We start from the raw sequence: 121,896 nt of genomic DNA, 5'->3' as shown, positions 1-121,896 counted from the left end.
ATTACTAAATGACAATAAAGGATGACTGTGTGTCCTCTTAATCTAATCTATATGAAAATCAGCTTTGTTATTATCAATGGCATGGGTCATGCAATTTGTTAATTTAACAGCAGCATTACAATGAAATATGTGATAATATAGAAAGTAAGTAAATCAATGGATTAACAAGTAAATTAACAAATTTCATGACACATGCTGATGATAATAAACTTGATTCTGATTCTGACAGTAACCTCTCACTCGATGTCAGCAAGACTAAGGAGCGGATTATTGTCCACAGGAGGAAACCAAAGGTTCATGAGCTAGTCCTCATCGGAGGATCAGAAGTGGAGAAAGTCAGTAACTTTAAATTCCTCAGTGTTTGCATTTCAGCATGTAAGTCCCATTACAAAGAAGCACAGTAGTGCCTTTACTTTCTTAAAAGTTTGCAAAGATTCAGCATGGCATCTAAAGCTTTGACAAGCTTCTATAGATGTGTGGAGGAGAGATCTGTGTATAACTGTTTGCATCACAGCCTCTAGTAATGGAAACACCAATGCCTTTGGAAGGAAAAGCCTGTGAAATGTAGCCCAGCCCAGCCTATCACAGGTAAAGCCCTCCCCACCATTGAGCACATCTGCAAGGAGCAGTGCTATAGGAAAGCAGCATGCATCACTAAGGGGCCCCATCATTGAGGCCATGCTCTCTTCTTGTTGCTGCCATCAGGAAGAAGATACAAGAGCCTCAGGATCCACACCACCAGGTTCAGTAACAGTTATTACACCTCAACCATCAAGCTCTTGAATCCGAGGGGATAACTTTACTCATCTAAAACATTGAACTGATTCGATAACCTACAGACTCACTTTCAGCAACTCTTCATCACATTTTCTTGATATTTATTGCTTATTATTATTCTCTTGTATTTGCAGTTTGTTGTCTTTTGCACATGGTTTTTTTAGGCTGTCTGGTTTGCAGTTTTTCATTGATTTTCTGGTGTTTCTTTGTATCTCCTATGAATGCCCGCTAGAATATGATTCTCAAGGTTGTATATGGTGACTTATATGTACTTTGGGTAATAAATTCACTTTGAACTTTGAACAATCGAAATTTGGGTCCCCTGATCTGGAGCATTTGTTTCAGTGTGCCTACAACCTTGAATGAAGTCCAAAAGAATCAGTAAAGCAAATTATTGTGAGACAATTGTTTGAACTGCAAACAGAAACTGAGATTTAAAAGTCTGAGCGGAGTGAAAGGAAGATCATAGCACAGCAGCTGCGTTTCTGGCAGACACGCGGCTACATTTGGTAAATGCACTACAACTCCCAGAAATCGTTGCGAAATACGTTTGTGCCGATTTGTCCTCGGTCCCGGGAGTGATCTCCTTAGTAACGGGATGGCCGCGCTGTCAGTCGGGGACACGTGACGGGTTACGGTTCTTTGTCCTACTCACGCGAGGATGGGGATGTCAAGGAGAATGACGTAATGTGAAAGCTCCTAATTTAAAGGGAGGGCGGGGAAAGTGAGGGGAAAGGGTATGATTGTTGCAGCTTTCTCTCTTAGTCTCGCTGGGATCCAAAGTGTTTGTTTCAAGTTGTTGCACGAGGAAAATATAGATTAAAAATGCCACATCCTGTGACTCTTTACGGACCGTCACCCTGGGGCTTTAGATTAGTAGGAGGCAAGGACTATAGCCAACCCTTAACAATTTCACGGGTAAGCTACACCTCTCCATGGGAGAAACGCATTGGAAAGCTTCTCTTTCATTTCACTTGAAGTTGTTTACTCAGTGTTGAGGTCATCTTCGAAACCAGAGATTGCTGGCGACAATGTGTTAGTTTTTTCCTTTTGATTTAAGGTATTTGCAACACGTTGAGGGAGTCTGCGAATGTTATAACTTGCAACAAAGTTTTTCAGAGCAGTTGAATACAGAAATAATACTGGAATGGCTATATAGTTTCTTTTAAATTTGGTTTGAGGATGAAATGTTAAAGTATTCCCGCCAGCCTCCACCCATTCCATGAGGATTTGGGGTTTTGTATTTTTGTTTAATATTTAATATATACTTTTTTTTAAAACAGTACCCTCTCGATGAAAGTGTTGTACAATTGGGGGACCAGGTTTCGTACTATTTGTACAGTACTTGGGATACTGGAACCTATGTGCTAATTTAGATGTTTACTTGGTATCTTGTCCTGGACATGAGCTCTTTAAACAATCACATCTATTATTATCTTGAGGGCATAACGGGCTACAGATCATGTCTAATAAGTGAGCTTTTGATGAGTTCAAGCCTCATATGCATTAAAATTAGGCTTGTTTTCCGGTGACTGGTGAAATGAGACTTGTTGAAAATGCTGAAAGCAGTTTCTCATAAAACATGAGCGACTGAGTTCAACAAGGAAAGCTCAGTCTCGAAGGGAAAACACTACTTGGACACAAATGCTGTACTTCTCATTGTGAATGCAACTTTCGGTTGAAGCAATAACTTCCACGCGGTTTAGTTGAAATGATAGCGTTTTATAAATCAGATTTTTTTTTAATACCGGTGGTTTATGTATAACTTTTTTGAATGACCATTAAAGTTATTAAATCTCTTGAATTCTAGTTAACATCACTAATACACTGCACGATTTTTACTTGCTGAAATAAAATTTCCATAGTATGCGCATACGTATATCCCTGCTTGGTTTGGTTCCAGTTTAAGTAAGTTCAATAATTGGGTGGTTGGCAGAATTCGCAAGGGACAATAAATCATAACTACATCTTGTAAAGGAGAGCTTTAAAGTGGCGCATCTAGTGCTCAAGGGGCGTTTTGGTATTAATTCTTGGTATGATTAAATCAATTTTCCATGTGTATCACGAATCCTATCAAGATACTTAAAGGGAAACGTCACTTGTATTAATACCCAGGCACAAACATTTCAAGGAATATTTGCCTCCTTTAATGTGTGTGGATCAAAGGCTTAATCAATTGTTTGGGGGTAAAAGAGGTTCAAAAGAAGTTGACTAAAAGCTGGCAGTTTATAACTGTTTTTCACAAAACAAAATGATCACTCTGTTTAAACTGCTATCATATCAATTTGGAGTGCAACTTGAGAACAGATCAGTGTATATGTACTGTTAAAGTTGATAAATGTGGTTTGTGAATTAAATTCCAATGTACTGGGTTAAAAATTCTATTCTGTAGCACAGCATTTTTATTAAAATGAATAGTAGGAACAGTTTGTACCAGAGAAAACTATGCCAAATGTACTTTCCAACTCCCTACATGTTCCTCTCAGAATATGATATCCATGCATTCTGTGTAGTGCTGTAACGTCAAGAGGTAGCCAATGAATGACTGATGTGCTGTTGGATATTGTAGTGCAAATACTTGTAATTTATAAATGAATACAGCAGAAAGCCTAGGTATACGGTTCCAAGGTCTGTTTCTTGCTGAGAAACAGAGTCCAACACTGAGGAGGCAACTGTTATCTTTAAGAATGGCCTTTGTCACATTAGCTATTATATTCATAATGAGTGTCCTGATAATAACATCTAGATTTGGTGGGTACTTCTTGCTGCCCACTGGTAATCAGATATGTGGTTATTGACTAAATAAACCACTCATTTCAAACAAATTTGCCCCAAAGGTGACTCTCTGCTTGAGGCCACAGTTGACATTGCATGGATGGAGACCATGGACTAGTTTGTGATCCCAAAGTTATATCGGAAATAATACACATTTCCTATGTGATTGTGTAGAATGATAAACTTTAACATGTACAAAACATTGTATATTGTTGGAATACTTCTCTGTGGCTTTCAGGAACTGGCAGACAGTCTCCACCCCTTCCCAAACCCAGCACAGATTCAAGGCATATTTCTGTGTGCAAGTGAAATATAGATACCACATCTATAAATAGGATAAATTTGAGATCACATGGACTAAAACCAAACCTTCAGTGAATCCGAGAAATGGAATTAATTTCAGGCTGCATTGTAATGGTAATGTACATTGTTACATTGTCACATAGCTCACATTTTATCCAAATCCATTGCTTTCCTTAACCTTGACACTTAGCAATTGTCCACTATATACATCTAATTTGCAATCAATACCACATTGATTCTTGTGTCGTCATTTCAGAATCAGGTTTATTATTACAGACATGAGTTGATAAAATTGACTTGTGGTAGCTGTATATTGCAAGCCATAAAAACTACCACGGTACAAAAAAGATGCAAATTTAACCTTGAGATGGTTTTACTTTGTGGCAGTCATAATGATCCTTGTGATATTTTCTGTATAATTCTGTGTAAAATAGAGAGAAGGATGCTAATTTTAGATTTGATGATATTGGTTCATGGTGAGCCATTAGAGTAATGGTAATTGTGAACTGTCGCATAGTAGGGAAAGAGCGGTTTTTGTTTGACCTCTCATTTTAAGAGTAACACACCGAATGCTGGGAGAGCTCAGCAAGTCAAGTGGTATCTAAGGAAAGGAATAAAGAGTTGACATTTCTAGCTGAGACCCTTGATCAGGACTGATGTGTATGAGTACTTGATGGCTGCCATGTACAGGATGGACAGAAGGGTTTGTCTCGGTGCTGTATTAATCTAGGACTATTATTTGGGGTTCAAAAGGAGTCATTGCAGATCCACAGCTATAAAAGTAAAGAAGTCAAATCAAAAGTGTGGCCGAAAAGGAAAATTTAAAACAAAGTCTATTCTAAATTTGAGGATGGGCTGAATAATTAAATTGAAATTGTGTGCAGGATAAGACTGGGTAAGTTTTCCTCCTCGGAAGTGGGGTAAGATATCAAATGCAGTGCTTACTGTGAACAATTTCTAGAATAATTTACTGGATATTAAGTTGATATTTGTGCATTTGGTTGTTGCTAAATGTTAAACTGAAAGGTTGGAGCAGAATGCTTTGTAGATTAAAATAGTCCTCGATCAATTTGACAACTTCCACTTAAGTAAGCTGCACTCACTCAGATAATTTTGTTATCTCACTCTTCAAATCACTTAATCTGTGAAGGTGGTTTAAACAGCATTGCACTTAAAATCAAATTCTGGTATGAAAATAACCCCTAGTTAATTAGCTAGAAATACTTGATATTGAGCTTTTACAATCCATAATTTTTATTTAAAATTGTCCCTTTTAAATACATTAGTCTTAAATCCCTTTTTTCTGAAATTTGAGAACGACGGGGAGTTGGTGTAGTGTTCAGAATTTCGAAAATTTTTAAAAATTCCAACTCTTATTTGCAAGTTCATGTAGCAAAATTCTGTGATGTCAGTTTTATCTCAAAGGTAAACTTCATTCTTAAATAGTTTTACATTTTTAATATGTTTTACTTTGTATTCATTATGTCATTCAATCTATACAGGGGCTTCCCAGGTTACAGATGACTTGTGGAAGTCTCACTTTATGCAAAAACTGTTTTTCAAGATAGTAATCTTTTGTGACATACATTAATGACTGGATACTGTATTAATTTTAATTGGCAATGTTACAGTTAATATTCAGCGACATAAGAGAATTATAGAAAGTGTACTTATCGTGATCTGATGTGTTATTGTAGAAAATGGGTGTTTACTGACTTGAGCAAGCTGCTTACGGGCACATCTCAGGAATAAAACTCTTGCATAATCTGGAGACTGCCTATTTTCATGCTGTTATTCGTTCTATTCTTTTTCTGTGTACAAGTCACTGCTTTGTCATATGGCATTCTTGGATGAAACAAACTTTTAAGTGCCAAAGAGGTTTTTATACAGGGCTGAGCTGATCAGTCTAGTGACAGCAGGACTACACAATCCAGTCCTTTCTCACAAAGCTTTTACCAAATGTGAGCTTCTGCAGAGTAGTTAGAACTGTTCACAACAACAGTTACAATACCACTGTGCATGACACTAATGACACAAATGACAATTGCTTAACAAAGTTGTTTTTACTCACATTTGAAATTAATGGAGTAAGAAGATTCTTTATGCGTTTATGGAGTTAAAATGAGACCAGATGTTACCTCGAGCTTTTCTGTCTATTATTGGTCTTGACATTCAGAGACAAACGAGAAAATCTACAGATGCTGAAACCCCAAGCGGCACACACAAAATGCTGGAGGAACTCAGAAGGCCAGGCAGCATCTCTGGAAAAGAGTACAGTGGACGGTTTGGGCTGAAACTCTTCCTCAGGGCTGCTGGGAGGAAAAAAAAAGCTGAGGAGTAGATTTAGAAGATGGGGGGGGGGGGGGGGAGGGGAGAGAGAAACACAAGATGAGTGAAACCTGAAGGGGAGTGATGAAGTAAAGAGCTGGGAAGTTCAGAGATCAGAATTTCAGATTGTTATGATGATCCGTAATCAGAATCGGGTTTATTATCACTGGCATGTGACGTGAAATTTGTCACAGGACTGTCCTTTCTACCAGTTCTCCCACAGTAAATTCATCAGCTGACCATCTTCTGACTGTGACCAAAATATCATTGATAACTGATTTTTCAAATTAAATCTTGGAATGGAAAAGAAAATTACACTTTTATTCAGGTTCCACTGCCATTTTGGGGTTTGGGAACATAGTTTGTCATGTGCATGGGTACTTTCAATTTTCATGGAGAGCAAGTTTACAGGTAAGGATGGGAGTAACCTTACTCTTCTTTCCTTCAATCTTAGCGACCATATAACAGTTTAAAAAATGTATATATGTCAATATACACACAATCTATCTGGAGCCCTACCAATAACAAAAGGTTGAATTAGAATTAATGCCATAAAACAGATAAGCAAAGAGAAACTCCAAAGCAGGTTTCAAGCTCCTTGCCAATCAATCTTTGATTAGAATATTTATTTGGAATAAACATTGTGTTGCCCTATGCAAGCTGAAGTTTCAGTAGATATTAGCTAGTCAGTCTTTTTGGTTGACTGTGTTTTATAAAACTCCCACCTGTTTGGACTACATTACATTTTTTAAATATAAGATCTGTATTAAGCTGGTGCAAATTTCTGAAGTTAAATAGAGCTGATGCTTTGAGCTGAGACCCTGGGAGTGCATGCTTTGCATTATTCAATGTTAATTTATTAAATGAATTATTAATGGTCCTGCAGCTGCAGTACATGTACTTGGAAATGTACATTTTTGGAAGCTGACTTTCAGTTGGATGTTTTCTTGTGCTGACCATGAAAGAAAAGACATCTACAAAAGTTTCCTTTACCAACCTCCCCTTGCTCATAACACAACCCTGGAAGACATGTAATGACTTTCCACATATGTTTCTTTATTGAAAAGTAGGCCAATAAGTGTCAAAATTTATCAGTGCTGCCTTAAGCCCACGCAGCCTTTAGCTATTTACGCAGAAGCATTCAAAGATCAAGTCAAACTTAGTATAAAGCTCACAGTTAACTGAGTAGCAACGATCCCTACTTTGTACACTGGGATATGGATTACATACTGTAAGTGGGTTCCAATTACTGGGAAATTACCAGTAAGTTGCCACCAAATGTGGTAAGTTATCAATGAAACAGCATGCAGCTTTTGCAGGTCCAATGCAATGGCTACTTCTTTCTTTATAACAGGATGCATTCTTTTTCATTTGCCACCTCAGCGCCACTTCACAGGTTCAGGCACCATAGTTCAATCTGACCTTGTGTGCTGCCTTTGCATATTCTAATGGTGACTGCAATGGATTTACACTAGGTGTTTCAGTTCCTACCACTGGATTAGTTGATGACTGTGTAAGTAAGTGGCAAAATGGGAGCCATTGATAGGCACATGGAAAGAATATATTGCAGGAGAGGGATGAAAGGAGGTTGCTCTGCTGGGAGAAGGCAGGATGATTTATTCAGTGCTTTCCTGTGTCATAATAAAAGTGGCCGCTCAATTAATCTGGTGATGTGTTAAGGATATTCTTAAAGGCTCCCTTGCAATCAGTACCTGTTTCACGTCTGCCCAAAATGAAGATGTGTCTTAGATGGAATTGCTTTAACGCCCAGAAGCACAATGACCATAACCTCCCAAAACAACACTCCCACCTTCCCTGTCAAGCACCACTTTTGCCTCATTAGCCAACTCGGAACTAGAGTAGAAGCAAGATCATTTTAAGGAAATTGCTTCTATAAAGTCTCCTCAAAGTTCAAAGTATGGATACAATATACAACCTTCAGATTCATCTCCTTACAGGCAGCCACAAAACAAATATACCAAATAGAACTGACATTTTTTTTAACTTGTCAAACCCCAATGTGCAGAAAATCATACAAACAATAAAAGTAAGCAAATAATATCCAGAACTTAAATTCACAGGACAGAACTGAAGAACTAAGGTCACAGCTGATCCAGGAGCCCATTAGTTGCAGGCCACAGCCTCAGTTCAGCACAGATATGAGAAAACCTTGTGGAGCAGCAAGCCAAACACCAGCCTGCCCCTTTCATCTGGGTCCCACACCTGACTTTTTCAATCTAGCCTAGCATTTAAATCGACCAAACATTGGGTCGCTGGTCGCTCTTCGCTCTCTGACATGGGCCCTGCCGCTTCAATACACTCTTGGGCCTGGGTCCTGCTGGCTCGATTTGACTCAGCGATTAAATGGGTCAAACCTCAGCTTGTTCCTCGGCCTAATGTTTGGGCCCTACCGCCACAACTGTGCTTTGCCTTGGTTCTGTTGCTTCAAATCATCTCCAAGACCATCCAGCAATGGCCAGAAATTGCTCTCGGGCCTGGACCCTGCTGTCTCGACTTTGTCACTTTGAGTCGCCTCCAAATCCACTCCTGAAATGGCCATATATTGGTTCATTCCCCACTCTCAGGCATTGGTTGCACCATCTCATTCAGCCAGTACTTGCTATGCTGCAACTGTCCTGCATTTTGGTGACTTCAGTTCACAGCACGAAAATGCCAAGTCATACAGGCAGTTTAAAAGCTCAACTCTGAAAGGGAACCTGCAGGCTATTGATTGCAGTGATTGTTTTTCAGAAAAAGTGTGACTAATAAAGTAATAGTTATTCTTGCTGCCAGCAATTCATCGCTTTACTTCACCAGTGCCATCTTAAATTGGTCTGTGCTTCTGCATTGACAAAACTAAGGGAAAGCAATGCAAGTTCAGACAAAATCCTTTTCATAAAATTAGTGCTCAGTATTCTTTCCAATGATGAAATGTCTTCCACCTTGGCAATAAGGTTATATAATTGTACGTTATTTAACCTTCTGTGAAATGTAACAAATCAAACATTGCTCTGCTACATCTTTAAGGCCTGTATCTTGAAAGAGGTTTTATTCTTTCCACTGAATCACTTTATTTTCTTGCTGAAAATCTAGTATGTATCCGGACATGAGTACTGAATTGCAATTGAAATACCTAAGTGGTTTGCAGTCAGCATATTGTGGATTTAGTCATGAATTACAGTGATGAATACAGCTGCACTAATCACTGCAGAGTGGTTAGGACATGATCAACTGTGACGTATAGTTCTTACTTGGAAAGACAAATCTAACTTAACCTAATGCAGCTTCTTATAATGCTAATTCTACCAAGATTTCTTTCAAATGGTGGAAAGGATCATTCCTTGAGTAACAAAGTTTAACATACAACTTTGCTGGACTCAATTTCTCATGTTTTTGCAAGTAGCGTTTTTTGAACTTGGAGAAGTCTACTTGTAAAAGAGATGCAGCTCCATTACTGAACCAGTTTTCAAGGTAGACCTAGTAATTTTACAAACGTGTCTATTTTATGACTTTTAACTATTTGCATTATGTACCCCATGATTTCAAGGACTGAGTTGATGGTGTAAGTGGATACATTCTCTTAAAAGTTATTGCTTTAGAAATTTGGAACTGTGCAGATCCTGTGGTTGATTCATGCTGATACATCCCATGGCTGGAAAATCTACTCTGTGAGTCAACGCAATTTTCATTGACTTTCTTTGTATTTACTTTTCCTATATTTCCTGGTTAGTCCAAAAGACTATTATTTTCTGGGATTATTTAGGTGTTGTGTTTTTTTTAATGACTGATTTCTCAGCAGCTTTGAAAGTAAAGTGAAAATTTTTCTGGACTTTCTTTTCCTCAACTCTCAGGCCCAAAATGAGATTGGTTGTCTGAGAAAAAAATCAAAAATGGGTGCCTTAAGAAAAGGCGGGTGAGCTGGCTCAACGACTATCACCTGGTAGTACTTGCATCCGCTGTGAAGTGTTTTGAGAGTTTGGCCATGGCTAGAATTAACACCTGCAGCAAAGGCCTGGGTCCACTTCATTTTGCCTGCCACCACAACAGATCAACAGCAGATTCAATCTGACTAGCTCTCTGCTCATCACTGGACCAGGTGGACAACAGCAAGACCTATGTCAGGCTACCGTTCACTGATTACAGCTCAGTATTCTATGCCATCATCCTCTCAGTGCTAATCAAGCTTAAAAACCTTGAGCCTCTGGCCCTTCCCCTGCAACTGGATTGTCGACTTCTTTATCGGGAGACCAGACAGTGTGGAATCAGATATAATATCTCCTTGCTGGCGATCAGCATGGGTGCTTAGCCCATTTTTCTACTTTGCCCTCATGACTGTGAGCAGGCACAGCATAAATGCCATCTAATGACACCATAGGGTTGCAGACTCAACCAGCCCCATCATGGACATTGGCCTCCCCACCATCAAGAACATCTTCAAAAGGTGTCAAGATTACATCAATCATAAGGACATTTGCCATCCAGGGCATGCCCTCATGTCATTCCTACCATCAGTGAGGAGGTACAAGAGCATGAAGATACATACTCAACATTTTAGGAACAGCTTCTTCCTCTCCACCATCATATTTCTGAATGAACGGTGAACACTACCTCATTCTTTTACTCTCTTTTTGCACTATTTCATTGTTTTTATTTCTTACTGTAACCTATAGTAATTTATGTATTGCTCTGTACCACTCCAACACAGCAAATTTCATGACATATGTCAGTAATAATAGATGTGATTCTAATGAGACATTCAACATCTGGATTATTGTGTGCTGCTCATAGAGTACATGTCTCCAAGGAATTTCAGGACATTTCCTTCGGTATGATGGTTGTCCATCGTGTTTGATGGCGGGAAACCCTGTGCTGGAGAGTTTTTGAAGCGGTACTACTGTTGCATTGGGCATTCCCACTCCTCAGCCTCAGAAATCTGTGTCCAGTGGTATGAACAAGCTTCACAAACTGGGATCTTCCTTGGTTGCAGTGGACGGCCATGATGTCTTCTGTGCCTTGTCTTGCCCTTCACTCTCCGTGGAGTGTTACACTACAGCCTTCCAGACCACTGGTTCTCATTGTAGATCTCATCCGTCCAGTCCACCAGAGCTGATTTCACAAGCTAGCACGGGCATGTCCCTATCTGAGGTGTGAAGCAACTGGCCGTGCTGCAACCTGGTTTAGCCTACCTGTTGAAGTTGTGTACCAGGGTGTGGCCACTGTTGCATGCAAACAGCTACTTGGAGCCACAGATGAGAGTTGTCTGGTGGGGACCAAAGGTGGGTAAGCTGCTATAGAATTGCTGCAACAAGCTCCATCACCAGAGATGCTGCCCCTCCCTGGACACCCCATACACCCCAACAACACAAAAGTCGGCTTTAACCACTTCTGGAAATCCTGGAAATCCCCAGGTAAGCATAAATTTGGAACAAGGTACCTACAGAAATTAACATTAACAGTACTGTTCAATTTTCTTTTTACATAAATGGAATATAAGTGAAGGTGAATTTAAAATGTATCATTTGAATGTTGTGCTAATTCCAAACTCTGTTGTTTTACTATTGTGTTGTAGTGTCACAAAAGTTGGTAGAACCTAACAAGAAATAGAAGCAACAGCATTAGTCTCCTTGTGCCTTCTCTATCGTCTAATAGTTCATGTCTATGTTGTGCTTTATTTTTTGTTTTAACTCTAGTTGTTAATTTTCCTTTAAAATTAAACAAGAGGAGTATTTCGTAATCTCTTGGATCTATATGGAAACTCTCCATAGCGATCTTGGATAAAGGATTCCAAAAATACAATACACATGATCTTATGGGTGGCTTTTTGGCTGACCCCATCCCTAATCCCATTTGTCATAAATGATTAGTCCTTTATCTTTGAGACAGTGGCCACCCTGACATGCAGGCACACACTGGATGATATCTCATCTATCGTAGGGAAGAGTGATATTGTATGGTCGGTCGGTCTGCTTCAAAACTTCCCTCAAAAGTAAAAATTTCATGCTTGGGAATATAGTACTTCTGTGAAACAACAACAAATTTCACCACATACATCAGTGATAACAAAAATAATAAATATAAGATTCTGCAGATGCTGGATACCCAGTCCTGGTGAAGGGTCTCAGCCCAAAATGTTGATAGTTTATTTCTCTCCATAGATGCTACCTGACCTGTTGAGTTCTTCCACCATTTTATGTTTTGTTAGTGATTTAAAAAAACACAGGATTTGTCTTAATACTGCTCTTAATTTCCAAATCCCTTGCTCCCACGTGCTTTAAATAAATAGTTATTTCTTTTACTTCTGCTGTCAGCTAACTGATCTGTGAGTTGATCTTGAGAAGTGGCATTGCATTTGCTATCTTATTTACTTGAATCAGTGGAATTTTTGGAAGGTGGCAACTAGTGCATCCACAATCTTTCTGGCTGTCTCTTTGGAGATATTAGGATGCCAGTTGTGAGGTCCTGAGAATTTCTTTGCCTTTTTAGATCTTTTATTTTCCTTTCAGTTGGATTCCCAGGGTTTAGTCTGCAGTTTTGATTTGGGGTTCTTGTTAGGAACTCGGCGCCCCCCCCCCCCCAGGTGTATTCCCCTAAAGGTTACACACTTTTCCTATCTAGAAGTATGTAACCATTCTTGCCCGGTTGCTGGCTCTAAATTGTAGGTTCTGTTAATAGTATACAGTATTTAAAATAGCCTTCATTGGAAACCCACTGCAGCTCAGTAACTTAGCTGCTCCTAAATCTGAGATCCACAGTAAAAAAAAATGAGAAAATGTATTTTGAGGTGTCCTATACAGTATTGAAGTTGATCCTTGCTGAAATAGTACTGTATAAAAAAATTAATGGAAGTTATAAATTGAGCTGTAATCCTAATTGTTTAGTGCCTGTTTTGCAGGCATTAAATGACAGTGGTCTGCAGTGCCATAGAACTGTATAATACACTCCAGAAACTGGCCAGTTTGGTTTAACTCCAGTCAAGTTTCCTTCTTGATTAGAGGAAATATGAAAGTTTTTATCAAAGTTCCACGTTTAGTGAATTATGTTGGAAGGAAGCACAGATGCACAATCGTCATCTTTGAATGGCTAAATTATCTTCCGGATCACAAATTGGGGCAATTGAGGAATTGGAAGTTGGTATTTGTTTGTTGAGTGTTGTAAGAAGCTGGGGTTGATGGACATGACAAGTTATGAAGTTTAACAAAACATGCAACTCCTTAATAAAAAAAAATTAAAAAGATACTGGAAATGAATGTTATTCAGCAAGGGCAAAATGTAGTTGTGATTTGCCTGGAAGGCACTGCCAGGGGTAGCAATGGAGTGTGATAGGCACATGAATATGCAGAGATTGGAGCAAAATGGACCATATGTGGTTACCAGGGTTAAGTTTAGTTAGGAGTTAATTAGTTTGGCAAACAGTATGGGCCAAAGTGTCTGTTTGATCTATGTAGTATTATTTCTGCAACATAGAATGTTGCTTTAATGCAGAATCTATACCCAGAAAATTAGGGTTGTCTGGGGCACCATCCACCAATTTTTCAAAATCCTCTGCTGAAGTCTGAAGCTGGAAACAATTCTCTTTGTAGTTGATTGACTAAGTTTATTTTCTGTTTAAGTTGTGGCAGTGCAGAAAGGTCTTGACTCGGCACATGATAGGTAAAGGGAATTTTTCCAGAAAAAAAGGCAGGAATTAACTTTTAAACAAAAGCTTGCAAACATAGTAACTCACCACCACAACCCCCACCCAACATTGTTTAGACTAAAAACATGTTCTGAGTGTGCCCACAAGTCTCCAGAGAACATAATGTGCAATGTCTGTCATCTGGGAAGCAGACAAAAATTCCACTTGTCATTCAAACCATACCGATCCTTTCTCTGTTTTTAAGATAATCCACACCACTGGCCTTAATGTGCCATGTGAAGTTTGTTAAATTAGCATTCAAATCGTGACTGATACCATTTTGTATTGAGGTTTGAACTTTTGCCAATAAAGGTGCTGTACAACATTCTACAAAAGGCAACCAGTTACACATTGCTTTTATAGTTAACATAAAATGTTATGATTGTCAAGTTCTTGGAATGCTTTGCTTTGTTTATACAAAAGTAGAAAATTATTAATGATACTCAGCAAAAAAGATGCAACCTGGATAGGGGATAAAACATTATGTCTATGCCATATAACTCTATGATCTGAAATGGGTCCTTCAGCTCAATTTTTCCATAGTGACCAACTTGTGTAATGCCTATTACGCTGTTAGCAATGAAGGTCCTCCATTTGCCTGATGTAAAAGGATTATTCATTGATCTTTCTGTAACAATTAGTTTTTGATCAGAGTTTTTGACCCCCCCCCCTCAGAATTTGGTGGACCATTCTTGATTGGGTCTCTACCTTTTGACCTGTTTGGCATGGGTGACCCTACCACAAGTCAAAGCTCTAACTCTATCGGACGTAACTCTCCACGTCGTTGAGGCACACGAGCCTTCAAACCCAGAAATTTGTGGACCTCTTGGATGATGGTGACCAAGGTACTTATCCAAGATGGTTCCATTTGCTTGAGTTGGCCTGTAGTCCTCTAACTCTTCATATTTATTTAACCTGTCCAAATGGCTCTTTAACTGCTGTAATTGTACCAGCCTCCTCTTCTTCCTTTGGCACCTTATTCCATATAGCCACTACCCTCTGGGTGATGGGAAGAAACTTGTTCCTCACATCCCTTTTAATCCATCTCCTCTTAAGCTCACACTTTCAAGTTTGAGACTCGTGCACCCTGAGTAAAAAGACTGTAGCTATTCACCACGCTACTAAGCCTGTGATCTTATAAATCTGCAAGGTAACCTCTTTACCTCCTTCACTGCGTGTGGGGGATAAACATTCGCAGTTTATCTAGTGTCTCCTTCTAGCTTCAGCCTTCCGGTCCAGGCCATACAATTGTCCTGCAGCTATCATTGAGCAAGAGGTACAGAAACCTGAAGTCCCACAACAGCTTCAAGAACAGCTACTTCAATTTAACCACTTGGTTCTTGAACCAACCTATGCAACCATAATCAGAACCTCAGCAGAGCAACACTATGACCACGTTGCACCACAGTGGATTTTTTTTGTCCTTAATTGTGCAATTTATTTTTATTTTTATTTTATTGTATCTTCTGGCAAATTCCAACTCTTCTCCCCTCTCCCTCCCCACCCCATCCTTCTTCCATTCCCTGTTCTGGTTGCCTTTCCACTTCTTCCCTTCTCCTCACCTACCCATCACCTCTCTCTGGTTCCCTTCCCCTTTCTTCCATGGTCCACTATCCTCTCCCATTAGATTCCTTCTTCAACCCTTTACCACTTCAACCTATCAGCAGCCACATTTTACTTCAATCACCTTCATCAGCCACTCGCCTTTCCCTCCCCCTACCACCACCCATCTGGTCTGACCTTTGAGTTTGTACTCCTTCCCCTTCCCCACCACTTTCCGGCATCTGTCCCCTTCCTTTCCTGTGTGAAGGGGGTCAATCTGAAAATTTGACTGTTAATTCTCCTTTTATAGCTGCTCTTTCCCATAAAGTTTTCATGAAAATTCATGTTCCCATGAAATTTTAGATTTGTTTCTCTTCCCGTTGGTGCAACCTAACATGAGTATTTATAAGATTTTCTGTTTTATTTTCTGTTGCTGTTTTAATAGTTTTCCTGCACATTGCTATGACACATGTTAAAGCTTCATAGCTTTGCACCTCCTGTCTTCTGGTTATACATAGTGCTGTAATGAATTGTGTTACTTGCAGGAAAAGAGGAAGATTAAATCACTGTCGAGAACTTATGGACCCAAAACTCCTTTACTTGTGGTAATTGTATCTTGATATTTAACTTGTGAAATTTGTGCTAAATTTGGTCTTTGAAGAGCTTTTCTAATTAAGTGCATACGAGCAGCAATGCAGTTTGTATTGCAAAGCTTGTGTAAATCTTTTTTTTATTTCCAATGGGGATGGAAGGGTGGAAATCCATCTGTATCAGATAACTAACTTGAAACTCCACAGGGATGTTATTGTTGCTGCTGATCTTAACTTGGGATGGGAGGAGGGGGTGGGGATGGAAATGACATTATTTAACTCCAAGAACTTTTCCAGTTTTTCCTTTCTTGATTTCACTTTTAATATGCTGTTTAGCTTCCCGGTTCATCCTATGCTGTATTCAGTGCTTTGTTTTCTTTAGAAAAGAACATTGATCTGTAAATTTAAAGTGCCAAATCATGTCTCTTGCCTTTTTTTCAAAGTGCGGGACTGAGCATGATGTTATCTAGTTATAAATGCCTTTTAAACTTCTGTTTGGTTTTAACTGATCATGCATTATGGCAGCAGTTGCAGCAGCACCTTCCCATGGTGTGTTCCATTTATTAATTTAGTGACCTAGCTGGACAGTTTTGCATTCAGTGTTCTCCTGATATTAGTCATACAATCACTCAAGCTGAATATGATGTTTTCCCAAGAGGTTGCCTATTGGTGGGTCTTCAGGTCACTATCTAAGCCTATCTGGGATCCACATATTCTGAACCCTGCCCACTTCATCACGTGCTGATCGCCACAGGACGTACTCCCTTAATGCAGAATGCCTGTGTGTGACTTTGTTGAACGTGGGGAGGCTAATGCATGGGGAAACCACAACGCTCTCCTCAACAGATAAGAGTCAGGGTCCAGAGGCATGGAATACAAGTTGACTGGGAGCTATTCTCTGCTGCAGCATTCCTCTGCTTTCGCTGCCATTGTAATGTGTCACCCTCTTCCACCAGCTCCATCGTTGGGGTCTTGGTTGGATCGCTCTTTGCCTGGAGCCTTTCCCTTGACCTTGCCCCTATGGGTAACCCCACCAGGAGCCAAGTGCCAGATGGCTAAATTCCAGACAGCATCGCTCTTTGATCGCAGGACCTCGCACACCTCCCCACTATGATAAGGTGACAATCCTTTGAGAAGCCTTTCATACTACTTCCATTGTCACCTAATTTTCAAGATTGTGTTGCAACCACAAATGCATCTCTGGATGGTTAAATAGTTCATTTGGCATCAGCGTTTGTGGATCTAGAACAGCTGCTATCATATTTTGGAATTTAGGCATGACTTTGTTGGTCAGTATTGAACCAAGTTTAAATGATCCAAACAATAATCCTAATTACTTTCTTTTTAAATCTTTTTATTGAATAAGTATACAAAAAGGTATACTTATTTTTATTGAATAAGTATACAAAAAGCCATATAGGCACTAATACACTGTTAGAATATAATAAAACTACAGGAGATATTAATACAGAAAAAAAAGGTGATACAAACAATGTAATTTAAACATAACATACTAAGGTAACATAATAGTATACTAATTTTTATATATATAATATATATCAATACAGAAAAGGAAAAAAAAACCCCAAAAAAACCCACCGTGCAACTAACTAAAAGCAAAGAAAAGCAATGGGCTAACTTGGAACCAAGTAGAGTTAAAGAACTTAAAATCACGTCCTCAAACCCGACCTCCATTAAAAACAGTAAAAAAAACAAGAAGGGTATATAAATATGGAGCAAAAAAGAAAAGAAAAAAAAATTACATTAATTGAAAATATTGAATAAAAGATCTCCAGGTCTGTTCAAATTTAACTGAGGAATCATAAAGATTGCTTCTAATTTTCTCCAAATTCAAGCATAATATCGTCTGAGAAACAATAATCCTAATTAAAGCCATTATTTAACTTTAAAGACTTGCAGGCTCTAGTTAATTAAAATTCATCATGTGTCCATTATTTTATAATAATTCTCCTGTTGTGCCTAATGTTTTCTTAGAATATAGAAATTTACAATACATTGCAGGCCCTTCGGCTCACAATGTTGAGCCAACCATGCATCCTACTCTAGAGAAGGCGGGTTCATCTAAACACCGTTGTCCATATTAGACTTGAACTCCATTTTATTCCAACACTAGTAACACCCTCTAACTTGCACTAGCTCCTTGTTGAATAACACCCCAGTATCACAAAGAGTGATCATGATATTCAAAACTCTCCATCGTCTTGACTATTCTTCATCTCAGAATTCTCAAAACTAATCAGTAAACTTCAAGACCAGGGCCTCGTATCTTCTTGTGCAATTGGATCCTGGCTTTCCCCCAGTCAGTTTGGATTGGCAAAAACATCCACTGTTGTAGGCCATGTCAAAGGTGGTGATGATAGGAGATTCCATAGTTAGAAGAATAGAGAAATTCTATGGATGCTATGGAGACACATTCTAGGTGCCAGGATCAGTGATGTCTCGGATTGGGTCCACAGCATTCTAAAGGGGCAGGGTGAGTAGCAAAGTTGGTGCATCTTGGCATTCAGGACATAAGAACGGTGAGAAGACCCTGAAGAGAGGTTTTAGGTAGAAAGCTGAAAAGCAGGAGCTCCAGGGTTGTAATCTCTAGATTGCTGCCTGTGCCACATCCCAATAAGGGTAAGAATAGGATGATTTGGTAGGTGAATATGAGACTGAGGAACTGGTGCAGGGGGCAGGAGTTCAGATTTCTAGAACATTGGGATCTCTTCTGGGGAAGGTATGACTGATACAGAAGGGAGGTGTTATACTTGATTCTCAGGGGGATCAATATCCTTGTGGGTAGGCTGTGAGAGCTGTTTGGGAGGGGTTAAACTAACTTGACAGGGGATGGGAATTGGAGTGATAGGGCCGAGGATAGGGTAGTTGGTTTATAAACAGAAGCAGTGTATAGTGAGACTGCTAGCAAAGGGAAGCTGATAGGGCAAAACTGCAGTCAGCAGAATGTGTTGCAATGTAAAAGAGGGACAAAATCAAAAGAGGTGATGAATGTAGGACTTGAAGGTGGTGTATTTGAATGCACACAGTATGCAGAGTAAGGTAAATGAACTTGTAGCACAGTTACAGATTGACATGTACGATATCAAATCATTAGAAAGGGATGACATGGATCAAAAAGTGTAGAATCATTGTGGGTAGAGCTAAGAAACTGCAAGGGTGGGAGTTGTATACAGACCTCTGAACAGTAGCAAAGATGTAGTCTACAAATTGTAATGTAAGCTAGAAAATGCATGTTAAGAGGGCAATGTTATGATAGTCATGGGGGATTTTAATATGCAGGTACAGTGGGAAAATTGGTTTGGTGCTGGATCCCAAGGGGGAAATTTGTAGAATCCCTATGAGATGGCTGTTTAGAGCAACTCGTGTTTAAGCCCAGTAAGGGATCAGCTATTCTGGATTTGATGCCGTACAATGAACCTGATTTGATTAGAGAACTTATGGTAAAGAAACCTTTGGGAGACAATGATCATAATATGATAGAATTCACCCTGGAATTTGAGAAAGAGAAGCTAAAATCAGCAGAACCAGTTTTACAGTGGAGTAAAGGAAATTAGAGGCATGAGAGAGCAGTTGGTGAAAGTTGATTGGAAGGGGACACTCGCAGGGATGATGGCAGCGCAGCAATGGCTGGAGTTTCTGGGAACAATTCAGAAGGCACAAGGTAGACACATTCCAAAGGAGTAGTTTTCTAAAGGCAAATGACATAACTGTGGTTGACAAGAGATGTCAAAAGCAAAATTAAAGCCACAGAGAACATGTGATTGAGCAAAAATTAGTGGGAATTTAGAACATTGCAAAGCTTTTAAAAATCAACAGAAGGCAACTAAAAAGAGTCATTAAGAAGGAAAAGATGGAATAGGAAGGTAAGCCAGCCAACAATATGCATTTCTTCCTATATATAAAGTGTAAAGGAGGGGTGAGAGTAGATATCAGACCACTGGAAAATGATGCTAGAGAGGTAATAATGGGAGACAAGGAAATGGCAGATGAACTGAATAAGCATTTTGCATCATCTTCAATGTGGAAGACACTAGCAGTATGCTGGAAGTTGAAGTGTTGGGGGCAGATGTGAGTGAAGTTACCATTAAGAGGAGAAGGTGCTTGGGAAACTAAAAGGTATGAAGGTAGATACGTCACATGGGCCAGGTGGTCTACACTCCTGTCTTCTGAAAGAGGTGGCTGAAAAAATTGTAGAGGTATTAGTAATGATCTTTCAAGAATCAATAGATTTTGCCATAGTTCTGGAGGACCGGAAAATTGCAAATGTCATTCCTCTTGAAGAAAGGAGAGGAGGCAGAAGAAAGGAAATTATAGGCCAGTTAGTGAGATCTCAGTGGTTGGGATAAGTTGGAGTTGATTGTTGAAGATATGGTTTTGGAGTACTTGGCGGCACATGATAAAATAGGCAGAGGTCAGCATGGTTTCTGTAAGGGAAAATCTTGCCCGACAATCTGTTAGAATTTTTTTTGAAGAAATAACAAGTACGATAGACAAAGGAGAATTGTTGGCTGTTGTGTACTTTGATTTTCAGAAGACCTTTGACAAGGTGCCACACATTAAACTATTTAGGTTAAGAGCCCGAGGTACTACAAAAGCATTGGTAACATGGATAAAGCATTGGCAGATTAGCAGTAGTCAGAGTGGGAGTAAAGGGAGCCTCTTCTGGTTGACTGCTGGTGACTCACGGCGTTCCACAGAGGTCTGTATTAGGACCACATCTGATGTTATATGCCAATGATTTGGATGACAGAATTGATGGCCTTGTAGCCAAGTTTGTGGATGATACAAAGATGGGTGGAGAGGCAGCAGTGTAGGAAGTATGGAGGCTACAGAAGGATTTGAACAGATTTGGAGAATGGGCAAAGAAGTGGGAGGTGGAACATAGTGTTGGGAAATGTGTGGCCATGCACTTTGATAGAAGAAATGAAAGGGTTGACAAAGGACTTGGGAGTCCTCATGCAGGATTCCCCAAAGGTTAATTTGCAGGTTGAGTCGGTGGTGAGAAAGGCAAAAGCAATGTTAGCATTCATTTCGAGAGGACTAGAACATGAAAGAAACAATGTAATGTTGATGCTTTATAAGGCACTGGGGAGGCCTCTCTTGGAGTATTGAGAGCAGTTTTGGGCCCCTTGTCTAAGGGATGTGCTGACATTGGGGAGGGCTCAAACAAGTTCTCAAAAATTATTTTGGGATTGGAAGGCTTATCCTATGAGAAATGTTTGATGGCTTTAGGCCATCTACTTACTGGAATTCAGAAGAATAAAGGGTGACCTAATTGAAGCCTATTGAATGTTGAAGATCCTTGATAGAGTGGATGTGGAGAGGATGTTTTGTATGATGCAGAAGTCTAAGACCAGAGGACACAGTCTCCGAATGGACATCCATTTAGAATGGAGATGAGGAGGGATTTCTGGTGAATCTGTGGAATTCATTACCACAGTTGGCTGTGGAGGCCAAGTCATTTAGAGTATTTAAGGTAAGTTTGATAGCTTCTTGATTCATCTGGGCATGAAGGGATACGGGGAGAAAGCAAGAGATTGGGCTTGAGAGGGAATTGTATCAGCCATAATGAAATTGTGGAGCAGACTTGATGGGCCAAATAGCCTAATTCTACTCCTATATCTTGTGGTCTTGTGGATATGTTTGGCTCTGAGCAACCTCATTATTTGATCCGTGTAGGACCGGTTTGCAGAACTCTATCAGAAAAATGGATTGTTAGCAATTCTCATCTCTTCACCTCTCCACTTTATTTCTCTTGCAGCAGCATCTAGTGAAATGTCTGTCATTGCCAGCTGATCAGGCCATGCTTCCAACCTGATCAGCTATCCGGAGCTTTAGGAAAGTTGTCATGGTCAAGGCTCCTTGCAAAGGGTAGGATTTGTGCTTCATTGTGCAGGATTCCTCCAGTGATATCTGTAAGTCCCCATTTGGAGGATTACAAGGAGGCTGTAAAGTGTAAGTTTCTGTTTAGTTCTACGCCTGGCAGATAACCAGCAATTCTCTGCTAATGGTATCCGGGGCTTGCCTGGCTCTGTACTCAACTTATTGTAAGTTGAATTCCCCAGGGAAGGGGAAATCCATCTTTCTTAAGAGGATTCTCAATTTTCTTTTGACAAAATCCATCTTTATACAGGACTTGTCAAACCTACAAGAGTAACTTTCTTGATCCACCAAAAGTCATTGTGATCTTTTTGTATTCAGCTGAGAAAATTAGCTGTATTTGAAACGTGGTCTTTTCCAAAAGGGAATGCATTATTGACACTGCGGTGTTCCTGCAGAACACAGTAGAGTACTAGCCAAGATGTCATTTTAATTTCTGGAGTACAATTTGTACTATAACAAGTGTTATTTGATACCAGATCTTTTTGAGCTCTGGTTTAGAAGGATGTTTACTCTTGAAAACTCCCACTGGCAGCTCTGATCAGGAATTGTTCAGAATCAGAGTTGAGTTGAGTGACATATGTTGTGAAAGTTGTTTTGTGACAGGAGTACATTACATTTTTTATTGTAATTTATAGGTCTTTTTGCAGTGCAAAAAGAGCTTTGCCATTCAGAAAGCTGATAGATGGGAAGAGACTGTTCCTGGAACATAGTGTTTCTTCAGGCTCCTGTACCTCCTCCCTGATGGTAGCTGTGAGAAGAGGGCATATCCTCTGAGATGGGTGTCCTTAATGATGGATGCAACCTTTTTTGAGGTGTCGCCTCTTGAAGATGCCCTGTATGCTGGGGAGGCTCGTGCCCATGATGCAGCTGGTTGTTTGCAACTTTCTGCAGCTTTTTTGATCTATGCAATCACCCTTCCATACCAGATGGTGACGCAAGCAGTTAGAATGCCCACTACCATACTTCTGTAGAAATTTGCAAGAGTCTTTGGTGACATTCCAAGTTCTTTCAGACTCGCAATGAGACATACATAGCTGCTGCCATGCCTTCTTTGTAATTGCATCAATGTTCTGGACCCATGATAGATCTTCAGAGATGTTGACATCCAGGAACGTGAAATGCCTCACCCTTTCCATTGCTGATCTCTTGAAGTCTGGTGTGTGTTCCATTGACTTTTCATGAAGGCCATAGTCAACGCCTTGATCTTACTAACGTTGAGTGCAAGGTTGCTGTTATGGTACCACTCAACCAGCTGATGTATCTCACTCCTGTCTCCTTGTCACCATCTGAAATTCTGCCAACAATAGTGTCATTGGCAGATTTATAGATGGTGTTTGAGCTGTGCCTAGCAACACAGTCATGGAATTTTTGACATTGCTACATCTCTTCCAAAAGTCTAGTTTGCAGGAAGGCATTTTAATCAGTGTCTAGTTTTCTAGTTGCTTTTAGAGACTGATACACAACTAAGAAACCTCTGCTGTATTGTAATATGTTTTTAAAGTTATTTTTTCCCCCATGTTCAGTCATTTTTTTCAACCCACTCAGCCAAATTGGGTTTCTTCACTTTTAGCAATCACTACTTAATATGAAGTTGTGTACAGTACATTTTTTCTTGTGTATATACAGTGGCATGCAAAAGGTTGTGCACCCCGGTCAAAAGTTCTTTTACTGTGCATAGTTAAGTGAGTAGAAGATGAACTGATCTCCAAAAGTCATAAAGTTAAAGATGAAACATTCTTTTCAACATTTTAAGCAAGATTAGTATATTATTTTTGTTTTGTACAATTTTAGAGTGGGGAAAAAAAGGAAAGGAGTGCTATGCAAAAATTTGGGCACCCCCAGAGGTTTGAGCTCTCAGATAACTTTTACCAAGGTCTCAGACCTTAATTAGCTTGTCAGGGCTATGTCTTGTTCACAGTCATCGTTAGGAAAGGCCAAGTGATGCAAATTTCAAAGCTTTATAAATACCCTGACTTCTCAAACCTTGTCCCAACAATCAGCAGCTATGGGTGCTGCCTAGCATTCTGAAAATTAAAATAAATGATGCCCACAAAGTAGGAGAAGGCCATAAGAAGATAGCAAAGCATTTTCAGGTAGCAGTTTCCTCAGCTCATAATGTAATTAAGAAATGGCAATTAACAGGAACGGTGGAGGTCAAGTTGAGGTCTGGAAGACCAAGAAAACTTTCTGAGAGAACTGCTCATAGAATAGCTAGAAAGGCAAATCAAAACCCCTGTTTGACTGCAAAAGACCTTCAGGAAGATTTAGCAGACTCTGGAGTAGTGGTGCACTGTTCTACTGTGCAGCGACACCTGCACAAATATGACCTTCATGGAAGAGTCATCGGAAGAAAACCTTTCCTGCGTCCACAGCACAAAATTCAGCATCAGAAGTTTGCAAAGGAACATCTGAACAAGCCTGATGCATCTTGGAAATAAGTTCTGTGGACTGATGAAGTTAAAATAGAACTTATTGGCCGCAATGAGCAAAGGTATGTTTGGAGAAACAAGGGTGCAGAATTTCATGAAAAGAACACCTCTCCAACTGTTAAGCATGGGAGTGGATCGATCATGCTTTGGGCTTGTGTTGCAGCCAGTGGCACGGGGAATATTCCTCTGGTAGAGGGAAGAATGAATTCAATTAAATACCAGCAAATTCTGGAAGCAAACATCATGCCATCTGGGGAAAACAAAGCTGAAGATGAAAAGAGGATGACTTCTACAACAGGATAATGAACCTAAACACACCTCAAAATGGACTACCTCAAGAGGTGCAAGCTGAAGGTTTTGCCATGGCCTCACAGTCCCCTGACCTAAACATCATCAAAAATCTGTGGATAGACCTCAGGAGCAGTGCATGTAAGACGGCCCAAGAATCTCACAAAACTAGAAGCCTTTTGCAAGGAAGAATGGGTGAAAATCCCCCAAACAAGAATTGAAAGACTTGAAAGCTGGCTACAGAAAGCGTTTACAAGCTGTGATACTTGTCAAAGGGGGTGTTACCAAGTACTGACCATACAGGGTGCCCAAACTTTTGCTTTGGGCCCTTTTCCTTTTTTGCTATTTTGAAACTGTAAAAGATGGAAATAAAGTAATCTTGCTTAAAATATTAAAGAAATGTGTCATCTTTAACTTTATGCCTTTTGGAAATCAGATCATCTTTTACTCGCTTAGCTATTCACAGTAACAGAAATTTTGACCAGGGTTGCCCAAACTTTTGCATGTCACTGTAATGTTGATGCTACCCATTGTCACCCATACTTAAGTTTTGTATCTTTGCATGATAAGATTATTTGTGGTGTTTAATTGAACCACATCGCAGGATGCCATTGTAGAAATGAGCTTGCAAACATTGGATGTCATAAATCATTGAGCTGAAACAATAACTGTTTCTCTCTCCACAGATGCTGTTTGACTTCTCAAATATTGTCCCCGTTTTCTGTATTTTATTTGATTTTCAGCATGTTCAGTTTTTCAGATTGTATTTAGTTATTTTAAACATTTTCTCAGTACATTATTCAAGATTGCTTTTAATAATTTGTGGAATAATATAGCAAACTGTTGTGCAGCTGCCCCTGCAATGAAATTAGTGCAGGGGTTCCCAACCTGGCGTCCACGGACCCCTCGATTAATGGTAAGAGTCCGTGGCATGAAAAAGGAAGGGAACCCCTGAATTAGTGTATCATTGATATCTTGGAAAATGCAAACAATGCAAGGGAAAAGGGAGAGACAAAGATATGAATCTCAAAGTCAAATTTTGACTATTGTTTACCTATACCTAATCATCACCTTTTGGGTGCAAGGGGATGTTCATCTACTGTAGAGTAACAGAGACTTGCACTAGGCTATTGGATGAATTTATTTGGTGGTTTGGTACCCCCTTGCTTTGTGAACTTGCTATTTATTTTTATTTTTTAAAATTTTGTTAAAGGTTACTCCTGGCAGTAAGGCATCCTCAGCAAATCTGTGCCCTGGTGACATAATTGTAGCTATCAATGAAGACAGTACAGAGAATATGAACCATCTTGACGCCCAGAACAAGATCAAGGCCTGTACGGACCAGCTCACACTTTCCATTAACAGGTGAGTGACTTAAAATTCAAAAACATCTCTTGTACATGTTCAGCTTGATGATTTTGTGAAGTAATAAGTATGGTCATAATTTCCAGAAGTAATTTTTGCTGCTTGTTGCAACCCACAATACCAACTTCTAAAATTACATTAATTTTGACTTTGTTTCCACCTTTTCCAAAAAGGCATCTTTTACCTCCAAGTCATTGAGAATATTGGTTCAGCCTCACCTAATTAACTAATTTGCCATGCTACAGACAGAATCTTCTTCTGCACTGGAGAGTTCTGCAAATTGGGATTGGAGTGACGAGATTTTACTGTGCTGTTGTCTGGGGAAAGAGCTGCACTTGGATTTATAGAGCCCTTAATGGCTAAGAGTGAGATGGTGGTGGGGGGGGGGGGTAGTGAGCACGTGGTTGAATGTACATACATTCACACCAACACTGGATTCTTTCTGTAACACTGGTTTCTTTCTGTATTCCCTTCTGAATGGCTGTAATATGCATTAGATTGCATGTCAAAAAATTCTCAATTCATTTTGGGAGAAGATGGTCAACTACTTGAGTGTTTTTTTTTGATGGCTGGAATGGTGTGCTTCCATCCAGTTCAATTACATTTGTCTTGCCCTCCCCTTGTCCATCTCCAGGATGCCAAAGATCTTGTGTGCATTATTCCCTTAATGCCACTGTTCAATCAGCTTTTCCTGTTCACTTTGCAATATTACTTTTAAAAATAGCAGGATTTTCTTTCTCTTGTAAGTAATTTCATAGCAGTTTTTTCACATAAGCCACAAAATCTTAATTTCATCTGACCACTTTGGGGAAAATAGTGTTGATACTGAGCCTTAAGTTACCACCTAAAGGGGACCAATAATAGTGAATTAAACTATAGACTGGTATCTACAAGCCTGGACTGTCAAATCCCATCGCTGCAGCTGTAGGATTTGAATTTTAAAAAAAATTAACATTAAACATTTTTAATTTCAAATTTAAATCGCATTAACTCCCGTGCATGATTTAAATTGATGACTTTGTTTTAGCTTTGACTTGTATTTACATTACCAGGTACATCTCTTAATGATGCAAGAATAATAAGGCATAGACAATTATGGACTTTTTCCACAGAGCATGGAACTTAAAAACAATGAAGGCACGTAAACAGTTATAAAACACTGTCCAACCTCTGTATTTTTCTGGTCATCATGTCACAAGAATGATGAGGGCCCAGAACTGTTAACTAAGAATGATATCCCTTTTAATATAAGACCATAAGATATAGAAGTAGGATTAGGCAAAGAAGTCCAACAGGTTTGTCAGGCAAGGAGTTCCCTTGAGGAAACCATGCTGACTATGGCCTATTTTATCATGTGCCTCCAAGTACCCTGAGACCTCATCCTTAAGAATAGACTCCAACATCTTCCCAACCACTGAGGGTTTATAACTGGTCTATAGTTTCCTTTCTCCTTCTTCTTCTCCTCTGCTTTCTTGAAGAGTGGGGTGACATTTGCAATTTTCCAGTCTTCTGAAACCTTTTCTGAATCCATTGATTCTTGAAACATCATTACTAATGCGTCCGTGATCTCTTCAAATACCTCTTTCAGAACCCATGAGTGTACACCATCTGGTCCAGGTGACCTATCTACCTTCAGACCTTTCAGTTTCCAAAGAATCTTCTCTCTAGTTGTGGGAACTTCACACACTTCATAACCCCTGATACCTGGAACTTCCACCATACTGCTAGTGTCTTCCACAGTGAAGATTAATGCAAAATACAGTTTTTCTGTTTAATGCAAAATACAGTTTTTCTGTTTAATGCAAAATACAGTTTTTCTGTTTAATGCAAAATACAGTTTTTCTGATTAATGCAAAATTCAGTTTTTCTGCTATTTCATTGTCCACTATCACAACCACTCCAGCATCGTTTTCCAGTGGTCTGAGATCCACTCTCCCCTCTCCTTACACTTTGTTTCTGGAAAAAAAGACTTTTGGTATCCTCTAATACTATTGGCCAGCTTACTTTTGTATTACATCTTTACCTTAATGACTTATAATTTGCCTTCTGGTATTTAAATGCTTCCCAGTCCTGTAACTTCCCACTAATTTTTGCTCTATTATAAGCCCTCTCCTTGACTTTTATGTTGGCTTTGACTTCTCTTATTGGCCACAGTTGTGTCATCTTGCCTCTGGAATACTACTTTGTCTTTGGGATGTATGTATTCTATGCTTTTCAAATTGCTTCCAGAAGCAAGTTTTGAAGTTGTCCCCAAGAATGGTGCCAGTGATAAGTACAGTAATTACTGTTGCAGGAATAGACTACAGTACTTGTGTACTGGAGACTAGCTGAGGATCAGAGGAGAAGTGCTACAAATCTACAAAAAAGTCTAGTCAGCATGAATAGTAAAAGGTGACTCCCTTTTGGCTGAGAAATGTAAGGCTAGAGACCATAGGTGTAAAATAATCGGGAAAATAATTTAATCATGATGTGTGGGCAAACATTTTTAATGTGGTATATGATTGAATGTGGAATGTACAGCCAAGAATGTGGTGGAGGCGGGTTCCATTGGAACCTTCAAGAGAACTGGATAAGTATATGGTTAAACAAAATTGCAAGGCTAGTGGGGAATAGGTCTGGGGTAGAATGTCAGTTGTTCTGTCAAGTGCTGGCATGATTATAATGAGCCTAATTGTGGTCTCCTGGGCTATGATCATTGTGATTTATGTAATAAGAATGCAGTCATGTATGCAAAATTCACATATTAGCCAACTACTGAATCACAGTGCTATGGGAATTAATTTTAATAACTTCATTGCACTTTTTCTTTTACCCCATTTATATAGGTTTGTAGTAATTAACGCAGATTTTTAAAATGCACATGACAACTGGGTTTGACAGCAAGAAATGTTGTATGGTACCAACACTATTACAATACTCAGATTCTTGGTGCAGCTGTGTTGACATTTTGTGGATTGGTGTAAACTGTATCTTGCTTTCGAGGGCCCTTCATGAGGTGTTTGTTGTTAAGCATATAATTATCATTCTGATTTGTATACTCCTTGCAACTCAAAGTTACTAATTCAGGCTCCAACACTCAGCTTTGGAGCATGAACTAATTCAAGACATGGGTAATTTAACCTTTCTGATAGCTGCTTCCCTCTGCCATAACATTCCCGATCTCAAACATATTCACATTGCCTAAGGACGTTCTGGCTGCCATTTGTCTATGTACATCTCAATATAAGATAATTGATCACTTATAAATTAATTTGTTTGTAGAACCTAGATGTACACAATTTTACTAGTCATTTGTCCACTCAGTTGTGACTAATTAACTATGCATTGCCAGTTAATTGCTTTGAAACAGGACAGGAATATTGAAACTACAATAAATGGAAGCATCTTTCCTTCTACCGAAGTGTTTATAATAATACATCTGTTAGCTATTTTGAGATGTAACAACAGTTACATCTATTCTTTATCCTATTACTGTTGTCAAGTGTTCAGGAGAGCTGATAACCCCAGCACGTCTTAGCTGGATCAGCCACTAATGGGCATTGAATAAAATGAGCTTTGTTCTGATTTCATTTACTTTGTGATGAATGGTCCCAGAGCTGAAATGTAAACTTTCACTTCCCACAGATGCTACCTGACTTAATGAGATTTTCCAGCACTTTGTTCTTTACATCAAAAAAAGTTTGTTGCAAGCTAAGTATCACAGTGATTGCTAATACGAGAGAAAAGGGTCCTGTGCAATTAAATTATTTAGTTAATTAGATGACCTCCCTGGTTGGTGGTAAAGTAGAGGGGGTCATACGTGCAGAAGTAACAATTCAGAACAAATAATGAGTAGGATTTAATCAAGACTTTTGAAATTGTACAATTGGAACCTGGTCTGATTCTAATTGATTTTATTTGATCTTTTTTCTGAAGGCAAAACGGCAATTAAATTTTTAAGCAATTTTGTAATAAAGTGCATGAAATGTTGGATTTTAATTAGAATTCATTGGACTCAGGCCTCCTATTTCAAATGGTGAGATCCTTTAGTCATTTTGGAATTGATTGCCATAAATCCTTCTGGTTTATGTGTATTTGATTGAAGTACTGTAATATGTGAAAAATTCTGTTTATTTTAAAATTTTAGAAACTATGTCATACTTTCTAACTTTTATATAGAAATAGCAAATAATGGGACTCTGAATTTGACTCTGTATCCTTAAATCATAATACAAAGACTAAATACTTCTATCTCAATACATTGAACACATTTGCCGCTGGGACTTGAGAACCTGAGTTGTAGGGAAAGGTTGAATAGATTAGTGTGTCATCTCCTGGAGCATTGGAAAAAGAGAAGAGATCTTGCAGAGGTGCACAAAATTGAGGGATATGCATAGAGTAATACAAGCAGATTTTTCCCCCTGATGTTGAGAGAGACTATAACTCAATGTTGTAGGTTTATGGTGAAAGGTGAAATATTTAAGGGGAACTTGAAGAGGAACTTCACTCAGAGGGAGGGGTGTGTGTGTGTGTGTAAGTAACCATTTGGCAGCACAAGTGGTAGAGTTGGGTTCAAATGCAATATTTAAGAAGCTCAGATAGGTACGTGTTTGGGAGGGATATGGAGGGCTATGGTATGAGTAGATAAAACTAGGCAGAAAAACAGGTTGATGTGGACGAGAAGGCCAAATGACCTGGTCCTCTGTGTATGGCTCTATGACCTTATGACCTTTACACTTACTACTTTCTGTCTGCCACTGAAGCTTTGGACATTATTTTACTAACCCAAAATATTTGATTGCTTTGACTGATATGAAGAAGTGGGACAATGCATTGGGCAATCTTGGTATCTCTCTGCTCCCAAGAATTTGTGCAGTGTGGCCCCATTTACTGGACTTTGTGGCAGCGAGCATAGCTAAGGTAGTTTTGTTCAAAGTTAGTGTCTCATAAATTAATACCTTTTGTGAGATAAAACCTTAATTTTCTAAATTTATTTCAACTTTGTATTGCTTGATTAGCTAAATTTTCAGGAAAAAACATGAATACCTACCAGTTTCTCAATCCTTTGCTCTACTTAAGATGTCTAACTTTGATCTTCACAATCACTCTAGTGTTTTCTCTGGAAGAACTAAATCTGAAGACTGGTCAGTTGGAATATATTTGTAACTGAAGTTCAGTTTGCCAAAACTGTAATGTCAGTTTATTGCCTGGTGATAATTATTCACTTGAATTGAGAAATGGAAGAAAAGAAAGCCACTAACTACAAGTTGCACACAGCAACTATTCAGTGGCAAGCATGGAGTCCTTTTGAATAAAGATGTTACCACATGTTCTGTAGATCTAAGCTGAACTGCAAACTGCCTCACAAGCAATTTTAAGTCGTATGATCATTGTTTTCCAGAGTAACACATTGAAAACTTGGACCTAGTCAATTCCTATATTCAGCACTTCTGTTTTCTACAGCTTATTTAGACACTCAAATTCCATCTTTGAGAATAAGGGTGCCTATACCTGTAGAAAATATGACGGTTAGTGAGAATGCAGCCATAGAAATAACTGTTTACATAAACCCAAGCACTTCCAGATTGCTGTGATTTTTGCCCCTCCTTTCACTCACCAACCTAAAGCTTTTTTTTACCTTTGCCTGTTTTGGTGATAACATAACAACTTGAAATGATAGGTTTGGTAGAGTCAGAGAATTGTCTGATCAATGAATACCTCTGGCATTTTCTGTTTTTATTGAGGAAACAGGAATTTATTTTATTTTAAAATGAAATAACGCACAAGATTGATGTAATACCAAAATAGTAGTTAAAGTGCAAGTCCTTTTCCTGCGTGAAAGTCTAGAAAGCTCACTTATTTGTTTAATTTTTAGGAGTTATTTCCCGCTTTAAAAATTGCTCATTTCATTTTCCCATTCTATCCTAGAAATTGCACAATGATATATGGGGAAATTTGAGTGCTTAAAGAATTGTCAATTTAAGACCATATGATGTAGGAGCAGAATTAGGCCATTTGGTCTGTCAAGTCTGCTCCACCATTCTATCATGGTTGATTTCTTTTTCACTCTCAATCCCATTCTCCCACCTTCTTCCTGTAACCTTTTGATGCCCCTATTAATCAATAACCTGTCAACTTCGCCTTTAAATATACAGTGGCTTGAAAGCACTCGGTCCCCACAATGATCTTCTCATTTTACTGTCTCATAAATGTATTTAAGTAAAATTTTTTGAGATAATCTACAAAACATTGTGCATCAGGTCAAATCAAAAGGAAAATTCAAAACTCTGGCAGCAGTCAACTAAAAATTTAAAAACCAAAATTGAGGTTGAAAAAGTATTCATCCCCTTTGTAATTACTATGCTAACTTTCCTCAGGTGCAATGCAGTATAATACTTTGACAACTCACTCAATTTGCTGATGTAGAAAATTGGAGGACCACCTGTTTTCAATGAATTCATCAGAATATTTTAAATTCCCCCTTGCTCTGTATGGTCCAGCAGTATGATAGATTTTCAACAGACCAAATAAAAATGAAGGCAAAAGAGCATTAAAGGCAAGTTAGGGAAATGATAATAGAGAAGCATAAATCTGGGGAAGGGTACAAGACCATTTCAAAGGCACTGAACATCCCTCTGAGGACAGTGCAGTCCATTGTGGAAAAATTGGTTTAAAAATAGGAAACCACAGCCACAGTGCTCAAGTCAGGCCACCCCTTTAATATTAGTTGCCAGAGAAGAATGGCACTTGTAAGAGCAGCTACTATGACGCCAACAGTCACTGAATGAGCTGCAGAAGTCAATGGCTGCAACTGGAGATGAAGTTCTTGGCTCCACAGTCCCTAAGGCCTTGTACAAAAAGGGTATTTATGGTAGTGCCAAAGAAGTAGTCTTGGCTTAAAAAATAAAGCATATCCTTACCCAGAAAGACTTTGTAAAGCATCACTTTGATACTGTAAAATGTGGAAGAGGGTCTTGTGATCAAATGAGACTAAAGTGGAACTTTTTGGTTCCAACACTAAGCAGTACATGTGGCATAATCTAATACTGCACATCAGCCAGAAAACACCATCTGTACTGTAAAGTATGGTGAATGTAGCATCATGCTATGGGGATGCTTTTCAGCAGCAGGGACTGGAAATCTAGTCAGGGTTTATGAGAAAATGAGTGTTGGATAAAAACCTGTTAGCTTCTGCCAGAAGGCTTAAACTGGGGAGGAAGTTTGTCTTTCAGTAGGACAATGACTCAAAACACACTGCCAGAGCAACCATGCAGTGGCTTCAAATGAAGCAAATTGATGGCCTTGAGGGGCCCTGTTAAGACTGAACATCTCTGGCAAGACCTCAAGTCCACTGCAGCTCCCTAACTAACCTGGCACAGCTTCGGCAATTCTGTAAGGAGGAATGGTCAAATCACATTCCATGTTGTGCAAAGCTAATAGAGACTTGTACAAAAAGATTATTGGCTGCAATAGCTGTGAGAGGTAGCTCAACGAAGTCCTGAGCAAAGGGGGATGAATATTTTTGAGCTACTGATATTTCAGTTTTTGAATTTTTACCTTTTCATGCTTTACAATTTTCTGTTTTTCGGCTCTACCGTGGAGGGGGGAATGAGCATGTGATTCATAAATAAAAATACTCAGTAAAATTGATCAAAATCTCTAGTTGTCATACCCATTTATGTGGACGAATGGTTGGGTGCTGAATGCTTTTACAAGGCACTGTACCCAATAACGTGGCCTCTACAGCTGGCTGTAGCAAGGAATTTCACAGATTCGTCACCCTCTGACTAAATAAATTCCTCCTTATCTCTGTTCTAAAGGGACATTCTTCTGTTCTGAGTTTCTGCTCTGTGGACCTAGGCTTTCCTGCTATTGGAAATACCCTGTCCCTCGGCACTCTGTTTAGGCCAAGGTTTCAATGAGAATTCACCCCCTCCATTCTTCTAAGACTCTAGCAAGTCCAAGCTGAGCACCATTAGATTCAATAGGTACATTTAATGTCAGAAAAATGTATACAATATACATCCTGAAATTTTTCTTCGCAAACGTCCATGAAAGCAGAGGAGTGCCCCAAAGAATGAACGACAGTTAAATGTTAGAACCCAAGAGTGCCCCCCAGCTCCCCGCCCCCATGTACAAGCAATGACTACCCACTCTGCCACCAGCAAAAAAAGCATTGGTGCTTTCCACCTAGCACTCAAGTGTGCAGCAAAGCATAAATAAAGACATAGACTTGCAGTACCCCAAAGTCTACTCATTCACCCAGTATTCGACATACCACAGGTGCTGTCTATCCCTAATAAGGGGAAAAAGGGGTGTCCCTGTGTCACAGCAAGAGGTGAGACATAGTCAACAACTCACAGATTGATAGTGTTAAAAGTCTGTTGCGTCACTTTTTCTGAGCCCTGTGACCAAAGAACTCAGGTCTCTGGGCACAGAGAGAGCGGCCAGCCCACTGCTTCCGATCTTCCGTGTTCTCCTGCAGTGCATCAGGTGGCACCAGCCTTGAATCTGCCCGCCTCCAGAGCCACGAACATCTGAAGCCCTGAAGGCGTGTTCGTCTTCCAGGTTGTGTCCTTGGGAGATCGAAAAGCGACCAGCTGTGAGGCCCTGAGAGCAGGTCCATTCCCGCAAAGAACCAAAGTCAGAGTGCCACTCAATGTCAGGGTCTTCAAAAAAAAACCTTGATGGGGAACAAGGGATATCAAAGATGGAAATAGCTGTTTCTGAAGATGCAAGCAAAGGAGTCGCCGTTTAGCGCCATCTTAACTAAGCTCCGCCCTCTGTATTCTCTTTCCATACAGGTTTCCCCCGCCATCCGAAGGTAGAGTGTTCCTATGAAATGGTTCGTAAGCCAGAATATCATAAAGTGAAGAAGCAATTACCATTTTATATATGGGAAATATTTGTGAGCATTCGCAGACCCAAAAAATAACCTACCAAATCATGCCAAATAACACATAAACTCTAAACTAACAGTAACGTACAGTAAAGGTAGGAATGATATGATAAATAAACAAGCTATATAAAGTAGAAATACTTATCTACAATCATTGCCGCACTGTTCACCATAGCGAAAATCTCACGCAAGCGCTCTCGGCAGAAACACTCTGTCCAGTAACCTTTAAGCTATGAAGCTGCCAAATCATACCAAATAACACATAAAAATACACAGCCTATATAAAGTAGAAATAATGTATGTACAGTGTAGTATCACTTACTGAAATCGTGAAGACAGCGCCGAGCACACTGATGATGGTGTGTTAGGCTGAGTTGTTGGAGGTTGGGGTGGTGCAGTGGTCCCCAACCTCCGGGCCGCCAACCGATACCGATCCGTGAAGCATGCAGCGGTAGCCGGGTCGCACCCAGTACATCTTTAAGAAAACCGAAATAAACAAGCTAATTAATTAGGTGCCGCCCGGCACGTAAATGTCGGCCCAGATCAGAGGCGACGCAGTCTGGGCCGACATTGCTTTGCGGCAATGTATCGGTCCGCGGCCCGGAGGTTGGGACCACTAGGGTGGTGGGACATTGAGGTGTCATCTCATCGTCGTCTGTTTCCATCAGGGCAGGCAGGTCATCTTCTATCTCTGCCTGCTGGGATGTCGAAGGTCAAGGTTCGTCGTCTGCTGTGGCTGATGTGGAAGGGTTGAAAAACGACTATATGCTTGACTGCTTAGCCTTGCACATTTTTCTATCATACAGTTCTTTATAAGCACTCAAACCATGCTGCAAATTTGCCCTAAACCTACGCACCCTTTCAAAATTAAAGTCGTACTTCGCTGCAATCATTGTAGTGAAAATCTTACGCAGTTGCTTCACGTTCAGTTTCTGGACGACTTCACTTTTGGTCCATTCGTTACTGCATTCGGTTTCGATTGTTATCCTTTCCTCTTCCAATTGCATCAGCTCTTCATCTGTCAGTTCTTGGTCATGGGATGCCAAAACCTCTTCAACATCATCTTCATCAATTTCCACAAGCCAAACTCACTTTGTCCTTACTTCATTCACCACGATCAAAATGCTTAATTATGTCTAGTTTTATGCTAAGTGTAACACCCTTACAAGCTCTTTTAGGCTTTTCCGATACCTTACAACTCATCTTGCAAACGGATGCTCAAAATAAATCGACATAAAGCACAGATGCTCACATGCATGTGTTTAAGCAATGCCGGCTAGAACACAGTTCCGGGGGAGGAGCTTGGCTGCTCGGGAGCGCGCTGCCTTTTTTCGTAACAGTGAAAACACCTTCTGTTAGCGAAAACAGGTAACTAATGTAGGTCGATCGTAACAGCGAGGTGTCGTAAAGCGAATGTTCGAAAAGCGGGGGACACTTTAAATTTTCATTCCTGGAATCACGCTCATAAAGTTCCAGTGGATACCCTTCAATGTCAGTGTATCCTTTCTTAGAAATGGGGCCCAGATCTGCTCACAGTACTCCAAATGTGGACTGACCAATGTCTTATAAATCTTCTGCATTACATCCTTGCTTTTACATCTTAGTCCAATCAAAATAGATGCTAACATTGTATTTGCTTTCCTTACTACTGACTCAACCTGCAAGTTAAACTTTAGTGAATATTGCACTTAGGCTCCCAAATCCCTTTATACCCTGATTTCTGAATTTGCTTCCCATTTAGAAAATAGTATATGCCGTTATTCCTTCTCCAAAGTGCATGACCATTCACTTCCCCACACTGTATTCCATCTGCCACTTTGTTCATTCTCCTAATCTGTCCAATTACTTTTGCAGATTCCCAGCTTCCTCATCGTGACCTGCCCCTACACCTATCTTTGTATTGTCTGCAAAGTTGGCTACAAGGCTATCAGTTCCATCATCCAAGTCATTCACTTACAACGTGAAAAGTAGTGGACCTAACTCTGACCTCTGCAGAACACCACTAGTCTCCAGCATCCTGTGGCTGTATCTTACTGATACCTTTATATGCTTGTTACCTTGTACGTGCTATGCGTGTTTTGTTCTGTGTATGACTGTTGGCACTGTGTTTTGCACCTTGGCCCTGGAGTAACATTGTTTCATTTGGTGGTATTCATGTATGGTTGAATGACAATTAAGCTTTAATTGAAACAAACCCTTTTATTCCCTCTTTTGCCTTCGGTCAGTCAGCTATGCTAGTCTATGCTAGTATCTTTCCTGCAATGCCGTGGGGTCTTATCTTGGTTAGCAGCCTTGTGTGTGGCACCTTGTCAAAGGTCTTGACATTAAATAGTTGCTTACATAGCAGTATAACAGCAATTTTTGTTTTGTTCATTTGGCTTACAAGTTGAAACATGTGGCCTTAATCTGATTCAGTGTTTTTTTTCCTCTCTCCAAAGAGAATAGGGAATGGAAATAAGCAGGGATGAATGACAAGTTTATTAAAAAGCATAATGTCAAAAAACAGTAGCAGCAAATTTTTGGATACGCTAAATAGTTTGGGTGGCGTGCGAAGATGTGAGTAGCTATGGTTAAATGATTAAATAATTCAGGATGAAAACATTTTTAGACTGGTTTGGGGAAAAGTACAACCGGATTTGTTTTGAAGGATAAATGTGTTTATGGAGATTAACCTAATGGCTAATGACAGTAAAGAGTGATTCGGGATTCGGCCTAGTGTGGATAAGTTGATGTTGATGTTTATGTTGAGTGAAGCCTGAAGTGGCAGTTGGGCAAACCAGCTGCTGATGTTGCAAAAACTTGGATCTGGATTTCATTGGTTTAATAATTCCACATTGTGGCAATTTAGGGTAACCCCTGGGGAGAGTCCATTAAGTATTTGGTGCTGTTTTAGACTCTTCTGTCTACCTTTGTTTTTACTTTTCTGACGAAGCAATGTTTCATATGCTTCTTTAAAGTACTTATTTCCTCAGCAATTTTTTGAAATATGTATACTTTCACTTTTTATTCAGAAAATATTTTTGTACATTGAAAACTTATTTTAAAGCTAATCTTACAGAAGTTGCTTGTAAGATGTGTGGCTGTAATATTGAGATATATGATTAGAGCTCAAATTCATCATGCTTGGCTGATTAAAACTACATGTCTGACTGTTGAATTAAAACTAATTCTTCCATTCACATGTTCAGAAATCCTGATGTTCAGCTTCTGGCTGGTCAGGTGATGTTTATACTTTCCACTTAGTGGGGCCCCTGTTCCTGTTCTTCCTTTAAGCTTGCACCAGTTCACTGAAGTGTTACTCTGCGCCACTTTTAAATAAAGTGGATTGGAAGTATATTGGAGCGTTAATAAAATAACAATCTGCTGCTTCAGGAAATCTGTTAGTTCAGCACCAGTAAAGACTCAATCATGCCAGGTTAAGAATTGTACTCTATTTGTGTTGAATTTAATGGCATATTTTAGGATTCAGGCTAATTATTGCGAAGAAAGCGTTAGACTGATAACTGTAGATGCTAAGCACCAACACTAATTACATTTTGTTAATTACGTATGGCCGTAATTGCTCACTTTTTTGTTTCTGCTGCTTTATAATTTTGCCAGTTGCGAAAAGAATGGGCTTGGCTTTTTGAAGAACTGTTGGGATGTGACTTTCAAAATTATATTTCAACATATAATTTGTCTGAAACTTGTACATCTAACCTGCCACTCCACTGTGGATTTTGCACCATCTCTGAGGGCTGTGTTCAATGAGTTAAAATAAGGTGATTAAATATGCTATGAATCTGGCCCCCCTGCTTTTCAACATGATGGTACATTGAACTAAATGCTAGTTATTTGACTTGGTATTTAATTTATATTGTTTGAATGAATTGTTAAGTACATCTTAACTTTTTTTTATTTTTAGTAATTTAAATTCTTTTGAATTATATTGAAATCCCTTTTTGAACATAAACATTTCAAAGTCTTTTGTTAGCAGGTAACAGTCAAAGATGCGTGGGCAGGGGAATCAGGATCCACTGCCCTGGTCTAAGCAATGCTTGTAACTTTTAGTTTGAGGGAACATCATGGCTTTAAGATCTGGAGTTTGATTTAACTTGCAAGCCCATAAAAGATTAATTTGGCCATGTGGGCAGGCACAGGCAATGGTTTAGATCAAACACAATTCAAACAACTGTAATTGAATATGAAGCTGAGTGAACCACCGTCCATTTCAAAACTATTCAATACCTTGAGTCACTTCACCTGACATTGTCACTAACTTGATCATTGAGTTTCTGAAAAATACAGAATCCAAACCAATTAGAGTCCATGCAAGCATTGTCTAAAATCAAATTATGTTATCATCTTGTGTGTTTCCATGCTTTGTGTTTAAAACCAACAGCAAAACAATGCCATGACTTTAGTGTTAACCTTGGCAAAAATTGTTGGAATGCTAAAGAAAATACATGGCAAGAGGGAATACTGGGCAATGCACACTAAAGGCTGCAGGAAAGCATAAGTGGTGGTGTGGCTCTCTTGGTAAGCAATGGAATTGTACCTTTAGAAGGAGGTGACGTACAGTCAGAGAATGTTGAATCTTTGTGGATGAAGTTAAGAAACTGCAAGGGTAAAAGAAAACCATTATGGGAATTGTATATAGGCCTCAAATACTAGCCAAGTTGTGAGGTTGAGATTGCAAAGGGAGCTGGAAAAGACATGGATAGGGTAATGTCACAGTTTAATGGGGGACTTCAATATGCAAGGGGATTGGGAAAATCAGGTTAGTGTCAGATGACAAGAGGGGGAATGCCTACAAGATGGCTTTTTGGAGCAGCTTGTGCTTGAGTCTACTTGGGGAAAGGCTACCTTAGATTGGGTGTTGTGTATTAACCCGGACCTTATTAGGCAGCTTAATGTAAAGGAGCCCTTAGGAGGCAGTGATCATAGTATCATTGAATTCACTTTGCAATTTGAGAGGGAGAATCATAAATCACATGTATCAGTATTGCAATGGAATAAAGGGAATTACAGAGGCATGGGAGAGGAGCTTGCCCAGGTGGATTGGAGGGGGATACTGGCAGGGATGACAGCAGAGCAGAAGTGGTTGAAGTTTCAGGAAATACTTCACAAGGCACAGGATAGATCTGTCCCGCAAAAAAAGTTGTTCTCAAATGGTGGAGGCAGGCAACGATGGTTGATAAGGGAAGTTAAGGACTGCATAAAAGCCAGAGGAAAGGCATACAGAGTAACAAAAGGAAATTAAAAAAAAGTTATAAGAAAGGAAAAGATGAAATATGAGGGCAAACTAGCCAATAACGAAAAGCAGGATACAATTTTTTCAGTTATATGAAGTGTAAAAGGGAGGTGAGAGTTGATATTGCACCACTGGAAAATAATGCTGGTGAGGTAGTAATGGGAGACAAAGAAAGAGCAGATGGATTTTAGTAAGGCATTTGACAAGGTTCCACACGGTAGCTTATTCAGAAAGTCAGAAGGCATGGGATCCAGGGAAGTTTGACCGGGTGGTTTTCGAATTGGCTTGCCTGCAGAAGGCAGAGGGTCATGGTGAAGGGAATACATTCAGATTGGAGGATTGTGACTAGCGGTGTCCCACAAGGATCTGTTCTGGGACCTCTACTTTTCGTGATTTTTATTAACGACCTAGATGTGGGGGTAGAAGGGTGGGTTGGCAAGTTTGCAGATAATACAAAGGTTGATGGTGCTGTAGATAGTGTACAAGATTGTCAAAGATTGCAGAGAGACATTGATAGGATGCAGAAGTGGGCTGAGAAGTGGCAGATGGAGTTCAACCCGGAGAAGTGTGAGGTGGTACACTTTGGAAGGACAAACTCCAAGGCAGTGTACAAAGTAAATGGCAGGATACTTGGTAGTGTGGAGGAGCAGAGGGATCTGGGGGTACATGTCCACAGATCCCTGAAAGTTGCCTCACAGGTGGATAGGGTAGTTAAGAAAGCTTATGGGATGTTAGCTTTCATAAGTCAAGGGATAGAGTTTAAGAGTCGCGTTGTAATGATGCAGCTCTATAAAACTCTGGTTAGGCCACACTTGGAGTACTGTGTCCAGTTCTGGTCGCCTCACTATAGGAAGGATGTGGAAGCATTGGAAAGGGTACAGAGGAGATTTACCAGGATGCTGCCTGGTTTAGAGAGTATGCATTATGATCAGAGATTAAGGGAGCTAGGGCTTTACTCTTTGGAGAGAAGGAGGATGAGAGGAGACATGATAGAGGTGTACAAGATAATAAGAGGAATAGATAGAGTGGATAGCCAGCGCCTCTTCCCCAGGGCACCACTGCTCAATACAAGAGGACATGGCTTTAAAGTAAGGGGTGGGAAGTTCAAGGAGGATATTAGAGGAAGGTTTTTTACTCAGAGAGTGGTTGGTGTGTGGAATGCACTGCCTGAGTCAGTGGTGGAGGCAGATACACTAGTGAAGTTTAAGAGACCACTAGACAGGTATATGGAGGAATTTAAGGTGGGAGCTTATATGGGAGGCAGGATTTAAGGGTCGGCACAACATTGTGGGCCGAAGGGCCTGTACTGTGCTGTACTATTCTATGTTCTATGAACTTAATGGGTACTTTTCATCAGTCTTCACTGGAAGACCCTGGCAGTGCGTCAGAGGTCTGAGAGTATCAGGGAGCAGGGGTGAGTGCCATTGCTATTAGAATGAAAATAGTGCTAACAAACTGCAAAGTCTTAAGATGGGCAAGTCACCTGGACCAGATGGACTACATTCCAGAGTCCTGAGAGAGGATGCAGAAGAGCTGACGGATGCATTGGTCATGATCTTTCAAGAATTACTTGATTCTGGCATGGTCCTGAATGAGTAGAAAATTATAAATGTCACTCCACTATTTAAGAAGGGAGGAAGGCAAAATAAAGGAAATTATCGGCCAATCAGTCTGACCTCAGTGGTTGGAAAAGTGGAGTCTATTATTAAGGATGAGGTTTCAAGGTACTTGGAGAGTAAAGGTAAAGTCAGCATAGTTTCTGTAAAGGGAAATCCCGACTGATAAATCTGTTAGAGATCTTTGAGGAAGTAACATGCAGGGAGGACAAAGGAGAGGCAGTGAATGTCACTTACTAGGATTTTTAAAAGGCAGTTGATAAGGTGCCACACACGAGGCTGCTTAACAAGATAAAATCCTATGGCGTTACAAGAAAGGTACTGGCATGGATAGAGAAATGGCTGACAGGCAAGAGGCAGCTGGTGGGAATAAAGAGGGCCTTTTCTGGTTGGCTGCCAGTGACTAGTGTTCCTCAGGGGTCAGTTTTGGGACCGCTACTTTTCACATTGTTTTTAATGATTTAACTAATAGAATTGATGGCTTTATGGCAAAGTTTGTGGATAATGCAAAGGTAGATGGAGGGGTAAGTAGTGCTAAGGAAGCAAGGCAATTGCAGTAGGAAAAATTGGAAGAATGGTCAAAAAAAGTGGCAGATAGAATACAGTGTGGGAAAAGTACGATAATGCATTTTGGTAACAGGAACAATAGTGCAGACTATTATCTAATTGGCAATGGCGGCGCCAGAGATTTTTTCTTGCTGGTGCTGCAGTGAGGCTGAATTATTCAGTGAAGGTGCTGAGGGATGTACTGTATGGTAACACACGTCAAAGTTGCTGGTGAACGCAGCAGGCCAGGCAGCATCTCTAGGAAGAGGTACAGTCGACGTTTCGGGCCGAGACCCTTCGTCCTCGTATTACTGTATGGTATGTATTCATATGGTATGGTATATATATGTATTCGCAAGGCCAGACGCATGATGTTCAAAAGTCAGTTTCAAGCGTTATGTGCCCACTATAAATGCCTCTGTTAATTCACAAGCAACAGCAATTGATAGATCTAATATAGAAGTGAACTGTTACAGTGTCAACAGCATCGGAGACAACCTGGGCTACACGGAGCATAAATAAACCAACAGAGCATCCGACCCACAGCGCACAACGTGAATCACACACCAATCCCGCAATCAGTGTCAAATGCGCGCTTTTAAACTGAAAAACACAACACTAACTCACAGTGTCCGCTGCTATTCGCATTACATAGACAGTGCCAAAAGGTACACTGTTATTAAAGTCAAATAAGGCAAACAACAGATGCAAGGCTATACCAGGAGTTGGACAAATCATACTCTGACCATGCAATACCTCAATTAATTTGGCTACTGAATTTAAAACAAAAATCAACAGAATCACTGCTTGGAAGTCTAAGCAAAACCAGTAGGCTTAATAGCAGTAAACATAAGGACTATGGGGTATCCACCTCAAAATAATAATAATAATCAGTATTAGTCTTGGCCCAAATTTTAAAAATATCAACTGCACTCACCGTTGCTGTTTTCAGAGAAGCACAATCCGTCTGTTGTTGTGATTGGTGGTGAAAACATCAATGATTTTCTGGACGTCAAGTGCTTTGGTCCTCTGGCTGTTTCTGGCCAACAGAGCCAAGTTGCTGTTCGAGTGTCGCCGCTGCTATTCCTTAGATAGTTTTTGAGGCGTCTGAGGCAAAAGAAACTCTGTTTGCATGAGGCAGGTGTCACAGGTAGAGTCAGTGATATGCAGATTAGTTTGTATAAATCTATAAATGCATTGCGGTAGGGTCTCATTAGAGCTAGAAATTCCACTGTGTCATTCACTGTCTGTCCTTGCTAGAGACTCAACCACTGGTCTCATATACTCACGATTTTCTTGGACAATCTTTGTACGTCCTTTATCAAGCATATTTCCCAATCTTGAACCGTCTTGTTTTCTCAATCTGAATTCGGCCCATGCCTCCATAGCAAACTTATGAGCTGCACTTACATGGTGGGTTTTGAAAGCTGTTGTAGCTTTCCACCAGTTGCGGTAACCGGTGACAGTGAAGGTAGACTCAGAATGGAACCCATGCCCTTCACACAGGAAATGCCTGCATATGAAGCAGAATGTAGTATCTTTCGTGATCGAATATTCCAGGCAGTCAAACCAGCCACGAATAAAACTCCTTTGCTGATTGCCAAACTGTTGCGAGCAGCGAAGGGTACTTTTTCAATGCTGGCTGATGGGGTCCTTCCTCAGGCTGCTGGCTAACATCGCTAACAGTATTCCCACTAGCACTAAGAGCAGCTTCATCCACGTTCTCTTCTGAATCCTGCTCCATTTCTTGTTGCTCTACTTCGCCCTCGCACTCCTTCGATGAACTGCTGTCATCCTCATCCCCACTTACTCCTTTCTACATGTCACTTTCAATTAAGGCGGGCTCAGGCTGAGACACCACTGATTCCTCTGGATGAGGTCGTTTTCTCACTAAAAATTGATCCATTTTTCACGCCAGCCAAAATAATGCACGTGCCAGGCCCACGCTAGCTTGTAAAAGCACAATGTGTGTGTGTGTGTGGCATCCATTAGTCTCGCGAGACCATGGATCTGCGCCTGGATCCTGCACAATGTATGTATACTATCAATCTCTCGCGTGAGTGAGAGTGAGTGATATCACCACTTGAAGTGATCTTAGATCAGCTTAGCTGATCTGAGGACAGCAATGGCAAGACATTGACAACGGAAAAATAAACAGAAATGTAGAGTGGATCTGACCCAGCACAGAGTTTTTAACTTTATTGCTGCGTGGGTGCTATGGTAATTGGGGGCCCTGATTCACTAGATTGACTGGAGAAACAAGCTGTATTCAAAACTATACAGAGAAAGCAAAGCAGCTGCAATTTGTATGTGAAATTTCAGTTAATTTCTTAATGGTGCTATGGTGATACTATTGTAATTTCTGCTGGGGCTATAGCACCACTTTAGTGCTGCCCCTGCTAATTGGGGAGAAAGTTCAAACTGTGTTTTTCTTTCTTCGATTTGATTACCTTTGCTCACCTCAGCTTGTGTGCCTGTTTCTCATGGAATTCCCCCTTTGTAAATGAGGAACTCCTGCAGAATTTGTCTTGGATATTGCATCCTACCTGTCTATATACACAAGCCGAGGCAATATAATATGGAGTGCAAGCTGTTGCCCATGTAGCAAGCTCCCCGACTCCACGCACCTGATGAACCCAAAGGAACAGCAAAGGCCAATACAGTTTGGCACCAGTGGTATCTACGTTGAATTGCCAGCCAACTCAACGTAGGCCTGCCTTAGGGACTCCAGCTCCGGATTTTCCCTTCCGGGTTTGCTCTCGAAGCCTTCCCCATGAGTGGGTATAGCCGAAAGGCAGTGGAAGTTGGAAATCAGAGTTTCCTTCTCCTAGATGAGGTGTCAGCCTCGGAGGAGGAGCCCCTTATGTCTGAAGTGACTGGTTTTAAGGCGCCAATAGCCCACCTTTGCCCCTTCTGTCAGTAGAAATCATTCTGCCGGGCTAAGTAGCTAAGCCACATGTGAAGGTCAGGAGCTGGACTTGGTTGTCAGAGGCTACTTGAGACAGATGCCATTGAAAACACTTAATAGGCAATGGGAGCTTCGTGCCATTACCACCCCTGGCTATGACAACCTTAAATACTCATAAAATGTCACCTGATCTTTATTCAAGTCACAATAATAGACGTACACAATCGGCCTAAACTAATAACACACACAGGTAGATAGGGTAGTTAAGAAAGCTTATGAGGTGTTAGCCTTCATAAATCAAGGGATAGAGTTTAAGAGTCGCGAGGTAATGATGCAGCTCTATAAAACTCTGGTAAGGCCGCACTTGGAGAACTGTGTCCAGTTCTGGTCACCTCACTATAGGAAGGATGTGGAAGCATTGGAAAGGGTACAGAGGAGATTTACCAGGATGCTGCCTGGTTTAGAGAGTATGCATTATGATCAGAGATTAAGGGTGCTGGGGCTTTACTCTTTGGAGAGAAGGAGGATGAGAGGAGATGTGATAGAGGTATACAAGATAATAAGAGGAATAGATAGAGTGGACAGCCAGCGCCTCTTCCCCAGGGCACCACTGCTCAATACAAGAGGACATGGCTTTAAGGTAAGAGGTAGGAAGTTCAAGGGGGATATTAGAGGAAGGTTTTTTACTCAGAGAGTGCTTGGTGCGTGGAATGCACTGCCTGGGTCAGTGGTGGAGGCAGATACACTAGTGAAATTTAAGAGACTACTAGACAGGTATATGGAGGAATTTACGGTGGGGGGTTATATGGCAGGCAGGGATTAAGGGTTGGCACAACATTGTGGGCTGAAGGGCCTGTACTGTTCTATGTTCTAATAGCATATTTCATGTCTTTATCGAACACACTATTTAATTATTCAGTCCAGGATGGATAAAATATGTAAATTATTGTGTTTAATAACTGGTAGAACCTCATTTAGCGGCTATAGCCTCCACCAAATAGTTCTTGTACCTGCTGATTAGACTTGCAGAATGACAAGGAGGAATTTTGACCCATTCCTCCATACAAAGCTGTTTCAGTTCATCAATATTTCTGGGATACCTTGCATGATTCGTCCTCTTCAGATCATGCTGCAGCATCTCAATTGGGTTAAGGTCTGGATCCTACTTGAGAGCAGTGGTTTCCTCTGTGGTGTCCTTCCACGAACACCATTCTTGTCCAATATTTTTCTTGCTGGATACTTGAGCAGAGACTTTAGCAAGTACTAGAGATTTCTGCAGATCTTTTGCTGTTACCCTTAGGTTTTTTTTTACCTCTCTCAGCATTGCACATTACGCTCTTGGTGTGATCGTTGTAGGAAGCCCACTCCTAAGGAGAATAATATCAGCACTGAGGTTCCTCCTGTTTGGAGACAATTTCTGTACTGTGGATGGATGAATAATCAGGTCTTTAGAAATGCTGTTGTTTCCTTTTCCAGCTTCATGCATCTCTACAATTCTTCTGAGGTCCCCTGAAAGTTGTTTTAATTGAGGCATGGTGCACATAAACATATCTATCTTGAGAAGAGCAGGCTCTGTCAGTAACTTGACTTTGTCTGTCTTTTTTTTCATATAGGACAGGGCAGCTCTCGGCCCACACCTCCAATCTCATCTCATTGATTGGAGCACTTGACTCCAAATAGCTTTTGTGGAAGGCATTACCCCAGAAGTTCACATAGTTTTTCCAACAAATACATGTAATATTGGTTCATTTTTCTCAATAAACAAATGAACAAGTATAATGTTTGTGTGTTATTTCTTTAATTGGGTTCTCTTTATCTAGTTTTTGGACTTGCATGAAAACCTGATCACATTTTAGGTCATATTTATACAGAAATAGAGATATTTCTACAGGGTTCACAAACTTCCTAGCACCACTGTAGAAGCCCTTGGTATCCTCCTCCATCTTGTCTGCTAAATCAAACTCATGTCTTCTTTTAGCCTTCCTAATTCCCTTAAGTGTTCTCTTGCATTTCTTGTACTCAAGTGCCTCATCCCTTCCTGCCTGTTTATACTTGCTAAGCACTACTTTTTTCTCTTTACCAAGGCTCAATCTTTCAACAGCCAATGTTCCATAAACCTGTTATTCTTGCTTTTTATTCTGACAGGAACATGCAAACTCTGTACTCTCAAAATAGCACTGTTGAGGCCTCCCACTTGCCAAGTACACCTTTACCAGAAAACAACCTGCCAATCCACACTTGCCAGATCCTTTCTGATACAGTATTTTAAATTAGGCCTTTTGCCAATTTATAATCTCAATCCAAGGACCAGGCCAATCCCTTTACATAATTATCTTGAAACTAATGCATTATGATCACTAGATGCAAAGTATTCCCCTATACAAACTTCTGTTACCTGCTTTGTTTTACTTCTCGCCCTTTTGTAAAGATTGGTGCAATGGATTTATGAGCATTGATGAATCTGCAAAAATCGTCTAGTCATTAATCCCAGATGTGCCTTCAACTGGATTAAATTTGCTGGAGCTTTAATAATGACTTTTACCTCTTTATACTGAGTTCCTTGTGTCCAAGTACTTTGTTTTAGATACCAAAATGATGCACTTGTTTCTCTTTAAAACTTTTCCAGTCTGCTCAACATTTCTGGGTTTGCAGGTGTTCATATCTGGAAACTCCCTTAACCAGGATATCATCCGTAAAGCAATGCTGGAAATACCCTGCAGCAGCCTCTCCACAGCTCTCTAAATCATGACAGGTGTGGATAAAATAAAAGACTGGTTGTCTGCATGTGAACAAACCGTTGTGTGTGTTGACAGCCAAAAGCTTGGACTGATCCCATGATACTCTGTTAGTATGCATGAACATGACTTGTATCTAATTTGGTGAACTGCTGCCCTCCAGCAAAACTGTAAATAGGTCTTCTATTTCAGGAATGGGATACTGCTCCAAGGATAAGACTCCATTCACAGCTGGCTTGTAGTTTCTAGAAATCCTAATGAATATTATGCTTTAATACTGCAGGAAAAAATGCTTAATGTCCATTCAGAGTCTTTCAATCAGAGAAGCCTGGACTATATGTTTCCAGTTCTGGTTTCATTGCAAAACCTTAGCTTAAGGTGTAGTCAACCAACATGATCAACTGAAATTTTGGCTTTGATGCCTTTCAACCTGCTGAGATCATTTCTGATGGTCTGCATACCACCTGTCAGGCTCCACCCTCACCTACTGTATCTTAATATGACTGTTCCTCCAAGAGAATATCTTTCTGCCATCCCCTTCCCAAAAAGTTGGGTCCTGAACCTAAAGATTAGATAGTTAAGCCTGTCTTTGAAACCAATTGTGCTTTATTTTCATATTTCTGACTATCCAATTGCATATTTGGTCTGTTCATCGGTATAATACTGCATGCACAACAGTGTTACACTCGCATCACATCTGTCATTCACTTTCAAGACCATCAGTAATTCTACATTTAAGACACTCCCCCTTTTATTAAACATTGTGATCATGTTACAGTTTTAATTTGATTTCTTTGCATGCTGAGGAATGGTGAAAAGTAGGATTTTGATTTTTTTTTTACTTTTCAACTTTGGGAACAATTTCCCTTGTTGCCAACATACAAACTCAGCCTGCACTTTTGTATTTTAGGATGTTCATTTTCCTCAGGCCTATTGACCGCACATATATTCTGTAAGGAAAGAGTTAACTGTGATTCCTCCATGGTATATGCTCAAATAAAATTGACATTCATATTGGTGTCAGATTGGAATGTGGTTATTACCTGCATTCCCCTCTTATTGACCAATATTTTGTCTCTATTTTGAATCCACATAGTTACTGATTAGATACTGGTGAAGAATGTTTACCCCCTTGCACACCTGGGGCATCTGTTTGAGATGTGTGTGTCTAGGGTGGGGGCTGCGAGAGTTAAAAAGGGTCTTGAAGGTGATAAAAGGGGCAATTTCTTTATGCAAGGGGGAATCTTCTCGGGCTAGGTCATGACTATTGTAGGTGTTAAGAATTGGAGATGGGGACAAGATGGAGAGAGCTGGGTGAGAGTTTATCAGATCTGTGGTTCCCCTCTGGCATTATGCAGATCAGCTCATTAAGTGGATGGTGAGCATCATTTTGTTTTCAGTACAACGTCAGTAATCATTTGTCTGTCTTTCTGTATTGTATGTTTTATTCAACTCTAAAGTGATTTCTTGTGGCCTTCAACAAATGCACAGTGCTTCCTTTTGCTTGCCAATACCCTTAACTGAATCGAAAAAAACACAACAAATCTTATTTTTTTTGTTACATCTGTACAAACAGCCTTTGATTAATAGGGCGCCTGCCTCAGAACAAAACTGTGACAAGACCCAAAAGTTAATTACTCCAGATGACTTGGAAGAAATGAACAATACATATTCATGTAAATTATATGCACTGCTACTGATCCCAGATTAATCTCTATAATTATAAGGTTTGCTTTTATTGATCAAATTTAAAATTTTGATAAATGCTGCCCACTGGAAGTGCATAACTCCAGGAGGATTCTATAATGGTAGCAAAACTGCAATACTGAAAAATGAAGCAATTAAAATTGTACTGTGCAGTTCCCTTTTCAGGAGAGGTTGAGACGGAGACAAAGAGCAGATAAGTTGTGCTTTGAAGTTACTAATAACAGAACATATTAACTTCCTTTCATCTTGTCTTTTAAGCTCTTGAACAGGCTCCTATATTTTTTTTGAAACAATCCACAAATTTTTGAACAGGGTGCATGACTCAATGAAAATGTGTTTTTTGGCAAATGTAGGTGAATGTGGAAGAATGGGTATATTTGAATTTGGGAAAATTAAAAATTGTAAATAGGGATGAGTTACTGTGAACAGTGGAAGTTATAGAACATGGAACAGTAAATGATACAGATATTTTGAAAATATTCCAAGAGCAAATTAAAACTGCATGAAGGCTTTTGATTTGCACGATGCAAGGAAATCCATGTCTTGTGAAATCTGTTCTGCAACAAGACTATAATGTGCACACTTAGTTATTCTCTGAAACTGTGTGCATTTAGCACTGTTGTTGAGAGCTGCTGCTTAAGGAAAACTAGTTGTAAATAATTCATGTCAGATGTACCTCTAAACTTTTTTCCTGCTGACTACTCTCTGCTTTGTGGGAAGTTTCTAGAACAGTTGGATTTAATTCTTTGAATTTATTCTAGTTTCAAATGTTTTCATGATTTATAATCTGTTATGACTGGCCTTTTCCAAAACGCTCCCACAGCTGAAATTACAAACATGTTTTAAATGCAATGTTTAAGCTTTAAATGTTGGAACTGGAAGACTGTCAGTTAAATGTGGCTTATTTCCACACTCTAATTTGTACTGAAATACTTTGCTTCTCTGCAGTTTATATTTCCACTTTGTTACCTAGGATTTCAACTAAGTTCATAAAGGAAATTCAAAGATTCAAGATTCAAAAAACTTTATTGTCATTCTAACCGTACATCAGCTCTGCAGGGCAGAATGAGACAGCGTTTCCCAGGAGCAGTGCAATCATAACATAACAAACGCAACACTAAATAATAAACATAACAATAAATAATAAAACACAACAGCCGCATGTCAGTTAAAATCAAGTTATAAGTGTCCAGTGCAAGTTAAAAGTGTCCAAAGCAGAGTCAGGTGGAGCAGCTATTTAGCAGTCTGACTGCCTGTGGGAGGAAGCTGTTTAGTAGCCTTGTGGTTTTAGTTTTGATGCTCCTGTAACGTTTGCCTGATGGCAGAAGAACAAACAGTTCATGGAGAGGGTGTGAGGGGTCATATATTTACCCTTCACACAAATGCAAATATTTCAATTTGTTTTTGTCTCTGTATATAGATTTAAAATTGTTTAATGTCATTTCCTGTACACAAGTGTAAAGGAGAATGAACTGATTGGTGCTCCAGAGCCAAGGTAGCACAAAAACATAAAAGATGATAAACACAGTAATAAAAATACACAAGATAGCTTGTATATATTGCATGTCCATAAAGCGTTGCTATGTTGTACACAAGTTGTATGACAGGAAGTGATAAAATGGTGGGTAGAGGTATTGATCAGATTTGCTGCTTGGGGAAAGTAACTGTTTTTGAGTTCGGTGGTCCTGGTGTGGAGTGGTACACGCAGTATGGATGTGCAAAGTCCATCTCTCTTCAGACTCAAAGTAGAGGTGTTGATAAGGTTTGACTGGGTAGGATGGCTTCTGGCACTGAGAAGTTGTGTGTAATGTGTACTCCCAGGAGTTTGCAGTTTCCACAGCTGTGCCACCGATGTAAAGGAGGGTGTTGGTGGTGAGAGTTCTACTGACGTAGATAAATATCTCTTTTGTCTTGTTGACGTTAAGGAAGCAATTATTTGCCCAGTACTATGCCTCAAGATCTACCACCCCTTCTCTATATGCTGTCTCATCGTTGTTGGTGGTGAGCCCCACCACTGTGGTGTCATCACGCGAATCTGACTGTGATTGCTTGGGTGTTTGGCCGTGCAGTCATATGTGAACCCAGTGCACAGCCCCGGGGGCACCTTAAGGATGATGGGAAGGGAGGAGCGGTTGTGCATTCTGACTATCTGGGGTCTGTTTGCTAGGAAATCCAACACCCAGTTGTACAATGGCATATTTAGACCAAGGACTAGCAGCTTGTTTACCAAGGCCTGTGGGACAATAATATTGAATGCTGAATTGAAATCCAAAAGTAGTGTTCTGACAGAAATGTCGTTGTTTTCTTGGTGTATCAGGGCTAAGTACGTGACAGATGCTATGGCATCTGTTAGTAAGCATATTGGTGAGTGTCCAATGTGGCAAGAATGGAGCTTTTGTTATGTGCCATTATCAGCCATTCAAAGCAATTCGTGATGCTTGGCGTCACTGCCACTGGGCAGCAGTCATTTAGTTCTGAGTGTGTAGAGTTCTTTGGTACAGAGATGATGGTGGCTGATTTGAAGCATGTGGGGACAGCAGACTGGATGAATGAAGTATTGAAGATGTCAGTGAGCTAGTGTTCACATTCCGTGAGTACTCATTGGATTTTGTCTGGCCAGGCCACCTAATGGGGATTGATTCTCTGTAGAGTCCTACTCGCATCTGCATTTAGACAGTAGAAGCATACCTGTGAGGGGTTGGCTTTCCTGGCCAGCACAGTATTTCATGACTTGAAATGTGCATAAGTTGTTTAGAGCATCAGGAGGGGTGACATCACTGGCCCAGTCAATGCCTTTTTTCCTTGCATAATCTGTCATGCCCTTGATGCCCAGGCACTTGTGCCAGGTATCATTATCAGACAGGTGTTCCTGAGGTTTTTTTTGTGTGTAGTGGGCCTTGCCCTCTTGATGCCGAAGATGAGGTTTCACCTGGCAGCTCTCAGAGCTGTTCTGTCACTGGACGTGAAGACAGCATCACAGGGTTTTAATAGGGAGCACACTTCTGCATTCAGCCAGGGCTTCTAGTTGGGCCCTGACATGACCGCTCCTGAGGTACCAACATCGTCTACACGCTGGCTGACAAAGTCGGTGACCTTTGAGGCATATTCCTTGAGGTCTGTATCTTCATAGTTTGTGGCGGCCTCCTTGGACATCTGCCAGTTAGTCCATTCAAAACAGTCCTGGAGCATAGATTGCCTCATTGGGCCATACAGCAATGGTCTTCTTGACTAGTTTTTCCATGTTCAGCAGTGATCGATATGCTGGGAGTAAGATTTAGGAGTTGTGATCTGAGAGGTTAAGTTGAAGCAGTGGGATGGCATGTAAGTACGTTTGTATAGACATGCTCCCGTCTGCTTGCTTGTAGGGTTGTTCACCAAGTCTGTAGGTTAGGTCGCAAACCGGTTGGCCAGGAACCAGGGGAGACAACTGCCAGCCTGACAGCCAACCAATCAGAACAATGAGTCAGACCAATATAAACATGAGCACATGGTAGAAACAGCACTTAATTGCTCATTGATGACGTCACATCGACTGGAGTCGAAATGTTTGCGACCTAACCTCCAGGCTTGGCGAACAACCCTACAAACAAGCAGCCAACCTGAGTTGCCAATCTTGTTTCACTTCAAATGGTCCAGTCTCTTCTGTAGATGAACTGCAATTCATTTGCAATGTATTGTAGTGCTCCTAAATACATATTTCATTTGGGGCAACATGATTAAAGTGATCTAAAGTGAAATGCACACGTTTTGGTGAGTCTTGGCCTGAAATATTGACTGTTTATTCCCCTCCATAGATGCAGCCTGGCTAGCTCAGTTCCTCCAGAACTTTGAGTGAGCTGATCTAAAGTCAGAGTTTAGTATGCATGTTCTCCCCATGACCCTGTGGGTTTCCCCTGGATGCTGTGTTTCAACCACTGCCAAAGACGTACAGGTTGGTGTATTAATTAGCTGCCGTAAGTTCCCTTTAGCGTAGGTGGTGACAGGATAATTGTAGAGGAGTTGCTGGGAATGCCAGAGGGTTAAATGAAATTTGTGCATGGTTATTTGATGATTTTTGAAGATGCATTGTATCAAAGGGCCTCTTTCCATCCTGTGTAAGTCTGGTCTTTTTTTTAATCTCCTATGCACTCCACAAATATTGTTATATGCACATACTACATTGCAGGAAAAATGCCCTTGCCTAATGTATGACCTAAAATCCCCTGTGCAGGAAGTGCTTTTTTTCTGTGTGGAGGACTAAACAGTTTGAAATTTCCTGCAAGTTTGGCAGATAATTAATTGATCTAATGCATCACATTTCTGTAACACCAAAGATAAATAAGAGATTTTATTTATTGGATTTCCATCCAGTACTGTCTGTGAAGACTGGTACTCTAAGCCCATTGGGATTAAGTTTCCCTGCACTGCTCCAGGAACATTATGTGGAAATCATGCTGAAGTATTCTTGGCACCAAGGGGTGTGTAGTTGAACTTCTGGATTGAAAATAGGACAACACAGAAATACTCAGTCAGATTTTGCTTCATTGGTTGGGGGAAGTAGAGTTGGTAGGGAGAAAAATCTAAACTTGAATACCTTCTGTAAACAATGTAATAAAAAAAACAACCCTATTATTTTATTCTGGAAACTGGACTAAATGCTTCTGATTACACGTCTGTTTCCCACAGACGCACATTTAGTGACATAATTCCCTGTACAATGCATGTTGGAGCACTGCTGGGAGGGATCAGTACAAGCATTTTCAAAATGCACCTGTTGTTGCGAGCTCAGCCCCACTGATTTTCATTGATTTTAAAGTTAACTTAAAATCCTATAGTCTGTTAAAACAAATGAGTTAGTAGTTTCAAGTGATATATCTGCTTAAGAAATTTCTGGTTTGGAAGTATTTACTACAATGTACTTTCTGTTAAATTATACAACACAGAATTCTGCACAGCAGGAGAAAATGTCAAAGGGTTTGGCTCATTTAAAGCTTTATTTCGATGAGAATATTTAGGTTTATAAAGAAATAGAGTACTGTGCAAAAGTCTTAAGCACATGTATACACCTAGGGTGCGTAAGAGTTTTGCACAGTATGGTAGTAATTTTACGTGTTGCACTGTACTGCCGTGCAAAAAAAATTGTGATGTGAGTGATAAACCTGATTTTGATATGGGTCTCAATTGTGGACTGAGAGTGGAAAATGGACAGGGAGAGGAGAATCATAGTTTGGAAAAGGGAAAGGGAGAGGGGAAGAGGCAGGAAGCACTGGAGTCATTCTGTAATATGACTAATTATTCTCTCAATAATGGACAAACACAATATAGCTAAACTAATAACACACATGCAACTATACTTCTCGTCAATACTGAGTACACCATTTAAAAAATCAGTCTAAGTTCAAAAACTTTGTGAACCCTCTTGGGTAATGCCTTCTTCAAAAGCTATTTGGAGTTGAGTGTTCCAATCAATGAGATGGGGTTGGAGGTGTGGGTTGTAGAGGTGCCCTGCCCTATATAAAACAAACACATAGTCAGGTTACTGACAGAGCCTGCTCTTTTCAAGGAAGATCTGTTTATGTGTACTATGCCTCAATCAAAATGACTTTCAGAGGACTTTAGAAGAAGAATTGTAGAAGTGCACGGAGCTGGAAAAAGCAACAAAAGCATTTTTAAAGACCTGGGCATTCATCAGTCCACAGCAAGAGAAATTGTCTCCAAATGGAGGAAACTCAGTACTGTTGTTACTCTCCCTAGGAGTGGGTTTCCTGCAAAGATCACCGCAAGAGCACAATGTGCACTGTTGAAGGAGGTGGAAAAGAACCCAAGTAAACAGCAAAAGACCTGCAGAGATCTCTCGAACTTGTTGATGTCTCTGTTCATGCATCCACTATAAGAATATATTGCACAAGAATGGTGTTCTTGGAAGGACACCACAGAGGAAACTACTGCTCTCCCCAAAAAAAAAAGTTGCTGCACATCACAAATTTGCAAAAGACCACCTGAATGTTCCACAGTGCTTCTGGGGCAGTGTTCTGTGGACAGGTGAGACAAAAGTTGAACTTTTTGGCAGAAATGCACATTGCTACATTTGAAGGAAACAGGATGTTGCACACCAACACCAAAACCTCATCCCAGCTGTTAAGCATGGTGGAAGGAGAAGCATGGTTTGGGGCTGCTTTTGCTGCCTCAGGACAGCTTGCAATGCATTGAGTGAACAAATTGTATCAAGACACGTACAGGAGAATATCAGGGTAGTGATCTGTCACCTGAAGCTTAATAGAAGTTGGATGATGTAACAAGACAATGATCCAAAACACAAGAGTAAATCAACAGCAGAATGGTTTAAAAAAGGAAACTTGTATTTCAGAATGGTTAAGTCAGAGTCTAGACCTTAGCCCAATTGAGATGCTGTAGCCTGACCTGAAGAGGGCTCTTCATTCAAGGTATCCTGGAAATATTGATGAACTGAAACAGCTTTGTATGGAGGAATGGTCTAAAATTCCTCCTCACCATTCTGCAAGTCTGATCAGCAGCTACAGGAAACATTTGGTGGAGGCTATTACTGTTAAAGGTTCTACCACTATTAAGCACAAGAATTCACATACTTTTGCCAGCCTGGACTGTGAATTAAACAGTGTGTTCAATAAAGACATGAAATGTACAATTGTATGTTATTAGTTTAGGCAGATTGTGCTTGTCTATTTTTGTGAGTTAGATGAAGATCAAACCACAGGTTGAGTAATTAACGCAAAAAAACAGGTAACTGTTAAGGGTCACAATCTTATTCTTGCAACTGTATATAACAGTAAAAATATGAACCAGGGTATTACATATGCCTGAAACTTTCGCACGGTACTGTAACTCCAGATCCACCGCCTGATATGTAAAGCACTCCAGTGAGCCATATTCTTTGTCTAAGGGCTTCCACAGATTTAAATTATGAGTTGTGACTGAAAATCTTGGAAACTTGCTGAAATTTTCAAAAAAAAACACAAAGCCAATTGACAAATTGCCTTTTGGGTGTCTCAATCCAGTTTTGTTTCCCCTTTACTCCAGATAATACAAAATACTCATGGCTCCGTATGTCTAAGTAGGCAATGGATGCGCCCGTTTGGGGCGCAGACCTGGGCGATGAATATGGAGATTCTGGGCTGCCCAGACATCCAGATCCCCCTCTCGGCCTCGCAGATGTTGTCCAAAGGAATGCGAAGCAGTACATTTGGCATCTGCTTGGCTGCAGGAGCTGCTGGGAGGTGACGTGATACGTCATCCAACCACCTTAGGGGCTCCACACTGGATTTGTGTAGGGTTTACTCCTTAGCCTTCTCTTCTTCTGAAGATACCCACAAAGCAGTGGGATCCGTAACCCTGGGCAGGGGCCCATACCGGGTACTGTCAGCCAGAGCCAGCTGAGCCCAGGACTCAGGTGAGGCAGGGTCGTCACGCCCTGCAGTAGTGACATATGGAGCCACTACCCACTACCCACAGTACAAAATACGGGATTGAAATTGGTGTATTACCATTAGATGTACAGAGGTGGTGAAAACTTGTCTTGCTTACCGCTTTTACTGATCAATTCATTACACAGTGCACTGAGGCAGTACAAGGTAGAAATTATAGATGGATGAGCAAGTCCCAACAGAATCACTTTTATTGTCAATGTCTTACATGAAGAGAAATTGAATTTGTTGCAGGAGCAGTACAACACAAATTCACAAAAACTGCAAGTTACAAAATACAAAAAGAGTGTTCATGGACAGGCCAGAAATCTGATGGAGGGGGAGAAGTTGTTTCTAAATAAGTGGTTCTTCAGTCTCCTGTAACACCGCCCTGAAAGTAGTAATGAAAAGCGGGCATGCCACAGATGGTGAGAGTCCTTAAAAATCGATGCTGCCATCTTGAGGTGCTGCCTCTTAAAGATGTCCTTGATAGTGGAACTAAAACAGAAGATCCTCTTGATCAGGAGGCTGAGGTGTGCTAAAGATGTATGAGGTTCAGAATGGCTGTAATTTTAGTCACCCTAAACATCTGATAGGTCAGTGGTGTGGGCCACTTCCATCTGGTCTAGATCAATTGTCCAGTTAGAACCCTAAACAGGCCTATAATGTTCATCTTGAAATAAATTCTATAATTCAGATCTTGTGCTTTCTATAGAGAATATTTCACATTGCCTTATGAAATTGATTTTTGCCCATTAAAAATATCCCATTCCATCACTAAATTTTGTGTATCCTTTTATCTCAAACCCAATACTTTCCCTCTGACACATTTTTATATGAATAGTTACATCTTTCTTAATATTTTTATAACATTTTTGGTGGAAGAATTGTACTTCTGGTAAAATGACTAAGATTGGATAAAGATCTACTTTTTAGCTTTAGAGATATTGTGGAATAGGGCCTTCCAGCCCTACGAGCCATATCGTCCAGCAACACAATGATTTTTGACCCCAGCCTAATCACAGGACAATTTGCAATAACCAATTAACTACTAACCAGTCTGCCTTTGGACTGTGGAAGGAAACTGGAACAACCAGAGGAAACCCGTACGCTGATGGGAAGGAATGTACAAACTTGTTTACAGAGGATGCAGAACTTGAATTCTGAAGCCCTGAGCTGTAATCTTGCACAAACTGCTACACTACTGTGATGTCCCTGGAAGCAAGATGGACAACTGAAAGAAACTTGTATTTTATGGTTTTGTAATTGAAATTATATTGTTATTTTGAATAAACAACCACTTTTCTTGTCTCTGTTCCTTCTCCAAAATATACCTTCTGGAGGTTTAAATTCTTGTTCTTCCTGGTGTTTGTCATTTATAGTTGTAAATTAACCTATATTCAGTCATTATGTAGTAATTGGGGAACTGGTATGGAAGCCCTTAAATGGAAAAGTAGTGGATACAGTCCAGGTCATCATTGGTTAAGCCCTCCTTACCACTGAGCACTTGTACATGGAGTGCTGTAGCAGGAAAGCAGCATCCATCAAGGACCCACCACCTTGGCCATACTCTCTTCTTGCTGCTGCCTGCAGGAAGAAAGAACAGGAGCCTCAGGACACACACAACAAGGTTCAGGAACAGTTATTAGCCTTCAGCTATCAGGCTCTCGAACCAGTGGGTATAGCTTCACTCACCCCATCGCTGAACTGTTCCCACAACTAATGGACTCACTTTCAAGGACTCTTCATTTCATGTTTTCAATAGTTATTGCTTAGGTTTTTTTTTGTATTGCAGAGTCTGTTGTCTTTTTGTACATTGGCTGTTTGTCTGTGCTCTTGGGTGTCATCTTTCATCGATTCTATGATGTTTCTTGGATTTTCTGAGTATGCCCAGAAGAACCCCAATCTTGGGTTGTATATGGTGACGTGTGTACTTTGATAATAAATTTACTTTGAACATACAAGAACTTCTCATGCTCATTTCTCAGTTGGCAGTTAAAGACCCATTGCAGATAGAACACAGAAATGACCCCATTTGCACACTAAGGTCAGTGCTGACTATAAAGGAAACATTTTTGCTATCTTTTCCTTTACTTTCTATCAACTTCTTTGCAAACTTTTTTTTTCCACCCTCTCCTATTCTTGTCTTCAGTAGACTTCTGTACTCACCTACGCCAAACAATTTAGTGGTCAATATCCTATCAACCTGCACATTCAGATGTGGGAGGAATCTAGAAGCCCTGGAGGAAAACACAGGTAGTCACAAATAGAATATGCAAACTCTACATGAACAGCACCAGATACCAGAATTGAAGCTGAAGCTGTAAGACAACAGCTCTATAGCTATGCCAGTATGCCAAAACCTGAACTTTTACTTGCTCCATGTCCATTATGCAGATAATTTAAATTGTAATACTAATTCCCATCACATTAACTCCTCTGTAATGCTGCGTAGGTGATTTTGGTTTATCGCTCACTTTAAAGCAATAGTAAAGCAAAATTGAACTTATGCCATTTTTATATTTCTGTTAATATACTGTAGTTATTTGAACAGCCAGTTTTGCCTTGGCTTCAGCGTATATTTACTCAATAAACGTGAACACTGTTCAAACAGTACCAAACCTATCTGGGTAAATAGAGATTGAACATTTCTTGTGAAAGTCATTTAAAACAAGGGTGAGTCACTTTGCAAACTCTCCTAGCCTTTTGAAGGTGCGGTGAAACACTGATAGTGTTTAGTAGAATCTGTACTGAGGGGGAGAATTACAGGTGTGCACTTAGTGGCCACTATATTAGGTACAGCTGGACACCCATTTGTTAATATAAGTATCTACTCAACCAATTGTCTGGCAGAAACTCGATGTACAAAAACGTCCAGCAATGTTCAAGATTCAGGTGTCAAGACCAGACATCAGAATGGGGAAGAAATGTGATCTAAGTGACTTTGACCATGGAATGATTGTTGGTGTCAGATAGTGTTTGAGTATCTCAAACCATTGATGATCTGGGATTGTCATGCCCGACCATCTCTTAGAGTTTGGAGAGGGTGGTTTGAAAAACAAAAGAAATATCTAGTGAATGGAAGTTTTGTGGATGAAAATACACTTTTAATGAGTGAGGTTAGAGGAGAATGGCCAGACTAGTTCAAGCTGCCAGGAAGAAGACAGTAACTTCAGCAACCATGGGTTACAACAATGGTGTGCAGTAGAGCACTTCTGAATGCACAAAATGGCAAACAAAATGAATGGGCTGCAGCAGAAGACCGCAAACATACACTGAGTGGCCCCTTTATTAGGCACTGGGTGTACCTAATAAAGTGGCCACCGTTCAAAGTCAATTTAATATCACAGTGCATATGTCACTATATACAACCCCAACATTCATTTTCTTATTGACATACTCAGCAAATCTATAGTATTTGTAACTATAACACGATCAATGTAAGATCCACCAGTGTGCAGAAGATAACAAACCGTGCAAATATAAATAGGTAGCAATAAATAACGAGAACATGAGATAGAGTCCTTGGAGTGAAGTCATTGATTGAAGGAGGATTTCATTGATGGGGCAAGTGAGTGTAGTTACCTCTTTCTATTCACGAGCCTGATGGTTGAGGGTTAGTAACTGTTCTCGAACCTAGTGGTGTGAGATTTGAGGCTCTTCAATTTGCTGTCTGATGGCAGCAGTAAGAAGACAGGATGACCTGAGTGGTGGGGATCTCGAATAAAGAGCAAATGAAATAGCGTCTGCTGTTGACCTGTTGTGGTGGTAGGCAAATTGAATCGATCCAAATCGCTTCTTAGGTAGGACTTAATGTGTTTCGTCACCAACCTATCAAAGCACTTCATCACCATGGACATCTGTGCTGTTGGACTATAGTCATTAAGGCATATACCGCGATTTTCTTGGGTACCAGTATAATTGAAGTATGCTTGAAGTAGGTGGGTACCTCAGTCTGTGGAAGGGGGAAGTCAATATCAGTGAGCACTCTAGCCAGTTGCTTAGCACAAAGCATGCGTTCTTGGACAAAGTACTATAGATTGCAGTTGCCTGGAAAAAATGCATCACATAAGTCATTATACTTGGAGATGTGAGACATGTTGAAGAGATAATTGTATTATGGCATGCAGAATGGCAATGCAAGCAGAAGATAAGAAAGTTGAGTGTCTCTTGGACTCTTGCATCAGACCAAACAGGACAAAAGCTGGAATTTGAATACTGATTGTTCCAAAGCCATTTGCATCTTTGAGGGCAGGGAAGAGGCTACAGAACTGCCTATTCAAGCAATACACACAAAATGCTGGAAGAACTCAGCAGCATCTATGGAAAAGAATACAGTTGACATTTCTGGGCAAGTCCTTTCAGCAGGACTGGAGAAAAAAAATGAGAAGAGTTAAAAGGTGGGGGGGGAGGGGAAGGAGGGGTGAAGCAAAGAGTTGGGAAGCTGATTGGTGAAAGAGATACAGGGTTGGAGAAGGGGAAATCTAATAGAGGACAGAAGGCCCTGAAAGGAAGGAAGGAGGGGAGGAGCACCAGAGATGGGCAGGCCAAGGCGATGATGTGAGAGACGGAAAAGGGGATGGGGAATGGTTAAGGGGAGGCATTACTGGAATTTTGAGAAATCTGTGTTCATGCCATCAAGTTGGAGGCTACCTAGATGGAATATAAGGTGGTGGTCCTCCAACCTGAGTGTGACCTCATTGCGACAGTTGTGGAAGCCATGGATAGACATACTGGAATGGGAAGTGGAATTAAAATGTATGGCCACTGGAAGATCCTGCTTTTTCTGGTGGGTGCTCGGCAAAGTAGCCTCCCAATCTAGGTTGGGTCTCACCAGGAGCACCGGATACAGTAGATGGACCCCAATGCTCACAGGTGAATTGTCACCTCTCCTGAAAGGACTGTTTGGGGCCCTGATTGGTAGTAAGGGAGGTGGTGTAGGGGGCAGGTGTAGTACTTGTTCCACTTCAAAGGTCAAGTGCCAGGAGGGAGATCAGTGGGGAAGGACGTATGAACAAGGGAGTCATGTAGTGAGTGATCCCTGTGGAAAGCAAAAACTGGTGGGGGGGGGGGGCTAGGGAAAGATGTGCGATCTGCTCAGTGGTGGGATCCTCTTGGAGGACTGGTGATTCCATTGATTTTTTTTTCTCACCCCTCCCTCCAGACTTGCTCAGTACACCTTGTACCATTTGAAAAGAACAATTCTTTTGATGGTCACAAAAGCTGCAATGATACTGGTTCCTTATCTATCACACCCACCTTTCTCAAATACTCTCCATTCGTTAAGTACAAAGTACTTTTTTATTAACAAAATTTATCTAATCTCTCCTTGTACAGCAAACAATCCATTGGGATTTCAGTCTGTATTCTGAGGGGTGGGGTTGAGGATGGAAGCAACAGACTTATTTTAAATTATTGTCAGTTTTAAACGAGATTATGACACTTTGTGTTAAACTCAGCAAGAAATTAAAAATAATCCAAGCTAGTGTTCTCAAACTGGGCACAAGTTTATTTTACTTGGGGTTGTACTGTGCATTATATAAATCAAGTCCTGGCATTGCTAGCGGTCACATTATTGACCTTTGACCTATTTATTGACACTTATTAACCATGTAACTGATTCCATGTCTTTGCTCTGTGTCATTGATATAGAGGGAGCTGTGTGGAATGCAGTTTTGTTAAATTGTTCCTAATTTATGGTACAGGTTTCGCCCGCCATCCGAAGGTAGAGCATTCCTATGAAACGGTTCGTAAGACGGAATGTCGTAAAGTGAAGAAACAATTACCATGTAATTATATGGGAAAAATTTGTGAGCGTTCGCAGACCCAAAAAAATAACGTACCAAATTATGCCAAATAACACATAAAACCTAAAATAACAGTAACATATAGTAAAAGCAGGAGTGATATGATAAATACACAGCCTATATAAAGTAGAAATACTTTTCTACAATCATTGACGCACTGTCTACCGTAGCGAAAATCTCATGCATGTGCTCTCGGCAGAAACACAGCACAAGCGCTCTCGGCAGAAGCGCTCTCTCCAGTAACATTTAAGCTATGAAGCTGCCAAATCATACCAAATAACACATAAAAATACACAGCCTATATAAAGTAGAAATGTAAGTACAATGTAGTATCACTTACCGGAATCGGGAAGACAGTGCCGAGCACACTGATGATGGTGTGTTAGGCCGAGTCGTCGGAGGTTGGGGTGGTGCAGTGGTCCCCACCCTCCGGGCTGCCGACCGATACCGATGCACGAAGCATGCAGGGGTGCACTGGTAACCAGGACACACCCAGCACATCTTTAAGAAAAAAGCTGAAATAAACAAGCTATTTAATAGGTAACACACATAAAAGTTGCTGGTGATCACAGCAGGCCAGGCAGCATCTATAGGAAGAAGTAAAGTCGACGTTTCGGTCCGAGACCCTTCGTCAGGACTAGAAACCGAAACGTCGACTGTACCTGTTCCTATAGATGCTGCCTGGCCTGCTGCGTTCACCAGCAACTTTTATGTGTGTTGCTTGAAATTCCAGCATCTGCAGATTTCCTCGCGTTTGTGTTCATTAATTAGGTGCTGCCCGGCACGTAATCAATTAGCTTGTTTATTTTGGCTTTTTTTTTAAAGATGTGCTGGGTGCGTCCCGGCTACTGCTACGTTCTCCACGACAATGTGTCGGTCCACGGCCCTGGGGTTGGGGTGGTGGGACACCAGGGTGTCATCTTATCGTCGTCTGTTTCCATCAGGGCAGCCAGGTCATCTTCTTCTATCTCTGCCTGCCTCGATGTCGAAGGTCGAGGTTCGTCATCTGCTGTGGCTGATGTGGAAGGCTTAAAAAACGACCGTATGCTTGACTGCTTAGCCTCGCGCATTTTTCTATCATACAGTTCTTTGTAAGCACTCAAACCATCTTGCAAATATGCGCTAAACCTACGTACCCTTTCAAAATTAAAGTCATACTTTTCTGCAATCGTTGCAGCGAAAATCTCATGCAGTTGCTTCACGTTCAGTTCCTGGATGACTTCACTTTCGGTCTGTTTGCTACTGCATTCGGTTTCAATTGTTGTCCTTTCCTCTTCCAATTGCATCAGCTCTTCATCTATCAGTTCTTGGTCATGGGCTGCCAAAACCTCTTCAACATCATCTTCATCAATTTCCACAAGCCAAACTCACTTTGTCCTTACTTGGTTCATCATGATCGAAAAGCATAATTATGTCTAGTTTTATGCTAAGTGTAACACCCTTATGAGCTCTTTTAGGCTTTTCCAATACCTTAGAACTCATATTGCTAACGGCTGCTCACAGGCACGTGTTTAAGCAATGCCGGCTAGAATGCAGTTCCAGGGGAGGAGCTTGGCTGCTCGAGGTGCGCGTTGCTTTTTTCACGCGCTGCCTTTTTTCGTAACAGTGAAAACACCTGTTAGTGAAAACAGGTAACTAATGTAAGTCTTTCATAACAGCGAGGTTTCGTAAAGCGAACGTTCGAAAAGCGGGGGACACCTGTACTAGCATTAATTTCAAAAGGACAAGAATATAAAAGCAGGGATGTAATGTTCAGACATCATAAAACTCTAGTGAAGCCTCACTTGGAGTATTATGAGCAGTTTTGGCCCCTTGTCTAAGAAAGGATGTGCTGGAACTGGAGAAGGTTCAAAGGAGTTTCACAAAATGATTCCAGGATTGAACATCTTATAATATGAAAAGCATTTGATGGCTCTGGTCCTGTATTCACTGGAATTCAGAAGAATGAGGGGTGACCTCATTGAAACCTATTGAATGGTGAAAGGCCTTGATCGAGTGGATGTGGAGAGGATGTTTCCTATGGTGGGAGAGTTTGAGACCAGAGGACACAGCCTCAGAATAGAGGGCCATCCTTTTAGAACGGAGATGAGGAATTTCTTTAGCCAGAGGATGGTGAATCCATGGAATTCCTTGCCATGGGCAGCTATTGTCTTTATGTATATTTAAGGCAGAAGTTGGTAGATTCCTGATTGGTCAGGACATGGAGGGATGCAGGGTGAAGGCAGGAGATTAGAGCTGAGAGGAAAATGGATCAGCTGTGATGAAGTAGCTGACTCGGTGGGCCAAATGGCCTAATTCTGCTTGTATATCTTATGGTCTATTATTAATCCTGCATTAATAGATATTGACTACCTCATATAAACCAGTGCATGCCTGTGGAGTACAGTGTATCAATGGTTTGTGTTCAATATATAACAATAAACCTAACACTGAAATTTCTTCCATTGTATTTTACAATCCTGACATTGCAGTAAATTTGAAATAACAATATAACTTTCTCTTAGTTATTTGATTCATATAACTTCTGATTTTCTTTGTTAACCTGTGGTTTAATAGAAATATTGGTATTTTTATGAATTTAACTGTGGAGCTGAGCCTGCTCGGTGTATTTTGGAACGTTGGTGGGTGTTACATAATTTAGTTATGAATCTTAAATGAATAGAAATCTTGAAGGTAATAAACAACTTTACAAATTCCTATTGTGCTTCTATTCTGGCAGGAAGAGTACTATATCCAGAGCGTGAATATTTAAACTGATTTTCCATGTTGGTGTGAAAGTGAAAAGTTAATAGCCTTATTGTAAAAAGAAACTTGGAGTGGAAACTTCTGATTTTTCCATAGCTATACGTCTCTCACTTGCTAAAAAACTGGAAAGGACACAGCTAACATCAGGTTTTTGGAGGAAATGGCAGATTCACTGGAATGAAGGTTTTGTATTGTACAGGCAACTGTTTGGAACACAACCAATGGTGGGATGGGCAACTTATGTTGTGATCTCATGTGCTAACCTGTTAACAAGCAGATATTTGATGACAGATGCCATGTTTGTCTCCAACTTTAACTTCACTGCTGTAGAGAGATGAGCTACAGTAGATTGTTTGCTTTCTGAATTGCATTCTATGTTTAGATAGGCACCTTGGTCGTCATGGATGAGTTGGATTGAAAGACCTGTTTCAATGCTGTACTACCCTGTCCTTTTGTATTTGCCACCACTCTTCCATCCACCTTTTACACAACTAGTAAAGAATTTGAGCCTCATACTGGCTTCATTATTTCTACGTCAAAAACAGTCACACTTGAAATGTTAAATCCATTCCAGTCTATCGGTATATGGTCTTTTGAAAGCAATGGGTTGAGACCAATCCTAGTTTTATCTCTTTGTATAATATATGAAAAATCTTTTGTGACCTTACAATTAAAAACTCTAGCATCTCAGGTAAGTTTTTCTGATGGTAAATGTATAACTCAAAATGTTTTTAAAAGTGTTTTTAGATAAGCAATCTAATCTTTCTTTTTCAAAACTCATGAAGAGATCTTGTCCTGTTTCTTATCCATATAATTCAATTTTTAGTGTTCAACAGACACAAACTTTATCCACAGTAAAATTAAACAAAAAATTGGTAGCACTGGCATTTTGTGATCCAATGTGAGACTTACCAGTATATTAGATATTAGTTTATTTTTATTTCTTATTTCTAGCAATGATTTTTCCATATTTTTCTCCCTTGTTTTCCAACTTCTGGATCTTCCGTAGCCCATGTCCCTTAGTTCTTGATTTCCTTATATTAAAAAAAAAGCAATTTGGCAAATCTCTATTATATCACCCTTCATTCTCCGATGCCCCAGTGAAAAAGCCTGTTCAAACTCTCTGTAACTTAAATCCTGGCAATAACTTTGTAAATCTCCTCTTGCACTCCTTCCAGCGTAATGACGTCTTTCCAAAAGCAGAGTGACCAACATTGAACACTGTATCAAATGTGGCTTTAATGTCTTGCTCAGGTGCAATACCCTGACTGAAGGCTAACATGCTGGACACAATTGGCATCTGCCTACCGTTCACTTTCAGGGAACCATGTATTTGTACTCCTAGGTCTGTTCTACACTTCTCACAGGATCCTATCAATTACTATGAAAGTGTCCTTATACTTGTTTGAATTGAACTCCATTGGGACCACTTCCCCAGCTGATTTCAGATTCCCATGTAATTCCTGATGGCCATCTTTGTTGCATAAGACCCCACCTATTTAAGTGTCATTGGTAAATCTGCAAACTGTTCCTTGTACATTCTCATCATAATTGACTGCAGATGACAAATAGCAATGGCCCAGTACCAATCTCTGGAGGCAACACTAAACACAAGTCTTCAGTCCAAAAAGCAATCTTCATGTCCTTCAAAGAGCTGGGAGCAAAATTTCTTGGAGGCTAAGGATAATGGACAGGGGTGGGGGTCCGGGAATGGAGGAAGAAAGATAGTGTTACACTTTTGAGATGTGATTGGATATATTTAGCTTGGATGTGAACAGGACTCTGCGGCAGATAATGATTGCACTGGGAAAAGTATAGAACATAAATTCCTTTATGACCTGTGTTGCTGATCTAATATTATTTCTTGGGTTCTATGGTCACAACACAGTTGTGTAGTTGAATGTTTTCCTACTTGGTCATCTTTGTTTCTTTAAACAAGTATCTAATTAGTGGTGAGGGACAAGTAGAAAAGTATTCCATATTCACTGTAAATGAACCTTATTTCACTTAAAAATATGGTTGGCTGCAAGTGTCTTCCTATATCTTATTATTTTAACCCAGTTTTAAGAAATCCAGATAATTCTGGAACAATTGACACTCACTTTGTGTATAATTCATTTTGAGCATTTGCTTGCTTTATTTGTAGCAACACTCCTTAGACAGTGTATCCCTCAAGATTGATTTCTGCTTTATTCCAGGCATGAAAACAAACCTTGGTCCCCAAATGGTTTTGAGGATGTAAATGCTCAATCTTTCAAAAGCAATTTCCAACCACCTCCACAGGTAGGCATTAAAATAATGTATGTTCATAACAATTTCAGTTGTATTCCTCCTGTAGAGTACTTTGAACATAGTTGTATGACAGAAAACAGTTTGAAGCAAAATCTGGGAACTGTTTGAGGGCGCTACCACTCTGTATTACTTTGGCGTTACCACAGAATGCATGTTTGCAATAATAAAATAATTCTCATCTTAAGGTCACTTAACTACCCTCGGAAATTTTGTTTTGGAAAGGGGGAAGACGAGCAAAATGAGAATTATCACAATACAATCCTAAAACAAGAAGCGAGGATTTTTAATAATTTATGAAGTGATTTCTTTTTTTTCCAAATTGGATTTGTTTCTGATTGCCTTTCTGAAAATGAGGGAACTATTAACTGATTATCTCCAGATAATTTGCATTTGTTATATTTATTTTTGCTACAATAAGAACTTCTTCCTAAGCATTCTTCCAAAATGTGGAAGAATGTTGAGTTCCGTGGCATTACAAAATAACTCTCATTGAAGAAGAGTTTGCAAATAGCATACATCACCCCCTCCACCAAAAAAAAGTTACCTCTAGCACTCTATGTGGGATAAAGAAATGCAGAGTGCTTATAATCTTCAAAAATCACATTATGCATTGAAACTGCATTGACATTTGTGTGTTTGTTTTTGATCAATCACTTTCATATTTAGAAGAGACATCTTTTATCCATGGTTGGTTCATAATGGGTGTAAACTTGGAAATCTGCCCTCTTCTGCAAGTTGAATAACTTTAACACATTGCGTTACAAATGCAGTGGGAACAGAGGGGTTTTAAAAGCAAATTTGGATAGGATTTTAAGGGCAAATAATTTGCAAGACTCTGCACAAATGGTAAGTGAATGAATGTGATCTGCAAAAAAGCTGGCAGTGGCTGAATGGGTGGACTGGCTTTCTGCTGTTCCATAACAATTGTAGAACTAGTTTAATACAATTGATACCAGATACCCTTGAACTTGCAACTCAGAGTTCCATTTTATTGAAGACTAAGGGCTAGATTGTGCTGAACATTGTCTTGTGTCCAGAATGACTGCTCAATGTCTTAGCATTACAGTACTTTAAGAGCCTCTTAGATAGGTACATGGAGCTTAGAAAAGTGGAAGGCTATGTGCTAGGGAAATTCTAGGCAGTCTCTAGAGTAGGTTACATGGTCAGCACAACATTGTGGGCCAAAGGGCCTGTAATGTGCTGTAGTTCTATGTTCTATGTAAAAGTTTGTAAGTTGAAGGTCTGTAGAGATGTTCTGCATCAGTTTTGTATCATGTAATTTTGTTCTATTTAAGTGGTTTGAGTTGTGTGTGGCAAGGACAGTGTGAATTAAATCTTGAATGTTGATGCACGTGTAATTAAAGATTCCTTGACTGCCATGAGACTCACCACAACTACATGGCAAGCCATCAGGTGATGCTTGTGATGTACTTTTCTTGGCCTTTGATTCTTGACCATAACTCATGATGAGAAATAAAATGAAAATGTTTTGGTGGCAGAGGGTACGTGAAAATGGTACATGTGAGGTGACTGGACACAGTGAAAGGAAGCTATGAAGTAATCTCTCCTACAAAGCAACAACAAGCTGAAAGGGTGGATCTATCAAGGCAGTGAAATTGAAATAAAACAGAAGCAAACTAAGTGGAGGCTGGAGGAAAGATCATTCCAGAGAAAAAGTGATATTAACAGGTTTTGTTTTGAGCCGTGAGAAAGGTAGACTTTAATGTTCAACCTTTGTAAGTTGATCAAAAACAGATCCTTGATATTAGGTTTAATGATAATGCTGGAATAGCTCTCAAACAGAGGTTCCCAACCTGGGGTTTCTTGGACCTCTTAATGGTATTGGTCCATGGCATAAAAAAGGTTGGGAAACCTTGTGCCAAAGGAAGTATTGCTGCAATTTTACAAAGGCTGATATACTGGATGGAATACAGTAGTAAGCTTACTAAGACTGAAGAGCTAAGAAGTCAAAGAAAGAGATAATTTAGTTGCAATTTTTACTTTTGCCTCACTTACTGACCTTTCAGACTTCTGTACGGTTTCAGTAATGTAATCTTCTTTCCGCCATATAGTTTAAACTACCAGGCTCAACCCCGAAATTTAACAATTCCAGATCAACCACTTCCTCTATTTTTCATCCAAATCGTCAACTGTTGGGATGTTTTGTTCCCATTTCAAATATATTTAATTTCATTTTGCTCCCTCTTAATTATCACATTGCTGTTCCCTTGCATTTTGCACGATCATAGCATTGTAAAATAATTTTTCCTTCTGTCATCCCCATTACAGAGCACTTCTGTGTTTTTTTTGATATATTAAAGCCAGTTTTGATAAGGTCTGCCATAAAATGTTAGGATCCCCAATGCAACTCCCAAAATGGGTTCTTGAGGAGTTCAAGAAAAGATTCTCTTGAAAACCATAAAGTCTTAAGAAATACGAATTTGCATTGGCTATCTCGTCCCTTGAGCCTGCTCTGCCAAATAATAAGACTAGAATTATCCAGCTTTCCTCGAGCATATTTTCCAACCCTGTCTCTTTAACCCTTGGTTCCCTTACCAATTATAAATCTATCTTAGCTTTTACTATCATATATTAAAATATTCCACTTCCATGGCTTTCTATCATAGTCCTCTTTCCCACTTTTTTTCCCTAAAAAAAACCTCTACTCAAATGGAGGAGTTGCCTTTCACCATTTTAGTTATTTCACCTCTTTAAAATAGAACTGTCCCACTACCTTTCGTTCTTGCCTTTCCTAAAAGTCAAGTGTCCCTGAATATTAAATTCCCAACTTCAGTCTGTTTATAACTGTTTCCATTATAGAGACCAGATAATTTCCATATTAGCAGCTAGATCATATTGGTAATCTGTGCTGTTTATCCATTGATTTTTGTTTAAAATACAACATGGACTTGAGAGAGCCTTCTAGCTTATTGCATTGACACCATTTATTCCTTCTGTTGTGGTTCAGTTTGCTACCTACCTTTTTGGTTTCTGATTTGCTGCCTTTAATTTCTAAACTTATTCAACCCCCCCCCCCCAAGCTCATACTAGTTTAAACCATCTCTCATCTCTTTACCAATACCATCATGAAGGATCTCATCCACCCTGCTCATGGACGGTTTGTCCTATCCTCATTTGGGAGGAGGCTATGTAGCATCTACCCCAGGACCACCAGCATCAAACCGTTAATTTCCCTAGACAGCAAGGCTGAACAACACTCCATCAACTTGCCCACCCTCCTCCCTCCTTCCTATCACCTCTACTTTATCACTTCCCGTCAGTCACCTTATGTACAGACATTCCTGTGCCTTGCATCACTTTATAAACAGTCTGTCTATGTATATAAGCTACCTTGTATTTTTAGCTATAAAGTTGGATCCCAGGATTTCTTTGCTCAGTAACATAAAGGACCTTGCCCTTAACAGTGTACTGTCTCCTTCCATTTGCCCTGCTAAGGAGCAACACCTCATTTATCTGGGTTAAACTCTGCCTGCCATTTCTCTGCCCATATCTGCAATTGATCTATATTTTGTTGTATTCTTTGCCAGTCATCTAAACCATCCACAACTTCACCAATGTTAGTATCATCCACAAGTTTACTAACCTACTATCTACATTTTCATCCAGATCAATTATATACAGTACATCACAAACAGTAGAGGTCCCAGCACTGATCGCGGCAGAACTGCCCTAATTACAGACCTCCAGCTTGTAAAAGTCCCTTCGACCACTACCTTCTGTCTTCTTTGTGCAAGGCAGTTCTGAATCCAAACAGCCAACTTGCTGTGGAACTTATACATCTTAATCATCTGGATTAGCCTCCCATGAGGGATTTTGCCAAACGCCATACTAAAATCCATGTCGACAACGTCCACTGCCCTACCCTCATCAATCTCTCTCTCTCATTAGTTTGCCAAGTTGGTAAGGCATGACCTGCCCCACACACAGCCATGCTGGGTCTCCCTAATTAGACCACAGTTTTGCAAATGTTCATATGTCCTATCCTTAAGATTTTTTCCCAGCAATTTCCCTTCAACTGATGTGAGACTCCCCAGTCTATAGTTCCCAGGATTTTCCCTTGTTCCCTTCTTAAATAAAGGTATATTAGCCACTCACCAGTCCTCTGCGACTTCACCTGTGGCTGGAGAAGACACAAAGGTACTGGTCAAGGACCCAGCAACCTCATCTCTTACCTTCTTCAATAACCCGGGGTAAATCCCACCAAGCCCTGGGGACTTATCCATCTTATTACTCACGAGGAGGCCCAACACTTCCTCCTCCTTGACTCCACCCCCAACCCCCCCACCATCAGATTTCTGAAGGCACAGTGAGGGAAGATGATGTTGCCAGGGAACAACGCTACCAAGGGTGTCATCCTCTAGATGGGACACACGACCTTCACTTTTCATGTTGTCTTTTTCTTTCTTTCAAAATTAGTTCTGCTACTGTTGGGACCCATGATCTGCACTTTTGTAGTGTTTTCAGTCCAATTGAGCGATCTGGTGCTTTGCTGTCTCAGAGTGAGGCATGTGGTCTCAAGTCCAAGAAGCCTGGATACGGGACACTAGCCCGTGATCAATTCTATTCCTCGCTGACCACAGCATGGAAGGAGACTGAAATCATTGAGACGAGAGCGGAGTGTGAGCAGGTGTTTAGTGGCATCTATCAGCGTCTCGCTGGCTGCTGCCAGAGGAAGGTGGCTGCATGTGAAGGTCTCGCTCTCCCTCTCGCTGGACGGTGCAGCAGTGCTGGGACTTGGGCAAGGTTTAATTTACACAGTTATGGATTGGACTCTTTAGTTCAAGTTATGATGTGTTTCTGGTTGAACAATATCCCAGAATTATTGTAGAAAGTCCAGGTGGTTCTTTGCAAATTTAGAACATGCAGCAATGTTTTTTTTTTCTGGAGCTCAATAGTTTCCTCCGTGGTGTCTTTCCATGAACACCCATCTTGTTCAGTGGACCCATGAACAGAGACTTTACCAAGTTCTAGAAATTTCTGCAGTTCATTTGCTGATGCTCTTGGGGTTCTTTTTCACCTCCTTCAGGATTGCACATTGCGCTCTTAGTGTGATCTTTGCAGGACACTACTCCTAGGGAGAGTAGCAACAGCACTCAGTTTACTCCATTTGTAGACAATTTCTCTTACTGTGGACTGATGAACAGTCAGGTCTTTAGAAATGCTTTTGCAGCCTTTTCCAGCTTCATGCATCTCTACAATTTTTCTGAGGCCCTCTGAAAGATGTTTTGATTGAGGCATGGTGCACACAAACATGCCTATCTTGAGAACAGCAGCCTCTGTCAGTGACCTGACCTTGTGTGTCTTTTTTCGTATAGGGCAGGGCTCCTCTCAACCCACACCTCCAATCTCATCTCATTGATTGGCACACCTGACTCCAAATAGCTTTTGTAGAAGGCATTAGCCCAGAGGTTCACATAATTTTTTGAACAAATACATGTAATATTGGATCATTTTTCTCAATAAACAAATGGACAAGTAAAATTTTTTGTTATTTATTTAATTAATTGTGTTTTCTTTATTTAGTTTTAGGACTTGCGTGAACACCTGATCACATTTTGAATCATGCTCATGCAGAAACAGAGAACATTCTACAGGGCTCACAAATATTCTAGCACCACTTGTAGGCTTAACACTTATTTAGAGTGAGTTATTAAAATATATAATCTCTGCTATTTACAGAGTAAGTAGCCTTGCCTCTGGAATAATCTGGAAGCTTAAAATCCATAACACTGACATAATGAGAATTTTTCGAACTCTGTAATGACAAATGACATTGAGAAAGTACTTAACAGAAAATCAATCTCTTCCCAGCTGCTGTCTTAGCAGAGAAGATGCGCAATAAATTCCATTGTGCAAGCAAATGTCTAATACTTAGGTACAGAACAAGCTCCAACACGAGAATGGTTTACAGATTTATTTTGATTTTCCCAAGTGTGCTCTGCCAGACAGAAACCAGCAGCCAGAATGTTGTAACCAAGCAGCACTTTTTAATACATTGCAACCAAGTGGCATGTTAATGTTAAGTCATGTCCCCGCTGCCTGCTTTGAAGGAACAGCTTAAAATAGTTCACTAAAAGGATAGCAAGAGGCATTGCTTTGATTTGGATATTGCGTAGTTTACTTTCAAATCTTTCCCATTTTATTCCCCTCAGCCAGCACTCCACCCCCACCCAAATTCTTGCCACTATTTTGAAAGGATTCTTTAGAATCACAGCATTTAGACCACAAGACATAGGAGCACAATCAGGCCATTCAGCCCATCGACTGTGCACTGCAATTCCACTGTGGCTGATTTATTATCCTCTTCAACCTTTTCCTTCTGCCAATGAGCCTCCACTTTAAATGCACTCAAGTCTAGGCGGCATTATATTGGGGAATAATCTTACCGTGCAAGGCACTTGTTGGAAATCTGACTACAACATTCCTCTGTGCCCCCCCCCCACAAAATCATCTCGTCTTGCTGTTAAGTTGTGCACGGATATCAAGTGCAACTTGTGTACTTCTGAATAGGAGATGGAAAATGAAAGGGAGAAGCTTCACAGCCAAAAACACTTTCTAATGCCCCACACAGCTTCCTATATCATTGGAAAGTGCAGAATTAAAACCAAATTGGAGAGTCCCCAAAACAAGCCTACACCCACCCCGCCCCCCCCCCCCCAACTCAGCAGCCTTCCACCAGTCATGACGCAGCCTCTGTGGGAGCACTAAGGAGAATGTTCATAGTAAACAGGGAATTTTTAAAAGCAGAAATTGGAGTAGAGAGAATCTAATTGAAACTGGTATTATAAATCTGTGCAGTCTGCACTAGTGCAGTATGATGAGGAAGTGACCTTGACCATTAACAAATTTAAATGGTACTGCTGCAGAAGTTATTCCTGTTACTGTGCAACTCTAGGTTTCATTGTTGACATTAGCTGCTGTTTACAGGGATTATTTATGGCCAAGTGGCCTATCCCTCGGTTGCTCAGGTTTCCTTCAGTGTCCCAGAGATATGCGACTGAAGTAATCGACCACAACAAGTTGCTCTTGGTGTTAATGGGTGAAGAACGGTCTGGGGAGTTGATGGGCGTGTGGGAGAGAATAATTGCCAGAAGATGAGGTGGAATTGTATTGGTAAAAGTGTAAGCCATTCTTGACTTGGTTGGTGAGCAGCCTCCCTCCGTCTCAGGATGTAGGAGAAATCAGTATACACAACATGTAGTTACTAAAGTGCAGACATGGGATCAGAAAGTTACAATTCACATTCTACTTCATTACCATGCTGTTCAACACGTATGTAATGCTGAAACTGGATCAAAAGTTCACGATTTACAGCCCACTTAATTAGCATCTACTTTTATAAACTATTTTCATGCTGAAATTCGTGAAACTTTAATAATTTTGTGCTGTTCCTGGAAAATTGTTTATTAAAGTTGAATATAACTATCTGTAATTATACACAACTTTGGCAGTAGCTCTGAGTACAGATCAAGGGTTCTGACAACCTGCTGTCCACTGATTATTTGAGACCAGCCTGCTCCCTTTTTTTTAAATAAAACAATTAGCTTCCCCTTCATGGCAAGTTGTTGCTATCACAAAATCATTCTAATGGAACATACAACAATGCAGCATTAGACAGGCCATTCAGTCAACAACGTTGTGCCAATCTTAGTGCTAATTTTGATACCAATCAAAATGTCGTCCTCCTCCTGTGTATCATCCATATCCCTCCACTTCTTTCATATTGATATGTCTGTTTAAAAGGCGCGAACTCCACCAAACTGACTGATTCCTCTACTATCCCTGGCACTCATTCCAGATACCTCCCACTCTATTTTTTAAGAAATCTTGCTCCTCTTGTTGCCTTTAAATAACTCACCAATCCTCTCACCCTACCTTAAAAGGCTGTCCTCTGGTGGCTGACTTTGCTAACCTGTGAAAAACATTCCCTATCTATGCCTCTCAATTTTAAAAACCTCTAGGACTCCCCGCAGCATCTGGTGCTCGAAGAAGAATATGCTAGTTTTTCCAACCTTGTAGTTCAGCCATGATGGAATGGCGGAGCTGACTCGATGGGCTGAATGGCCTAATTCTGCTTCTATGTCTTATGCCTACCAATGTAGTCAGCATCCTGGTAAACCTTCTGCTCCCTCTCCACATCCTTCCTATAATAATCCTGAACCACATCCAATAGGGTCTAACTAAATTTTATACAGCTTGCAGCATGCCTTACTTAATCTTGAACTCAACACTCCTGCCAAAGAAGGGAAGGCCAAATACCTTCCTTACCATCTTATCCATTTACATAGCCACTTTCAGTGAACTATGGACCTGGACTCCAAGATCTCTCCATACTTCAGTGTTGTTAAGGGGTCTCATATTAACTATATACTTTCTGCAAACTTATTAATCCACCCATCTGCATTTTCATCAAAATTGTTGATTATATATCACAAACAAGAGGTCCTAGCACTGATCCATCCAGTACACCATGGGTTAGAGCCCTTCACCCAGAATCCTTCCACCCCTACTCTATTTTTTATAGACAAGCTAGCTCTGAATCGAAGCTTGCAATTCATCTTGGATCCCATAGACAATAGGCGTGGAAATTTGCTATTCTGGCTGGAGGTCCATGACCAATTGTGTTCTACAAGGATTAGTGCTGGGATATCTCGTGTTGTATATAGATGACATGGATGAAAACAGATGGATAGATTACTAAATTTATGGATTATACCAAGACTGGTGGAATTGTGGACAGAGTTAACGGACGGTTAACAAAGAAAACGGCAATATTTAGATTAGCTATTGACATGAGCAGAGAAGTGGCAGATAGAATTTAATCTGGGCAAATGTGAAGTAATGCATTTTAGGTGAAATGTGGGGGAGGGGAAGAGGGCATACAGGTAATGGTAGACCCCTAAATAGCATTGAGGTACAGAGGGAACTTGGGATTCAGATAGACAGTCCACTGAAAGTGGTGAAGAAGGTGTATGACATGATGGCCTTCATTTGTAGAGGTGTTGAGAATAAGATTATGGGGTCATGCTGGCGCTAGATAAGACTTTAGTCATATTGTAGTATTAAATGCAGTCCTGGTGGCCCATTTGTAAGAAGGATTTTGAGGAATTCAGAAGAGCTTTATGAAGATGCTGCCTAGATCAGAGAATATGGGCTATGAGGAAAGCTTGGATAAAATTGAGCTCTCCCTCTTCCTAGGAGGGACCTGATGGCTGTTACACACCTGCCTTTTATCCAGAGTAAACATCTCCATACCAGCATGCTTTAAAGATTAGGCAATGAAAGTTTAAAAGAGTCAAAAGGCAAGTTTATTTCTTATGTGGAATGACAGTAACCTGGAATAGATTACCGGGGTGGTAGTGGAAGCAGGCAGTTTGGTGGGTTTTTAGAGACTTTTACATAGGAAGGATATGGATGGTGATGGATGATACACTGGAGGACATTTGGTAAAAGTTGCCATCAACATTAGCACATCATGTCCATTGTTGTACTGTTCTGTGTTCTATTAAATTCAACAGCAACAAACTTACAAGTGTGTAATGCTCAGTTACCCTGGTGGGTAGCCCTTCAGGATGCTTTATACACATACAGTTGTGCAAGCTTTCATTCCTCAGGCAAAGGAACTGCTCTGGGAAAAGATGGAGAAACATCACTCATTGTGTGATGGAGGCCTGTGGAAGTAAATGTTGCAGCTGTCACTGCCATAGCATATACATTGGGGGAGGGAGGGGAGTGTCCACCAAGACTGACTCCATTGCAAGATGTGCAATGATGTATACATTAACTGCTAAAGGAATTAGTCTGACAACCAGTATCTGACCGCTTTCTGAATAGCTAGGAAGTCCAGGAATGTTTCCAGCCCAAAATGGTCATGGCCAATAGGATAGATAGAAATAGCATTTGATGGTTTCAAAGGGCTGAGAAAGGGATGGAGGATGAATTGGTAGGAAAAATGAAAGGGAATAAAAGAGGAGTCTTCTTGGTCCTGATGGAGTTAGAAAGGAGACCTGGACCTCTTTGGATGAAAAATAATAACATTCAGCCCAAAATCCTAGCCCAATAACACATGATGTATGCTATGCCAGAAACTCAAGACAAGCTGAACACTCCTAATGGCCAAACAGAGCACTAATCACCAATAGCCCTTTGGAGGTCTTCTGAATGCGATGTTAAACAGAAAGTGCTTTCAAGCCCGATTTCTGCAATAATTAGTTTTTCAAGGAAGTTAGTTTTTCTTCATGGGAGAAGAAATGGGCTGCTTGGCCCATCAAGTTTGCTCTGCCATTCAATCATGGCAGATTCATTTTTTCCCCTCTCCTCAGCCCCACACCCTGACCTTCTCTCTGTAACCTTTGATGCCATGTCCAATCAAGAAACTATCAAGCTCTGCCTTAAATACACCCAACAGCCTGGCCTCCACAACTGCCTGTGGTAATAAATTCCACAAGTTCATCACCTGGCTGAAGACATTTCTCTGCATCTCAGTTTTAAATAGACACCCCTCTATCCTGAGGTGGTGCCCCCTTGTGCTAGACTCTTCCACCATGGGAAATATCCTTTCCACATCTACTGTCTTGGCCTTTCAACATTCGAGAGGTTTCAATGAGATCCGCCCCCCCCCCCCCATCCTTCTAAGCTCCAGTGAGTACAGATCCAGAGCCATCAAACTTTCCTTGTATGATAACCCTTTCATACCTGGAATCATCCTTATGAACCCTCTCCAATGCCGGTACCTCCCTTCTTAGATGGGGAGCCCAAAATTGTTCACAGTACTCAAGGTAAGGCCTCACCAGTGCCTTATAAAGCCTCAGCATCACATCCTTGCTCTTGTATTCCAGACCACTTGAAGTGAATGTGAACGTTGTATTTGCCTTCCTCACCACCGACTCAACCTGCAAGTTAACCTCAGGGTGTTCTGCACAAGGACTCCCAAGTCCCTCTGCATCACAGATTTTTGGATTTTTTTCCCCATTTAGAAAATAGTCGACACATTTATTTCTATTTCCAAAATACACTTTCCAAAACTGTATTTCACTTGTCACTCTGTTGCCCATTCTCCTAATCTAAGTCCTACCTGTTTCCTCAACACTACCAGCCCCTTCACCAATCTTTGTATCATCTGCAAACTTGGCAACAAAGGCATCTATTCCGTCATCTAAATCATTGATGTACAACATAAAAAGAAGCGGTCCCAACACCGATCCCTGTGAAACACAACTAGTCACTGGTAGCCAACCAGAAAATGATCCTTTTATTCCCACTCACTGCCTCCTACCAATCAGCCAATGCTCTAACCATGCCAGTAACTTTGCTGTAATACCTTGAGCTCTTCATTTTGTAAGCAGCCTCACGTGTGGCACCTGGTCAAAGGCCTTTTAAAAGTCCAAACATACAACGCCCTTTGCATCCTCTTTATCTATCTTACTTGTAATCTCTTCAAAGAATTCTAACAGGTTTATCAGGCAAGATTCTCCCTTGAGGAAACCATGCTGACTTTGTCCTTTCATATCCAGTATCACCAAGTACTCCATTCCCCCATCCTTGCACTTGACTCCAACATTTTCCCAACCACTGAGTTCAGGCTAACTGGTTTATAAATTCTTTTCTGCTGCCTTCCTCCTTTCTTAAAATGGAGTGATATTTGCAATTTTGCAGTCCTCTGGCATCATGCCAGAGACCATTGATTTTTGAAAGATCATTAATGCCTCCACAATTTCTACCGCCAACTCATTCAGAATCCTAGGGTGCAGTTCACCTGGTCCGCATGACTTGTGTACCCTTGGGTCTCTCAGCTTTTTGAGCACCTTATGACTTGTACTCTCTTCTCTTCCCTCACACCCTTCAACATCTGGCGTACTGCTAGTATCTTCCACAGTGAAGACTGATGCAAAATACTCACTTAGTTCATCTGCCATCTCCTTGTCCCCTGTTATTTTTTTCTCTGGTCTCACTTTCTATTGGTCCTATATCCACTCTTGTCTCTCTTTTATCTTTACATACTTGAAAAAAAGCTTTTAATATCCACTTCGATATTATTTACTAGCTTGCTTTCATATTTAATCTTTTCCCTCCTGATATTCTTTCAGTTGCTCACTGTAGGTTTGTAAATGCTAATTTTTGTATTGTTTTATGTCCTCTCATTTGCTTTTACATTGGCTTTGACTTCCCTTGTCAGCCAATGTTGTACTATTTTACCCTTTGAGTATTTTTGTTTTTGGAATACATCTATCCTGTACCTTCCTCATTTTTCCCAGAAACTCAAGCCATTTCTGCTCTGCTGTCATCCCTGCCAGCAACTCCTTCCAATTTACTTTAGCTAACTCCTTTCTCATACCACTATAATTTCCTTAACTCCACTGAAATACTGCTATATCAGACTTTACTTTCTCCCTAACAAATTTCAAGTTGAACTGAATCATCTTGTGACCACACTCCCAAGGGTTCTTTTACCTTAAGATCCCTAATCACTTCAGTTCATTCCATTATACCCAATCCAATATAGCTGATCTCCTAGTAGACTGAAAAACAAGCTGTCCTTAAAAAGCCATCTTGTAGGCAATCAACAAACTCACTCAGTTGAGATCCATTACCAACCTGATTTGCATCAGTCTTCACTGTGGAAGACACTAGCAGTATGCCAGATGTTGAAGGGTGTGAGGGAAGAGAAGAGAGTACCCAATTGACCTGCATGTTTCTATTTCCCATTGTTATCTGTGGTCCCAATCCTAGCTACTATTTAGAGGTCTATATATAACATCCATCAGATTCCTTTTACCCTTGCAGTTTCTTAACTCAACCTACAAAGATTCAAATCTTCTGATCCTATGTCTCATCTTTCTACTGCTTAACAGCAGTCTTTACCAGCAGAGCCACGCCACCCCCTCCGCCTACCTTCCTATCCCTCTGATACAATGTGTAACCTTGGACATTCAGCTCCCAACTACAACCATAGTTCAGCTGCGATTCAGTGATGGCCACAACATCATACCTGACAATCTGTAATAGTGGAACATAATCATCCACCTTATTTCTTATACTTTGTGCATTGAGATTTAACATTTTGAGTACTGTTTTTGCTACCCTTTTTGATTCTGCATCACTAATATATCCTTCCCAAACAGCTCGCTAGGATATTGGTCCTCCTCGGGTTCAGGGACAACCCATTGCTTTTGGACAGGTCATACCTCCCCCAGAAGAGATCCCAATGATCCAAGAATTTGAAGCCCAACCCCCTGCACCAGCTTCTCAGCCACACATATATCTGGCAAGTCATTCTGCTTCTACCCACACTGGCACGTGACACAGGCAGCAATCCTGAAATTACTACCTTGGAGGTGCTGCTTCTCAGCTTTTTGACTAGCTCTCCAAATACTCTTTTCAGGACCTCTTTGCTTTTCTTTCCTATGTCATTGGTTCCAATATGTAGCAAGACTTCTGGCTGCTCTCCCTCCCTTTTCAAAATGCTGTGGACACGATTCGGGTTGTCCCTGACCCTGGCACCTGGGAGGCAACATACCATTTGGGTGTCCCATTCACGTCCACAGAATCTCCTGTCCTCTAGCCTGACTATTGAGTCCTCTCTATTTCTCCCCTCTTCTTCCTCTTTCCCTTCTGTGCCACAGACCCATGCTCAGTGCCAGTAACCTTGTCTCTGGGAGGTCTTTCTCCCGCAACAGTATCCAAAACAGCATGCTTATTATTGAGGAAAATGCCCACAGGGTTGCTCCGCACTAACTGCCTATTCACTTTTCCATTTCTCCTGACTACTTGCCCCCTGCAACCTGGGGGAAGTTACCAGGAAAGTTGATGAAGCCAGTGGATGTTGTCTTAAGTGGACTTTAGCAAGGCCTTTGACAAGGTTCTGTATGGAAGTGGGGTCAGGATGGTTCAGTTGCTTGGTATTCAAGATGAGATAATAAATTTGATTTGATAGTGGCATTGTTGAAGAAGCCAGAAAGTGGTAGTGCGTCTCTTTATTGGAGGTCTCTGAGTAGTGGAGTGCTGCATCTATTGTCGTTTATCATCCAGATTGTTGATATGGATGACAATGTGGTTAACCGGATCAGCAAATTTGCAGATTAGGGGTGTAGTGGACAGCGAGGAAGGCTATCAGAGATGGCAGCAGGATGCCAATCAGCTGGAAAAATTGACTGAAAAATGGCAGAGGAAATTTAAAGCAGACATGTGTGAGGTGTTGCACTTTGGAAAGACCAACCCAGGTAGGTCTTGCACAGTGAAGGATAGGGCACTGAGAGTGCAGTAGAACACAGGGATCTGGGAATACAGGTTCAGATTGTAAGGAAAACTTCTGACACATTGGCCTTTGTAAATCAAAGTACTGAGTACAGCAGATGGGATGTTATGCTGAAGTTGTATAAGAATTTTTGTTGATGTTTAGTCGAGTCTGACTCTAAATGACCTCCTGGTCCATAGGGTTTTCATGGCGTGATACCGAAGTAGTTTGCCAGGCCTTTCTTCCGCGCAGATACTGCTGCTGCCCAGGTTGGGACCCGGCTGGATTTCAACTCAGGCCATTTGCCTTGAAGTCTCGTGCTGATGCCCCTACACCACCAGCTGGCCCAATTTGGAGTAATGAGTGCAGTTTTGGTCACCTACCAACAGGAAGGATGTCAATAAGGTAGACAGAGTACAGGGAAACAAGGATATTACCATGACTGGAGTACCTGAGTTATAAGGAAAGTCTAAATAGGTTCGGAATTTTTTCCTTGGAATCAAGAAAATTGAGAGGTGATTTACAACATTATACAAGATTTTGACACATTTTTAAGTATATAAAATTCAGGGGCGTAGTTAGGGTAAATGCAAGCAGGCTATTTCAACTGAGGTTAGAATGAACTACAACTAGAGGTCATGGGTTAAGGGTGAAAGGTGAAAAGTTTAAGGGGAACATGAGGGGAAACTTCATTTAAGAGTTATAAGAATGTGGAATATGCCAGTGCTAGTGGTGGATGCGAGCTCAATCTTAAAATTTAGGAGAAGTTTGGATAGGTACGGGATGGAGGGCTATAGACTGCGTGCAGGTCAACCGGACTAGGTCATTTAAATGGTTAGGCATGGACTAGATGGGCTGAAGAGCCTGTTTCTGTGCTGTACTTTTCTATGACTTGAGAATGTTATTAAAGAAACACAAGATTTAAAATTGGTACAAAATATATTTCATTTCAATTTATTAATTTAAATTACTGTTAACATTTTAAATTGTTTTATTAATCAAATGTGACTTAAAATCCACTGTTTGGCATTCATTAATGCCTCACTCATGGAAGAAAATGAATGTATTGAATCAATGCCACCCTTTCTTGAAATGGGAGAAGTTTTAATATGACTGAATTGATTGATGTTATTAGCTAATTCTGCCAGAAATTATGTAATTTGAAGGAAGGTTTTAAGTGTTTCCATAGTTGGCCTCTTTGCAGCTCTGTGCAAAAGATATTTTTTATTAACTCTTTAGTTTAGAGTTATGATTGGATTACTTGCAGCCTTTTAGTTTGGAAAATGTTACTATAATTAGTTTATGAAATAGAAAACAATCTCAGTTCTGCCTAGAGTATTTCTGCCGTTCACTGAAATGTATTCATTTCAGACTGATGGTTTAAATACATGACTGTCCAGCCACCACAACACGACCAAAGAAAGAAATTTGAATATTATCAAGGTGTCTTTTCCTTCCCTAATAACTGATAATGAACTGTTTTCGGTAGCAAATTTGTTGCAAAAATCTGTAAAATTACAGTCGACTGACTGACCTGATCACTTGTATGAATCTACTACAAGATTAAAGTGAAGAGCCCAAAAGAATCTGGACCAGTTTTGATCTTCGTTCTATTTTGCAAATGCGACCAGCTAATTCAGTGGGGAAGGACCACAGTGTAGCTTTCTTCACCCGTGGGAGTGGGAGGGGTCGGTGGGCGAGGAGTATACCCCTCAACAATGAGATGCTAAGCTGAATTACTGGAGTGCCACGTGGGTGGCTATAAACACGGGTATTTTACTGAGTATAATGGAAACATATGTAAAGGATGGAAAGTTATTGAATGGTTTATTGTATATATTTATTTTTGAATAAAGTATATTTTGAAATAAAAAAAAGGACTTACAACGATGGCAGACCTTAAACTGGCGTGCTTGAATGTGCGAAGTTTGAAGAGTACTGGGCGATGTGTCAGCACGCTCCAGTACCTGGACACTGTAAAGGCCGATGTGACCTTCCTCCAGGAGTGTGGACTACCACATCTCCGTAACTACCGGAGGTGGTCACGGTGGTGGAAAAAAGGTTTGTCTGTGTGGTCGGGGGGCAACGATTGTCGCGCTTCCGGCCTGGGGATTCTGCTGCGGGGAGGCAACTTCTCAATCACCCAAGTTAAAGAGGTGGTTGCGGGGCGCCTCCTGGTAGCAGACGTCAAATACCGGGGCACTCCGCTCTGGCTGATCAACATGTACGCCTCCCCCGTGCGGAGCGAGCGGCTGGCCGTCTTCGAGCAGCTCCCACAGCTGCTGGTGACGACCCAGCCGGTCGTTCTGGCCGGAGACTTCAATTGCACCATTGATGCGGCTGGAGGACCCGGCAGTGCCGACGGCAGGCTAGACAGTACCTCTAGACTCCTGAGGGAAATGGTGAAGACAGCCAAGCTGCGCGACGCCTTTGGTACCCCCACAGGTGGAGCACAGCCGCAAGCCACCTGGACACGATCGGACGGCTCAGCCCGCTCCCGGATCGACTTCCTCTTCCTGTCTGAGTCCCTCACGGTCAGGTCCACCGACGTCACGCCGGTGTTCTTCTCTGACCACTGCCTTCTGAGAGCCACCTGTCACTTACGGGAGGACCAGAAGGCAAGCAGGGGGACGTGGAAGCTGAACGTAAAGCTGCTGACCCCAGAGAACATCGAGGAACTAGAGAGGGAGTACACAGGTTGAAGAACCTTGAAAGCCTTCTTTGATTCCCCGGTTCACTGGTGGGAAGCCACCAAGGAGAACATTAAGAGGTTCTTCATCCGCAAGGGTATTCAGAAGGCAAGGCAGGAGCAGAGAGAACTGCGTAAACTCCAGACAGAGTTGCAGCAACTTCTCCTTCTGCAGTCGAAGGGGGTGGATGTCAGGGAGGAATTGCGAGAGGTGAAGGGCCGGCAAGCCCAGCACCTCGTCGCTGAATCCTCCAAGATCATCTTCCGATCAAGGGTCCAAACTGTGGAGCAGGACGAGACGTGCTCACGCTTCTTCTTCCAAAAGGTGCACAGGGGGAGCTCTGTGATCCACAACCTTAAGGAAGAGGACGGCTGAGTCGCGTCCTCGCAGACCGACATACTGAGGATCTGCAAGTCCTTCTATGCCGGTCTGTACGAGGAAAAGGCCACAGAATCCACAGCCTCCCGCAACTTCCTGTCGTCTATCACGCAGGTCTTAGACGACGGCAAGCGGGAGAGTCTGGATCAGCCACTGACCCTGGACGAGCTGACAGGCTCCATCCGTTCCTTTGGGTCGGGTAAGACTCCCGGAAGCGACGGTTTACCGGCTGAGTTGTACTCGGCTCTATGGAACTGGATGGGCCCAGACCTGCTGAAAGTGTACAACGCTATGCTTCTGGCCGGCAGTATGTCTGAGTCCATGAGGAAGGGCATCATCACCCTCATCTACAAGCAGAAGGGGGAAAGGGAGGACATTAGGAATTGGAGACCCATCTCTCTCCTGAATGTGGACTACAAGATCCCGTCCAAGGCTATCGCCAACAGGGTCAAGTCTGCTCTGGGACAGGTGATCCACCCGGACCAAACCTGTGCTGTACTGGGCAGGAAGATCTCCGACAGCCTCGCGCTGCTGAGGGACACCATCGCCTACGTGCAGGACATGGGGGTGAACGCCTGCCTGGTCAGCTTGGACCAGGAGAAAGCCTTCGACAGGATATCGCACACGTACATGGCGGACGTGCTCTCCAAATGGGATTTGGGGAGGGAATCCGGAATTAGATCAGACTGCTCTACACAGACATCCGTAGTGCAGTCCAGGTCAACGGGTGGGAAACAGACAGCTTCCCCATCAGGTCTGGAGTCAGGCAGGGCTGCCCCCTCTCCCCTGTCTTGTTTGTCTGCTGCATAGAACCCTTTGTGGAAGCCATCAGGAGGGATAGGGGCATAAGAGGGGTGACGCTGCCAGGCAGTGGAGGGACCCAAGTGAAAACCTCCCTGTACATGGACGACGTCACCGTCTTCTACTCTGATCCGAGGTCAGTTCGCAGGTTGATTGGCACCTGCGAACAGTTCGAGCTAGCGTCGGGGGCCAGGGTCAACCGCACGAAGAGCGAAGCCATGCTCTTTGGCAACTGGCCCGACCGATCCAGCGTCCCCTTCACCATCAGGTCTGACCACGTGAAGGTGTTGGGGATCTGGTTCGGAGGGGCTGAGGCGTGCAACAAGAACTGGCAGGAGCGGACTGCCAAGGTGAAACAGAAACTGGGACTGTGGGGAGGGCGCTCCCTGTCGATAACGGGCAAGAACCTGGTCATCAGGTGTGAGGTGCTCTCAGGGCTGCTGTACTTGGCGCAGGTCTGGCCCGTCCCCCGCTCCTACAGCTCGGAAATCACCCGGGCTGTCTTCAGATTCGTCTGGGGATCCAAGATGGAGCGGGTGAGACGGACCGCCATGCACAAGTCCCTGGACAACGGGGGCAAGAACGTCCCCAATGTCGCCCTCACCCTGATGGCCAGCTTCGTATGTGGCTGCATCAGGTTGTGTGTAGAGCCCAGGTATGTGGGCACCAAGTACCACTATGTGCCCAGGTTCTACTTGTCGCCCTGGCTACGAAGGATGGGTCTGGCCCCACTCCCGCGCAACGCCCCAGTCAGCTGGTCGTTGCCGGCATACCTGTCCCACGTAGCAAAGTTCTGCCAGGAGAACGCCTTTGACCACAAGGCCATCAGGCAGTGGTCGGCACGAAGTGTCCTGCAGGCACTGCAGGAGAAGGACGTGATGGACACAGTGGGGTGGTTCCCTGAACAGACTGTCCAGTTCATCTGGCAAAATGCCTCATCGCCAGATCTCACCAACAGGCACCAAGACCTCGCCTGGCTGGCGGTGAGAGGGGCCCTCCCAGTCAGAGCCCTCCTGTGCGCCCGGAATGTCGTCCCCGCACCCCACTGCCCACGGGAGGACTGCAGTGAGGAGGAGTCTGTGACCCACCTCTTTGCACACTGCCAGTTCGCAAAGAGGGTGTGGAGGAGGATGGACGGGCTAGTGTCACGTTTTATCCCTAGCAGCTGCGTAACAGAGGACTCTCTGATCTACGGGCTGTTCCCGGGGACGCACACGGAGACCAACATCCGGTGCTGCTGGCAGATCATCAACTCGGTGAAAGACGCTCTTTGGTCAGCCCGAAACTTGATGATCTACCAGCACATGGAGATGTCCGTGGGAGAATGCTGCCGACTGGCACACTCTCGGCTGCAGGAGTACGTGCTGAGGGACGCACTGAAACTTGGTGCAGCCACCGCAAGGGCCCGGTGGGGAAGGACCACAGTATAGGTTTTCTCCACCCGTGAGAGTGGGAGGGGTCGGTGGGCGAGGAGTATACCCCTCAACAATGAGATGCTAAGCTGAACTACTGGAGTGCCACGTGGGTGGCTATAAACACGGATATTTTACTGAGTATAATGGAAACGTATGTAAAGGATGAAAAGTTATTGAATGGTTTATTGTATATATTTATTTTTGAATAAAGTATATTTTGAAATAAAAAAAAATGTCACAATCTGGAATAAAATAGTCGAGTCATTCTATTGGAGGACAGGAATAGGTGCTGGCAAGCTGCTTCCCATTTTGAGAATCCAGAAATAAGGACTATTGCCTTAGCGTAAATGTTGGCGCTTAAGGCTAAAGTATATTCACTTGGATAGTTGGGAAATCATTGGCATGAACAACGTCAAGAAACTTAGAGCAGGATTCAAACTTCAGTTTCACACTGTCTTTATAATGGTAAAACAAACCTGAGCTACAATTCCTATTCATGCCTAGCTGGTAAATGTGTATTGTGGCTGTCACACAACAGGTTGAAGCTCAAAGTACTGTGACATTGATATGTTGTGGGAGCAGTGTTTGAAAGATGGAATAATGAGGCAAAGGAGAAATGGAAAAAGAATGTATTTGTGGAAGATGTTTGAAGATCATTGCACTGCAAATTTAAACATTCTAATCTTATAAAGGGGTTATGTAGGCTGAAAAAAATATTTCTTCAGTCTCTCTCCAAAGAAGTGGTGAATCCACACTTTTAGCATGTCAGTAAGCCATGTCCTTTGAATAAATTTGTCTCGGGACTGTAATAATGCGAGTGTTGAACTTGAAAGTAAACTTAATTATTTTGGTTTCAAGGGACAAATTTCCAATTCTGTATTACCTTGCCTTGTGCATTAGAAGATTTAAAAACACATGTCATTTTCTTAGAATATTTCTTTCCTAATTGTCCCCACCTGCATTTTCCTTTTAACTACTAAATTATGTATACATACAGTACTTTGACACCCCAGCCATATACATGGGTGTAAGACATTTGCACAGTACTGTATTTGTCTACATGAAGCGGAACATGAATTCACACTGATCTCCCTCCCGGCACTTATCCTTGTAAGCGGAACAAGTGCTACACATGCCCTTACACTTCCTCCCTTACCACCATTCAGGGCCCCAAACAGTCCTTCCAGGTGAGGCAACACTTCACCTGTGAGTCAGCTGGGGTGATATACTGCATCCGGTGCTCCCGATGTGGCTTTCTATATATTGGCGAGACCCGACGCAGACTGGGAGACCACTTTACTGAACACCTACGCTCTGTCCGCCAGAGAAAGCAGGATCTCCCAGTGGCCACACATTTTAATTCCACGTCCCATCCCCATTCTGACATATCTATCCACGGCCTCCTCTACTATAAAGATGAAGCCACACTCAGGTTGGAGGAACAACACCTTATATTTCGTCTGGGTAGCCTCCAACCTGACGGCATGAACATCAACTTCTCTAACTTCTGCTAATGCCCCACCTCCCCCTCGTACCCCATCTGTTATTTTTTTTATATACACACATTCTTTCTCTCACTCTCCTTTTTCCCCCCCTGTCCCTCTGACTATACCTCTTGCCCATCCTCTGGTTCCCCCCTGCCTTGTCTTTCTGCCCGGACTTCCTGTCCCATGATCCTCTCGTATCCCCTTTGCCAATCACCTGTCCAGCTCTTGGCTCCATCCCTCCCCCTCCTGTCTTCTCCGATCATTTTGGATCTCCCCCTCCCCCTCCCACTTTCAAATCTCTTACTAACTCTTCCTTCAGTTAGTCCTGACGAAGGGTCTCGGCCTGAAACGTGGACTGTACCTCTTCCTAGAGATGCTGCCTGGCCTGCTGCTTTCACCAGCAACTTTGATGTGTGTTGCTTGAATTTCCAGCATCAGCAGAATTCCTGTTGTTTGAGAAAGGTGAGGGAGGATTGCCATGGGAGGGTTATGGGACAGGTGGCAGAGGGGCAGAGCCAGACCCAGCCCTGAGATAGCAGGCAAGATAAGTTGATTCCAAACAATTGACTTATTGATCATTATAGAATGTCTCTCTGGTGCTTCCTGCTCCCTCCCCTCTTTCCTAGATTCCCCACTCCCTGCCTCCTTCCCACTCGGTCCTCAATATATAGCACTAAAGTTCAAAAGAATGGAAGTAAATTAGCTAAATTGGTAGGTATACTGACTACATACACGTACCACCTATTACAGAATTTCTGACTAAGAGAAATGCTTAATGATGATTTCTGAATCCTCCTCACTGTCATACCACACTGAATTAACGTAAACACGAGGAATTCCGCAGATGCTGGAAATTCAAGCAACACACATCAAAGTTGCCAGTGAATGCAGCAGGCCAGGCAGCACCTCTAGGAAGAGGCACAGTCGACGCTTCGGGCCGAGACCCTTCGTCAGGACTAACTGAAGGAAGAGCTAGTAAGAGAAGGGTAAGAGTAAGCCTTCTCTTACTCGCTCTTCCTTCAGTTAGTCCTCACGAAGGGTCTCGGCCCAAAGCGTCGACTGTGCCTCTTCCTAGAGATGCTGCCTGGCCTGCTGCGTTCACTGGCAACTTTGTGTGTTGCTCCTCACTGAATTAATGTCACTTACAGGTACTTAGACAAAGAGTTGAGCTTCACTAAATATGTCTGATTTTTTTTAAACTCTCCTTTAAGCATGCACTTGGCCTCCAACTACTGGTAACTCTGATAACATGACAAGTTATACCAGGGCATTATTGGTACCTTAATACTTCTTGGCACAGAGCATTGAAATTGTCACATAGTCAACTTCAAGCACTGCTACTGCATCAAACTTGTGCAGTCTTGTTTGTGAATATTAAACATCCTTGGTGAAATGAAACTTGATGTTTTCATATTCATTTATTTACCCAATGATATTTTTGACAAAAAGGCCTTGTCTCTGCATTCTCACTCCATTTTTGTGATTTCCCTGGCAAGGCAACAATGGATCTGAGACATCTGTTTTCCTTTTAACACCAATTTGTCACAGTTTCAAGTTGCAAGCTCTCTTGTTTATGAAAAGAAGTTAATTTAAGTTTATTTTGATAATTTTTGATTTTTACGATATTGTAGTTTAGACTAGCTTTGTATAAATACAGAAAATGAATATAGAACCGAACTGGATGAACATATTTCTTGGAAATCTATCACAAGTTGTTGAATGTTGCAGTAACAGTTCACTTGTGGCAATAAAATGGGAAGTGGTTTCAATCACCTTGCCAGGTATGGGATAAACTCTTAGCAAAAGCATGAAGTTGGCTACAAGTACTAACATACCAGAACGTATATTTAAGTAACAATGCTTTGCTTATAAAACAAAATCAAAACATCTAATTCTAAGAAATAATTTAAAATGGTGCAGTCAGATGGATTCATTATTAGAGTCATAGTCATGGAATACCACAGCACAGACAGGCCTTTCAGCCCATGTAGTTCATGCCAAATCATTAATCTGCCTACTTCCATCAACCAGTACCTGGGCCATAGCAGCTCCATACCCCTCCAATCCATGTACTTATCCAAACTTCTCTTAAACATTGAAATCAACCCTGCATGCACCACTTGTGCTGACAGATTGTTCCACACTCTCTTCACCCTCTGAGTGAAGGAGTTTCCTCTCATGTTCCCTTTGCACATTTCACTTTTCACCCTTAACTCATGACTTCTGTTGCAGTCTCACCCAATGTGGGTGGAAAAAGCCTGTTTGCATTTACCCGAACTATACTCCTCATAATTTTGTATACCTGTATCGAATCTCCCCCCAATCTTCTGTATTCTAGGGAATAGAGTCCTAGCCCATTCAACTGCTCCCTGTAACTCTGGCTCTGAAGTCCTGGTGACATCTTTGTAAATTTTCTCTGCACTCTTTCAATCTTAATTACATCATTCCTATAGGTCAGTGAACAAAACTGCAGACAATAGTCCAAATAAGCCTCATCAACTTACACAATTTCAACATCACATCCCACCTCCTGTACTCAATACTTTGGTTTATGAAGGCCAATGTGCCAAAAGCTTACTTTATCTACCACCTGTGACACCACCTTCAAGGAGTTGTATTCTCAGATCCCACTGTACTACTGCACTCTTCATTTCCCTACCACTCACTGTGTAAGACCTACCCTGGTTGGTCCTCCCAAAGTGCAAAACCTCACACTTGTCTGCAATAAATTCCATCTGCCATTTTTCCAGCTGCTCCAGATCCAGACGAGCTGCTTTGATGGTCTTCCTTGCTGTCCAGTACACACCAAACTTACACAAAATGCTGGAGGAACTCAGCAGGCCAGGCAGCATCGATGGAAAAGAGTAGTCAGTCGACGTTTCAGGCCGAGACCCTTCATCAGGACTAGTTACTCTTTTCCATAGATGCTGCCTGGCCTGCTGAGCTCCTCCAGCATTTGTATATGTTGCTTGGATTTCCAGCATCTGCAGATTTTCTCATGTTTTTGACACACTCAATCTTCCAGAACCAGTTTACCACATTATCATGCACATTGTTGATATACATGGGTGACAAGTAACAAAAGACACAACACCAATCCCTGCAGCACACCACTAGCCACAGGCCTCCAGTCAGAGAGGCAACCATCTACTACCACTCTCTGGCTTCTCCCACAAACCCAGTGACTAATCCAATTTACTACACATCTTGAATGCCAAGTTACTGAACCACCTTGACCTATAGGACTTGTCAAAGGCCTTGCTGGAGTCCATGTAGATAGCATCCACTGCCTTGCCTTCATCAACTTTCCTGGCAACTTGCTTGAAAAACTCTATGTAAAGATTGGTTAGACACAACCTACCACACACAAAGCCATGCTGACAATCCTTAATCATTTCTATCCAAATTCTCATATATCCAGTCCCATAGATTACCTACCAATAACTTTCCCATTACTGATGTTGGGCTCTCCAGCCTATAATTTTCAGGCTTCTTGGGAGCCTTTCTTAAACAACAGAACAACATTAATTATCCTCCAATCTTCCAGGACCTCACCTGTGGCTAAGCATGTTTTAAAATACCTCTGCTCAGGCCCCTGCATTTCTGCATTAGCCTCCACCAGGGTCTGAGGGAACACCTAGTCAGGCCCTGGGGATTTATCCACCCTGATTTGCCTCACGATAGCAAGTGCCTCATTATCTGTAATCTGTATGTGGTCCATGAGCTTTCTGTTGCTTTCCCCCACTTCTACAGACTCTATGTCAGTTTTCTGAGTAAATACAGACGCAAACAATCAATTTAATACCTTCCTCATCGCTTTTTAATCCTCATAGATGACCACTCTGACCTTCCAGAGGACCAATTTTGTCCCTGGCTATCGTTTTGCCTCTTTATATCTGTAGGATCCATTAGGATTCTCCTTCACCTTGTCTTCCAGTGCAACCTCATGTCTTCTTTTGCCCTGCTGATTTTTCTTAAGTGTTCTCTTGCATTTCTTGTACTCATTGGTACCTACCTGTCTATATCTGCTATAGATATCCTTCATTTTCTTAAGCAGAGCCTCCATCTCTCTCAAAATAAAGGCTTCTTAACTCTATTATCCTTGCCTTTTAAAGGCAAAACTGGGGCAAGTCGTCATTTACTGGATCCTTAATCAGTATCTTGTTCATAATTTAGTATTCACACTGTGCACATCAACAATGCTGATTGTTTTTTTCGGTTCACAGGGAACAGGGAATTTTTTATTTTTATACATATGGAAAGACTAATTTCGGACTGATTCCTTGACAAAATGATTTGGTTTGCAGTTTTGTAATAACAAAGCATTAGCTGCAATTAGAAACAGTGAGCAGCTGTTTCATGACATTGCAGAGGGATCACTGAGTAATGACTCTTTTCTAAAATCCTGATCTCATCCCTTCTGTGTTTAATGTATTAACTTGGACGTGAGTTAAGGAACTGAAACAAATGTCTGTTTCCCAAACAAGCCTTTGCTTTACGAATGAACGTAAGTAATCTGTAAAATGGTCAAATGAACTACATTTTAATCACTCAGCAAGGCCATCAGCATCCATGGAGAGAATGATCATTAAAGTTTATGTTGAATTAACCGTATTTTTCTACATTTTCTGCCTGCTGACTAGGCCTAGGATTTTCTAATTTATCTGATTTCCAGCACCTAAATTGCTTTGCTTTTCTAGGATGGTGACTTCAGTCATTCAAGAGATGGATGATTTATCCGTTCAAACTAAGTCTTATTTCCCACCTCTTCTTCCCCACCCTCCCAAGTCACCTCTCCATTTTTGACTCTCCTGAAAGCAGAGTTAAAACTGGGCTGGGTTTAACCTGTGCCTCTATAATCTTGTATGAGTAGCCATTAAGGTTGACCAGAGGAATGGGTGGGAGTGAAATCAAGTAAGCCCAATCATATTCCTCCATGTCAAAACGTGCACTTTCCATTGTAAATCAGAGCATAATCAGCAGCAGAAAATGTGATTGAATTTTAGTTCCCATATTCCTTTTGACATTCTCTCTAGTCTACCAATACTGATCTAATTACAATAATATTTGCCACTGAGTACTTCAGCATAGCCTAAGAATTGACCGTTGGTATATTGTTGAGCATTTGATTTACTTGATCACTAGGGTAGGCCTTCAATAATTCAGTTAGTACTTCTGTGTGATACTAAGAGCTGAACTCTAAATAAAGGTGTACAAACAATTTGTTTTGGAATTTGTGTTTCTTAAACGTTAAACCTCTTAGATTTCTCAGAATTAGATTCCACCTTAAGACTATAATTTTTAGCTGTTTCTGTTTTCTAAATACAGTTACATTTGTGTGCTTTCACAATATTTCCCAGGCTAATTTTTTCCAAGGAAAGAACATCTCACTCGTATGTCAGCAAGTCTCCAGTGACCATTACCAAACTATTTAAGATGTATGATAAGTTTGTGCGGAGTTTCCAGTAAGAATTGCAGAACATAAATCACAATCCTGCTCACCTCTGAATCAACTGAGGGAGGATATCTCAAGTGTGCTAAAAATGCCAGTGATGTTGAGGAAGGTTGGGAACTACAGAAAACTTCATGTTGTTTGTACTGGAGGTAGGACAAAAGGAGCAGAGTGGTTCAAAGATTGAGACCTGTGTGTTTGAAAGGCCAAAGTACATTCAAGGATTTAGAAAAGGAGAAAGTTTATCATGGAGCCAAGCAGATTCTGTTGAGGAAGGCATGATAGCAGGCTTGAAAAAAAGAAAACATTATTAGAGAAGAGAACAACAGGACTGCAAGGTATCATTTATTTCACAGAAATTCAGTGGAGAGATCTGGGGGTCGAATTGTAACATGAAGTAAGTTTCTAGAGGATGTATAGCTAATATACAAGAAAAAGTTGCAGATTTGGAGCTAGTTTGGGAGGAAACTTTGACTTGATCTACAAAGATGAGAAAGCACAAGAAAATGATCTAAATCCTCAAATCTGCCATTTCCCTATTGATTAAAGATAAACTGAGTGTAATATTCTGATGTACGTTGAAGTATATACCATTGAAACATTTCTCAACATTTTGCACTGGAAGAATGATCACAGAAATAACATGAAGCTGCCTATGACATTTAATGCACTTTGGTTAGTAGAGAATTAGAGTCTGTGGTAGCCAGTGCTATCATGTTTGCTGTTGTGTGCTGGGGCAACAGGCTGAGGGTGGCAGACACCAACAGAATCAACAAACCCATTCGTAAGGCTAGTGATGTTGTGGGGATGGAAATGGACTCTCTGACGGTGGTGCCTGAAAAGAGGATGCAGTCTAAGTTGCATGCCATCTTGGTCAATGTCTCCCATCCACTACATAATGTACTGGGTGGGCACAGGAATACATTCAGCCAGAGACTCATTCCACTGAGATGCAGCACTGAGCGTCATAGGAAGTCATTCCTGCCTGTGGCCATCAAACTTTACAACTCCTCCCTTGGAGGGTCAGACACCCTGAGCCAATAGGCTGGTCCTGGACTTATTTCATAATTTACTGGCATAATTTACATATTACTATTTAACTATTTATGGTTCTATTACTATTTATTATTTATGGAACAACTGTAACGAAAACCAATTTCCCCCGGGATTAATAAAGTATGACTATGACTAATTATGGGGGTTTTGTACTTGATTTCTATAAATGTTTAAAGCACCTCAGGGCATCTCTCTGTCAAAGTTTTAATATTGCAATATTCTTTCTTTTGGGATCAACGTATTCCTTTCTAGGACTGGGAAACAATAAGGAGTTTTTATTTGCTACATGAAATTACCGTTCTTAATGCTTCATTTTTCCACATTTGAAGAATATACATTGCAATTTCACTGTAGGAACTTTATGATCTGAATCACAAGAATAAGTATTTTTCACCATGTTCAAAGGTACCCACAAAGATTTTGTTAGTATTTGAAGGAGGACGTGCTGAAAAGAGGGTGCCAGCACTGTGCATAACCCATCTCAATGTAGTTCTTCAAGTAGACTCATTAATGAATCCTCTACTGTGACAGGAAGAGTATGACACAAAGTTGGTGGATTGAATTTAAATTGTAGAAGAAAGCAAAATTAATATTGGGGAAGAAATTGCAATGAAAGAGCTTTAAATCAACATTTACAAAAAATGCCGTGCTATAGCTGTGAAAATTGTAACTTTAGCAGCAAATTTTATTTGGAAGAAGTTATCACTTATTGCCCCAAACTTTAAAAGATCGCTCAACCTTAAACATATATCCACCTGAACTGCTACCTGACATGTTTAGGGAGTAAGTGCCCCAACACCTTGTCATTAGATGAATTTCATTGCTAATCAAGTCAATGAAAATCTGTTCTATTTTATCTGCAAGCTAAAGGTTAAATTCAACCACTGTACATTGCCAACTTCTGTATCGAACTACATATCGGTGCCTATACTCTGTTGCTTTTCACTGTGAGCCTCGCTATCATTAGCATTAAACCCAGATAGTTATGACCAATTAAACCACCTTAACAATTCCTTTTCCAGAATGTTGTTATTCACTGATCTGGAAGTAGTTTATAAAATATTTTCCAACTAATTCCTAGGTTATTTCAAGACAATGAAATCTGAAATTAATGTATGATTGGTCAAGATATTGCATGCAATGCTTTCTTCTGCTTTCCTCTTGTAGGAAGATTGATTAAATTGTTATCATTTTGCTAGTGTCAATCCTGTACTGTTCACATTTTTTTCCTCCTGAATGTATTGTGAGGAAAGCAATGTTTTAATATATAGTCATCTCCTCTGGGGCAAGGAATTGTAGCCAACACATGCAATCATTTAAAATCTGAATATTTTATTCGATGAGGTTTGGGAAAAATTGACTAATTCATGTACTGACAATCTGAGAATCCATGTTTTCCAGGAATATTTTTGCATTCCATGCAATGTCTTTCTTTTTTCATTCGCACTACAGGACTGCAGACCCACAGGGAGTCCAAATAACAGAAAGCCAACACCATTTGCAGTTGGTGCAAATACAAATGAGACCAAACAGTTTGCAAGTACACAGTACAACACTCCCGCTGCATTGTATGCCAATGACAACGTAGACCACACTCTGCAGGAGCAATTAAGTGGGCTTCACGTTGCCTCTCCACAGTAGTAAGTATATCTTAATGATTTTTTTTTCAAATCGAGATTACCCACCCCATTTGTACAAGAAACTAAGTAAGAGCAGTACAACTGCTCTCCTGATCACTTCAGTTCTCCTTTCTCACTCACTCTGGCCAAGTGTTAACAACTCTGCACTCGAGCAGCTTTCTAACACTCAATTGTTAGGCTCAAATATGAATAACGTAATTCAGGAGCATGGCTGGCATGATCAGGAGAGGTGGAGAAATATAACAGAGAAAAAAGCAAGTGTATGTTAAAAAATTTCTTTTTTTCTTGAGTTGCTGTAAAATGCTTAAGTGCGAGTGTCTTATCTCACATAATCAGTAATGACTTTTATTGAAAAACAAGTATTTAGCACACCATGTAATCAGTTCTCAATAAACTTCATTTGGATTTATGATGTCTGTTGAGTTTGTGGCCTTTTCCTGTAGGGCTCTCTGATTCTTGAACACAGAGGACAATGTATCCATTGTCTTTTTGTCCTGAAAATTAATGGAGAACAGATGCCTGTTTGTTTTTTCTGAGGGAGTAAGAACAATTCTTCCCTTCCTGCAACTTGAGGAAAAAGTAAATGTGCAAAGAAGTTTATTGCAGTGTGGTTGGTGAGTGTAAAGACTCAACAGGTGGTTGTTACATAGCAAGCCCATGAATGGTTTGTTCATAAATCCATTGCTAGAAATGTCAGTACAGTGTGCTTTTGACTTTGTTGTGCCTTCCCCAATGCTCTCCTTAATTGGCCGGTGGGTAAGGTCAGAACTGCATCAGGTTTAGGGGTTGGAATTGCTTGGTGAACCTCCAGAGTTTGGGGAAATAGGGGAGCTGACTATTATGGAGGAACTGGAGGGCATGTCCCCCACTACTGTCTCCCAGAGAGAGAGTTGAATATATAACTTAGATGACCTGCCTGAGCTGTGTTCAGCACATGCCTTGGATTTTCTCCAGTTGGCCTTTTTATGTCACGTTAAAAAAGGCTTCATGGTCCTATGAAAGCTGTTGTATTCCACTGATGTGTATTGATTCCTTATGCATTTGCACACTTGGATTTATGAATTTTCCAATTTTGCTTAATTGAAATTGGATTACATGGCACAGAAAAATTGTGGTAATAAATGATCTAATTTCGGAGTACTGAAGGACTAAACAACAGTATCTTTGTTTTCCTTTGTATTCTTTATTCACCAGGTGAATTAAACTACACTTTGATGTAAGGTGCCACTTTCTGCTATTTTGTTTTTCCTTTGCATCTTGAACAATTTGGCCATAGTTATGACCTTTGGTCATCAATTACCTTTTCAAAATGTCTTTGTCATTTTGAGAGATGAGACCTGTGGTAACTCTGGAAATAGAAGAGCCAGGCTGTTTTAGTTTAATGTCAGCAAGTGTGAACTTTGGCAGTGATCACTGAACTAGCTGTTAGGAGTGGGAAAATCCGGATTTGATTATCATCCTTAATTCCTTGACTGAAATTAGTTAATTTAGTATATATCAAGGACACAAATACATATTGTCATACAGTTATAAAAAATAAAGCAAAGGAAGAGGACTTTTGGCCCATCTAGTCTGTGCCTAACCTAAACTGCTTGCTCCCATTGGCCTGCACCTGGACCATACCTATTCAATCTTCTCTTAAATGTTGACATCAAGCTTGCATGCATCGTTTGCACACTCTCATGACCCTCTGACTGAAGAAGCTTCCCCTTAAGCTTTTCACTTTTCACTCTCCACCCATGACCTCTAGTCATCTTATCCAACCTCAGTGGAAAAAGCCTGCTTGCATTTACCCTATCTATACCCCTCATAATTTTGTATATCTCTATGAAATCTCCCCTCAGTCTTCTACATTCCAAGAAATAAAGTTGTAACCTATTCAATCTTTGCTTATAACTTGGGTCCTCCAGTCCAGGCAACATCCTCCTAAATTTTTCTGTACACTGTCAACCTTATTAACATCCTTCTGGTAACTAGGTACCCAAAACCGCAGTCAATACTCCAAATGAGGCCTCACCAACAATTTATACAACTTCAATATAACATCTCATCCCCTGTACTCGTACTTTAATTATGAAGACCAAAATGGCAAAAGATTTTATTCCAACCCTATCAGACTGGGCCACCAGTTTCAATGAAATATGGACCTGTATTCTCAGATCTTTTGTTCTACCACACAACTCAGTGCCCTACCATTCACTGTATAAGACTTACCCTGGCTGGTCCTACCAAAGTGCAACGTTCTGCACTTGCCTGCATTAAATTCCATCTGCAATTTTTCAGCCCATTTCTTCAGCTGGTCCAGATCCTAATGCAAGCTCTGACAAGTCTTCTTTGCTATCCATGACACACCCAATCTTCGTGTCATCCACAAATTTGATGATCCAGTTAACCACATTATCATCCAAATCATTGACATAGATAACAAACAACAACGAACCCAGCACAGATCCCTGTGGCACTCCACTAGTCACAATCCTCCATTCAGAGAGGCAACCACCTCATATCCCTCTGGTGAATCCCACAGAGCCAATGTTTGATTCATTTTACTACCTCACCTTGAATGCCAAGTGACTGAAACATCTTGAGCGACCTCCAATGCGGGACCTTGTCAAATGCTTTCCTAAAGTCCATGTAGACAACATCCACTGCTTTGCCTTCATCAGCTTTCCTGCTTACCACCTTGAAAAACTGTTAAGATTGGTTAGACATGACCTACCATGCACGAAGCCATGCTGACTATCCCTAATCAGTGCATGCGTATCCAAATACTTATATATATCTGGTCCCTTAGAATGCCTTTCAATAACTTTCCCACTACCGATATCAGACTCACTGGCCTATAATTTCCTGGTTTATTTTTAGAGCCTTTCATAAATAGCGGAACAGCATTAGCTATCCTCCAGTCCTCCAGTACCTCACCTGTCACTAAGAATGATTTAAGTATCTCTGCTTGGGCCCCGGCAATTTTCGCACTTGCATTCTGAAGGGTCCGAGGGAACACTTTGTCAAGCCCTGGGGATTTACTCACCCTAATTTACCTCAAGACAGCAAACACCAGCTCTTTTGTAATCTATATAGAGTCCATGACCTCACTGTTGCTTTGCCTCACTCCCAGACTCTGTGTCTGTCAAAAAGCTTCTAATGCCATCTGCCTTCAATGGTATTCACTATATTAAGAAAAATACACTATTGTTTACCTTGAAAATTGTATGTATTCATTTTACTAAAATCCATCACAAAAAAGAAAGATGCTTCAATATAGTATTCGGAAATATGGTAGTACTATTTATTTGAAGTTTTCCATTAATCATCTGTTCCTAATGCTGTCCACCAATTATTGCTGTGAATTGTAATGTAATTGTCTTTTAATACTGTAAGAGAACATCTTGTATAATCCAGTGATAGTTCTTGTAAAATTGAAGTTTCCATAAACCACATGTGAATATAACTAAAATTTCTTTAACTATGAATTTCCCAACCCATGATAACATTTGTGTATTTGTGTGTTTTAGATTGCTTACAAAGCAGTAAGTGTTATGTAAATCAGCTGATTTATGGAAACACATGCCCATGGATATACTGTGTTTTGAAAGGGGAAACTATTTCCCAGCATTAGAACAGATTTTAGGTGGTGGGTGACTTGGAGGACTGGCGGGAGGGAATTAGTGTTACTTATGGAATAAGAAGTTTGTAATGGTTGCAGTTAAACTATAGAATATTGTAGGAATGAATAATGTGCTTGAGTGTGGTGAGATATTGAATGATTCAGTATTATAGCTTGATCAAACACCTTATTGAATATTTCTATTTTTTCTGCTTTACAGGTAGCCCTGCAATTCCAGTTACTTAACATTTTAAGTCTGTTTAATTCTTACCTTTAGTACTGTCCTTAATCCTCCTATATTGTTCCAATAAAGGCCAATGCTAGCTGAAAAAAGCATCATTTGTTTCAGATGGATGCTGGTTTTAGGCTTCCTCCATGAACGTAATACTAAACAATAATTACAGCTTCAGTTTTCCTGGACAGAGTTGCATCTTCTTGCTCCACTCTTTAATGCTTTTCCATTTTCATTCTGCTTGGCTTGCACTGTCATTCCTTCTGCTATGTAGTCACTCTTGCCTCCCCATTTTCACTGGCTCAGTCCCAATATGTTCTACCCCGGCTCTTCCTTGTGAATGTATTAATCTTTAACTGCTTGCAATATTGTCAAATCTAAAATTTTAACTGTTATGTTCAGTGACTGGTTGACCATTACCAGATAAATAGAAGCCACACAGCTGAAGCAAAGGCAAGGATTGTACCAATCTGTCTCTATCCACTCTCTGAAAATAGTTAAAGTATTTCTGACATCTGTTACTACATGACTAGTATTTTATTTCTACTTTTATTTCTGATGTACAGCACGGTCAATATATTGTTCTTCCTCTGTTTACTTTTTGTCTGTGAACTAGCTTTCTCCACTTGGAATGGAGGAGCTGTATACCCGAGTCCTTTGCATATAAATAAGATGTGTGATATAATAATCACATGAGCAGGTTTGAATGCAGCAATGCAGAGCACACATTGTATATTGATGACAGGCATTTTCAAAATTGTAATAATTTTTGTTTGGCTTCAGCATGATGTTTTCTTTTTGTAGCAATGCATAATTTCCAAAATTGTATTTCTTCAGCACTGAGCCATCAAAGACGTCTCCAAAATTGTGGAATGAAGTTGACACTGAATCAGATGTTTATAAGATGCTTCGGGATGGCGAAGAGCCACCGTCAGAACCCAAGCAGTCTGGATCTTTCAAAATGCTGCAGGGCATGTTGGAAGCTGAACAGACAGGTAAATTGATCGTGCACGGATAAAGCAAAAACAAGTAGTGCCTATCCAGTGCCCACCCACTCACTGTAAGTAGTCATAATGTTTCTGACATAGTGCTAAATAAGAGTTTTTCCCCCCAGCCACGTGGGGAAGCCATCAATGTGAGCATCTGCCATAAATTATTATTTTTCCACCATTCTATCAGTCTCCCTCAAATTGACTGATTTGCCATTCTGCTCCACTTCTGACCATGCGTTGCTCAGCCCCTGCCAGCCTTACATCTTCCACTCGTCATAAACTGACTTTATCATTTTCTACTGGTCATGGTCCCCAATTCCATTTGCTCGTGTATGTGCAAACTGACCTACATTGGCTACTGCAGGGGTCCCCAACCTTTTTTGCATCGCGGACCGGTTTAATATTGACAATATTCTTGCGGACCGGTCAACCCAGGGTGGGGGGGGTGGTGGTGTTAGTCATGACCGGAATATAGGTGATAAGTCAACTATAAGTCATTTATAAGTGGCTAATACACTCAATTTCATTTCTAAAGGGGTCTATCTAACAAATTTAATATTAAACACAGAGCATATTTTCCCCGTATGAATATAGTGATAAGTCAATTATAACAGTGGTCCCAAACTTCCGGGCCGTGGACCGATACATTGCCATGAAGACTGCAGCGGTGCAGTAATAGCCGGAAGGCACCCAGCACATCTTTAAGAAAAAAGCTGAAATAAACAAGCAATGGGCAATTGCCTCTGATCTGGGCCGACATTTACATGCCAAACGGCACATAATCAATTAGCTCGTTTATTTCGGCTTTTTTCTTAAAGATGTGCTGGGTGTGTTCCGGCTACTGCTGCACCACTGCATTCTTCACGGCCCGGAGGTTGGGTACCACTGATACAAGTCACTTATAAGTCAATAGCATCATAACATTTTAAGTAACATTTGGATATTAAACACAGCGCATATTTCCCTCGTATGAACATATAAAATCATTGCAACACACCAGTATCGCGGAATTGTTTTCCTGCAACAAGATGGTCCCATCGAGGGGTGATGGGAGACAGCGATACTCAAAGGGGGTTCTTTATGTCTAGTCTATTCTGCAATTTAGTTTTCATTGCATTCATTGCAGAAAACTCTGCTTCACAGCGATATGATGTTGGAAATGAAAGCAACGTTTTCAGTGCTTTCGTGGCTATCTCAGGATATTCAGCCTTGACTTTAATCCAGAATGCCGGCAGAGATGTTATGCCAAACATACTTTTCAGCCCACTGTCATTTGCAAGCTTGAGGAGTTAGTCTTTCTCCCGTGCTGACATGGGAGATTAACTGGAAACATTCACAAATGGGTCATAGACCCATTCCTTTGCACGTCTTGGGTCACTGATGACCTCGCGTGCGTAATGACCTCACGTGCGTTAAAGTTCAACAGTGGGCGTGACAGGGAATAAGGAAAGGTGCACCTGACTCGTCTCGTTTCATATCACCAAATCATATCGTTTCCTCGCAGCCCAGTAGCACATGCTTTGCGGCCCGGTGGTTCAGGACTGCTGGGCTACTGGATGCCTTGACCTGAAGGAATAGAATTTACAAAAGTAAGTTCAAATGTCTCCATGGTTTCAATTGTGTGTAACCTCCTGAAGAACATCTACCGTACCTGCAGACATGCAATGCTTGACTTTTGGGGCTTCTAATTTAAATTTCTTAAACGATGGCTACTATACTTCTAGCTAATAAAATACATAGTCTAGATTTCCCCCTCTCAAGCCCAATCTGTCCATCAGCCTTTTCATTTCTAAACTCATTAAAATCTATTTTGAAAATGCTTTTAGTCATCACTGGAGCTAGAGCGGTGGTACTCTAGTTCAATTAGCAGATTAATCACCCACAGGGCTAACAGTTGGGCTCTTTCCAATCTCATCGTGGCAATTAATGAATTTAAATTCAGTTGATTCTTTAGAAAGTAAAAACTTCTAGATTGTCTTCAACTTATCTGATACACTGATGTTCTTTTGGGAAAGAAATCTACCACTCTTAAATGGTCTGGCTTTTTTTTTACTTCAGACCTTCCGTAATGTGGTCAATTCTTGAAGATCCTTTAGCAAGCCACTAAAGCTTTATCCTAGCTGCCATGTTAGGGTTAATCTGATAACTGGTGATTTTAACAAGCTTCGTTTGTTAATAGAGACTGATGTTTTCAACCAAGAGTACCTTTTTGTATCCTTGCTATTCACTGCATGTTCCAACTGACCTGGTGAGGTCATCTTCATAAACGGCTGTGGAATTGTGTCTGCTTTGGGGAAACTATTCCTTGATAGTTTCTCCAAAGCAAACATAAAAGTCTGATACTAAAGATGATGAAAATGTTCAGTTGATATTACAAGCACTTTCAATTTCGTATCTTCACGATACCAGCTTTTATAGTTTCCTTCTTTTCAAAATCTCATATAGTATTCACAAGATCACAGAAAATTTACAGTTCCTGGCGCATTTCCAAGCCAGACTTTATATTCTTACTGTGGTGTATATATATATATATACAGGAATTCATCCTGGGGAGAAAAAGAATTAAATGTGCCTTAACGTTTTTTTTTTGTTTGGGTTCAGATTTTGATAATACCACATCTGCAAATTATCTTGAAAGTTTCAAATGCTTCTCAAACTTCCCATTAAATGCAATTAAGAAAAGAGGTTAAATTCTACTTTATTTCTTGTGAACTAAAAGTACCAGAAACCTGGTAAATAGGCAGATGTCTTATTCTGTTTAATAAATGGCATCAGCAATTAAAATCAAAACGTTTGAGAAAATTAATTATTCACATTCCAGTCATAGAGCATTTTGGATCAGCATTACTAAAGGTGTCCTTCAGACAGAAGTGGAGTTGGGGGTGTGAGAATGGAAAGGACATCAAAAGGAAATAAAACTTTTCTTTAAATTACAAAGAGTTAATCATATTCTAACTAGTACTGCCCATGGTTTATTCAAAATAAAATCTGAAGCTTCCTTTTGATTCTTGATGGACCTACTGTTGGTAAAATAAATCTTTAATCAGTTTTTTTTTAAATAACATTCTGGTTGGTCTATTGATCAGGTCATCCTTTCTTCTCCCTTAAGTGTATGATCAGGACCTAAACACAAATGTTTCAAACAATTCAATTTAATATCCAAGAATGTATACAGTAAATTTCTTGCAGTATAGCGGAAATATGTATAATGTATACAGAATAGAAACGGTAAAATACTTGCAAATTTCTGGTCATTGCTTTTAAATATTCCTAACCATAGTTATGATGACCTGATAATATATACCTTCAGTAGACTGCAGATTGCTCATTAATCCCTGAGTCTTTCTGTTGTACACAACAGCAGGTGAATGGTGTTTTGCATATTCCACACAGACATCTCATTTTAATCTGGGTGAGCAGTTGTGCATCAACATCAAAATTACAGTTTAAAACTGTATATCAGTCTCTGTGTAAGTGTGAGATGGGGGATGGGGGATGGGGAAGAACAGTATTAAAAGAATATCTTATAAAATTTCTCGTAGGTGACAAAAGTGAAAGGCCAGCTGCCATCAAAAGTATAAAATCCCCTGTATCAAAATTCAGCAATGCTCCACCGACACTACAGAAGTTACCTCAGTGTACTAGATGTGAGACCGGCATCGTGTAAGTATGCAAGCCTGCAGAAAAACCTCGCATTTATACAAATGTACTGTAATAATGAATAAGGGGAAGGTACCCCTCGGGTTTCAGTTCTTTGCCTCATCTAGTGACCTCCTGGAAAATAGCTTTATGAGAGCAACTGGCATCAGAGTTGGTTGGATTCATAGGTATTGTGAGAGAGAAAAGACTGTTTCAGGGAACGGGACTGCAAAGACTCTGTTAGCCAAATGGTTGTGATGAATATGAGAAAGTACAAAGTAGTCATTCCTTTCTCACTGGGTTTAGCTCCCAACTTTGTAATCTGAGGGAAGTTTATAAGTTTTAATGTTAAGGTTCACTTTTTCAAAGACATTCTCATGTCGTCCTTTGTTTTCCTAATAATTTTATAAATTTGTTATTGCTCCACAGCTCATCTTGGCATTCTTTTGAATTAATTATTTTGTTTTTGTCAACATATTTCTGTTCTTTCTAGCGGTGCTGTTGTTAAGGCACGGGAGAAGCTATATCATCCAGCGTGCTTCATGTGTTCTGACTGTGGATTAAATCTAAAACAGAAAGGATACTTCTTCATTGAAGAGCAACTATATTGTGAGACCCATGCCAAAGCAAGAGTGCAGCCTCCAGAAGGTTACGAAGTTGTGGCTGTATATCCCAACTCCAGGGTGTAAGCTGGTGCCTTCAGGATCTCATTGTATTTAAAATACTTCTCTTTCTGCTCTAAGATCTGGATTCTGACTCCTATGTGCCATAATTTAAATTTGAGTTTGTGTTGAAGAAATGGGTAGAATCAAAATGATCCTACATCCAGAAATGATAAATCTGTCAAATTGAGTTGAATTATAAATGTTTACCAAGCATTTTCAAGCAATGGTATTAAATTAACTTGCAGTTGACCGTGTCAGCTTTATTTTTTATATGTTTTGACTCTGCCTGCTTCTTTTCTGTAAATGATAATTTATGCTATATTTGGATATTCATTACTTGTGTTTAATCAGACTGGGAATTAATGGAGCATATTATATGGTGGGGAGAACCTCAGCGGAACTCTCCATCTTTCCATTGGTGGTAGGAGAGGTGTGCTGAAGATCATCGTATGACAATCACTTGCAAAGTCCCCTGTATTTTCTTTAACCCGAACACTTTATTTACAGCATTCGAAATTGTTTATATCAGCAAAACTTGCATGGACTAATATTTGCACTCTGGTAGCTAAGTGAGGCACATTCAAATTGTTCATTTTGTTGTTAAGATTGCTTTTGTGAAATTTCATGAGAAATTTTGGTCATTTTTTAATCTTGAACACCAAAACACATACCACACTATGGCACAGAACCTGCTTAATGCTACTACTTTCATTTCTTTCAGAACTTTGGGCCTTTCTGCTTGCCTTTAATAGCACAGTAACTTGTACAGAGCTATTCTACTTAAATTTGAAACCAGTATATAAGAAAATCTTTCTGAATGCACTTCTAGATCTTACACGTTTACTGTAGGTGGATACCTTACACGTTTACTGTAGGTGGATACAAAGAATTAATACGGCTTAAAATTAAGATGACCATGTTTTTATTTGTAGGGAATGGTGTCTTTACCATATCAGATTATTAATAGCTGTTATTTCAGACGAGAAGCTAATATGTGCTGCTTTGTTTCAATGCTGCCTTCCTTAAGGAACTGATCACATTTGATGTTTTCCAGATAACATATTCTTGCTCTGTTAGGAAATGAATTTCATCTTGTGTAGTAAAACAGTTTTTTTTACATCTTTATACTGATAGATTGTTAGCCTTGGATTAGTCTTTTTAAAACATGAAGTGTATATTGTAGTGTTAATAGACTTCTTTCAACCAGCTGTTAGTTCAGGCTGGTTTTGCATTGCTTATGAATAATCAAAAGGCTGATCTAAAGTGTGCTGAAATATCTAGCTTATTTTTGTGTAAAATTAGTTGGAGAATGGGACCTAACACAAGTTCGACATTATGCAGGTTGAGGTAACTCGGAACGTGTATGTTGTAAATGTAACTATTTGACCAGTGGAATGGGAATATAAAACACTAGAGGCATTACCAGGAAATACTGCAACTTCTCCTGTACTGAAAAATGTGTTCTTAATTGTTTCTTTTTGGGCCACATTATTTACACCTGCTCACTCTGGATGGCTGCCTCATTGCGCATGTTGAATAGCAATAAAGGTTATTAATTGGCTGCTTGAATTCAAGGCTGGAAGTACTTTTCATTCAGAACAGGTGTTGAAGGTAGGCTGTGAGAAGTCCAATTTGATGGGACACAGTAAGAATCCTGGGTAAGTGGTTTCAGATGCAGTTTTGAAATGTCTATGTACTTTGGAAGCATCTTGCAGTAATTTCACTTGGATGGGTGCAAAATTGTGGTAGTAAGAGTTGGTCATACCATGAGGATATGCTTGTTTGAAGAAATATAGCCCATTTATTGCTTCCAGAAGTAATGAGAAGAGGTGTTGAATTTTACTGCAGTGTGGTAAAAGATGACCCTAAAGAGTGTGACCTTGTTACGGGGTTGGGAGGGAGAAGGGGGTAGATGTGCAGGGCTAAAGGGCTGCATTTGCATCTATTCTTACATTTGCTACATATTACATTTGGACTTGGTTTCCCTGATGGAAAGATAATAGTCAAACTCTAAGAAGCAATGATGGACATTGTTATTGAATTGGAATTAGATTGTCCAAATGGTTTTGGGAAAAGGAATGGAACATATTCTGATTGTAATGGTTTACATTATAAAACCATAAGACAGAAGAGCAGAATTAGGCACCTCAGCCCATTGAGTCTGCCCCACCATTCAATCATGGCTGATCCCTTTTCCCCTTCCTCAGCCCCACTCCCCGGCCTTCAGCCCCATAACCTTTGATGCCATGTCCAATGAAGAACCTATCAATCTCTGCCTTAAGTACACCCAACAACCTGGCCTCCACAGCTGCCTGTGGTAGCAAATTGCATAATATTGCCTGGTAGTTTGCCTAAAAGCACAATCCACTGGAGGGTTAGTGAGTGATATAATGGAAATGTACGGCACTAGGCTTGACCTTAGTGGAGGTTTGTGTCATTTATGATATTGTACACTTCCTATTATTTTTGCTGCATTGTTATTTTGTCCTGCAATAGTTAACAGCAAGTATTAGAAGGAAAAAGTGATTTTGTTTGTGGGTATGAAAACCTGTATACATAATGAAAGAAAACACTATGGTAAGACTTTTTTTGGATGAAGGCATGTCCAAGTATAAGGCAAATTGTGCCCTATCTGTGGATGGTAGAATTTCAGAGACACGAGCCATATTGGATGAAATGAAAATGTTATGTTACATTATTTTTCCCATTTTCACAGTATTATAGTGTGTGGGCTTTCTTATTTTTATAATCCATTCTTCTGTGTAGAGTAAACAATTTTGAGATGGTTTCTTGTTAACTGTGCCAGTCTTGGTAATGTAGCATCAATGTGACTAATCCTCATCTGTCATCCTTTCCATAGGTATATTGTTACAAGTCTCATAGGGTCAAAGCCATAGCAATTACCTCTGCCTAACACTGCTAAATTGGTTAGTTCACAGCAACCTCCTGATATTAAATGTACATTCATTAGAAATCTCTCAAGGACAGGGGTTCTACCTTGTGAATGCATGTTTTCTGTTGCTGATGGACCAGAATTGGTGTAGATTTTGTTCTCATTTTTCTCCCTCACCAATATGCGGAACTGAAGTAAAAACATTGCTATTCTAATGTAACAAACTTACAGTGGATTTTCATTAATTGAGACCCATCAGAACTGTTACATTTTGACCAAAATAAACAATTATCCAAAGTTTCATGGAACTGGAGGTATAAAAAGGACAACCTGAGCAACAAATTATGTATTTAATTGCAATACAGAACAAATTAGAGCACTACCAATAGTATTACAGTACTATAAAACTGTATTTGTTTCTAAGCTACTGATAGAGGCATTAATCCAGTGTGAGCTGCCGTGTTCTTTTGCTTGACTATAAATGAACAAAATCAGTGTAGACACCTACTGCAAATAATGAACTGCTTTCACGCAATGCTTTCGACGATTGCATCCTCCAAGTATTCATTTTCATATTCAAGATGCTTGTCAATACCCTCAAGTTCTTTATAGTTCCCAACTTATTGGAGTAGTACTCCCGGCCGTTTCTGGCATCTCCAAGCCTGAATGCTTGAAACCTCAATGAGCAAAATATTTCTGAATTGTCTTTATGCTAACTTCTTGCCAACTGTCAGTAACAAAGATCACTGCTTTTTGAACACAAACACACGCAACTGATGCTATTTTAAAACTGTTCACTCGAATCACAGTGTATTGTCTAATGGCATGCAAGTGCACCTGACTGACACTTGTTAGAAACTGTTCAGCACAGTGTCCTGTCACAATTAGGCAGCATAGAGTCCCAAATAAGCAAATAGAATTCTGGCAATTTTCATGATTACTTTTGGTTCTGTAAGAATTGTCCCAAATAAGCAGCTAACTCAATTAAGCACTCTGTTACGTTGTTTGCAAGCTGTCTCATTATTGTTCATATCAGAACAATAAATTCTTCTGTATAGGATCAAGTTGTTTATTATTTCTATTATTTTTGTTTTTTGCCAGAAAGTGAATGCTCTGTGTGGGATTAATGAATTTCTAAAGAAATACAATAAATGAATAGTAAGTTTTTTTTTAAGTGCAACAAATATGAGCAAACTTTAGTACAATGCACATTAGTCAATAGATAAGTGAGGTGGCAGAATAACTTTGTATATGAATTGCATATTAATGTATTTCAGGAGTGGTTGTTTGGATCACTAAACCACATGTTACTTTTATGAAATAAGCAAATGTATCTTTGATTTTAAGGATCTAAGAGGCACCTAATTGTTTAACCATTTTGGCTTGCCACTAACATTGACAAACTGATTTATTGACCAAATTTGAAGCCTAGTATATATCTTTTTTATGCCAGTTACTCATTTGAAAACACTGAGCAGTTCTGAAGTGTTGTCTAAATATGTATTTTTCAATGCATGTGCTTCTTGCAAAACCTTGGAAAAATAAAATGCCTCTAATGTGCTGGTTGAATGCAACCAGTACACTTTACCTTTTTACACAATGTACTTAATCTGTATGTCATGATAAAAATTACTCAGTTCCAATGTTTCTGTAATGGCAAAATTGGTGATGTTGTCTGAAAACAATTCTGTTCCAGTTTTGATGGTGAACACATGCTATTTTCTTTAAATCATTGAATAAGAAATGGATCTGTACAGCAATGGTAGGTAAATGGGATCAATATTTTCACGTGCTTGTCAAAATTTGTAGTTTAATTCTTTCATTTCATTGGCCAGTCAGGTTCTATGCTAAATTTGAATGGTGTTTTACTGTATCCAAGGTTTTAACAGAAACATATAAAGGTTGTTGAAAGGCACTAATGCTTGCTCTTTATGTTCCCATTCCCTTAGACCTTGAATGTTAAGTCTGCTACATATTTTGGTACATTTACAATGTCATCTACTGACGTTCCTGATTCAATTTTAACTCTGTAGATTAATTTTATTACAATTTTCCTCTGTATTCAGTCTTAAGTAATTGCATAATTACAACACTAAACACCACTAAAGAATGCAAATAAAGCCATGAACTTGCATTTTTTGACTAAATGTTTCATTTTTCTGTTTGTGAATTCTTTAGAATTAGTTACCAGTAGTGGATGTCATCTAACCTGATGCAAGTCAAAGGAGGCCATTTCAGGACAGGATTTGAACTTGGAAATACACAAACAGGGTTTCTTGTGACCGTAATCTGTCACTCATATTTGTTGTGATGCACAATAGTGAATTCAATATCAAAACACCATATTGCACTTCTCTCCAATAAAATTACTAATTTTAGTGATACAGAAAAGCTTTTAGTTAAAAACTATATTAAACATGTTCCAATTTAATGAGTTTTTGGAAGTCAACATTTGGCTCTTGTAGATTGTCTGACTTTCCCTAGTTCTACTTGTTTAACTGGGGTGGGGAGATGGCGCACATTTTCCCAGTACATTACAAGGCAATCATCTGGATTTCATACTATTAAAAGCAGGAACATGACTGAACCAAATTGGAGTGTATTAATATACTATTTAGAAGATATCAAGGTCATGAATAATTTGGGCTGAAAGGCATATTTCTATGCTTTGAATCTAAATGATATCTTATTAATGTTGCTAGATTCAATGATGGTCAACAATTAGCTTCTGTGAATATTTCACTATTGGCTTTTGAGGAAGTTTCTGACAAATGGAGATTTCCAGATTTGTTGTCACCAAAGTAGGATTCTTCATCAATGAGCCATCTTTTCACTGAAATAACTTCATCATGAAATGACATTCAGCCATGTTTATTCTGGAATGACTTCATCTTGCTAAGAGCAGTATTCTAGTATATAATAACTTCTCAAAAGGACCAAGCTATATAAATACACATAGAATATACTATATAGAATATAGAATGAATTAGTAAAACAAAGTGCACTGTGCCAGCAAAGGAGGAAAAAAATGGATTGCAAGCAGATGGCAACAACAGTACATGTATGAAATGTCTTCTGTTCAGAGTCATGACAATCAAAATTGTAAAAATGCCTGTATAAGATTATTTTAATTAATTATCTGGGAAATAAGGGGTTGTTTGCATCTATATGCATGTTACTGCAGCTTCATGAAATTAGATGCCTGTATTATTTTCAATGTAGTATATTATGACAAGAAATTAGCAATGCCGCTATCACTGGAGTACAAAAAGTTTCCTTTATCAGTTGAAATGAACCTTGAACTACAGAAGTGCAACAAAGCAACCACTGGTATCATAAATTCGGGATTAATGTCTGCTTGTATTAGAATGTACATTGTGAATTTGATTGTCTCATCTTCTATTTAACATTTAGGAAATTGCTGATATTTATTATACATTATAGGGCATTATCAGCAGTGGGCCTGATGGTGAAATTACCCTATTACTTTCACAAATACAGGTTTCCCCCGTCATCCGAAGGTAGAGCGTTCCTATGAAATGGTTCGTAAGCCGGAAGGTTGTAAAGCGAAGAAGCAATTACCACTTATTTATATGGGAAAAATTTGTGAGCGTTCGCAGACCCAAAAATAACCTACCAAGTCATGCCAAATAACACACAAAACCTAAAATAACAGTAACATATAGTAAAAGCAGGAATGATATGATAAATACACACAGCCTATTTAAAGTAGAAATACTTCTCTACAATCATTGCCTGCACTGTTCTCCATAGCGAAAATCTCACACAAGCGCTCTCGGCAAAAACACGGCGCAAATGCTCTCGGCAAAAACACTCTCTCCAGTAACCTTTAAGCTATGGAGCTGCCAAATCATACCAAATAACGCATAAAAATACACAGTCTATATAAAGTAGAAATAATGTATGTACAGTGTGGTATCACTTACCGGAATTGGGAAGACAGCACAGAGCATACTGATGATGGTGTGTTAGGCTGAGTCGTCGGAGGTGGGGGTGGTGCAGTGGCCCCCCACCCTCCAGGCAGTGAAACGATACTGATCCGTGAAGCATGCAGGTGTACAGCGGTGGCCGGGATGCACCCAACACATCTTTAAGAAAAAAAAAGAAATAAGCTAATTAATTAGGTGCCACCCGGCACGTAAATGTTTGCCCAGATCAGAGGCGACACAATCAACAATCGCCTCTGATGTGGGCCGACATTTACGTGCCAGGCAACACCTAATTAATTAGCTTGTTTATTTCGGCTTTTTTTCTTAAAGATGTGCTGGGTGCCTCCCGGCTACCACTGCATTCTCCGCGACAATGTATCAGTCTGCGGCCGGGGGGTTGGGGTGGTGGGACACTGGGGTGTCATCTCATCATCGTCTGTTTCCATCAGGGCAGCCAGGTCATCTGTGTCCGCCTGCCTCGATGTCGAAAGTGGAGGTTCGTTGTCTGCTGTGGCTGATGTGGAAGGCTTGAAAAACGACAGTATGCTTGACTGCTTAGCCTAGCACATTTTTCTATCATGTAGTTCTTTGTAAGCACTCAAACCATCCTGCAAATATGTCCTAAAGCTACGTACCCTTTCAAAATTAAAGTCGTACTTTAACATTGCAGCAAAAATCTCATGCAGTTGCTTTATGTTCAGTTCCTGGACGACTTCACTTTTGGTCTGTTCGCTACTGCATTCAGTTTTGATTGTTAACCTTTCCTCTTCCAATTGCATCAGCTCTTCATCTATCAGTTCTTGGTCATGAGATGCCAAAACCTCTTGAACATCATCTTCGTCAACTTCCACAAGCCAAACTCACTTTGTCCTTGCTTCACTCACCACGATTGAAACGCTTAATTATGTCTAGTTTTAAGCTAAGTGTAACACCCTTACGAGCTATTTTAGGCTTTTCCGATACCTTAGAACTCATCTTGTAAATGGATGCTCACAGGCACGTGTTTAAGCAATGCCTGCTAGAATGTAGTTCCGGGGGAGGAGCGGCTGCTCGGGGCGTGCGCTGCTTTTTCTGCAACAGTGAAAACACCTTCTGTTAGCGAAAACAGGTAACTAATGTAGGTCTTTCGTAACAGTGAGGTTTTGTAAAGCGAACGTTCGAAAAGTGGGGGACATCTATATGTCCTTTGTCACGTAAAGCAGCAGATCATAACATTTAGATATCCATTGCACCCCTAGTGATTGCAACTGTCAGGTGTTCGTATGATGGTTGGAGTTGTACAGCACAGATCAACAGCCCCTTTGGCCCAGCTCATTCTTGCCAACCAAGATGTCTGAGCAAAATGCTAGTCTCATTTGGCCAATATCCCTCTCAACCTTTTCTATCCATTTACCCTATCTCTTAAACTTTCCCTTTGGGTTCTTTCCGATGGTGGGACAATCAGAACTGCATACACTACTGCAAGTGTAGTTTCACTAACATCTTGTACATATGTAATATGACATCCCAACTCTTGTACTCAGTGCCGTGTCTGATGAAGGCAAGCATACCACATGCATTCTTCACCACCCTTTCTATCTGTCCTCATAGGCTGCCTTTATTTGGGGCGGGGGGTGGGGGAGTGATCAAGGTGAATTTGACCATGGCGTGATTCTTGTTGCCAGTTGAGGTGGTTTGAGTATCTCAGAAACCTGCTGATCCCTTGGGATTTTCATGCACAACAGTCTCTAGAGTCTACACATATGCAAAATGCTGGAGGAATTTAGCAGGTCAGGCAGTACCTATGGAAAGGAGTTAACAGTCAACAGAACATTCTTCAGTACCGGAAAGGAAGGGGGAAGGCACCAGAATAAAAGGTGGGTGGAGGGGACTGAGGATAGCTAACTGAAGCCGGTTATGTAGAAAAGATAAAGGGCTGTGGACGAAGGAATCTGATAGGAGAAGGAACCATAGGAGGAAGAAGGGGGAGAGCCTTAGGGAGGTGATAGGCAGGTGAGAAGAGGTAAGAAGTCAGAGTTGGGAATAGAAGAAGAGGGGGAGGGAAGTTTTTTTTACTGGAAGAAGAAATCAATATTCATGCTATCGGGTTGGAGGCTACCCAGCAGCATATAATTTGTTGCTCCTGCACCCTGAGGGTTGACTCATCATGGCACAAGAGGAGGCCATGGACCGATATGTTGGAATGGGAATTGGAATTAAAATGTTTGGACACTAGGAAGTTCCACTTTTGGCAGATGGAGCGCGGTGAAATGGTCCCCCGTTTTACAACGGGTCACAGCAATGTAGAGGACGTCGCATCGGGTGCACCAGACTCCATAGCTGACTCCAGCAGATTCACAGGTAAGGTGTTGCCTCACCTGGAAGGACTGTTCGGGGCCCTGAATGGAGGTGAAGTTGGCCACTTTTACCTGAGACAGGGTGGGAAGAGGTACAGTCAAGATATCTGCAGGAATTGGTAGGTTTTATAAGAAGAAAGCCCTTAACTCTGAGTGGAGTCATTGGGACAGAGTTTTTTTTTAGCAGGCTTTCTTATTTTTATGAGGCCAATTTGCTAGCTCGACACTCAACCCAGCACGGATGGAAAGTGTGCAAGGGAGCCAGCTGGAATCGAACTCAGGAGCCTTCTCTCCGAATTCTGGCGCTGATGCCACTACGCCACCAGCCAGCAGAGGTTTTATAAAAGATGTCGTTAAACAGATTGTCTCCAGAGATGGAGACAGACAGGGCAAGAGAGGGGAGGGAGGTGTCAGCAATGGACTGTGAATTTAAGGGCAGGGTGGAAATTGGAGGCAAATTTGGTGAACTGTTGAGCCTCAACATGGGTGCATGAAGCAGCACAAATACAATTGTCAATGTAGTGGAGGAAGAGTTGGGAAGCACTACCAGGGGGAATCTTGGAGCAAGGACTGTTCCATATAGCCAATGTTAAAGTAGGCATAGCTGGCTACCCTTTGAGTCTGAAGATAGTGGGAGAAGCCAAAGGAAAAATTATTGAGGGTGAGGACTAGTTCTGCAGATGGAGGAGGGTGGTGGTGAATGCGAACCGGTTTTCGTTCTTTTATTGAGAAAGAAGTGGAGAGCTTTAAAGCCTTCTTGACGGGAGATAGAAGCGAAGAAGTGTAGTCTCTAGAGCAGGTGTTCTCAACCTTTTTTATGCCATGGACCAATACCGATAAGCAAAGGGTCCATGAACCTCAGGTTGTGAATCACCTGCTCTAGAGTTTATAGAGAATGGTGCAAAAAATAAAAACATCCAGTGAGCAGTAGTTTTGTGGGTGAAAATGCCTTGCTAATGAAAAAGGTCAGGGGAGAATACCCAGACTGGTTCAAACTGACAGGAAGGTGACAGTAACTCAAATAATGATGTGTTACAATAATGGTGTGCAGTAGTACACACCATGGCAATCCTTGAAGTAGATGGGCAGCAGAAGACCATGAACATCCATCATCAAGGACCACCCACCATCCAGGCCATGTTCTCTTCTCACTACTGCCATCAGGAAGGAGGTTCAGGGTCCTTAGGTCCCACACCACCACATTACCCTGTACTACCTGACAACCATCAGGCTCCTGAACTAATGTGGATAACTTCACTCATTTCAACGCTGAACTGATTCCCCCACCCATAGACTTGCTTTCAAGGACTCTGCAACCTGTGTCTTCAGTATTTATTTAATGTAGAAATCCTATCGGACCTTTATCTCCCCCTGTCCTAGTCTGCCTCCTGGACATCCTCACTTAGACCTCTATTTTTAATTCATCTTCCTTATCTGTTACATGACTACTTTTAGGTTCCAACCACTTCCAAATCAGCTTAAATCCTCTCAAGTAGTTCCAGCAAATCGCCCTGCCAGGTCCCCCCTCTATCTGAGGTGAAGAAGAAATCCCAATGACCTAATAACGTGACTCCCTCTCGTTTGTCCTATCTGCTTACTCCTATTCCCACTGTAGTACCCCGGCAAGCCTCAGGGTCGCTCGGCTTGCTGTCGTCTTGGGAAACAGCCCTCAGCCCCGCCAAACTGGGTAATTAGTTTGTGTGGATGCTGTGTGATGTACACCACCCTGCCCAAATAACAGACAATACACCAGATACGATTAAATGAATTACAGTTTATAGATCTTACCGGAACTATGTAACATAATAGAGAATAAAATATAAAAGGAAAATAAAAGGCGCCACACTTATCAAAATTCAATCTCTTCGTGCACAAACAGTTGGAGCTCAGGATCTTCCTCCTTCATCCTGCGATCCCCTCGGACCACCTGAACCTGCCGCCTGGGACCAACAACGGTGGTCGACCAGACGCTCCACATGAGTCCGTCTCCGTCTCCTCTCCTCGCCGAACAACCTGGACCTCGGTCTTCTGATCGGGGTCTGACTCTGTTCGCCAACTCACAGCACCTTGTCCATTCTCCCTCTCTCTCTCACGTCTTCTGCCTAAAAACCCGCACATCACAATAACTTACAGACACACAGAAAGAATAACATCTATCCCAATTGGTTCGTTCATCCTCTTATCAATAAAATAATCCAAACAAACTACTAGCAGGAGGATTTTCTCAGCAGTTAACATAACAAAAAAGCCACTTCAATTATAACGTAACAAAGAAGCCATTTTAATTAGCTTACGCAGTAACATAAAAGAAGAATCCCCTTACACCACTAAAGCACGGCTTCTGGAGGAATCCAAAGATTAGTCTTTAAGGTCCCGTACCATAGCACATTGCTTCATAGTAGCTGGCTGTAAGATTGGGGTTTGAGTGCCACTACTGCCTGTAAGAAGTTTTATGTTCTCCCGGTTGACTGCGTGGGTTTCCTGCGGGTGCTCAGGTTTTCTCCCACATCCCAAAGACGTATAGTTAGGGCGAGTAGGTTTTGGGCCTGCTATGTTGGTACCAGAAGCATGGTAACACTTGCAGGCAGCCCAGCATAATCTTTGATTTGGACTTGATACAAATGACACAGTTCTCTGTATGTTTCGATGTATAAGCAACAAATAAAGCTATTCTCCTGCTGAAGGGTCTTGGCCCAAAATGTCGACTGTACTTTTTTCCGTAGATGTTGAGCCTGGCCTGCTGAGTTCCTCCAGCATTTTGTGGGTGTTGCTTGGATTTTCAGCAACTGCGGATTTTTCTCTTGTTTGTAATCTCCTTAAACTCTCCTTTTAACCTTTTGCCTTATTTGTTATATTCATTCAGCAGGTCCTTTTGTCTTTTTCTACCTTTAGAGTCTATTGTAACAATGTATACATTAAGCTCCAAGTCTTTGCTCTCCCCTTAAGGATTTTCTGCAACCCATTTCAAGACCACATTGATTGTGACACCGAAGAAGCAAAATAGAATCCTGCAGTCTTATTCACTGCCACAGAATCTCCTATCCGTCCCCATGCTAGAGTTTAAACACATGTTAAAATCTTGTTTATATTGAAGAGTACCTACTCCTGGCAAGGCTCATAATATATAAATAATCTCATAAATTGCTGGAACAAATCTCATGGGGTTTATAAGCATACATGCCAATGCTTAAATTATTTTGTCACTAGTTCTATTTTGTTTTACCTAGCAAGTCTTTTTACATGGGATTGCGACTGCTCTGAAATCTTTACCAAATATTAATCATGCTATGGAGGTCAGTGACTCGTATTGGGAAGATGTTTATTCAACGTAACAACAATATCTTTCTAGATTTTTGGCCAAATGATTATTGTAGGTGTAAGAAAACCAGTCAATATTTCCTACCCAATCTGTACAATAGTTCTCTAAATCCTACATGTGTACCATCATGAGCAGTAGTCCTATCATTCTTCTTCTTCCACAACCTGCGAACATTTCCAATGTTTTCTTTTATTTCCTGACAGTTGGATATGTTAAAACATTAAGAATGAACAAAGAAATTTTACTATCACAGTAGAATAGTAAAACAAATGTTTACTATAAGCTCTTCTCAGGCTTCCAGCCAGGTACAAGTATCGATTATAACTGATGTTTCTAAGAAGGTAGCAGAGTTTGTCATTGAAATCTCAGTTATAATTGATATTTGTACCCAGCTGGAAGCCTGAGAAGAGTTTATTCATTACATATGCCGGGAATGCACTGGATCCTTTTTCAGATGTTTACTATGTTTAGAGGGCAGTAGAAACACACACAATCAATGCAATTAATAAAGCACTTTAATTGCAGGATAAATCATTGCCTGTTTCTTTAAAATGCTCTTTCTAAGTGTCTATTTTATACACATTAATTTATATATCTATCCAGTTGTTCGATCTTACAATGGGGTTCCCCTTGATCGATGAAAATGCTCTGTCATTTTTATTTTATGTTTCACCTTCTCCGAGTATTACCTTGCTCCTAGATTCATTTCCAACAATCTGAAGGTATTTAGCCCATAGGCGTTTGTTTATTTATAACCATGGAGTTCCTAAAGTTCTGTTTTTGGGCATGGGGTTCCAACAGAGATTCAGGTGTACATTTAACAGTACTGGAGGTGGTAGTAGTAGTGAATAGAGGAAAGATGAGCAAACTTGTATTTGAAGGGAGCTTCAAAGTATTTCCCTTGTGAAGAATATGCAAGATTATAAGTCATATGAATATTTGAGAGCAGCTCATATTATTAAAGCGGCAGGGAAATTTATGTAAGCTTTTGTGTGAACACCAATAGCTAAATCACCTGCTCTGTCTGGGACAGTGATGACTTCATCAATATATGTGGTTAAGGTTTACACAACCAAAGAGGATTTGTATTCTACGAGCTAGTTCCCATCTGGACATATATTCGACAGATAACCAACACAGATTTGTGAGGAGTGCAGGAATTTATCCTGTTTGGCATGATAGCCATACAACAACATATTAAACCTATACAGTTCAATGCGTTGCTAGGATCCCTACGGTAATGGTGCTTTACAAAACATTGTGTACTATTGCAAGTTCCAGCTGTTGATCCTTTTTAACTTTCTTTGTAGTCAAAGATTCCAAAAAAATGACTTGTCTGCTTGAACAAACATTCCTAAACATTTGTTGCAGCTGGTGTCTAAGTTGTGATTAATACCCTGTTCTGTTCCAGTTGGTACATGCTAGGAAGATGTCAAGGAATTAAAAGGGTGCAAGGAGATTGAGGAAAGTGGTACTTGTTATGGAGTACTGTGAACAGAAAACAGCTAAACACGCTGCAGCTTAACTAATACAGGAGAAAAGTTACTGCTCTGTTTAAGAGGGATCCAAGGTGTAGGGGTAATAAGAAAAAACCTTGAAATTAAAAACGATCAATAATTAAATTAAACAAATTTTAGATAATTATGGTGAAATCACTAGAATTTTCGATGCAGTCTCTTTAATAAAAGACTGGTGGGAATATTTATTTACAGCTTTTAACTAGAAAATAAGGAAACTTTGCTGGTCTCTGAGGAAAGTCAGTGAATTTTAGGGATGCCTCTTTGAGGCCTGGCCATAAACTGCCATTTACAATCTATAGAGATGTATCCTCTGCTTACATATCAAAAACCCCTCTGTGTACATACATCTATTGATGCTTCTGGACACATCTCCAGTGATGTTCCTGGAATCATCGGGTGTTTCGGGTCTTTCAACATCATACAACCTCCTCCAGGTGACCCAGCCGGAGCTGATCAGACCCCAGCTTGTGTCCAGATGGCTAGCTACTTATGACTCCATGGCTCCCCTCTTTTGAGCCACAGCCATCTTGAGGCCCTCTCTGCCGCATCGGTGGTACTGCGGATGGCTCTCCTCTTCCTCTCTCCCTCGATGCCCAAAATGCTGAAGGCTCTAACTAAAGAATGGGCTACGAATTCCCTACAACCAACCTCCACTGGGAGACACCTCGCTCTCCATCCAGCCTGCTGACGGTTGCTGACCAGTCCTGCGTACTTGGAAAGCTTCCTTTCAAAAGCCTCCTCCAAGCTATCTTCCCATGGGACTGTCAGCTCCAGCAGCACCACTTGCTTAGTAGACTCAGACACTAGGACAATGTCTGGTTGCAGGGTGGTGGCTGCGATATGGTTGGGGAACTTCAGCTGCCCTTCGAGGTCCACCAACAGCTGCCAGTCCCTTGCAGAGGTCTGAATGCCTGCAGATGTTCTTTTGGCAGGTATTGGCTGCTCCCCAGCTCTGACAAAGGCAATGGTCTGCTTGGAGGGTCGGGACCGCTTCACCCACTCAACTCCTGCGCTGACGGCTTCAGCGATGGTCTTCAGGACCTGATCATGCCTCCACCTGTACCGTCCCTCACCAAGTGCCCTTGCACAGCCGCTGAGAATGTGCTCCAGGGTTCCTCGCTTGGAGCACAGTGGGCACGCAGATGACTCTGCCTTGCCCCATGTGTGCAGGTTTGATGGGCTTGGAAGCACATCGTACACTGCCTGGATGAGAAATTGGATGCGGTGTGGTTCGGCTTTCCAAAGATCAGCCCAGGTCACTTTCCTCTCAACCGCATTCTCCCATCTTGTCCAAGCTCCCTGTTGCTTCATTCCCACCGCCTTGCAGGCTCTCATCTCCTCCACTACTGCTCTCACCTCCTCCTGATCTAGACGACACCTTTCCTTCCCTCTGGTGTCCATTTGGGGAGTTGGAAAGGATCCTAGCCCAGCTCGGCCTTGTGTGACCACTCCCACCAGCCTCCTGTGATGCAGCCTCGCCTCTGCCTCCTGAACAGCTTCCTCTGCCCTCCACTCCCTGCCAGTACTTACTTGGATCCCTGCTCTAGCCACCTTCGGGTCACTTGAGTCCCTATACTCTAAGAATTTCAAGAAAAGTGAATGAGGAGTGTAGCCACATAGACAATGCATTGCAAAAGAGCCATGGAACCTGCATCAAGCATTCCCTTTGTGCTGCCTCTGGTTCTTTTGACAACTATCTTAAATTTGTT

At 40.8% G+C, this 121,896-nt stretch overlaps 1 protein-coding gene across 1 annotated transcript; it reads left to right on the top strand.

The window, feature by feature from the left end:
• Positions 1-1,506: 1,506 nt before the first annotated feature.
• LOC140200521 (PDZ and LIM domain protein 4-like) lies at positions 1,507-111,196 on the top strand. The gene is made up of 7 exons (XM_072263984.1): positions 1,507-1,695; positions 25,825-25,976; positions 67,768-67,852; positions 96,847-97,034; positions 101,711-101,868; positions 105,408-105,528; positions 105,998-111,196. The coding sequence occupies exons 1-7, from the start codon at positions 1,603-1,605 to the stop codon at positions 106,191-106,193; spliced, it is 993 nt and encodes a 330-aa protein (XP_072120085.1). The 5' UTR covers positions 1,507-1,602; the 3' UTR covers positions 106,194-111,196.
• The last annotated feature ends 10,700 nt before the right edge of the window (positions 111,197-121,896 follow it).

The sequence above is a fragment of the Mobula birostris genome, chromosome 7, assembly GCF_030028105.1.
Source record: "Mobula birostris isolate sMobBir1 chromosome 7, sMobBir1.hap1, whole genome shotgun sequence".
NCBI classification, from domain to species: domain Eukaryota; kingdom Metazoa; phylum Chordata; class Chondrichthyes; order Myliobatiformes; family Myliobatidae; genus Mobula; species Mobula birostris.
This window is presented reverse-complemented; position numbering and strand designations above follow the sequence as displayed.

What these genes read in the sequence shown, in the direction of transcription:
- LOC140200521 (XM_072263984.1), top strand. Translation starts at nt 1,603, where the DNA reads ATGCCACATCCTGTGACTCTTTACGGACCGTCACCCTGGGGCTTTAGA. An exon ending in AACCCTTAACAATTTCACGG is followed by an intron (nt 1,696 to 25,824) that starts GTAAGCTACACC and finishes ATTTTGTTAAAG; the next exon opens with GTTACTCCTGGCAGTAAGGC. An exon ending in CTCACACTTTCCATTAACAG is followed by an intron (nt 25,977 to 67,767) that starts GTGAGTGACTTA and finishes GCTTTATTCCAG; the next exon opens with GCATGAAAACAAACCTTGGT.